Source organism: Lineus longissimus, chromosome 3, assembly GCF_910592395.1.
Source record: "Lineus longissimus chromosome 3, tnLinLong1.2, whole genome shotgun sequence".
NCBI classification, from domain to species: domain Eukaryota; kingdom Metazoa; phylum Nemertea; class Pilidiophora; order Heteronemertea; family Lineidae; genus Lineus; species Lineus longissimus.
The window spans coordinates 18,909,866-19,019,527 of NC_088310.1; the positions used below are offsets into that span (position 1 = coordinate 18,909,866).

A 109,662-nucleotide genomic window follows, 5' to 3' on the forward strand; every position below is an offset into this window, starting at 1 on the left:
AGTTGCCCTCAACTCGAATACTTCACTTCGATTAGTCATACACAGAGCAGAGAAGTGCTGTCATCATGCAAGAGGCTAGAGACAGATTTAAAGAGAGGGTAATCAAGAACAGTCATACATAGAGCAGAGAAGTTTTGCCATCATGCAACAGACCTGATGAGTCTAACCAGTTCATCTAGAGATTCCTGGTTATACAGTAGTCGACTTGAAAACTGTTAAATGGAGAAACAATCAAGTAAGATTGCCGCAGCTGAATTGGTTAGGGAGGTTGTAACAAGGAGAGAACGGCCTCTTTCGGAGTTAAGGTCAAGGTTGTGTCTTGGATACTGCAAACCAGTGTCCAATACCTTACCATGCCTCGGGAATTTTGACTGCCTCCATGTCAATGATGTGGTCTTCCTCAAAGTGTCCCAATCGATCACTGGAACGATGCAGATTCCTCGACAATGGCACGACTGGAGATGCCTCCTGTCGTGGTTGTGACAGTTATTACATATCATTTTGACAACAATCAATTTAATATGTCACAGGTGGTCAGTTTCTCTGCAAATTAATGGGAATCCGCCGTTGAAATATATCCCCACTTTTCCTTTGAGTGTCTGGACAATGAAGCAACCAAGATAATGTATAGCATATCTTTTATTCAAATCTTCACGGTGGCTAAAGATATCGGTTTGCCTATGAAAAATACATGCTAACATGGAGAGGAAATTATGACACAAAAGAAACATACAGAAGATTCGTTCATTTTGAGGGACGCAAGGCCCGCATCTATCATTTTCATCCGATTGTAATGGGAGGGCCTTGTTTCTATTGTGTTACAAAGGTAAACCAATACCTTGACCCACCATGAGGGCAGTGAATTCACTGAGACCAACAGGCGGCATAAATTCCTGATATGCCTAAGTATTATAACAGCTCTGTTTCAAGAACACAGAGGTAGGGGATTATTAAACGTTTTATAGACATTCCAAAAGTCTAATTTGTCCGGGTCACATAGTCCCTCAAGCATTTGCAGAAAGTTGCTTTCCAGTAAACTATCCATCTGTGTTGTTGGTTGTTAATAACTCCTTCCAAACATGGTATAGTACTGAGGCTTCTTCTTGCAGTCGGGATGGACACACTTCATGTTGTCCTTGATCTCGCCAGGCTGCTTGAACGGTATACACAGTGACTTGGCACCCATGGCTGGAGCTCCTTCTTCAACCACGACGTCCCTGGAGAAGAAATCATAGGAGAATGGTATGAAATGCAACAGATGCAAGAGCGAAATCATCAACCCAGCTTGCCTATTAGTGTCCATGGCTGTGTTATCAAAGTTAGCACCAGATTAAACGCCGCGGCAAGATTTACTGTTTGTTGTGACTTGCTTTTGTGGAGCCGGTCTTTAGTTTTGACTAGTTTGCATCCTCCAACTGCAATTGTGAAGTTAAAATCCCACAAAGTCGCACTGTGGCTGCTCATGTGGTGGGGTTCTAGACAACTGTCTCACATGCAAACTTCCACCCTTTGGCAGTAATGCTGCTCGAGAAAAAAGGAAGGGGTTTATGCCACTCAAAGCCAGCAGGCCTGAAATTGGACCAGACCCGTCAACCAAAGACAAAGCGGTCCAATTGATGTAAGATATTGTAGCGGTTTCCAGGGTGGCCCTCCCAGCTTACAGCCTAGGTGTGCAAACATATTATGATATCAAATTACAAAACGCTGAAAATGTCAGTTTATCTTTAAAGGTGATGTTTGCCTGTACTTCAGCCAATGAGGAGAAATACCTCAGGGGTTTGTGTGCAGGGCTGAACAACCCATCATCAACCAATGATTTCCTCAGGATGCCCCTTAAGGGAAACCCTTCCCAATCACTTACTTGGCACTGTCCTTCTTGATCTTCTCCTCACAAGGGACGTCGCCACAGAACGGCGCCATTATGATCTTCTTGTTCTCGAGGGAATCGCAGAAATCATCCCACGTGTGCGAGACGACGAGGTGATCATCCAAGTCCTTCTTGGCTCTGTAAAGAAATGAAGTGCAATATTGAGAGCACTGTCTTACAAGGGAACGAAAACAAAGACAAGGAAAAAGCTCTTGGAACCCGACTCTTTGCAGAGGGTCGTGACGATGATGTACAAAGGCGGTCTGGCACAGCTTGGCCTCAACTCATGGCTTCTTGATGCTGCCTAATCTGCACAGATACCAGAAGTCTCCTTTTGATCAGACCTTCTTGATTGATGTTAAGTGTTTCAACACCGTCCGACAAGATTTGTGTCCTTGATTATTGGTGGAGTGCTCCGACTGGGAATAAGATTATAATTTACTGTCGCATGAAGTACTCACTTAGTGTACATGTTGGCTTGGATTGTCTCCAGAAGATCGTTGACCTTCTTCACACAGCCATCACGACTGATAGTCAGCTTTTCAGCTGTGTCTCGTCGCACAGCAACGAATTGGTTATTCTTGATATCACGTGGTCCCAACTCGATCCTAAGTGGGACACCCTAATAAACAAACAAGATGATTATTAGTTGTGGCTGTGCAGTAGATGAAACAGTTAATAATAATAATAATAAATTGTTATTTGTAAAGCGCCTGTATCACTTGAAAGAAATGTTCACCTGCGCTGGTGAGCTCTATTGAAAAGAAGGGTCTTGAGTTCTTTGCGAAAGGTTGAGACATCCGATGTAGCTCTCAGGGTGGGGGGAAGAGAGTTCCACAGTTGAGGTGCTAAAGTGGCAGTTAAAAGGTGCTCCACAAGATTTACTTTAAAATATTTGAGAGAGATCGGTAGAGGAACATGAAAGGCATAACTATAAGACAGATAAGGTGTACCTCAAACCCTGTGCAGCTTATTAAACAAATTAGGTCTGGGAATGTGGCTTTGAACACAGCGCTTCGTATAAGGTTGTGATTATGATGCACAAAGGACAAAGCACAGACTATGAAATTGACAAGACACTCAGTCTGTAAAGTTAACTCCAGCGTTACTGACAAAAGTTGTTTTGAATATCCGGGCCCTGATCCTGCCTACCTTGAGTTCCCAGTGATTGAACTTCCAGCCAGGAGAGTAGTTGTCCCGATAATCACCCTTGGCCCGGACACCTCCATCGATGAGTGTCTTACACATCTCCTCGCAGGCGGTCTGAAGCTTCTTACGGTCCTCCTCGCTGCTGCTGGCTGTGATGCCACATGGAACAATGATCGCCTAAATAAAAAAACAAGGAAATTCAACATCAAGGGAAGTCAATCTGTATATGGGGCTCGGAACCAAGTATCGTGAACTATTCCTCGAAAACAGACAGAACACCTCCTTCTGTTAGTGAAGGTAGAGTCAGAGACTAAACTCCGGGACAGATGCCTTACACTTGTCCCCATAATGAAGAACAGAGAGGACTACTGCCTGAGGACACAACAATGACCACAAAATACTCCGGGCTAACTTTGTACTAAAATTGACTCATTATCTAACATGCATTTCAAAATGCAGTACGCTGAACACGATATAAGTAAGTAAGTTGACTGACCTGGACATTAGCAACTTTAGGTGGTAGAACCAACCCGCTGTTATCGCCATGAACCATGCAGACGACACCGATAGTTCGGGTCGTCAAACCCCACGATGCCTGGTGCACGTAGCGCTTCTCACTTGTCTCAGGATCCTCAAAGACAATCTCGAACATCTTTGAGAAATTCTGTCCAAGGTAATGAGAGGTCGCACCCTGAAATTAACAAAGAAGAACATTAGGAAGATAGCAATTTCACTGATCTGAGTGATTCTCCTGTGTTTGTTCTCATATTTCAGTGATGGCCAGGTAATTCTGTCAACAGCCATGGCAGGTCACATATATTATTTTTCTAGTTTTTTTTATTTTGCCTTTAATATTTTCTCACAGAAAAACTACTCACTTTGATCTCTGTAACTATGACACCTCTCATCTGAGGACAGTATTTGAGTCTTAAGAGTGTCTTTAACAGAGACGTTTTATCGAATGTCCAATTCAAAGGAGGATGTGAAGTTCAGCAACCTTCCTAAGGGACACCCTAAAAATTCAATTTGATGTTGCCAGGGATGGCCCAACAGCAAGAGGCCACGGTACAAGTATCTTGCGGCGACCAACTGTGTCATCATCATCATCATCATCATCATCAAACATGGCGTGTTGGCCCAGACTTGGGCCTTTGCCATGTGATAATGTGACCTTAGTTTGCAGGATCATTCAATCTTGATGTTTCACTCACCTGGATCGCCCGACCGCTAGCTGAGATGTACGCCTCAACTGTCGTTGTGAAGTCTCCACCAGGGAATTTCTCCTTCTCAGTCTTGCGGCCACGGACCACAGGGATGGCCAGCAGCTGCTCATAGACTTTGGCATACAGCTCCAAAATAGTGTGAACCTAGGAAACAAGAGGTTTAAAATATGTGTGTTTATTTTCATACGAACAAATCCAGAAGAACTGTGCAGAAGGCTGACATGCATACGATACATTTAAAAGATGACTGATAATTATTGCAAAATTCAATAACTCGCCAATAGAGTAGAACCTCTCTATTAAGAACACACTCGGGACTGACAAGTGCTGTCCTTAATAGAGAGGTGTCTTGATTAGAGAGGTCAAAGTGAATGAAAACTACCACTTTGGGACCAATAGAGAGGTTGTCCCTAATAGAGAGGTGTCCACTAAGGGAGGTTCCACTGTACTTACAAAGTCGGAAGATTCTTGTTTTGTTGCGTGCGCTGTGTGTCCTTCCTGCCACAAGAACTCTCTTGTCCTCAAGAAAGGCTGTGGATGCTTGAATTCCCATCGCTGAAGATAAATGAGGCATAAATATATCATATAGCGTATCAAAATTTAATTTTTTTTATGATTTGGAGAAGTTTTTCCATATTTTCAATGGAAAAAGACTTTTTGAGGTTTCTAATTATTTCATGAATCTAGGTTATTTGCAAATACGTAAAAATATAGAAAGCCAGTTTATTTGTAAAATCAGATTTGTACCTTAGAAGTGTGACAGCTAAAAATCTGTAAAAAATAAAACCCACCACAATATTGCACCACTGGTTAAGTAGAATAGGCAGATCTCGATGTGATTTCAACCACTTGGCATAAGCCGGATACATGACAGTCTCACTGGTCGGGCGAATGGCTATTGGTTCCGCCAACTCGGATTGTCCTGATTTCGTCACCCAAGCAACCTGGAAACAGAGAACAGAATTGCTTATAGACACAGCATTGGCATCCTTGCCTAAAGAAATTGCCACTCCGCCAACGAGAAAGTCTCTTCAGAAATTTCGCTGGAGACTGTGGTCACCTTTCTCACTTAAAGTGACTTGATTTGGTGGAAGCAGTACTGTGTCAGCAGGGGTTATCCAATTTATAATCTTAAAATTAACCTGACTTCTCTACTGTCTGACAACAGAGCTGTGGCTCCAACAAAACATGCATATTCAGACTGAGCTGCACTGTGTGCTGAAGGGACCAACAATGAAGTCTGGCAATGATAACTATCAATCATATTTCAATGCCACATACCTCCGGGGCAAAATCTGCTATATGGTCCTTTTCTTTCTGTAACGCCTGCTGTGAGACAAACATGGGGAAGTAACAGTTCTCCACGCCAAGTTTCTTGATGTCCTGGTCGAAGCAATACTGGATCCGTTCCCAGATACCAAACGCCCACGGACGCAGGATGTAGCAACCGCTCACGTCATAGTACTCGATCATCTCCGCTTTCTGAATCACCTGGAATATTATGGTATAATTTGGTCAGTTTGTTGATTTGTGAATGGAGGTATCAAATACGAAAATGCAATTGAATGAGGCATATACTAGTACTTCATGATGGACATACACCAGGCTCATCTATTCATTTCCTGATAATTTTCCCCCCCGACTGATTTTCAGTAGAATAGTTCTTACCTGTGTGTACCAATCTGATAGGTTCTCCTCCTTGGTCGCTTCCAAACCAAGTCTGAAATACAACAATACTTTCATTACTAAACAATAGCATTATGTCAGACTTGATGTCACAGTGTTCGGCAGGGGAAAAAACGGCAATCGGAAATCGGAAATATCATATCCCACCTTGTCACTTTCTTGATCTCTCTTTGAGACTCCTCATCTTTTTTTACCACCTTCTTCTCCTGGGCCTTGGGTTGTTGCAGTTTCTTCTCCTTCTTCCCCTTCCTGGCTCCACCCCCTCCAGGGGTTGCATCAACGCCCGTCAGAGTTTTATACTCTGCCTTAAGGGCGAGCAGGGTGTCGACTCCCTTCTGTACCGCCGCCTGGAAGAAAATTCAGTCACGTTGGAGCATCTAAAATACTGGGCTTACGGAGTGGAAACATCAGTACGTCCCACCTCTGAGGACTAGGATCACAATCCTGGGATACTCATGTGATAGAGTGGGTGAGTCCTGGGATACTCAGGTGATAGAGTGGGTGAGTGGGTGATAGAGTGGGTGAGCATAGGTTTCCCCCGGGGGGCCACTTGAGGCGCGAGTATCTTAGTACAGCCCTCAAGGGTGCCGCAAGCATGCGTTTACCTTATCTCCTCCTTTGCTCTTCAGGTCCCTGACCGTCTCCCCCTGGGCCTCAATCTTCGCCTTCAGTGCTACAGCTTCCTTGCTCTCAGTCAAGGCAGTGGCACCACCTGTGGTCGTCTCAGTTGGTGGCGCCGGCACTGGTGCCGGACTCTGACCTGGTTTCCAATCCATCCCGGTAGCTTCCTTGTACTGAGCTTTCAAACTGAGAAGGACGTCAACTACTGCCTTGATTGCCACCTTATCCTGAAAGACGGGGAGAGATATGTGAGATATGTTATCAACTTGAATGAGATATTACAAATATAATGCCACGCCAAAAGACACAATTCCATACCCACTTCTGTAGGTACGAAGTTTGAACGAAAGAATCCCTGGTCCTAAATCATCTACTCTTCAGACAACAATAACTTACCTTAGTGTTGGCTTTCACCTCTCGCACTTTATTTCCCTGGTCTTCGATCTTTTGGTTAAGCTCTGCAGGGTTGCCACCAGATGGGGCTGGAGTCTTGGCTGGGGGTGGGTTACTAGGAGCTGCCTGTCCTGGCTTCCAGTCTTGGCCTGTCACCTCCTTGTATTGCGCCTTTAGACTGAGGAGAACATCAACTACAGCTTTGATGGCAGCTTTGTCCTGGGAAAAAACCACATTCGATGTTAAGACTACTGGACTATGAACAAATGACGACAGATTCTAACAAGCCACATTCAGGTGACAAATAATAAAGGCTTAGGTGTCATCCTCAATTGGCCATATTTCATGTTTTCCATTGGCAATTCAACATTTTCACAAATGGCCTTAAATTAGAATAGGTGTCCCCAAATTTCTTAACTTTTAGGCCTCAAAAAGGCATTCACAGCTCACTTTGATTTTCAAAATGTTGGAGCAAAACTTCTGACATTGTCCCTTTTACCAATCCAACCCAATTTCATTCGTGTATTAAAACTGATGACACAGTCAAGTTAGTATTGACCAATCAAGTACCCACCTTGGTGTTGCCTTTCACCTCTCGTACTTTATTCCCCTGGTCGACAATCAGTTCATTCAATTCTTCAGCATTGCCACTGGATGGCGCTGGTGTCTTTGCAGGTGGTGGGTTACTGGGAGCCGCCGCTGCCTGTACTGGTTTCCAGTCCTGTCCCGTCAGTGCTTTATACTCCTTCTTGAGTGCGAGAAGGAGATCGACAGCAGCCTTCGTCTGCTCCTGAAAGTTTACAATGAAATGTGTCTTACAACATAGGAGATATGAGATATGGGCCTTTGCCAAGCCACTTAACAAGACAAGTACAGCAGAACCTCTCTCAGCAGACACCGGTCTATCAAGGACACCACATTGGCTGAAATTCGACATTTTCCCATTGAATTTGTCCAATGTATAGTCTGGTATAATCTGAGATACAAACAAGTACAGTGGAACACCCCTTTAACGGACACCTCTCAATTAAGGACAACCTCTGTATTATGGACACTAGTTTTGGTCCCAAATAGGTTGTTTTCATTCAGTTTGACCTCTCTAATCAGGACACCTCTCTATCAGGGACAGCACTTGTCCCAAGGGTGTCCTTATTAGAGAAGCTCTACTATTCTACACAACAATGTACACTAATCATAGATTGGTAAATCAAAAGACATAACTAGTACTAATTGTGAAGACACTAACCAAGGACACTAACTAAACACTAACTAACTTGGACACTAACTTGGACACTAACTGGCTAAACTTTAGAATCCCCGATCGGAAATGACGTAGTTTGATCGCATTCAACTATAAATCCATTGAACAGTGGTGCTTGGTTAGTCAACTGATGACCTTTTTTTGGGGTGTGATCGGGGATTGTAAACTCGTTCCCACTAACTAAACACAGGGAAAACACGATCCTAATCAAATAGTGATAAATCTAAATCTAAATGATTATTCCTTTATTCATTAACTTACTACTGCAATCAGTGCAAACGACCGAGATCTCAAACCACCAGCTGACAACGTGGCTTACAATGTACTACATCTGATAACAACACATGTCTCGATATAAATACATATCAAACAATTGGCAAAGAATGTAGGTCGCATGGTCACATGGCCACTGTGGGAAATTTAAACCCATTCATGCTGGTAGTTCTTGAGACTGAACAATGGGTAATGGTGTCTGGGGGTTTATTTTTAGCAGGGTGTTGTATTCCTGGGTCTAAGTGTACAGATAATAGGTGGAGCCAGTTGAGCTTCACATAATCACCATGGTAATTATGATATTGTATACATGGCCATTAGACTTAGCAAAATATTCTGGCAAATCTCTTTCGACCTATAACTGGTATATCTATTTGAATCACCACTCGTAAAGTGTTTTGTGGTGCCTCGGACTAAATTCTATCAGTTCGATATGCCACTTTGTCTGAATAGGAATGACACATGTTCTGGGAAAAGAGTATTAAAGGGGGACTATATGCAGGAGGAGAGGGGCTAATATGGCCATCTTTAAGTGACTAGTATACACAGTAAGGGCCCTTGGTCATGTCAGACTCTGCACTAAATATATCCCTCGGATAAGCGAGAATCATTTCGACGTACTGTGAGATGTCAGAGACCCCTATTGGCGGCTTTGTGTAACTTTATCTTGCCTGCCTAGCTGCTGCCTATATCATCCCTTTAACACCCTTTCAAAAGGCAGCGGTGTACATGCAGCATAAGCGACTGTTCTGTTTGACTGAATGTGTCAGAGCATAGCTTAAACTGCTGAAAACTACATCCTAAGTACGGAGATGAGCATGGTGTACATCGTGTCAACTACTGGAAGGATCACTGCTATTCTAGTCTTGGTGTCCTCGGGCAGAACACTTAACCAAAATGAGACATAAAGCTGAAGTTCATGTACCTGGTGACTGTGCCAAGGAAGCAAAAGACCCCATTCAAGTGGCTTGCAATGCACTCCTCTCTCCCTGACCAAATTCAGCATCACTAGGCCAATAAATCTAACTACCTACTGGTGCAAAACTGGAGTGATGTGCATGTATGCTCATCCCACCTCGGAGGTGAAATATTCCCTAGCAAATAACTCCTAAAATTGCACATTTTCAGAATACATGTATATTGAAAACGAGGTCCTACCTTTGTTGCACCTTCTGCCTTGATCTTCCTGACCACATTGCCCTGGTCCGTAATCTTGATATTCAGCTCGGAGGCGCACGTCGTCCCTGGCTTGGATGGTGGCTGCTCTTCCTGGGGACTCTTCTCAGCCGCCTTGCCCTTCTTGCTCTGCGCTTTCTGAAACGTCACAAGTGAGAAGTCATTAGCCTTACAATGAACACCTTGATAGCTAGTTGTTGGTTCCCCGACTGGTCAAGTTCAAGTGAGCACCTTCTGGTTGCTCCTTGAAACCCCTGATTGATTTCTGTGGAGACCGGGGTAATAATTTGATATCCCACAGCGCTTTAACAGTTTCATTACTGAGGCGTGCTATATAAATGCGTGACATTATTATTATATATTATTTGTGCTCAAAATATTGTCGAAATTGATAGCTGAGATTGATTCTTTTGGAATCGATCTGAAGTTGCAAATGGAGCCACAGGTAACTTCTTTGAAGTTGTACGTACCTCTTTAGCAGACGCTGCATCCTTGTGCTTGGATCCTGCTGTGGGCATCTCTTCTTTCTTGCCATCGGGGATGTTAAACAGAATACACGGGCTGGCTTTACCAGTGTAGCGGCTGCAAGGGACAAGAAGGTATATCTCAGTTCAAGGGGTATGCCGTTCGTAATAACTGATGGTCCAGGGAAATAGAATGCACATGACTAAGTTTTTAACCCATAAGTCAGAAGGCTGACTTCAGTATTGTTGGGTTGACATAATTAGACGAAAGTTCAAATAAACACTTTAGGCAACCAACCTGATTGGTTCATAAGGCTGGTCGCAGATGTAGTAACCTCGTCTCTGAAGCTGGATAATGTCGCCCTTCTTGAGAGAAGCGAGCTCGACGTCACCGACCATAGTGTACTCTCTCTGAAATGGTATGAAAATGAGAAGAATGAATTTATCAAGGTCACAGTAACCCTCATTTAGATTCAATAGCACCCCCTACAAATCCGTAGCAACCCAGAAACCTAGACACATTTTATAACTACATAACTTACCTTTGAATCATAATTGACAAAGTCCTTGAAGTTCTCATCCCTGCCTAGCACGCCCTTGGTGATGATGTGGTCGAAGTGGACACACAGGGCCGGAGTGAGAGGACACTTGTCTGCGTCAGCCAACCAGGTCACCTTGGCCGTCTTCTTGAAATCCTTGTTGTCAAGGCTAAGGTCGGCGTTGACCGATTCAACTTTGCCTGATGCATCCCTGGAGAGACGAAAGTATAGAGAAAAGATGATTATTTGCTGTACCCACAAACTAAACCAAGTGACTGTCTTTGGCATGGGAGAGGAGTTTATCTTATAGCAGCTGTATGTTCGGATTAGGCCTAGTTTTTTGTCTGCCCTGGCATAGGCACCAGGTACAAGAGACCACCAGCTACCAGTAAAACCACAAAATTCCAGCAATACCCTTACATCACCAAATCAAGCAGATCCACAATTTGAAATTATTCCAAGAGCGAATTCTTCCACTCACCTCTTGACCTCCTTGATGAGGAGATTGCCCCAGTTGATGAACGTTGCATTCTCGCCAACGTGCAACGTCTCCGCATCTGCCCCATCGATGAAGATGGTCGGCGCAGTCCAGATCTCCTTCATGCCAATATCAACATTCTGAAGACGAGAGATTATTAGAGAGAATTTATAATCACGACTTGAGTGGATTGCTGCAACATCTTTTTGGCAGTATTTCATTCAAATCTTGCCATGTGTTTGCCACGGCAAGTCCCTAAATTCCAAACAAGTTTAATCCCTGCCCCCTTAGATTTAATCCAAGATGAAGCCGGTGATGATGATCTAGAAAGGCAGTATTTCTCGCACTTTGGAGTTTCGGGAAAACAATTGGAAACAATCCCTTAAAGGTTGTGATGGTCAGTGGTTTCAACTCCTTTGTGCGTACAGCATGCACATTGAACAAGTTGAGCTGTTGTGGATGTGCAATGTGTCTCTCCTATTTACTCTTCCGCCATGGAAAGGCAGCCAGTATAACTCGCTTCTTACCTTTGGATGTTTCTGTGCCTGACTTGAGGAGACCGTGGCCCCATTAACATGGACAGGGATCAACTCATCCTTAAGTAGCGCCGTATATCTCGGGGCGATTGGGTCAATCACCTTGAAACAAAGAATGTCAACAAAGAATAGAGTTAAGTCCAAAACAGGCTTGGCAATGTGCAGCAACTACTTGTACCCCAAAGAGCCAAACCTAACGGAACGTGTATTTCATGATTTGATGTCACAGATTTTGCTGAGCTAAATTGAGATTTGATGTATTGTGGCTCCTTGCCATGCTGTGATTACTCTTTGCTTTAGCTCTTGTAACAATAGTTGTTGTCAATTTTGATTCATAAATCATCAGAAATTTGCCCACACAAGAAAAATGCCAGACTTGCGATAGTTACCTTTTTGTTGAAGGCCCAGATCTTATCCCATTCCATCATCACAACAGACCGAGAGCCACCCTGCAATGAAAATGCCGGCAAATAACTTTCAACGCCACACAGCCTGACTAATCAGTAGCAATTAAGCTAAAACTGTTATAAAAGGTTTATCATCCAGACAATTTTTTTAATCTCTACGAAAATTCACATCAAGGAGTGACACAATTGTCAATAGTTTTAGGTGCGAACGTTTCGGAATCAAGAACAAGTTTGTCAGAACGTCAAACAGTTTAAAATAAAAAGCAGAAAATCACCTGAATGTTGGAAATAAAGGTACAAACAAAGGATCCATATCTTACCTGTGAGACAATGAACTGTTTCAATCCCTCAACAGTCATACCCCTTCTCAGAACACCTCTCACGGTTGGGAAACGAGGGTCATCCCTGCAAAATCAAAGTACAGATGATATGGATATCTACATGAAGGTTGGGGTGGGGTGGGGTGGGGTGGGTCGGGGTGATGGGGATTCTTGGCTAGAGTCGAAATGCTGATGCTTGGAGATTGATCCGGCACTTCATGAACAGCCAAACAAAAACTCACTACCCAGCAAAATACATGTAGAAACATGTAACAGAACTTACCATCCATCAACCAAACCCTCGTTGACAAACCATGTGAGCTTCCTCTTCGATAGGCAAGTATTCTGTAAGTTCAGACGACTGTACTCCCAAATGTGCGGTCTACGCAAATCTGAAAATAAGGAAGAATTCCTGTCATCGCGATGCCCATAATGCTTTAGAAATGAGCAAAGTTGATGCGAGTAGTCCTGTAAGAGAATTGACCTGTGCAAATACCTACTCAGAGCATCAATGAACCAGTAGTACTGTGCATCCCTGTCGTGGTACTCAGTTGTCCTCAGGGTATGGGTCACGCCCTCAACACTGTCTACTATCGGACAGGCAAAGTCATATGTCGGGTATGCCCTGTAAGGAAGAAAGCAAACAGCTTGTAAATCTTTGGTCTAGTGTGTTACATCAAATGAACAAGAATAACTGCATTACATTACATTACACTACATTACAAAATTTGTGTGGGGCGTCTATCCACCGAACAAATCGTGCTCAAGGCGCTGCCCCCTCAAAGTGCCTCACGTACAGCCAGGTCTTTAACTGACATTTGAATTTAAGGACATCTGAAGCATCCTGAATATGAGATGGGAGTTGATTCCAAAGAGATGGAGCGCAGGCACAGAAAGCCCTGTCGCCAAGCGAGGTCCCAGTTCGTTTTGGCAGCAACTTGACAGAGGATACTGACGACCTCGTGTGGTGAGTGGCCTCTGCAAGTGGGAGTTTTAAGAAGCCAGGGGCTAGTCCACGAAGCACCTAGGAACAATGGAGCAGCACCTTGAAACTAGAGCAACACTCCCACAATAATGGGGTAGCGGACTTCTCATCAATCTCTTCAGACAGTGGAGCGAGCACGTACCTCCTCACGGCCTGTGCAAACACTGTTACGACAATGCCAACTACAGATGACATCACGCCCAGGTACGAGCTAACAGAGCCAACACGTGACACTTCTCTTAAAATATTTATTTTGCTGTAAGCAGACTCACTTGTACTTGTCTCCCGAATGGATATGGGGTTCGTTCTTGCACCGGAAGATGGTCGGATCCCTCATACATCCAATATTCGACGACATCTCGATCTTGGCCCGGACACAGTACTTGGAACCGTAATCGCTCCCTTTGTTCATCTCAGCGAAATTCTTCAAATTTGTCTCAATACCTTGGAAAGAAATTTCATAATATCAGGAATATGCTAAGTTACAGAAAACATCGAGGGCTATCCATGATATTTTTCTGGCTCAAGCCACTTCAGTTTGCGAGTAGGAAAATCAGGCAAATCAGATCAGATGACCTACTATTGTCCCTGTTCTTGGAAGCCACTCTCTCATCTCTCTCTTCCTTCATCTTCTCTGGTTCAGTGTCGTCTGCGTACGCCTTCCCATCCCTAATCAGCTTCTCGCAGCACTCCATGATCAGCGGGAAGTGATCGGACGTACGTGAGAAATGGTCGTATTTGATACCGAGGAGTGCAACGTCCTCCAGAATCACCTGCGAAAGAGATTTATTGTTAATTAGCTGTTCTCGGTAGAAGTGTAAGTCTATTACCAACAACACTCTGAATTGGAACAGAGAGCTACATTTACCCTCTAGTCCAAAGGAGAACCAGAATGGGATGTCAGAGTGGCCAACCGATCTTTGAAATCTTTGCAAGTCTACAACTGTGTTCTCAGCTCATTGAGAACAACATCAACAAGGAATCTGAAGCCGATTTTCCCTGGACATGCTGGATTCAACTCAGTATATCCAACCCAAGATTTCAGCAAACAAACTAAGCCTCCACCCATAAAAGACCCTAATGCCCTTTTGACATAATTTCAACTTACGTCTTCAAAATGAGCATCCTCTTTTGCAGGGTTGGTGTCGTCAAATCTCATTATGAGTTTGCCTTCGAACGTCTGCTGGTAATACTGGTTCAACAGGGCAGCTTTGGCATGTCCAATATGGAGATAACTGAAACAACAAAATATTGACGTTATTTCTAAGATATCTACTCATAATTTGAGGGGTTCACCGCACCAGCAACTTACATGAAAAGGGATGGTATTGGTTATTACAAGCAACTTTCTTAGATCTAAACACGCCTCACGGTCATTTGCCCTTTGGGAGCCAATCCAAGAAGGCGTTAGGAAAGAATTCTTTCTGGTGTATGTTCTGCCTAAAGATTTTAGGAGAGACTGGGTAATAATGTAAAGCGCTTTGAGCGGGCGAACAGCCTGGATACTGCGCTGTATAAATCCCAACATTAAATTAAACGAGGCAAACAACAGGCAGGTAATACTGCACCCTTACGAAATAAGAACTATAGAATATCAGTTTTCTCGCGACTAATGAGAATCATTGGGCTTACCCGCTAGCCTCCGGTGGGAATCGGACCACCACGTTGCCTTTTTCCGCTCCAGGAAGGTCAACAAACTTGCCGGCATCTTCCTGTTTCTTTCCACTTGCAGGACTTGGCTAAAAGGAAAAATGTGCTACACTTTAGAAAGATTTTAGAAGGCTTTTGCAGCAAATTAAAGGATTTTCAGCACTAAGAGTATCGTAATCTTAATTTTTTTGTTCAATTCATATCAATTATCACAGAGCTCTACCTCCTTGGTCTTGATCTTGGGCAGCATGTTATTGACCGCTTGGAAGGCTTTTGCAGCAAATTAAAGGATTTTCAGCACTAAGAGTATCGTTATCTTAATTTTTTTTGTTCAATTCATATCAATTATCACAGAGCTCTACCTCCTTGGTCTTGATCTTGGGCAGCATGTTATCGACCGCTTGGAACTTGTCTTGGGCGCACAGGAAGTTGTAATATCTCGCCAGATGTCTTGGTGCTTCACCCTTGGTGACAAGGGAATGCCATTGGTTATTACCTGCAGAAAATACAAATTACAATACACATGAATGATCAGATCATGGAGCAGCACAATTTTTCGAGATCTACCAACCATCAAGTGCAAAAATGTGTAAAATCCTTGGCAAAAAAGTGTAAATTTACACAGAAAGTGTAATAGTTGAATCTTCTGGTAATTTTAGCATGACTTTAAAACATTTCTGTAGAGTAAAAGTGTAAAACTGACAAGGCCTAAACAGGCATGGCAATGTGTAGTAACTACCCCTAAAGTCTAGGCAAAGTGAATGTCTACCAGCAGCAGCAGCACTTTAAGTTTTTGTTTTCTTTCTAGTCTACATGCATGTAGTGTATGCACAGTTTTGCAGTCTTCAACGAGTGACTCAGTCATACTCGATCAAGGTAACTTCAACCATTAGTACAAGACCATGGAGTCGACCAACTGGAGCATGTTTCTGATCTACATGTATTTGACCAAGGAAGTAGAGCACTGTAGTTAAGCAGTGAGTTGGTACATGTATGGTGGATTGTAAAGTTATTGGCCTACAAGTAGCCAGGCAAGTGAGCACGCTCTCATTTATGAAAGTGTAGCTTGTTTCATTCTCAGCTTAACTGACCAATGGAAGGTTTGGGCAAAGACAAACCAGAGCCCAAACAAAAACATGTGCGCACACTCAGAAGGCCTTAGCAAAGATTAACTTCCTTCAGATGATGAAAAGCCACAGTGACCCTATGTTACAGGTGAAACGTGCGAGTGGTCATCGCAAAACATAAATTTGTTGAAATTGTCTTGATACAATGCTCAGATATATAGATTTTTCAAATTGAATGTATCACATTGAAGCCATTCAGCAGTGAACAGCTTCGATTGGTCTGCCCCATATGAAATGTACATGTAAAATTCTAATGAATGTCAATGACACGAGAAGGTTCACAGAAGGGAATACAGGGTTGCCCAGAATTATTTTCCCTCACACAATGGATACACAATAGAACTCTATAGTGCAAGGGAAAATAATTCTGGGCCTCCGTGTACAAATATCCAAAGGATAAGGAGTCACCGAATAAATACAAACCACAAGAAGATCCAAAGTATAGAATTTTTCTGATTTTTACAGACAATATTTAGCACTCTCACTTTTCAGTCCACTCAAGTACAGAGTAATGGCTCAAGGTTAGCACCCTCACATTTTATATTTCATGGGACTGATGCAATGCCCCTATTTAGCATGCAATCAGAATTAGGTATGCTAATATATAGTAATAATAAATGCATAAGTATTGGTGACATATTACATCATACACATACTTGCACTTGCTTGATATGAAATGGGGTCAAGGCCAACGAGTGAAAATGAAATGAATAGTATAAACTTACTAATTGTGTAGTTCATCGATCCATGATGTCCATATGTATGTAAAGCCAACATTTTGATTTTGAACTGGATATCTTTATTTAACTAATGTGTCTAAATTCTCTTTCCAAAGATATTCTCTCACCAATGAGACCTCCATGTACAGTAGGCCTCCCACGACCTTGCTCTCGAGCCCCAAAGAATGCAGACAGAACATTTACGACAAATGGACTACAGTCCATATACATTCTTGATTGTTAGCAATAACTTGAAGTGACAGAAAATGCGCTTACCACGTAGGCTCCCCCAGACTGCAAAGTCAGCGATGGTCACATCATGACCGACCAAGAACGTGATTGGGCCAAGGACATTATTCAGATACGCAACTGCATCGGCAAATTCACTTTGACAGCTCAAACGGCGAATGCTGAAGTCCAACCAATGATCAACCTGCAAAAAGATGAGAATACTGCTATTATCAATAGAAGTAAGATCAGTGGTATAGTGGTATAGTGGTTGCAGCGCCAGGCTCATAATTGGGAAGTTGTGGGTTCAACTCACAAGTGGATCAATGCTTCGTCGTCTTTGTGTTCTTGAGCAAGACAGGTAACTCAGCGTTGCTTTATCCATAAATAGACGAATTCAAAGAAGTTTGTTTTGGCGCTGACCATCTCACCTTGAACGAAGGATCGCCGTGTCTCTAGGCATTGTACTAAGTCGCTTAGGCCTTCTGAGTGTGCACATTTGATTTGTTTTGGCGCTGATTTGTCTCCTTCGAAAAGGCCCATGAGAGGTAAAGCTGAGGTTCCTAGTACCTGGTGTCTGCTTGGGCAATTAGAAGTCCCAAATATTTGAGAAATGTGAGTAGCTGGGGATGGACTCTTCCTCCGGCCAAAGATGGAAAGTACTTATTTCAAAAGTATCAATAATACTATAGTAAACTGAACACATACCTCACTCCTTGCCAGAGCTGACTGACCATACAGCCCAGCATCAGGCACGAGTCTACTCAAGTAACGACAGATGGAAGTCACAGAGTCGAAACTAGCATCGCTGAAAATGAGAATTAGTTTTTGTTTAAACTTCAACATCACCAGCAGACTCAGTGTCGCAATCAAGAGAAACATGAGGACGATAAAAAATGGATGGCGATAATATGAATTTACCTGTTGGCCTTGAGAACCGTAGTAGGGCCTTGTTCAACCTTGACATCAAGTTTACCCTTGAGATGCTCAACAAGCAGAAGAACACCTGAAATTGATCAATTATGTCTTTATAAATCGGGTTAATATATATGCACAGAAAACCTTCTTCAGATCATTAGGAGCTCTGGAAGAAGGATGACCAACGTTGGGTTGCTGGTGTTGACAAACAAACTGACAATAGCTTGCTGCTTGGTCGTCAGAGTCTGACCACTGGGGCGATCTGCAGTTTGGGCCGATGTTGACGAATCGATGCTGCATTCTCTGGAGAAAACTGACGATTTTACATCTTGTCTTGTAATATACCAGTAGGACTGATGGCGTCCGCAATTATTTTGGTTGTCATATTACAGCGTACTTGTCACATTCGACTAAAGCTTGGCTATCCATCCGGATCACTCCCCACGTAGCTACACGTAATGCAGCAGGACTTAGGTGCTATTTTGCCCTAGGTTCGAGATGCACTGACATGTCCACATGACATGTTCATCATGATTCATGTTGGCATGCCGGCTCCGACTAATTTACATACAACTTCAAGTAGAATATAATATGTGGTCAGAGTTTGTCTGTTGCTACGTTTATGTCATGGCAAACTCCATTTACCTGTACAAAGGATGATAACAAAGTAGTATTCTCATCCGACCACCAACATTAACTCTGTCCGAAAATAGAACAAGAGGTCAGGAAGAAGGCCATGAAGAACGCACGCCGGCCGTGTAAACGATCAACATTCATTTGTCGAACAACACATTATTACTAATGATCTCATTCCATAAGATGTAAGATAGGATAAACTCCGGCTCCAATTGTTTCAAATTAAACGTTTATACTTACCAACGGGTAAATTCGACTTATTAACAACAACGTTCACAGTCATTTTACTTATAGACTTTATGCGATTATTTCATCAGAAAGCGATTTGGACTATTCCCAAATAGTTACCAATTGGTATAATTTATGCATGACGTCACTTGCGTGACCATTAATTTTGACGTTCTCGGTGTAGCAGTTTTATATGTCCCTTGAAACAGTGTCCTTCCTATTGAATGGTGACCAAAACTGGCTGCTTTGGGAATCAAGAAAAATTGTGACTGTCTGAGATACGAGATACAATTCAAACACGGGCAAAACGTGTAATTGTTTTCACCATGGGTCCCAAAACCTGCTATCTTTGATAGAGACATTTCAAGATGAACTGAACGTTTTGTATAATTTGATGTCATAATATCAAATAATGATAAACAATATATAATCACAGTGGTTATTCTGGATAGAACTAAAACGAGAGAGGTTCGCTCATTGTTATAGAATATGCGAATATGATAGAGGGATTCATACTGGAGATAAACCATTCAGTAGGACTCCCTGAGGGAGGGATTCATGAGAATAAACTATTCAGTAAATATTCTTTCGGTTGTGGTCATCAGCCGAGGTAGGAATTCACCCCTAGGAAAACCGTGACCATAAAGAAGTCCATTGCAAGCAGACTTGACCTAGAAACATCTTGGTGGTGCTGCTTTCGGCTACTGGAATTCAGTGGGTTGATGTGTCTGATCCATTGCCTCATGCCCACAGTGGTGTGATCAAGTCAGCATGTGATGTGGACAGACTGCTGTCGAAACTTCCTATGACTGTCTGGAGATTAAAGGTCTACACTGTTCATTGAATATTTGAAATTTGTAATTGAATTTGAAAATTTCAAATTGTGTATAAAATGTGTACAGAATATAAATTTCAGCATTGCCGTATACAAATGCTATCAATACCTAGTTTTAGCAAATTTATATGCATAATAACTGCACTTGTACAGCATTTTGTATGACTGCATTTCTATTTGCCTGGACTACCAGTAATAATGAACGGTATACCCCTTCAAACCATTTATTGAGATTAAACCATTTAATGAGTTGTGGTCATCTGCTGAGGGAGGGATTCACTCTGGAGATTAAACCATTTACTGAGTTGTGGTCATCTGCTGAGGGAGGGATTCACTCTGGAACAGTGAACTGACGACCTTTGGCAAGTCACTTTATTCTGACTGACTGTCCAAGGTTGGGTCCTTGGCACGAAAAAAACAAAACAAACAAATGATGTGAAATATTTCATTTTAATATGTAATTATCTTCATTCAAACATACATGAACATAGCAAATTTCTTCCAAGTAACACTGGCTTCAAAATGCCGACAGGAAATATTATGCAGACCAAGACAGAATTAGACACTAATTTAATTCATAATTTGAGACTATATTCAGAGGACTATTTAACTGTACAGAACACTTTACATTACTTTAGAATCTTTTAGCGTGAAAGCAGCAGGGGCTACCTGATATGGCTTCCAATTTCTAATCAAGCCTTGTTTCCATCACTATTCCGCAACATCATTTTGGTGGTATCCTAGCGATTTGGTGTATTCAAACAACTTTGTCCACGGCAGGGCCGATCCAGGAGTGAGCATTTCACATAAAACAGGCCAACGACACTCAGCCATCCAGTTTCTTAGAAATAACTTAACATGTAAACATAAGATTTATAAGCACTCATGGATTGGCTGTGGGCAATAATGGGAAAGCGCAAGACACCCAGAATGCTTGAGCAAAAATTGGTGTCAGACTATGTCAAGAACATCAGTACCAATTCAAGAGCAATTCAATACCAGGAACAGGAAGAAAAGAATCATCCTTTTATCTGAATACTTTGTAGAAGTAAGATTAACAACATTACAATGAGTATGCAAACAGTTCAGAGTGATTTGGATGTACCCTCATTTGTTCATCACTCTCACCAAAAATCCCAGCATGAATTAAAGTATCTCACTGATAAAGTTAAGGATGTACCAGTATTTGAAAGGATTGAGCTTTATTTTCTATATGCAAAATCTCTGCTTAAGAACTTTTATACAGCAGTGCTGGTGCTTTATATGCAACCAAAACCTTAGGATAATCTTATAGACCTTTATGAATAATTCACAAAGATCAAACAAATGCTTTTGAAGCTAAATAAATACAGCAAATGCAAATATATTATCATTATTATGCTATGAAGCATCAGCTCCCATTTCATGAGAAAATAAATCTATCAATTCAACAAAAAGAAAGTTAAGTTTGACATCACTGTCCTCTCAGAAACAACAGCCCAATTAGCCCAGGAACACTGGATTTTAACTGGCCTCGAAATACAAACGATTCACAATCAAACTTATCTTTAATATCAAGCAAAGCGAAGGTGCTACGAAAAACGGACGATTTTCATCGCTGTGGCCTGAGACATATGGCCATGACAATATGCTAAATGGTTGTGATTTAACCAATTGACAGACAATCGTCATGTTGTCATGATGACCTCCCAGGTCGCAGCCATAGAACCCGCTTATTTTTATGGCCCATAAGATTTTCCAACTTTCCAACTTCATAATTTCAAGAAGCTACAGAAAATATCAGTCTAATTTCACAAAGATTACCCTGGTGATTTCATTGAAGCAGACGACATCATGCTAGTTGTAGGACACAAAATCACTAGATACTTGATATAGATGTGTTATTATTGAAAAAGTCCCTGCACAAGTTTTCCCAGGGCAAATGCTGGGGAGTCAAAAGCAAGTGGTTTATTTATCACTTTTCCGTGCTGCCTGGTTCTCATGGTGAAAGAATCCAGAAGCCGGAAAAGGGGGGGGGACTTGCATTGCATTTCTCACAAAAGTTCTTAGGTTCTCAGGGGGGGCGTCCGTCTGGTGCGCCCCCCCCCCCCCCCTTGGATCTGCGCCTGACCACCATCTGAGTGTCAGTCATGCCACAAATGTCGTGGTGGCTGTATTTCCAGTGAAAATGTTGCAATATGCAGTGACACTCTCATGTTTATGATGCAAATCAGGCACTTTTGCCATAATTGGGTAGTTGTGATATTTTGCTTGAAATATGTGTTCAAGTCTACCATGGTGAATTCGTTGTTTACAGCTAATGGGCACAGGTGTATCCAAAGAACACAAAACCATCCAGTATCATTTCGAAATCAAATCGGGGAGGGGTGTGGTTGCATTGGCATAAATCAGTTGTGTCATGCAGTCTTTTGCTTGCATGCCACGGGTATCGTAAGAAATTACATGACGACTGCTGCATGACTCCCCCAGCAATTACCCTGAATGCCCTGCCAATGATTCGTTTATGTCGTCTCAAGACATTATAATATGAACAATCATATAGATTATATTAAGTAGCAATTCACATACAAATGGGCAAAGATATACTGGCAACATAGTTAGAATTTTCGACGATACAATAACATCTTTCTGTACAGCGATTCACATAAGATTTACCGTGTATGGCTCAAGCTGTAGGGTGGGAAATGTAGAGGACAATTTCACCCCATTCAGGGCCAATGGGTGATATGAATAAAGACTAGTAAATGCTTTTATCTAAAACTCCATGTACATTTACACTAGGCCCTTCTGTACAAAATTGAAGTAAAAGCATTTGCTCGATTTTATTCATATCAGCAATTGTCACCCCATGTTACGGTGAAGCTTATGACAGAACAGATTGGAAGTCTGAGGCAGTGATTACGACCGTCTTTCGCTAGAGGATGGTTGGAATAAGGTTGTGACATTGTCTCTTGTGTCTCGTGGATAATAGGTGCACACCTCTATCTTTGCTCTATTTGCTGACAATCAATATAGCAATTTTTTCAAAAGATAAAAACTTGGACAAACATTAGACAGTTAAGAGTACAACATTATGCAAAATACATACAGAGTTGAGTATATTTTACAATGGTCATACACAACCGAGTTAGATCCACAACACTGTTTATGAGGTAACCGTTGAGATTAATGACCCTACAGAAATCGAGTCAAAATGGCACTCGTCATGACCTACGTAGGACTGAAAAAAAATCTTTTCAGGAAACATAGAACTATAGTCTGTTTCGAACTACATATCACTGTCCTTCTGAATTTTGGTAAAATCTTCAAGTTATTTTTTTTCATGTGCATCTTAAAATTTACCTTCATGTAGTTTCAATTTTGTATTTAGAAATAGAGCTTACACAGGCCAATGCACTATTGGTTTGAAACAGCAACAACATAATTACTGTAACAGTTCGATACCTTTTCATTGAATATCAACAAATTATCAATTTACCCATTAAAATGTACTTTTTCAGCAACTCGGAACATCAAATACAGCACCGCAAACTCTTCAGCAAACTCAATTTAAAAGTCAGTTTTAGTGTAGTATTAAAAATCATTGAGAGTTTGTGCTGACTTGCTGCATTTAGATGCATTTAGAATGGCACCTTCCCACTGGACTCCTCACCAAGATGAAGTCTTCGCATGTCGGTAGTGTTCCTCCATGGCACTAGGGCTGTTACTGTGGGCGTAAGCCCCCGAGTATGAAGAACCAGTCCGATAGAATGCTGCGGTCTTGCTATACTGACTACCATTCCTATCGTACGATGAGTGTGCGTGAGTCGGGCTAGGGATAGGATACACGTGCGGTTTGAGGGGAATCTGACTCCCTGTTTCATTCCCATACAACTTGAGTTGGTTTGAATTGCTATCCGTATAACTTGCCGGATCAGTAAAAGAAGACTGATACTTATCCTGCGGTGAGACCGAAGACGGTGGGGTTATACTGTATGGTTCATGAACACTAGAATTATAAGACGCAGCTAATGAATAAGCACTACCAGGCTGACTCTTTGTCACCACCGAGAGCTGCGGCAAGCTGAATTGTGATTGGTCCTTGTATGCTTCAGTCCCCGGCGGTGTTAACATGCTATTTTGCATATCACCATAATACTGCGGACGGGACTGGTTATAAGTGTTCATGCGGATGACAGACTCACGATTAGCGTATAGGTGGCGTAGTAACGTAGACGCGGGAAGAGTTTCAGGTTGAGGCTGCTGCGAGCCGATCCACTGAATCGTAGACCGCTGCTTGGCATAAGAACTCGATGAATAATCTGTTGGATATGTGGCAGATTGTTGATCTGCGTCTTGCGGATAGTTCGGCAGATGTTTGTTCATAACCTGTTCAAGGTCGCGGACCGAGGTCGACATGTTATTTGAAGTGGATCGTTGCCAATCCTGAGTATTCTCAGCTCCTGAGGTGACGGCATCCATTGGAGATATCCGCGTTGCAACAGACGTGTTCATCGCTTTGACGGATAGATCCTCCGGCGTGGGCGACGACATCTTATGTGCTGAATGAGTATTCTCTTCGGTAGTCGTCGGCAGATTTGCCAAAATCTGAGCACTTTTAAGTATAGCACCATTTTCAAGGGGAGGAGATACCGACTTACAAGCAGGCTCACCATCCCGTATCCTTGAATTATAGTCACCATCAACGCCATTTTCCTCTGGGGATGGGTCCCGTTTACGTTTTCTCGGCCGTCCCATTTTGCGCCGCGAGTTTTTGATATCACCTTTGTATTTCTCACTAATGTCATCAAGGTACCCTACAGAACCGTTCTCCGCTCCGAAGTCACTACTGTCAATATCGTCCTCACCATTCTGATAACGATAATGATCCGAATCTCCCAGGATTCCACTCTCCTCTACCAAGGAATGTTTTGATTGGTCTCCGCTCCCACTCTGGTCCACATGGTCAGCGGCTTTGTCTCCGCTTGTCTTGGTATTTTTGTCTTTCGCCACATCATCAGCAACTGTAACGATGATGCAAAACAAGAATTAAAATCATAGGCCAACGACTTTGTGACTCATCAGCAATGAAAAGGTCAGTAGTAATGTTCATATGAAGAGTCAAGTTGCAAAACCCACTAAATCCACTCCAGGTCTTTTCAAGTTGACGCAACTTTTCTGCTGTACGCAATACTGGTTTTTGCAATACTGGTTTTTGTCTTATAACATGAATTTCAATAGAATTTTGTTGGCTTGCAATAAAATGCCACAGTAGTCTGATCTGAGATACTCTCAGCTTACTAAAGTTATCCAAATTTTTTTCAGAATGGCTTTTAGTGGCCAGCTTTTGCATGTTGACTTTTCATACTGCATTCACAAGAAAAGCTTTGAGGACCATTTCCATAAACTCATTATGCTTTAAGATGTCCATAGGGAGACATACTATTACAATTAGTCACTTGTGAGGAGACCCGGCACTTCTAGCAGGGCAACCTGTAAAGCTGCTATATAAATATTGCTTTGTGTATTGTACATTCCAGGTAGCTTCATGCTAGGGAACCTTTTCTAAAGTGCCCGCAAACATTAGTTATTAACTCTTCGATGTATATCCAGCGATGACAACGTCACATTTGGGATTGCAAAGCAGCCACCATTGTTTAAATCATAATCCATGGTCATGCCGTAACTACTATCAACATCTCTCCAATGTCGTCACTGCCATTTTGCAGGTCGCTGCAACAAAGATTGCATGTTTGCGTAGACCTTCATTTGTTTTCACTTACCATGGTCTGAACCCGTCTCGCTCTCCGAGTTGTCTGAATTGTCGTCTCCCTGGTTTCGGTTCTTCATGTGGCTTAGTTGCCTACTGTCCATCACACAGTTGCGGTGTTCTATACCACTGGGAGATAAATGGAAACGTATGATGAGTCCTTAACGGGAGACAACAGGCATGAGCAAGGTGGGCCTGAGGTTACAGTTCCCAATGTGACCAAGAGGTCTCTCCACCATTTCAAAGCAAATTAGAACTATTCAAACGTGTATGGGATATTTTAACATTCACTCTTCTTAAAGGGAACTGAAACCGCCAAGCCAGTTCGTATGACCTCGTTTTCATTTCCCGCGTATCGGGTGATCAGAACGAGGCATGAATGAAACATGGCGCCTAGCTGTCAATCATTGAGTGACGTCACTACTATGGAATTTACTACGAAAACTCATGAATGAAAGATCGCATGACTCACGTGATTCTCACATGATTCTCAATAATAACAAATTGAACTGCGCATGCTCGGGCACTGGGGGCGGAGCTACAAATCTGAACTCGAATAGGAAGTTGGAAGTTTGTCTTTCTCGGGCAGTGAAAGTCGAAAAGTTGAATAAATCGCTCGGCGGTTCCAGTTCCCTTTAACCAAAGCTCGATCCCTTACTGCAAACACTTCTCCTGAAGACTCCTGAAGTCTCCTGAGCCACAAGGTACTCGGCTTACCTGAGGACGTAACAGACACAGATGACATTCTCTTCATCGGAGTTCTTGTTGTTGTAGATGATCGTGGCACACATCTGCATCCAGACATAGCCAGAACGCTGGTTAAGTATCCGGAAATAGTCAGTCAGCACTTGCCCTTTGGTTAACACTGGAAAAGAAAACATCGGACACATTTTGAGTCAACTTTCGTCAAAATATTGTTTTTCATAAAAGGGGTGATAGTAGGCCCTTGCAATGATGTGTGCTTATTTCTTCAGTTGATATCAAGCATGGTAATGTACATGTTCATATTTGATGCTAGAGTATCATAGCCCCCCCCCCCCCCTCCCCCCACCAGCACAGGTCTCGGATAAAGAAAACATCGGACACATTTTGAGTCAACTTTCATCAAAATATTGTTTTTCATAAAAGGGGTGCTAGTAGGCCCTTGCAATGATTTGTGCTATTTCTTCAGTTGATATCAAGCATGGTAATGGACATGTTCATATTTGATGCCAGAGCATCATAGGGTCCCCCCCTCCCACCTGCACAGGTCTCGGGTAATTAAGCAACTACATGTAATTAAAGGTGTTCAACTTACAGTCAACATGTGCTCGCCTGAGTTTCTGCAAGTCTTCTGCATGGGTGTATTCATAGAGGTTCTTGGTCATCAGGTCGTCAGCAGTTAGATCCATCAAGTCAGAAATCCTAAAAAAGACAAGGAGACAAATGGAAACAAGCCATTGAAGTTCACTCTGTTGCCCAGAGTATACCCTTGCTATAATTCACAACCCTTTTTGAAAGCTTACCGACATGGAGACCGCTGGTTCTTTACTCCATTCCGGTAGGATATGATTATATTGTGCATCTCTTGATATACATGCTTCCCGAAATTGGTGGCTTGCATTGGAACTAACTTTTTCCCCCGTGTCCGTCATCAAAGGCATTCAAGTGTGTTGGTCAACCATGACTATCTCCTTTGTCCCTCCACCATAAGGCCTAGTTTCCCCTTATGACATCACTATTTCGAACACTCAGCGCCCCATTTGTGGAAAGGTGTATAGGTTGGTCCTTTCGGAGAGGGATCATATTCCGCCAGATCATAAAGACTACGGACTGAGTGAAGCTGGAGGCACAGAACGTGGATGGACATCCCAAGCTGGGAATTACACGCCATATGAGGAGCCTTTGGGAAGTTGATGACTTAAATACAATCGCCAGGCTTACAGTTACAGCCAAGTCATTCAAATATCACAATCAGGATGGTCAGAGGTTCAATACACATTTAACAGATGGCAGCACATGTCATCACACTTTGAGGACCACGCCTGGTAGAATCTGGAACAAAATTCCCCAATTTTGTGTCCGGTTACGCACGCACATAAATGAGGCATGCACATGCGTAAATGGAGACAAAATCAGGACATTTTGTGCAAGTGTCTGCCTATTTTTCTGCTGATTCAAAGTCCTAAAAAGTGTATTGAAGAGGGTTCAGAAGAGTACTGAGGAGAGACAATTCAGAAGAGTAATTGAAGAGAGATAATTCAGATAAAATGGTCCAGGGACCATAAGCTCAGCTCAGGCAACGTAATGTAATGTACTGAACCAAGATTTGGGGTGAAAACATCAAAGTCTAGTTGATTGAGAGGGAATATCGTTTTCGTGATATTTTGAAGAATTACTGCCAAACCAGCATTGATATAAAAATTTCACTTTAACATCTATCAGATTATGTATCTATCATCAATATCCCGCATTTTCAGTGTTATATCACGCACAGTTTGCGGATGCAGACCACTTTAAAAATACCTTGTACCCAGGTCTTACAGGCTTTTCAGTCCTATACATTCATGCACATGGATGGTCATATGGGCCCTGGATCCAAGGCCCCTTTTTGAGATTGATGGCAGAATTTTGCAAAAATTTACCAAATGTTGGAAAAACCTTGAAGCGATTGGAATTTTCAGCTGATTTTTGCATGCAGCATCTGTACGACATCAACAACTACATTGGCAGTGTTTTATTGGCTCTGACGTGTCAGGATATCAATTATAACAATATATCATTTTGGGTCATTTTTGGATAGATTTTCAGGGCAAACACGAGCAACGCTAAGATGCTGAACATTTTGGAAAGTAATGATAGATACATAATCTGATTGATGCTAAAGCGAAATATCGATATGAATGCTAATTAACCAATTATTCTTCCAAACATCACGAAATTACAACTTGGACATGTTCTAAAAATATCAACATTGTTTGAAAATTTTGTTGATGACATGGAAGACAATGTCAGTCTGAGTACTGAACCAAGATTTGGGGTGAAAACATCAAAGTCTAGTTGATTGAGAGGAATATCGTTTTCGTGATATTTTGAAGAATTACTGCCAAACCAGCATTGACATAAAAATTTCGCTTTCACATCTATCAGATTATGTATCTTTCATCAATATCCCGCATTTTCAGTGTTATATCACGCACAGTTTGCGGATGCAGACCACTTTAAAAATACCTTGTACCCAGGTCTTACAGGCTTTTCAGTCCTATACATTCATGCACATGGATGGTCATATGGGCCCTGGATCCAAGGCCCCTTTTTGAGATTGATGGCAGAATTTTGCAAAAATTTACCAAATTTTGGAAAAACCATGAAGCAGTTGGAATTTAGAGCTGATTTTTGCATGCAGCATCTGTACGACATCAACAACTACATTGGCAGTGTTTTATTGGTTCTGACATGTAGATATCAATTATAACAATATATCATTTTCGGTCATTTTTGGATGGATTTTCAGGGCAAACAGGAGCGACGCTAAGATGCTGAGCATTTTGGTATGTAATGATAGATACATAATATGATTGATGCTAAAGCGAAATATCGATATCAATGTTAATTAACCATTTATTATTCCAAATATCACGAAATTACAACTTGGACATGTTCTCAAAATATCAAAATTTTTTGAAGATTTTCTTGATGACATGGAAGACAATGTCAGTCTGAGTACTGAACCAAGATTTTGGGTGAAAACATCAAAGTCTAGTTGATTGAGAGGGAATATCGTTTTCGTGATATTTTGAAGAATTACTGCCAAACCAGCATTGATATAAAAATTTCGCTTTAACATCTATCAGAATATGTATCTATCATCAATATCCCGCATTTTCAGCGTTGTATCACGCACAGTTTGCGGATGCAGACCACTTTGAAAATACCTTGTACCCAGTTCTTACAGGCTTTTCAGTCCTATACATTCATGCACATGGATGGTCATATGGGCCCTGGATCCAAGGCCCCTTTTTGAGATTGATGGCAAAATTTTACAAAAATTTACCAAATGTTGGAAAAACCATGAAGCGGTTGGAATTTTGAGCTGATTTTTGCATGCAGCATCTGTACGACATCAACAACTACATCGGCAGTGTTGTATTGGTTCTGACATCTCTATATATCAATTATAACAATATATCATTTTTGGTCATTTTTGGATGGATTTTCAGGGCAAACACGAGCCATGCTAAGATGTTGAAAAGGTATTACCTTGGCTCACAGAAGACGATCTTGAAATCGGGGCTCAGCCTCATGACAAACATATCATTGTCTATCTTCAGCTCGTTGACTGTGGGGGGTGGGAGAGCCAGGGCGATGGCTACCATGCCCAGAAGGGGCGGAGGATGCTTCCTCGTCAGGGAGAAGGAGAACTGTGGGCGAAACTGGCCTAAAATGTGCACGACCTGAAAGAGATAATTGCAAGTTAAGGCACTGCTTCTTTTTGATTTTGAGACTAGGTGATAGTTCATATATATACATTCATTTCAGGAATTCTATTTGGAGCCAATGGGCGATATGAATAAAGACTAGCAAATGCTTTTACTTCAATTCTGTACAGAAAGGCCTAGTGTAAATGTACATAAAGTTTTAGATAAAAGCATTTGCTAGTCTTTATTCATATCACCCAATGTCCGATGTTAGCCTTCTTCTATTTCAAGAGTTGAACAAATATCTACACGAATTTTTTAAGCATTCAACAGCAGAAATATTGACGAGATCTGTCCTGGCAAACGGCAGAAAAATTCAATCTAACTTTGGTAGAAATGTACAGAAATTGAACAGGACCACCTGGTATGAACTTTTTGCAATGCTTATAGTACAGTGGAACCTCCCTTAGCAGACACCTCTCTATTAAAGACACTATTTTTTGGTCCCATATTGGTTGTTTTCATTCATTCTGACCTCTCTAATCAGGACACCCCTCTATTAAAGACAACACTTGTCAGTCCCGAGGGTGTCCTTTATAGAGAGGTTCTACTGTACTTTTAGAAAGCTATTATCAGTAATGATAGATGGGGTCAAAACATGACATTCTCTCTGTACATTGCTAAATATGTACCCACATAGCCGAGAGGCGAAACTCGAAAAGAGGCCTATATAAGGTTTTTTAAATCATTTCCTGTTAGAGACAAGTATTCACCACATTTTTTAATGGGTGTGTCTAAAAGGAGCATGCAGTGTCAGCAGATTTTATCAATAAAAGTCATTGTCCTTGTCCCCCGCCAAAACTTACCCTGTACCCTGCAGTTTTTACATGAACTCCTCGCTTGGTCAATGTCGATTTCATTCTGATATGAAAGGATCGCTCGACACCTTTTAATGGGTTGGGATTCATTAAACCTGAAGTGGAGATACAAATGATGGATAAGGCCAACGACATTATATTCATGTTAATTAAAGAGGATTCTGAATAAATTCCACTGACACATTGTTACCCCGGTACATTCAGAGCTCGATGTACGTGAGTGAATGCATGGTGTTGGGAGCCTGAGCTGAAGCCTTCCACGAGCTTATGAATTGATATTATATGAGATAATCAGTTGTCTCACCAAACACAATGACGGTGGAACTAAAGTGTACAAAACTGGGGTGCCTCCCAAAAGATAGCTCCATCTGAGCCATGTTGGTGACACAACCAATACAGACAGTGAGGCATCAATTTCTAATCTAAAACAACTTGTTTCCCACCTCTTTCGGCTAGGGGTGATGGCGACTGTGCCCTCTGTGACGAAGCCGAGCCTTCATCTGAGCCTGGGGAGGGCATGGGTGCAGCCGGCGGCATACACAGTCCGAGCTGGTCCGATAACTCATTATGATCTTGTACATGTACATAGTCAAAGATACTGCTGCCTTCCATTTCAACCTGTAATGACAGAGGACACGATATCAACATAGCTAGATGATGAGACGGATTTGTGTGGAGAACATGTATCTGAAAGTATCCAATGTAAGGTGTCAAAGATGCAGTGACAGGCCAAGGGTACAGTGAAGTGAAGTGGCAAACTAAAGCCCGAGGGTTTAAGAATTTTGTGTGATTGTCCATTTGTATCAACTGAAATGAAGACCGCAACGAATGCAGAGGTCGCAAATTGAATGTAGGGTCAGCATGTAACCCCTTCTTTGTAATCATCATCGCCATTTTGTGATCCTTTCCCTGACCTGTAAGTGTCCCCTCGTTGATTGAATCATCAAAGGGTGTCATCACCGTTTATTGGCGCAAACATTAGAGATCAACACAACCCGCCCAGTGGCCATGCTGTCACTCGGTAATTGACGCTAATTAGCAGCATTATGACTAAATTGACCTTGTTCCTTGTGCTAAGTGATCGGGGACGCTCGGAGGAGACAAGTCAAGATTACTGCATCCTCCGTACGATGTCCTGATTGTTCCCCCTGGGGTAGGGGTTGTATGACAGAGGTCAACGGTGTCAAATCAGTGACAATAATTCCCTTAAATACGTTCCGGATATCTTCGGGGTTCAAACAGCTGGTCTGTCACGAGGGGTAAATCGCAGGGGAGGTGTTTTCGGTGGCAAGAAAAAACAAGCCATTAAGTTGGTGCAAACTGGATTAAGTATCCGTTGGAGGGCAAACATTTATTGAGGCTATACCGAAGGGTGTGTAATTAACTGCTGCGTCTGTCAATCTGGAGGTATATTTTTTTATTGTTTGGTCGTCAGATTTATTCATACTGTTAGGAGTTTTATTCTGCGGGGATGGCGCATAATAATTCTTATAATTACTCTTCTTCTTCTCTATTGATCACATGTGCAAATTTGTGGTCGTTATTCTTTTGACCTAGTTTTGGTTGCTGGCCGGATAGCACTTTTTTGGCGCAAGCTTTCAATGTACCAGGGCAATCTATATGCTGTGACACCTAAAAGAACAAATTCTGCGAGTTGTTATGCGTACACTGTAGATGCTTACAGCTAATATTAGTGTTGTTTAAAGAAGATCAGACCAGGTCACATAGTGCTTGATAATTTTTATTCAAAATCAGTCTTTGATCGATGAACACTTAAGGTATATTGTGCTACAGATATCACACATTCAAATTACTCCCAACTGCCTGGAAAATTTCTTGAAAACATCACAACTGAATTAATTGATAAAATAGAGTACATTCCATCAGCCTAATGTAAATATGAAGCCATATCCTATAGGAAGTCACTCCATTAGTAGCTGAATTAGAATACAAAATCAGATTAGAAAAGTGCTAGGTGACCAAGGGTCATTTGGACTGTTTTCGTCTCATTTTAACAGCGCTCCAAGCAAAGGCATAACAACTAAAGCAAATATTCCCCTCCATCTGAAGGTAACTCGAGGTGTTTTTGATGTCGGTAATTAGATTTGAAAGTCCTGCTTCGCTTATTAAGATACTTTAAGAGGCGATTTATAAAGAAAGATGTTTGAGAGGTTTAATGGTTTCAGGCTGTCAGTGTGTTTAGGCTGGGTCCCCAGTGTGTTGAAACCACTTAGAACATGTTTTAATGGCTAATTAGATGGAGATTGAAATAATTGGTCCACATTCCAACTTTCTCTTCAGGAAGATCATCTGAGTGGGGAGGTTAAGCTGAAGGACACATATGTAAACACTGTCTTGGTCATATTGCACTGGGTATGGAATATTGTAAACTTCATCAGCGCCGTGAAATTCAGGGGTCTACAGGAGTAAAAATCAATGCCTGCCAACCAACCAGCTACATACCCAAAATTGTGAAATATCTGCTAAATGTTCACGAAAACATCAATTGATGATTTTTTGCGAACGAAATTCCACAACTCAGCTCTGCTTTACTTTATCCTTGGGTGGTGATCCTGGATTGAGGAATTGGCACAAAATAACTCCAAACAACTGCATGAATCGATTGAGTGTCGAGGGAAGTGATTTAACACTTGAAGTTTTTGAGACGAATCTCAGCCCTTTGAAAGATTGTTTGATCCATCTACAGAAACAACTCAATTCTATTTCGAATGTCGTCAAGCTGAAATATCTGCCGTTGCATCAATCCTAAAGTCTCTTTCTTTGAGAAGGAGGGATACCGACGCACGAGCTGATAGATCCACATGATGTTGACGTCTTTGAGAAGAGGCCGGTTTCCCTTAGAATTATGCACTTAAACGCTTCAGTCCCAGAGGAGACATTTTCATTATTTCATTAGAATAAAACCATGGTAAGAAATGTCACAGATTAATTCTCAAGGTCAAGAACTAATGATTTCTTCACTCGTCAGTCTGTCTGCAACAAAATTTACATTTTTAGATCATCCTTAACAATCTTCTCCGAGTAATTAAAGGGGTACAATGTTCATATTCACTGGTGGAAAACAGAAATGCAGGAAAGCAGAAATGCAATCCTCCCAGTCGAATTCTGACGATTGCAAATTGGCGACTGCATTATCAATTAGTCTCTGTGATCGAATAAAGTCACGATTTCACGTCAGGTGTTTCCAGGGCCGTGCCCGGAATTTCTAATCAGTTGTCATGATTTTAGCACGGCCAAGAATTACCATTGGTTTATGATGTCACCTATGTGAAAGCGCAGATGAACACTGTTGATGAAGTAGTTGCGAGAAGGAGATAACACCTACTGTAAATCACCAAATTTTCATGGGCGTTTTACCAGCTGCGAATGTCACAAACAACCGGTATTTGCGAGGGACAAGTCTTTGCAGAAGTAGCGCTAAGCATCGATATTATTGATCTCGATGACAAATTTTGTCAACGTACTTTCCAAAGGATATACAAAGACCACGCAGCCACTGTAACTGATTGTTATTCACCTGACCCTGTTCATTCCCGATTCCATAACTGACATGTCATCTCAACCAGAAACAAGGTTAGATTTTCACAAATCAACCCGGTGACCTCTGCATGAATAATTGCCTCAAATTAAATTCATATTTCCATCCTCATGCAATACTGATGCAATCACGATGATGTTTATTTGTCGGCCCTTTCAATTCATCCATATCAAAATGAATAATTCAAAATTATTTAAAGGAAGGTGATTAGTTTATGAGTTGCCTCTTAGGTGGCAGGACTGAAGAAAGCTGGTTCGGCCACCTAGGAATAAAATTATGAACTGAAATAACTGCTCCAAGCATTGGATAGTCTTGCGATTAAAGTCAGTGTATCCGATTATTGTGCACCTTTTTTTGTGGGAACTTTATAATTATGTGATGTTACCATCTAATTCATCATGGCAAGAGCATTTTTACTCTGCTCCCGAAATGTTGTCACAAATGACATCGTTTTGCCTTTGGCCCACGGCCAATTATGTTGATGATGCAGGGCAAGGGTAAGAAGAGATACAATCCATGAAGCAAAAAGCTCTCATTTGACAATGCAGGGGTTTGACCCAAGGTAATAAGCAGAAGATATGACAATGCCAACAACTTTGTCAGCTAACTCTATTTCGAAGCAACTGTTAAAAAACATTTTAACACAAAAAAAACCCTGCTGAAATCACCTGACTGATGACATACCTAGATCAAGTTATTTCAATTCATTAGGTAATTACGCAATCTTTTTAGAACAGAGCTAACACCCAATTCATTAGACGACAATTCAGCTCAATTACCAATTTAGCACTGTCGTGCCAGGGTGTCACTGGAAGATGTTGTGCATTCACCGAATGCTTGGCCTCAAATTCATGTGCATATTTGTCAGATATCAGGTGTTGATGTACAAGGGATTCTGGCATATCTGTTTCACATAACGGTTGAAGATTCTGTCCAAACCAAGGTTGCTTTTGCTACCAGTATATTTCGTGCCTTATTGCTCTGCACCAATATGCAGGCAACTGCAATCTTGAAGTGAAACTCATGATATTTTTGGACTGATTTTTCCATCTGATGAAATTTATCCGCTACAAAATTGTCGGAAATCGTCCCTCAGGACGGGAGCACGCTGATTAGTCATCTTGGTTGGAGGAACACGGAGGACGGCAAAGACTAATGAAACTTTCGGTCGGATCTATCAAAGAACCCTGATGGGACTTATTAGGAATTTATGAGCACATTAGAAGGTGCACAGCTCTCGATGTTCCCTGGTCCATTTAATGCGATAGAGTCATCTAACTGTTTTAGCGGAATCGAGAAGAAGTTTGAAAATTTAATGGGGCCCTGTGAGCGGGGAAGTGGAATCACCGTTGCTAGTCAAGCAGAACTTGTCATGGTTTGTTAGTCTTGGTAAAGTCTAGACAACTGCCGACCAATTGCAAAGTCTCTTGGTCCATATCAAACTAGCTGGCTACAAATGCATATATTTAAGATCTAAGGCTTTTTTACTGCCCAGACTGTAAATGCGAATATTGTGTAAAGAGCCAATGGTGAACTGAAATAGCTCGCATGACCATTGACCATCTCGAGAACATACTCTAATGCACAGAAATTACAAGGCGCTGATATCAAGTTTTGAATTTCTAAAGTTATTTAAAGATCTATTCAAACACTCCTATGAATTTTCTTATAAAATTTTAAGCGCATACTCTTCAACAAATTTTGACCCATATATTCAAAGATGGAAGTGTAAGATAAGGCCTCACCTGTGACAATCCGAGGTATATTGAGACTGTTTCTGATATGTAGAGGAACCTCCCATCGTTGGCAAGGGCAAAGGCAAATCCATCGAGAGACTGGAAAAGAGAAAGAACAAACGGAAATCATTCATTGGAACTGACGATTGAATGAAAACCTGCGTCAAAATAACCAGACAGTAAAAGTTTGAGTTGCTGCAAAGATGTCCAGGGAATGCCACAAGAACTTGCCATCTGTTTGATAATATTCATGACTTCTGATTGCTTCTTCCGATTGCTTTTTCCGAAACTCGCTGTATATATTTATGATCTTTTCTTGCTGAAAAGTCAAAGCGACCCCAGCTACTTATTAAGACATCGATAATGACTTCATTTAAACATTGTGACCGCATTAGTTATGCCTTCTTAATTCCAAATCTCCCCAACTTTAGCTGTCGATATGTCGACATCGGGACACATTAATTGACAATAAAATGACAATTATCAAAGAGATACATATGCTGACGCAGGACATAAAAGGATGATGTATTCATTTGGGCAGGTATCGACACCTCGTAAAAATAAACGAGACGTCATCCGTCTATTCTGTTTGCTTATTGGCTTGTTCGGGTGCAAACAGCGGAGAAGATCGCACACACGGGAGAGCCATTTTTGTGAGATAAGCAGGGTCACCGCAGAATACGTAATGACACGTTGTCTAGTGACCTTCTCTTCAATCTTGGTATTTTGACGGATGGAGCGAGGATACGCGACTTCAATTGATCCCGGCGGTGGAATCTCGGCACTTCTTTGGTTGTAACATCGCCCAATATGTCAGAGTGAATTTATTGAGATAAAATCACTGTGGCAGGTAGTCCGTCAGCTGCTTTAAACGAGTTTGGCAAATAAATTTAAACTTCCACAATCCCTTATGATTATCTTGTAGGCAGGGGCAGTAGCAAAAGCATTAGGAATATTCGGAAAATGATACTTAGAACTGGATTGGGTCTAAAGCTGGGAAATCTTTGCAAGTCAATGTCATCATATTTGTAATTTTGACAGAATTGCTCAAAAACCTCAATGAGCAACTGCACTGGAACTATGAACGAATAATGAGACTTCATTTGAAGCTGCCCACAAAGAGTTAAATCTGTTAACCAGCGCTCGATTAATCCTTATCTTCATCTGTGGAGTAAATAGACTCAAGAACCTTTCATTTTTATCATCTCTTCATCTGAGTAAAATCAATGAAAATCAACCTTGTGTTCCTGATTTGAATTCACAATGGCTGAATGCGTTGACTGGTTTCCAGACATTTGCGAAGTGTCTCGAGCCAGCACTAATGTAGTTTACATAGTTCCTGTGTAGAGGGCGCCAACGGCCTTGTTGAAATTTACATCGTGTGCATATTTTACACAATTAGAAGTTTTCAAATTCAGATAAATTTTCAAATCTTTAAACGAACAGAGAAAGCCTTTGAATAAGTTGAGGTTTTGACTGAAAAACGTTTATCTTTTGTGAAGCATGACTGAAGTTCCATTACAGTTTCTTCGCAATGCTTGGCCTAAACCAGTGAATCTTTTACGATATATACAACTGCATCCATAACAAAGACAATACTCAATCCTGGGTTCCGTTTATAGCCTCGAATTGACAGTATGAGTGAATGACAGACTGATAACTTAAAACATCTGACAAATTGCTCATTGGGTCGAAAAACTTTACATTGCTTCACCAGTTTACCTAATGAATGATGTTTTCATCACCAAATGATCACCATCGTTTAATCACCTAGTCCATTGATAATACAATTCATCAAAGATTAATGACAAAACTGGCGCCAGGCTAATTTGTTACTTTCAACTTGTGCATGTATGAATTAAACAGTCCTGGTGACACAGACATGAAAAAAGCTAGGAGCACGGTAAAAGAATACTAGTGGTAAAACTGGAACTTTCCGGGGGTGGAGGGGGGGGGGCAATATTAGCATTATGATATTTCTGGTCTTCCTGTCATTCTATATTTCACGTTTTGACTTCTTAAGTGGCAGAGGACAAAAAATTTTATACCCTCATCTCAATTAAATCTGCCAATACTGAATTGTGTCACTTAGACGCTGCAACATAACTGAGCCACGTAATACTGCCTGACAGTCACTGTCATGAATAACTCTCCAAGTATCTGAGACAAAACTGACAACTAATCTCAGCCAAGCATTTGACTGGACATCTATAACTGAGCTGGGCCCATTTGACCAGCATATAAAAAAACCCTAATCACAATAATTGCCAACGTAATGACCAGTGGCTATTAGCAGCACTGGTCTTTTACTCGAACAATCTCGGTACTGCACAATTTTTTCTGCTGATATAAGCGAAACAGACTGAAAAGTCGAAAGAATTTAATCCAATCAGAGCTTGAGCTGAGACAAAAGTGCCATCAATCAAAGTTGGGCAAATTAGTGCAGTGGTTTTGGCCAGCGACTCTAATCTCATCACACTACGAAGACTCCTCTCGAATACTAAATTATTTTTTTTGTGGGGGTGATTGCGACCACAGACATCATTTCCTATGATTATTGTCATCATTACTGACGGTCAGATAGATTACTTTACTTAAGATGCAAAGGAACTTCTCAAATTTGTTCTAACCATGACCGAGAGGGTATTTCCAACAACTGTGCAGCAGTCATTTAGGTCAGGGCATCAATAAAATGATGAAAGGTAACTTTGTTCAAATCAGGAAGTTTGGACAGGACAGGATAATGTCAAAGTTGTACAGGGCTGTCAGAATGGCCATAGAAAAGATCGATGTTCAAAATTAAGATTGGCGCATGTCACCTCTGATGTTGGGTTGATTCCTGATCAGATCACATCTTCATGTGAGGGACATGAGCTGATCGATATCCTCAATGGTCTCTGGTTTCCTTCTACTTTACAAATCACCCGATATTGTTCAAAGAGCTATACATTATTAAGCTCTTAACTCAATATTTTTTTGGATGATGTTTGGACGGTATTATGAATTGTGTGACAAACAAGATCACCCCACCTTAACAAGCACCTCATCTAACACGACAACTTACTGAATCAATTGGTCTTTAAATTTATTATAACCAGCAACCTTTTCAAAGAATTTCACTCCAATTTAATCAAAGTGTCACTTCAGTTATGGCAGTGCACATTTGCGGAACAAAGGTTCTGATCCTGAAATCATCTGTGTCAGAGAAAATTAGCCAAGGCTAACTGATAGTTCCTTGCATCACCCTCAGGGAGGGACAAAGCGGGAAGTACAACCCAAGCGCAATAGAGCAGGCAAGTCTGTCCACCGTTGTAGTGTATTCTACAATGATTTCAGCTACCTTTGTGTGGAGTGGAGTTTATCTGGGCATCTTATGTGTTGAAAATTAGCATCTTCGGACCAGAAAGTTATCTTTTATTGATAGTGTTTTCTCCTCAAACAAAGGTTCCCCAAGCTAAAAGTGGGAAATTGTGGTTTTTAAACCATTTAGAATCATAGTTTAGTTTCAATGTTAAAACAGTTTTACTCTGTTACTAGCACTCTATAACTCTGTTACACTTTAGCCCTGTTGCCTGCTTAATCTGTCACATTTTACCTCTTTTTTCCTATAACCTGTATAACTGGGGTATCCGTTAAAGTGTTAAACGCTTTAACAGGTGGTAGAATCTAAATTTAATGCACTAACAGCCCTGAAGGACTAACACCCCTCTGCCAAAATCAGCTACAACTTCATCCATCTACATTGAATTCGGAAGTCGAGAAATTCGAATCGTCGAAACCAAAATTTCAAAAGATGCTTTTCACAAAGTACAGTGCCACAAAACCAGGGTTTACAGTATCTATACCAAGTCACCACTGCACATAAGTAGAGAAATGTTTAGGTACACTTTGTTCCTAAATGCAACATATCTCTTGGGCCATTTATATTTATCTTCTACAGGATGATACGCTATTCTAGACGCCTTAATGACTTTTTTTGCAAAGTGCTCCCTTTCATCTGAAGACTTTGTCGCCGTCTGGAAAAATAGCATCAGTTGGAAGATGCTCTCCCACTACAACCAGCCGAGGTGCATTTTGCAAATTAGCCGCTTGCTAATAAAACGTGTTACAATAGAGAATGTGAGCTTTATTGAGATTTGTCTGGCATTGGCTGTTACACCATCATCTCGCGTGGTGAATTCAACCTGCAGGAACTGTTTGGAATGATGCAAATTTTGTGCTTTTGATGAACATATAACACGACCTAAGGACAAGCTTTCCACATTTCCCTACATATAAAGGTGTTGGTACACTTTAAAAACACAAATGAGCCATTTAAATTGCTGCGATGATACTCGCTTGTTTGTGGTGGTTATCGCAGGTCTTGTGAAGCGACACAGGAATGGCTTTACCGGTAGATGAGAGAACCTTTTGACGCACACAGCAACGATTATAATTGCCAGTAGCTGTAGTTCATATTGCTCATTTGTTCGAAGCTTTTGTAATTCATTTTACCGTTAACTTAAATCAGTATACAATGTTTCCAACAACTTGACTGACAATATTTAGACACAATTGTTCTGACTGAAAAGCCACTGAGCATACTTGTGGTCCAACAAGAGGCCAGGACGAAATCTAAAGGTCTTTCAACGCTATTGGTAACAGAGTCTACTGAGCAGTGGCTCAGATCGCTAGTTGGCTGCTCTACACTTAATGTAATTATTCAATTATCCACAATTTGCCTTATGTCATGTCTTGTGTCGATTTCATGGTGTGCCGGGATGATCCTCTGAGGGTTTCCACAACACATTCACTGTTGTACATTGCATCTGAATTTTCCATCCATCCTTTCAATTTTATCATCCAGTGTACAGATTAACCCATTTATCACAGCATCGCACACATTTTGAGGGATTCTAAACGCATCTTTACTGGAAAATAAAAATGTTACCACTAGATGTTAAGAAGAGAGAGTCTTCATTTGCTGTTTTCTCACCTTCCCCAGCAAGTCTAAAATCCCAACTTAACAGGCAAGACTTTGTTGCAATCTCAAAAGCTTTCTGTATCAATATACCTTTTCTATGAGACTTGCAATTCCCCTTTCCAATCACAAGCGTCAAATTGCAGGTCACAGAAACAAAAATTGTTTCTTTATGGAGCGCTTTACGATAGTAGCTTATTGTGCAATAATTCCTATTTGCACAGAGTAATGGGTGGAGAAGTTATTGATGATCTTTAGCCTGACAACCTAATTTACTAAAATACTCTATTTGATCTAAATCTCTACAGTGACCCTAAATAGAGTTTAGGTTGTCCCCATATTTATCTACATGGTGTTGTGCACCTCCAGCAATGCACTGAAGTTATCGTTCGTTGATAATACTTTCACATCTTTTGTCGATATCAACAAGATTAATGTGACAGACCATCATCTAAATTTAGCAGGTTTAAGTATAAGTGGCCATCTTGGATTAATTCCTTAATTATGGTGGGTATCTTTACAGATCAATGTGTGAGCATATCACTATATTATTGTAGCAATCCATGATAAATTATGACAGGGAAGCCAAGTTAAGGACTACTCTCCCATCTTTCTTAGCCTGATGCTTACATATTTCAAATCCTGGCTATTCGTTATCATTTAAGCCCATGATTTTAATCAAGCAATGTTAATCAAGTCAAAACAGTATCAAGATGATACGGTCATTAGTTCAGGACTTATGGCATTTTTTTCTGTTTTCTGGTTTTTCCCACTGGTGGCCAATTTGAGAATTGGTTCGAACTGAAATTTGGTGTGGGAGGTTATCAGACCAATGGATTCATGTTTACAAAGCACACTAATGATGGCGGACGATTGACATTGCACTTTTCTTTTTTGTACATTATGCCTCACCTTTACGGTGAGCCACAAATCAGTATTTTTGCCCAGAAGAGGGAAGGGTGTATGCTCCTCCTAAATCTACCCCTGCTACCATTCTGCTGTGCCTGTCCTTGACCTTCTAATGATACTATCAAACCCACTTGACCAACAATCCAAGTTAGTATTGTAGGGTTAATCAACATCCCAAATTGAAGTAATAACCCAAAGCTTTCCAATCATCAGCTCTAACCAATATTAAAGATTGAAAAGTAAGAGGATTCACGCAAGCAAACTTTTTATAAGTAACTTTGGTCAGGTTTAATAATGAAAATGCCCGAGGATGATTTTTTTACTTTCAGACTCCACTATCTATATTATTTTGTGACTAGCCAAATGTAGCGGAGAAAATGGGCTGACGTCGTCAATGTGAAGATGCACTGGCCGTGAAAATTAACATCATCTTTTCCATTATCTGTCGTATCCATCATTAGCTTCGTATAGCACTCAACGCCTACAGCTTCAGCTAATAACAATCTGCCCGACGTAAAACACCAACGTTTCAATAGACGCGGAAATAAGTATAATCAAAATGCGCGGATTTTCTTTCCGCCAAACATGGCGCAAATCATTTCGCGTTTCTAAGTCAGGAAGATATTAATTCTGGTACTGTGAAATAAACTGATTATCTTGTCATAAGAATGGAGAGATTTCCCGCCGAAATCATCATCAGGACGCTAATCTCTGCTTGGCGGTGATTTCTCGTCTTCATCTCTCAACTTAATCACAGATTCCGCCCGGGACCGACACAATGCCCGGTCACCCGTGAATACCAGATATAAACTTAACGATCACACATTATGTTTCTCGAGATTATGACTATTCGCAACATTAGCCTTTTCAATGGGTCGAGAGTTCCTGACGCGGAATGTATTGCGCACGGTGTGATTTCACGACCAACTTGTGATATAGAAAGGCGTATTCACACTTGCTCTTGGCGCTCTCGTCACCTCCATCGAAATCTCGCAGCACATTGATTAATTAATATGTTTTAAGTAGCATAAAGTCATTAGGAATGACGGGGAGCAGTAGTTAAGAAGATTGTCTGCCACCAGCCTATTGTTGGAGCAGACGACGGTGATTTATTGTATCACCTCAGGCTAATCTTATGTACATCTTATGTAGTAACAAGTACATCCATGTACATCACATGAAGCAACTTCAGGTGAAATGGAACGGACTATACTCCAGTTCAAGAATGAAGAAGCGAGCACACATTTATGTTAGACATGACACATCAATACATGCCTGCTTCTAAGTCAATTTAGGGTGAGCAAACAGTCAAAAGTCATCCTGTTTCGGTATGCATGTTACTTGGAGGACATTACCAAGACAAGATCTCTCCAACCATCGAGGACCTTTGAAACTTTCTAGCTCTGTGGATTGGATATAAATCACATACCGATGAAAAGGAGAGCCGGAGAGATTACAATATCTTTATCATCATTTTCATCAACAACAACAGTCTTCCTTATTGGTAAAAGTTTTGAGAAACATTTTGGGGCCTGTGGAACAATTGTTTCGTTACTTCTAGATTACTCGCTGCCTATCAATGTCTTTTCATATAAACTGTTGGACTTATTTGCTCCATCATTATCTGTGAGCTGGATGGAATACATGCTACAAAGTAAAAATCAACAAAGTTTGTCACCAATAGGACTATGATAGAGAAGAAACTGGTAATACAGCATTTAACACATTTTGCAGAGTTGTCGTCTTTTGGTGGTGGCAGGGTGCTTGTACTTGGCTTCGAAGTTGAAATCAGTAGAAAAGGACGGAGAAATACATTCGGTTCTGTCAAGAATAAATAAATACAAGTCTTTATGAATTCTTGGTACTCTTTAAGTACAGTTAGCTCCCGAAGTGTCAAATACCAGTAGAAAATGCATCGAAAGGCAGTAATCTAATTTGAGGAAGTGAACTCAGCCAACCATGATCACTTTATTAATGACAATGTCAAATAAGGCTGCAGTGGTGCCGAGCTGAGTAGCCCCAGTAGGATCGTAACACTGGCGCCCGTATTGAATCTCGGCTGTGAATGGAATGCTAATTACCAGAGTGATATTTTTCGTTTCCCATGCAACCACATCAGTAGTGAGTGTAGGTATCAGTTTATTTTGATGCACAACTGGGAGTACCTAAATAAAATCTTAGACAAAGTATTTTCTTTATTGCATTTTTTCTGTTTAAGTTTTATTTGTTAATACAAATAGTGTGGCTGACCAGGCTGAATCAAACTACATCTTGTACACTGTAGCCAGATCTATGACATAATGCACTCTTATTCAGACCTTTGACAATTTCCCACAAAATCTGCTGAGAAAAATGTTTTCTTTCATGTAATATTTTCAATATGGACATCCCTATTTTAGGGGCATTCAACAGAAGTAGAAGATTACACTGCCAAAAATCGTTGACGACAATTGGGAATGGAACCTGCTGGATGTTGGAACAGGTACCCCCTTAAATATAAAAGATAATATATTGGATGCCACAGTCACTTCTCCTCGCTTGGCAGCACCACATCTTTTAGGACAGCAGAACGGATAAAATAACCTTTTGGAATGAGGATTATCCAACAAGAAGCTACGGATTCATCCTTGAAGCCATACAAAAAATGTACAGCTTCTGAATGGTGGGTTCAAAGGATCTAGAGTATCTATTGAAGCCCGCACTCGGCCATACAAGAGGACATGCTCGAGTTAAACAGATTGGGTATTAATACAGTGATAAATAGACAAGAAAATTAGATTATCCCCTTCATTAATGGCGACGTCCCAGAAGATGCTGACGAGCAATATTTACATAAAATATCAAAACAGCGTAAATACGAGCGCTACAAATTGCTTGATTTAATTTTGTCGCGATCATAATTAGTGGCGTTTTAGATTCAATCAAGAAAACTAATTAAATCATGATAACTACACCTGTGAAGAGGCTAAGTGCCATGTCGACTATGGTAATTAGTCAGTTGCATGAGGAACTTTTTATTTGAAAGAACTGGTCTTAACCCATTGAGGGGCTATACATGCTTCCCGAAATTGGTGGCTTGGATTGGAACTAACTTTTTCCCCCTTGTCCGTCATTAAAGGCATTCAAGTGTGTTGGTCAACCATGACTATCTCCTTTGTCCCTCCACCATAAGGCCGAGTTTCCCCTTATGAAATCACTATTTCGGACACTCAGTGCCCCATTTCTGGAAAGGTGTATAGATTATGGGATATCAGAACATGAACAGAACTCTTCTGAACCCACAGTGATGCTTGTCTTTAGAGAAATAGGACATCAATCAAAGTATTACTTTGTCTCAGCCAATTGAAAAGGACTACATGTAGACTTGCACAGCACACCATTGAGAGGAAGAATGATCCAAAATATACCTCGCCACTTTCACCCATTATGATGTACTGGTGCAAGGCAGCATACGAAAACACCAATTTCTTTTTTTCTCTTGAAACTTTTTCAATAGTGAGGTATTGACTAATCTCTTGTCTTATGTTTACATATTCAGTTAGCAAACTGATCAAGATGCCTGGACCCTAACCTCTCATCCCGGCAAGAATTAGCCCGTCCCGATCCCATCCTTCCAGTGGAACCAACAACTAATTGTACGGCCATACCACAAAGGATGCTGGGAGTTGTCACCGTGAATGCACAATGTAAACACCGAGATTAAACCCGGCCTCGGTATCCAAGAATATCCACAAGACGGTTATCAGTTTGGTATCTGATGTGAATTTCAATGGCCTCCGTTAGGTCGAAGATCACCAGAGAATTGTGCGGCAATATTAGCTACCAATTTCACCATAATGAGATGTCATAACAACAATTTCACCCCTCCATCGAGCATTTTGTGATTTTTTATTCCACACGTGTAACAAGCATGAATTAATCTTGACGATTCTTCTAATTGAAAGTGAGGCTTGAAGGAGGGAATTTCGTTGGGATGTAGATTTCATTAGGTTCGTCATTTCTTGATGATTTCTCCATGGACCAGATTGACGTCTGATAATGATACATAGCTCAGCGAGTTTCGACTTACAGATCAAGTCAGTCTCTAGAAATTGCGACTCCACAATCTTAAAGGGGGTATGTTCAGACTTGCCTTTCTGAATGAGTAGAAGTCATCCACCCACAGAGGAACTGGTATATGTCTATAGTTTTGTTTAGTGATGTTTGTCACATCCCATGTCTTTCTATCAGAGTAGATGCAAGCACTTCGAAAAACACAGGTCAGAGCAATAATGACCGAGAATCAAAGATAATCCCTGCAATAGGCATTCTTTTCAAACCAAAATAGATCTCAAAATCTTAAATGGACACCCTTTGATGTCATTTTAGCTTTCCGTAATTTCACTTTGCCAATGCAAACAGATCCAAGATGAACTACTTTGGAAATCAAATTGGAATTTCAGTAAGCCACTTCAATATCACCCATGATTGAAAACACCAACAAAGATGTTTCACGGTAGGTAAGATCACTTCAATTGGACAGGTCAAACTAGTGATAACTAGCAGAGATGAATTGAAACATCAGTTCAGGTCCTCAAAGCCAACCACAAATAAGCAGTTTTCATAAAAGGCAGTGTAATGGTTTTGGACCAATTACCAGATATCTCATTCTAAAAGGCCTTGGCTTTAGGATATCAATGTTGTAATGAAAAATAGGTTAAGCCTCGTTTGATTGCAGCAGACCTTGATTTCACAAGCAAGGACCACTAGGTTTTAACTTGATAGCTCTATCAAAATATAAATCACTACCTGGCAGATTTGAAAGCTTGTATCAATTCCTTAACCATACCAGCATCTAGACACCAAGCAAACATTCAAAGACATCACTGATCATTATACAAAACATTAGTCACAGAGCCCGCCCCTTATTGACATATCATCGCCAGCAACAAATGGCATCCCCCATCATGAACTGTTGCATTGAGATCAGATGAAATGGCAAATATCTATATATGGTCGAGAGGATGAAAGCACTACCGACCATTACCTGCAGAATGTGCGTCCCTTGCGTTGATTCGAATATCTCCATGGCAACCCCTGTTGATGACCGCCTCCTGGGAGGACCACCTGTCGAGAGAGAAAACAACTGATCAGCGCCGCCGACGACAAAATTTAAAGAATTCAGATTTTTAAAGATATTGTCTACAGATCAAGACACTGATTTTTCTGGTAACAGCTACACAGAGGTGTCTTTTTGTTGAGTGAAAGAAATCAGTCACAACTACTGACGGTACCGTTCGTTCTTGTTTTCTCATTGGCATAATTTATCAAGCTGTGTATGACGGCAGATAATTCACTGAACGGACACGAATCAGATATATGCTCCCATAGGATTTCGTTTGGCGCGTTTTGCGGAGGATGTCAATATGTGGTCTATTGGTTGGGGCAGTAGTGGCGGAGGGCGAGAACAGCAATAAGCTATAGTCCATTTCATGAGGAAATGGCACACGATTTTTGGTGGTTTCACACAGAAAATTCAACGGTTGCGAAATGTTATATTTCATCTGGAATGTCAACGTCTGAAGTATCTCTGAAAATAGTTACTCGGTAAGAATTTGACAAAGCATGACAACAACGATGCAAAATTTTCCCTAGCCATTTAAGTGTCTTTTTGCATGCAGTGCCATTTTTTCGTGAAACTGGGTATAGTCTAAATTCTGAGTCACAAATTATCAGGCTATAATATCTACAAATGTACAATTTTTAAAAATAATTTAAATCATTTTTTGATCATTTATATCTCCAACTTGTGTAATTAGTGAAGGCTGCTTGTGCACATATTCATCTTCACAACTTCAACTGATACATACTATATCTTGTACGAAGGCTGAACAGATATGTTCAAGTTGTAATGAACCTCAATCATAACTATACTACGACACTGTGACACACAGAATGGAATGCTACATCAATTTTCACACCTTAATGAAACTTTGGATCAAGAATGACAAGATAAACATCAGACCCACTCATCACTTCACATTGTACCCAACTCTAATTACTGAAGCGGAAAAGATAGCACATTGGTGCTGGAGAAAATCACAGCCAATGAGGCCACAAAGCAGAGCGGATATTTATTCAATCAGTGCAGATAATTCACTTACTATGACCATTAAACCCAATTATTCTGATTCCAACTCGTTTGATATAAAAGACAACAGTGACATTGTCGAGCCGCTATCTCCGTCTACTTCATTAGTCTTGTTTAGAGATCCACCTCTCACTTTTAGACATTCGCTTGCCCAAGTCGGGAGATAGTCGTGCATTATGCATGACGGAGGCAAAAGCTGGGAGGTCGCACCGTCACATGCGGCGGAATTATGCATGAGATTAGGAAAAGCTTCAGATGGATTTTTGCCACTGTCAGAAAACTTCTGATGGAAGGCGAGGATGTCCCCAGAATGCCTAATGAGGAAACAGGAACCAAGAGGGAGCTGTTAGAACATTCATTTACATAGATCACCACTTGCAGCAGCCACCATCACATTGCTGTTGAGAAATATACTATTTAATTTGAATTTTATGAGGATTTATCTTTTCAAAGATTCTACTCAAAGACTTCAAATGGCATAATGAATATAGTCGACGGTTTCGCTTTTTTAACACTGCAAGTAAAAAAAATCGATGGAGTTTTTACACACATTCTATCTAAGATAGAAACCCAAGCTTTTGACATGCATACCGATTTGTTTGACTCCACAGCACTGATCGAAATTCAACGCAAACTTTTTCAACAACATACCCCTGCATAACAGTGTAGACATTCAGAAATTTACAGATTGCATACATTCATATTCATATTCTTAAAACAAATCCAATTCTGTGCATAACTGATTTCTGAAAGGTCCCTTTGAAATAAAATATTTGTCCGAAAGTTATTTCCTGTTTAATTGGAAAGGAAACAGCACACAGCACAATACAGCAAAACTAAAAGTGAAAAATAAGTAAAAATGATAACTTACACTCACCCTTGACAGACTTGTTGGGTGGTGGTCCATCGCGATTCCATGGAGGATCACCATGACTTGAGAAATCCCTCAGTTTCAGGTAACTGATGGTCAGTCGTATTATCGATGCTTTATCCAGCTGCGAGGTGATGGCACCAGGCAGTGGAAGCATTTTCGCTAGCTCATAAAATTCATAGTTCTCCTTGCCGCGACGAGACCGAGCTGCATCTCGCGATTTTTCCTTTCTTAGCTCCAGGATGCTGTAAAGAGAAGAAAGAAAGAAACCTTGAAGAAACTGAACACCTCTTCTGTGACATTTTTTTCCAGAGTTCAGGCTGTTGAGCCCTCAGTAAAAGAAAGTCGCCATCACTATACATGGGTAACAGATGCTACGTGGCCACAACAAGCTCCCCCCCCCAATTTAAAAGAGAGCTTCTGCACCACTGCACTGGTAGAAGGTGCTACTTGGCACTACTGAAATCACGAGTCCCCTGCAGCATGCTAGCACTATTCAGGTTGCAGCCATTTGGTATCAAGTTCAGGTCCATCAGGCCCCTGTAAAAAATGTCATCGCCACGCAGCCAGACAGTATGGGCCACTGCTCAGTAAAACAATCTCCAAACCACGATCAAAGGTGCTGAGCGCCAATGCCCAAGTCAGGCCCACTTGATCTCTGAATAAGATGGCCACATCAGATGCTCAGGGCCACTTCTGAGTTCAGCTTGGCCTCCTGTATCAAACTGGATATTTACATTATGATGATTCTGTAGAGTACTGTTCATGTTGTCCTCTAATCATGAGGCCAGTCTCAGCAGTGGCCGATTTCAGATGATACAATTTCCATGTGCATGCTCGTCAGGGCCACTTGTATACCAATATGCATGTAACTGAGATTATGCCTTCAGAAACCCGACTAGCAAATGTTGAATATATCACTTCAAGTGATACTTCCCCCCTCCCCAATTTTTCTTCAATCCAGATTTCACGTGTCAACTCCATTGGGTAATGTCTTTACTCTTTGCCCTGTCAAGACTCTTGACAAGAACAAGTGACCTTCATCATGTTTTTCTATAAACAAAGCTAGCCAATCCCCCAATGATTAAGCCGCTTGTCTCGTGTCGAAAAATAATTTACGTCTGCGCTGTTATATGGAATTGTTTGCGGAGGAATGACGTCTTCATCTCCGACTGCCAAATCCTCTTGTCTCCCGTCAACTGTGCAATGTACGACTATTATCAGAGCATATTCATTTTTCCAGCAGCCACAAGAATGCAAGCAAGGATGATCACAAATCTGATGAAATTGAAAATTCTCGTTTGTGTCGTCTGTCATCAGACCAGTTGATTAGCTTCCACAAAAGGGGATGACCGATGTTATGTAAACTCTCAACAAGTTTTAATCATCCAAAATCAATGAGCATTGCAACTTTCTCCCAGCTTTATATTCTTCTATATTCTTCATCTCCCATCTTAACGTTGGATTTATACGACTAAGCTCGCATCATTGTGGCGCACAGTTTGCTAAGCAGTGCACTAATTACTCAGCGTACATATCTAGCCCACCTTGGCGTAGTAATTGGATTAACCTTGCAGTGCATAATCAGTGTAATGCGCGTAATCCGGGCCAATCTCGAGATTAGAGTAATACCAGTGATGGCAGTCCTATGTAACAGCGATGTCATCCTCGCCAAGACAACATTAAAACAAATTGCCTCCCACCTCAAGTAATGATTTGTCATGAGCGTTGACACTCGACATCGCGCAATGAATGACTTTTCCTTTCTTCTGTCGTATCTCCTCTTGCTATTTGCATCCTTTAAGTTCATCGGGGCGGCTCTAATGGCTTCAGGTTAGAGCTTTACAACCTCGATACTGATTGAACTTGTGACTTTGTCTGTTTTGTTCTCTTTATGTAGATCCGGGTCATTCCTGGATGTGGTTACAAATATTCAGTGTGTCTCTGGTTTATAGTATTGGTGATCAATAGCTGGTGTTGGATACAACTTTCCTCAAACAATGATCGCTCAGATTTTTGGAAGTAAGAATTAGATCAGGAAGGGCTTTTGTTTTGAATTGCACCATCCATAGAAAAGAAAGGCTCTGATCAAGTTTAGTGAAATTAAAAATCAGAGCAATGTTGCAACTTTACGTGTACCACTTTACACTTCCAGATAACCTTGTGTCATATCACAAGTCCATTTTGTGCTCTTGATGTAAAATCAAGTTTCTCCCTAGTACAGCCAAGAAAAAAGGATTACGCTCAAAAGGTCTGCAGCATTTCTCAACACGGACATTTTGGGTTTAAACATCTTAAAGTACATCACATAAGACAGATACTATGAGCCAGAGCATGAAACCCTCCAACGCTTTTTCCCCAGATCAGCTAAGAAAAATAATACCAATATGTGTCCAGCATCATTCTAGAAGATGAGACAGAATAGGTGAAACCAGGCAGAAATACTCATACCATCAGCATTTTTTTGTTCTCCACCTATTTTTTTAAGGATGTTTTCATCTTGATTATAATATTTTTTCCAATCAGAACAATGGTTGTAGATCTTTTAGGGTTTAAATGAGGTATACAACTGCATTATCCTTCCTCTTATTGCCATGTCAGGCAAGTTATCAAACCCAGGTACTTTGATATGATCATAACTTCAAACATGACAAATGGACTATCAAGAGCCTTTTGAATTTATTCACGTTACACACATTGCAAATATCCTTACCTGGGTCCAAGGACTGGCATTCTGAAAGTGCAAACTGTGAGGTATTCTGTTTCTAGCCGTACTGTCACGAAGTTGGAGACCATTGTTGAAAGCAAAGCGTGAGGATCAAGATAACATCAGATAGAAATCCTTTTTTAATAGACATTTCAATTCCATAGTAACCCATTAAAATGAAAATGAGGTCTTTTCAAAACTTTTCAAAGTACTGCTGCAGCAGACAACATAAAAAACTCAACGTGTTACTGTATATTATTCAATGCGTAAGTGGCAAGACTTCTTCCTTGTAAGCAACATTGAAGGTACTTCTAACAGCGCTTAACTAAATATGGCCTATTTGTCAATGTTTGTCTCCACTTTTTAACGCAATTTCTATGGCAAAGTATGTTGGAAAATACTCACTATTATCAGAAAAAGAAAGGAGATAGAACCGACATACACTTAGAATTTTCTGCGGATTTCTCTCCACTTCATAAACTGTGAACAGGGCTCAGCTCGAGATATTTCAAGTAGGCCTAGTTCTTATTGTGAGAAGCACATATTCATTTTAGAAACTGTTGGTTAAATCACTGATCTCCAAAAGGTTTTCTTCAACATAAGCCCTTTAAACATGTAAAAACATTTATTCATCCTAATGTTTTTACTGTGTTTCTTTCCCCTCAAATAATAACTTTGTTCCTGTGATATAATTGAAATTTGCTGATACTGCAATGTTCTGAGCCACCCTTTCACCTATTTAGTGAAAGAGCAACTGCTATTTCAATCACTCTGGCTTTGACAGTATCTTGTCTAGTAGGTACCTCCAAATTTATACCAAGGGTAAAAATATACATGTAGTTTCGGATGAAATCAAGACTTTTGATTCATCACACTGATGACCTGGACATTTTATGGGACAGGTAATCAACACAGCACACCCATTCTTGACAGGGTTAATTTTCCCCCTGTCACTCTAGCAATGCCTCCCGTCAGTCTGGTGCAATTTGGGAGTGTTGCCTTCTGTCAGAATGTGTTATTGGTATCAGAGGGGGCGGGGACCGGCCAGGGAGTTCATCAGCTTCACCACCATAAAATCTGCCTTGATAAACTACTGTGACGCTGCGTATGTATATTCTGAGTTTATTGTGCTCCTAATAGGGTATGGTTACTTCTAAAGTAGAAATGGCTGTGGACCAGCATCTTAAGTGTTAGGACCTTCAAGCTGGTTTTGGAATTTTCTGTAGAAAGGAAGTAATAAAAGTCTACAATTGTGATGGGCTTCCAGGGGTTTTCACTATAAACTGTGATTGGTCTGGGAAATAATTCCACAACATTTTTATGGTGGTGAAGCTAATACACTAATGTATACTACCAGCTGTACAGGGGCAATAATTGTACCACTTTACCTTAAGCTGAAAATATGTTCATAGTCTGAATTATAACATACACTGAATCGATTTGGTCCACCTGCTGGTGATGAGATGAACTATAGTTCGTGTCCTTCTGTGGAGTCCCTTTAATAGGTTAAAAAAAAAATTTCGAAGTAATTGTGAATTGAAAAATAAAGGGGGAGAAGGTCTACAGTTTTTCCATGTCTTTTCCATCAAAATCTCTATATTTTTATCAAAAGTCATCCTTACGACCACAAAGGTTAATGGTAATTATTCCTCTTAATCCAAATTACGGATAAATCAAGGGTAATCAAGAAATGTCACAATATTTCCTGCAACTGACATCGAAAGGAATATTATAATGACCCTACATTAACCTCACAACAACCTTAATGTGAAATAACTTCGATAAACCACTAGAAATTGTTCATTAAAAACGTATTCATATTCTTCGGGACTTCTCCTTTAGACGATGGGGTCCTTCCGTTCGGGTGCAATCACATGGAACAATGACCATTTTTCAATAATGCCAGCTTCCCGAGATGCCATCATCTCTTAAGATAATTCGTCAGAGTCTGATAATCTTGTTTTGCGACTAATTTCTTCGGCGCTCCTTACGCGTAAGAAGCCTGACTCGGATGTGCATTTCCCATCACAACGACAAGGATGCTTTCAGTCAAGATTATGGTGTCATTAACCTTAAGATGTTGACAATCATCTCTTTATTCTAGAAGCTTCCTTAACATCAAGAAAAGTTGGAGGTGGCAAGCAGAAGTTTTCAGGTCAAATGCAAATTCTGGATTGATAAACTTATCAACTAGATTTCATGAGCAGCTTCTTGAAAGCCTATAGTGTGCCTCTGTTTAGACCAGTAACAGTGACAGTTATTGTTAGGCGCTTTGTGGCAGACCTTGGCAAGTTTAAAGTTCTACACTGCATCCAACGACTAGGTTATTTCTAAAGAACTGCCGCCAAGAAGAAGAGGAAAACGTTATTTCTATGCTTATAAATTTATTTGGCCTGATGCACATTAAATCCCCAACATCCTTTGACACAAGAGATACTTGGAAAAGAGGAGACAGTCCGAAGACTCCAAAACTTTTGACAATGGAAGGATTTACATGATCAGAAGGGAATGGTAATTTTCAGGCCTGTATCGAGCTTTGGCATCTAAGTAACATCCTACTAGCCTCCAAACCGTTTGATAATAATCATACGAAACCATCATGCCCGACGAGGGTAGAAGAGCCATAGGTAAGTAATACAAAAACTTCCAATAGAGCCTGGTACTAGTTCATTCCATTAAATCTTCATGTCAATCACCCCAAGTGTAATCAACATTAAATGCCAACAGTTCTTAATCATTACCAATAAACAAGATAAAACTCTAGGGACCCACAAGCAATCAAAACTATCAAACAGCAAGCACCTCGCATAAATACACTAATTAAAAGAGAAATCAAACTCTGGTGATGACTTGACGCTTTTAGAATCCCCTGCGGGACAATCATGAATGAGTTGACGAGGTGCTCAAAACAGAGACAAGAGGAACATTCTTGAGTATAGGCCAGACCTTGTAAAATATTTTAGTTATAGCGCAGAAACAACCAAAGCCAAGGTTAGCCGCTGCTATGAATATCAAAATACAACCTAGAGTATCAAAGAGTTTCTCGCTCAGTGGAATTCTCTGCTCCTACTTATGCAGACTTCTCACCTAAGGATGTATAGATGGTTCCCGGGAAGTAATGGAGGAACGATGCAGCGTCAAACACAGAGGTGTGTCTCTGATTGGGGGAGGCCAATTCCATGATGTCAGACAGATGAGAAATCACATCAAAATGAACCACCCAGGTCAAATTACCTTGGGGACGAAAAATGGCCTTAGAATCATTTATGCCCAACATATATGTATAACTGAAAGATGTTGCTGAATATAACTGAAAGATGTTACCCTTTACAACTGAAATACGCATTGTGATATTGCCTCCAATCACAAAAGAATCAAGACAACACAATCCCAAGTTCTAATAATGCCTAATCATAATTCTTTTGAAATTTCAATCAGAGGATGTACAGCTAATCCCAAGAATAAATCAGCTCGCCCTCTGATGGCAAGTCTTTTACAATAGGAAGAAGTGTTTAACTGATTGTTTAGATTTCGCCTCAGGGGACATGTCAAGTGGCCCAGCAATAATGACATAAGGTTAGAGCAAGTGACGGCAAGTTCCATCACTTAATTCCATTCAGATTGGGACAAGCATGCACACTTCTGATCATCATTTCTGTCAATAAAACCTAGGCTTTACTGTTTAACATTATTTAGTGTAAATATGTTAACATTATATTATGAATATACAATCTCTAAACCAGTAAAGAATCGCCTAGCTATTCCCAGTTTTTAACAAAAATATACTTGACAGCACTAGACAATTTTCTGTGACCAAGTGTAGATGGACTTCCAAGAGGGAAACCAATTCTATTTTTCATTTTTTGGCTATCAATATTCATCTTTTGTAACCTCAAATTTCACAAAAATGGTTACACAAAAATACAGAACAGTTCACTTTACATCAATTTCCTTTACAGTCATCTTAATGCTAGAAGTTTCAATCGACTGTGCGTGTAAGCTGTAGTCGCCTTTATGATATTATACAGAAGAAAATCGAATATCTCTGTACTCCCATGTGGCCCGAAATGATCATTTCAAATTTATTCCTACAATTCTAATAAACTCTATTTCAAAATTGAAGACTTGGTGATTTAGCTGGATTTTAAACTACTCTCAATTGCATCTCTTTGCACCTTTTCAGGATGAAATCCAAATTGGGTTAATTTGAGTTCATAAAACAAGATTTTTTTTGCCCCAGATGACTACAGTTCAGGTAGTTTCTTCATAAATTACCATTGGCATTACTGTGCCATCTTCTTTGATAACAAAGTGACAGACCAGTCTTTAAACTGTAATAGGTATAAATATGGGTGAAACATTATCTTTTCAAGTTACATTCCTGCATAAGGGGTGGCAAACAATTCGTCAAAAATGCCAACTGCTGCAAAGAATTGACCAAATCAACTGGCAATCTTTGGCAAATGTACTGTTTCTGCTAAGGCACTCTATGTGAACTTATTTTTAAGTTCAGTTTAGTGTCATGCATCAAAACACTTATATCTAGTACACTGATGACAGAATAATCTGATTGGTTCTTTCATCATCAGTGTATTCATGGAGGCTAGTTTAACTTAAATTTCACCTATATCAGAAGCAACTGACCATTTTCGCAATCATTTTTATATAAATTTTCATGACAAACATTTAGAATATATCGTAGAACTTATTGACTCAAATGGATGATTAGAAAAACTTTTGACTCAATCAAAGATGGGAAATGGTATTCCCCTATCCACTATGAGTAACCACCCCCAAATGGCCTCATCGTTGAGTAGGCCTGACTAAGTATCCCTTTGGGGCTTCATCACTGAGCAAGGGCCTACCAAGAGGATTCAGGATGACTGATCAAATGATTTCAATTTGGAACTGAAATTTCCTGAAATGAAATCATGAATTGGAGGCAGTAATTTACATTATTCAATTGGATTAGGAGCTGACTAATATTCCCACAAGAAAATATAACTTCGAATTCATTTTTTTAGATTTAAATAGAATATTTGAATATGCTTATGTATCATACACAATGATTGAAGTCATACATAGCAAATAAATCATATGAAGGATATTTTGTATGAAAATAAGGGGAGATTTCCTGCGTGAAAACTCAGACAAGAAAAAGAAGGGACTTGAATATGATGTAAAATAATTCTCAGTCGAAATACATCCACAGAAATATCAGAGCATCACAAATAATCAGTGGTGATTTTTTAAACACTACCAGTCAAAGAAAACATGAGGTACTGGTAAACAGATCTATCTGCAACAGTGAAAAAGAACAAATTATGGTGGAAGGAAGTTATAAAATAATATTCAATTCACCATATTCATCAAGGAGGACTTAAAACACAAACCCCTTGTAGGATTAATCATATAATATTATTTTATATCATTTGCCTGTCTTTTCAAGCCACAAGATGAAGCGATTGTTTTATCCTAGCCAAGTAAAATGCAACATTTAAAACAAAATAATGAAAATATTAAGTGATCTAGTGGGTTATCTGCTTGTGCGTCATCTAATCAGAAAATACCCAAAATGAAAAAAAATGGAATAGATAGATCCCTCTTCATAATCAAATCTACTTGGCCTGCACTCATGATAAGACTAAAGTGAATCGTTTGGATATTCTAGTTCAAAACTTATAATGATCAACTGCAATAATATCTAACATGTCTGAGTTCTAAGGACAGTAAAGGTATTTTCAGATATTGCGTTTACTGAAATGATAATGACCAATACCATAAAAAGTGTTGAAAACGATCATGGCAAAAAGAAAAGGATAGGACATTTACAAATTACAGAACCATTTTTTTCTAAAGAAAGTGTTAAAAAATGAAAGTACGAAATATTTGTTGTTTTGCTTGTTCATGTGTAATACTTTTAGTATATCAAGTACTTTTTTATTCAGAAATTCAGAAGAGCAAACATGCTTTTTTAGAAATACAGTTTATCCAAAATTTCTTTCACAAAATTCTCATCTGAACTGATCGAACCTTGACAACTCCTTCAGTGAAAAGTAAAACGACTAAGGCCAACTTCAAAAGAACAAATTATAGATCTATAATCAAACATCTTAAAATTTTTAAAAGATTCAATTTCTTTCTAATTAGAATTATCTATTCTAATGAAACAATACAATTCCTACCTTCATTTTTGTAAATCTCCAAGTCCCTTCTGCTAATTCCTGAGAGCTAGAACGACCCACCAAGTGTGTGACTGAATTAGCACTGAGTTTTAATTTCATACGTTCAATCTAGTTAAATTTCACTCCACATCCGTGCAGGCTGTTGCAAAGACATCGTGTTACCCGACTTGCATTCCAAGAGGTTCCGCGTGCATGCAACTTTTATCAACTATCAAAAAGAGTGATCCGAAGCGTCATAAACATTACCTAAAACTTGCACTCGTGCAATAAAATTTCTCATAAAATAAGGGTTGATATGATCTCGATAAAAATTATTTCATAGCCAATTGATTCCTATTGAGAATCACACGCGGGCTGTGTTTAAATATTTATCTAATCTTATTGGAACCGAAGCAGGTACCAACACCGAACAAACGCACAAATTATCTTCATCAAAATTCATAAAAAGTAGAAAACACGAAGCTTACCATGAATGCTGGAATCGCTGCTCGATCGGCGATTGCCGCCCGTAAGCTAGCATAGGGAACATGATCGTGACTTGGTGCGTGCACGTCGAGTTAAGAAACGCGAGTTTATCTTAATGTCCAGTAAAGCACTCGGTACGTCACTGTCCGTACGTGTCTCAATCGCGCCACGCTCGCAGTCTCTCCTTTTATATGATGAATGAGATGCGCCACATGCTAATCTTTCCACTGACGTTGTGCGTCTGCTCTAGGCGGCCATCGCGGCTCGTACTTAATCACAATGGATCATCCTTAATGCTCCAACAACCTCGTCATTATTTTCACTCATTACTTAATCGAACCAAACAGTAAAACTAGCGACTTATAATTTTTGAATTTCAGCGTGATTTCTTTTCTTTTTAGTGAGCGCCATTTATCACCCACCGCGATGTTTAACATACAATGCTTGATGGCTTCATTTGGTTGGCGTTGATTGAATCAACGGGTTCTATACGCTAGTCATTTAGTCTCACACCTATATGGCAAATTGAATAATCAAATTCCACGCTCCATTTATATAAGAAGAAAAGCAATTATTGAGACAATGAAAAATTTCCTATTACAAATGGCTTAGAATCTCATGGGTCTAGGAATGTCCGTGCAAGGAGAAATCACAGAAAAATATCTTTCAGTGCAGTATTCATTGTCGATACTTAAATTAGCACCATTCTGTTGGTAATGGTGTTTGATTTGATGACCTTATGCCTCTCATTGAGTTCAAGAGTCATTGAATCTCCTTGATAAATCTATTGTGCGTTGTTGGAGCGTTCACACAACGTCGGGTTCCCCGGTTCTCCAGCGCATTGATCGGTATTACATTGGCTTCAATATGAGCTCATCAGCTAATGGGAGAGAATATGTATAATTCACGAGATGTACCGTTATAATCGCTGCTTGTTCCCGCGAAGAAAAGTTGAAGCGGAACAGCGAAAAGCCGTTGAAAGTCGTCTTTGGTCAGTGCAAGATTATTCGAATGTGCCATGCATAATAATCAGCGATGAACAAGAGCGATTTAGCACTATCACTTTGGTAACAAACATTTTATTTGAGAATGATTGGAAGTGGAGGGCTTGACTATGTTTAGGTTGCCATATAGTCCGATACATTCAAAGGCTCATTTGAATGACCTATTTCCATTCCAATGTTACTGCAGACTGTAAACGTGTTTTTCCGACCTTAAAAAGTTGGTGTTTTTTTCATAATATACAAGAGTCAGGATAATTCAGCAGGTGTAGAAAGTTGCAACGGGATACAGCCAAAATATCCCAATATCAGGACGTTGGAAAAGGTATTCCGCCCTCACCAAAGGTTTGGAACCTTGGCTGCAGAGGTACCAGACACCAATCTCAACCTATGATGTTGAACGACCAGGACTGTCCACTGCCCGACTAAGCCTAGAAGTGATCGATTCATTAGAGTCACTGATCACCGACATTATTCTTTTTATAAGATTTATAGACAATAATGGCCAACAAGGCCATAAAGAGCCTTCACACACCATTTACTGCCTAATCCAGCCTGGCCGAATGAACTGGACCAACGTCCTCACATCATTTCTCCTCAGCACAACAAATTGTTTTCCGAGGGAAATTTTCTCAAATTTCCCCTCGATCTTGAGAGTCAATTGGAGAGTAATTCACAGGTCTCCGAGTCAAGGTAATAATGTTATGACTGCTGGTATCTGATGTGAATATTTGATGTACCAAATGACCAAGCGGTGTTCAGAACGTTACACGGCTTCCGCATCTGATTAATCAAAGGGTATTAACACTTACGAACAAGTATATCTGCTCAGAGAAAAGAACCAGCGGATGTATGAGGTAAGAACTGGACAGGAAACCTTAGAAGTTGGCTGTATTTATGTCGAGGAGACAGCCAGCATCCAAATGAAGATGAGGGGTTGTATGGTCTGGTGATTCTGGTCAGCTTTGTGTCCAGAAGGACAAAGGGGCGAAGTGCAGCGCAACCTCCAGTCTCACTGTTGGTGAAAAAGAGCAGGTTACATTGGTTTGGATGTGCCTTTCACAGCCAATCGAACCAGCAAGGATTTCTAAGATACTGATGGAGTGGCTCCCTGAAAATGTTGGGAGCAAACAACAAAGGGAATAATGCCAGACACACAGGATGGATGTTGTATCCCGCAATGCAGAGAGTGCCAGGGTCGTAAGAGAGGTGCAGACACAGACAGATCAGGATGGGGGGATGTGGTGGCACAGGAGATATCAAATGTAAAGTAGCAGAGGAATAGAGTGACAAGAAAACAGTCGAGGGGAATGTCAACCAAGTGGCTCACAGTAAAGGCGGCAAGTCCTTTGGCTGCACTCCAGTAAAGCCTTGCCTATAATGTAGTATCCATTCAACCGGTAAAGTGTCCCTGATCTGTCTAGCGCATTCAAATCTGGTGAAAATATAACCTATTGACAAGCATCTACTTTGAATAAAGTGAAAGACAATTGACACCGTTTCCCTGCTTTTCCACCACAAAGAGGACTCTTAGGAAAAAATGTCCACAATAGAAGCTGAAATTACATGGTTTGTTGCGCAGATTTTTTTCCTGGGGAATTTTTATCACAGTTTTGATAACATGTGCATCAACAAGTGAGATATGTCTTAATTTTTGCATCTGAGAATAAATAAACCCGAATTTTATCCATATATGTGTGGTCCCACACAATCCTCCAACGTACCGTTTTCTGAGGGCATCGTACGTATTTGGTGCTGGGTTCCGCACAATCTTCCAACTTGTCAATAGAATCTTTACTGCTTGATAATCATATTCTAAATCTCTTCAAGCTTTCTATGATGATCAAAGTCAGTGAATACCAAATATAATTCATATATGAATTTTACATGGACTATCCCAATCACTTGATCATATGTATATCAGATCTTTGAAGTGAAACCAGAATTTAAATCTAATCACACATATTGTACTCTCAGTAAATTCTGGATTCAAGTCACAGCTCGGTGAATTCGGAAGCTGGATCCTAAAATTATACTGAAAGGTTTTAAGCAGAGGCAGATCTAAGGTTACAAAAAAGGGTGTCACTACACAAGCATTAAAATGACCAATTTCAAAGACGTTTTTCAAATTCCAAAACTTCACGGTCAATTTCAAAGAATTTTCTAAAAAAACAGGGGGCCTGGGCCCCCAGCTCCACCCGTCAAAGGTGGTCATAATTGATACCTACCCTAAACAGCAGTGACAGGCTATGCAAGTGAAGTGACTTTAACAGCTATCCCAAGACCAATTGAGAGAACAACTTTTAGACTGAAAGACAGATGTGCATTGATTTTTCTAAAGATTCCATCGTCAGGGGTGGGTTAACCACATCAATATTGACTGAGAAATCCATTGGATCGCCTCGACAATTTATTAGCCTCGGGGTAGACTAGATGTTATCTCAAGGCACCCAGGGGACACTGAGGGTGTCACTACAACAGTGCCTCAAACACCTCGGGGCTAATCTCAGCTGGAGAAATTTATGTATCATTTTGACACAACATCTGCACCTCTTGCAACCTGCTGAGAGAGAAGTCTGCTTTCAGTTTCAGCTTTGGCGCTCCTGGTGGCTTGCATAGATCTCTTGCTCGCAACTAGGCAGAGGAAAGGAGGCACCATCCTCCACCTTAAAAAAATGAAATACAGATGATTTGGCTCCAACGACCATGGGCAATTACGGATGGCCCGCTTGCCAAGTCTTCTTCTTTGAACTCTTTGCTTGTGGTGTGCCTGTTTTTGTCATCATAATTTTTTTCTCCGAGAGTGATATCAGCAAACATGAGTCCACATGAAACTTGAAGCATACACTAACCATAATAAAATAATTCATTTAAGTCACCCACATACCACAGTAGGTTCAAACATCAATTACTTTTATTAGGCTCTTTTTGCTCTTTGCCTTCAATAACTGCTACTGGATAGTCTCCAATTCATCACTAACTGTCAATGAGTAGAAATACCATAGATGCAATATCTAAGGGGAGTGTTCTTAAGAAGGATCAAAGTCAAATTTCTCACAACTAATCGTTCCCAAGTCTATGGAATGGCCCACCACTATTTCTCCTTGTCATCACAATCTGATAGCAGGCTTTTCACCTATCGCCAGTTGACTGACTATCAGTACCCAACAGCAGTGTAAACACTGCTGGTACCCTACTATGGTGTTTGTAGTGTAACATGTGTTGGTAGTTGAAACCTTTCAATGAAGCTTTGCTGACCAAAGAATATTTCATGTTGGCACCTGGCTGCGAAGGAAATCCCAGATAATTTCATGAGAGGGCACTTTGAACTAACGACCAACTTACCTGGTTAACTGTCACCTTATCAGGTCAAATTAAAGATAGTCCACTACAGAAATTAATCCAAAATTCAATATCCGAAAGTAATTTCTCGTCAAACTGTCAGTGAAGTTCAGTAAGGCCATTGTAAACCACAGGACAGGTTATACAACTGCAGCCCGACATCAAACCTGCGAACTATGCATAGTCCGCCAGACAACTTATGAACAATTGGACAGCTTAGGTTTGAAGTCCACACCTGAAATCTTTGAGCGAACAGCGCCCAAACACAGCCAAACCCTAGACGAATATTATTTTTGCTGAGGCAAAACAGATCAAATTTTTTTAACACTGTTGATCGTGACATATCTGTGTCAACAGATATGAATGAGAAAGCATCTTCAACCAAGAGCAATAGAATATTTATAGTTGATATTGTCCTATGATCGCTTGCAAAATTATTTTGAAACACTCCTCATTACCATGATAATAGCTGGGTAGGAGCTAAAACCTACGGTAGTTGTACAATGCCTGGTTTACTGCATTCATCGAGCCAGAAAAGTCAACCGTCGCAGACACCAAACAAACTTTTATTCACGCAAATATTTTATCTTTGACCAAACATCCATATATTCAAAAGGCTTGTGTCATAATTTTTAATAGTTTGATTGATTAAGTGAGAGTTTTTGTATCAACATAATATGACTTATAACTTGACTTCCACACTTTCTAAAGGTATTTATAGAGCCAGACATATTTATGTCGTCCATTTAAACGTCGATCTATGTCATATCTATCCATGAAGGTTCACAAATCTTCAACCAGGACATTCGATTTAAGAAAAAGCTAACGTAAGCAGTTTTTACCCAGCAGCCAATGAGGATGCGGACATTAACTTCTAAAGCGGACTACTCAAGAAACTAGTCATCAATGAATGTTCATAGATGCTTAATTTATTGTTTATCATTGAGTGGGGGAGTAGATATGTGGTTCGAAATAGATATCAAATGTATCAGTAAGCCTCTAAAATGTGATTTGAATTCCTAATGACCAAAAAACTACTCGTACCTCTATTTCAGAGTTGTGATGTGTAATTAAGGCCCCTTAATTTTTTCATCATCTGATAAAGGCCATGGCCATGATCTCAGACAATCAGTAACGTTGCTTGCATTGACATAGAGTTCAAAGGCCTTTTATTGAGACAATTATCAAAGGGTTTTACTGCCTAAGAGCAAATGTAATTTCTTATAAGGATGGACTTAGCAGTCATCTAATTTGAGATTCCCCTTGCACCAAAAATATATACATAGAATAATGACAAAATACCCCAAAAAACCAAATTATTCCATGCATGCAAACCGGAGGCCATACATCATCCTCTGAGAGATGCATCAATGATCCACCTCCTCAGCAGCTTGCACGCATCCCATAATGTATGCCTGGTCTGTCGCCATCGCATGTCAATCATCACAAGTGACAGCGAATCCGTGACTTCCACTATCACACATCGACATAATTCGATCAACCACACAAGGGCGAGAGAAAAACGCTCGAGAAAAGCTGCTCTAGCGGCCATTAACAAGCAGCGGACAGTCAGTGCAGAACATGTGAACACGCAGTGAATAAACATTGCATCAAATCTTTCAATTTTATTGTAATCTGACGCTTTAATATCTGAATTAGTGACAATTCTTGCCATTGGTTGTGGACCCTTTTAATCGTCAGAGCCCTGCGGCTAATCCTCCCCAGCTATTGTAAATATTTTCTTAAATTTATTACAAGAGCCGTGTGTCAGAGGTTGTGTGGTTTCAGGCAGTGTTCCGTTGCTCATTCTTTTCTAATGAAATGTTAATTAAGAGAGGTCTCTACTTAATTGGATAAATCTAGAGGGTGCTTGCGAGCAGAATACAATATGGTGTGGGGAATAATCACGGCAAACATGCGATCATGCACAAGTATTAAATATGTTTTACATCTCATACTGCAAACTGGCAGACTTTCATGGGTGTTTTGTATTTACAGATTTGGTGCAAAAATAATTTGTTTTCATTGCATGCAAAAGAACTTCCGTAATCCATCTTGAAATAAAGTATTCTCTATTGGTTACTCAATATTTGTAACAATCTGTTGGTTTAACATATATGCTGAATTTTGTGTGCTGCAAAGCAATGTTGCTCATCTGTTGTCAAAACCACTAAACCACTAAAAATGAAGTAAAAGAATCAAGATAAGACATTATGCTTAATCAAGAGAGCAAGCAGGCATCTCAATTTCATATTCATATCTCTATTTTCTTACAAAGGCCTATATAAGATATCACACCATCATTATCTTTAGGATTATTCAAAATATTTGAATGTCCCCTTTTTGCACTCACGGATCCTGCATTCTATCACGACAATGCCAATCCCTGATCCTTTTTTTTCACCAATCCAATCTTGTCACCCTGACAAACTATTTTCCCTCCCCTCAAGTCTTTGAACAAAAAAAACCTCCCAGCCACCTCACTGAATTAAAAGAATAACATGAAAGCAGCCCATCCCGAGGGGCTAAAGAGAAAACACACACGAGTTATCACTTTGGGGGCATATTAATAAGCATCAACAGAAGAAAGGCACATTTGTTATCTTGTGTAGCTACTTGGTAGTTTTTTCATCCTTTAAAGAAAACAAGTGGCAAAGAAGGGGAAGGTGAGGGTACTCTGTCTACGACCCACGTAGACGAGGACAAACCTAGTATATTAAATCCATACAGTACTCTTGAAATTTGGTTGCAACGTTTGATGATCAAAGGTTGTGACAATCAGTTAATGTATGTGACGATCAGTCAAAGGATGTGACAATCAGTCAATTGATGTCACATTCAGTCAATGGATGTCACATTCAGTCAATGGATGTCACATTCAGTGGATGTGATGATCAGTCAATGGATGTGATGATCAGTCAATAAGTGTGAAAATCACTCAACGGATGTGAATATCAGTCAATTGATGTGAGGTTCACTCAAGAGATGTGACAATCAGTCAATGGCTGTGACAAGGATGTGACAATGAGTCAACAGATCAGATATATTAACAAAACCTAAAGAAATTGATATTTGTAAAATTCAGATATTTGTTATTCATCAGATGACCTGACCAATTAAATCAAACTGCAAGCATTATCAGTCATTTGGACCCGACAATAGGACAACTGAATGAATAAATCATTTGGATACTTTTAGGTGACATTAATTTTATAAAACCTCATCCGCATTTTAACCTGATGACATAGAATTCTAAATGAAATTAGGCATAAGTGGAAGAGATTCATTGTGAGGTCACATCTAATTTGGTTTAACAGGAAATATAGCAAGGTCACACATCCGAGCCAATAAAGTAGTCAGGGTTCGGATCTCAATTGGACATCATGTTGTTGTGGTCGGTTGTTTGAGCAAGTTGCTCAGGTAAATATTCCAACTTCATACCTTTACACTTATTTATGATGATCACTCTTCTTAGTAAATTGCCAGCCATGCACCTAAATGCCAACCCTTGAATTTCCGTGTGGAAAATGAATGGGTTAAGGCAACAAATGGTGTGTATGGTGAAAGAAGACAATGCTGACATTTTCAACTTTACCCAGGTTGATTTTAGAGAATTGAAGACTTCAACACTTTTCTGTCGAACAGGGCCTAAATGTTCTTTCATGTCAAATTTTGAAAGACAGAAAAGGGAAACACTGGCTCATGTAAATTTGCATCATTTAACACAAACCCACACACCACTGCCTGCAGTCCTGCTGAAAACTGCTCATCACCATTGTGCCCAGCCAGATCCCGACTAATTGGCGAGGTAGCCCCATGAGGGGTGTTAATTAGCCCCTTTTGATCTACTGCTCAGTGTCTGTAACCCAATTAGTAGTCCAAGCCCTCTCTCCTCCAGTCGATCGACACTTACGATCAAAACACAATTGAATGTGGTGAATAGTCCACTTAAACTTTCAAATGATGTTAGCCAAACAGAGACTGAGAGGAATATTAAACAACTTGAGCATTTAAACTCACAGAAACCTCTTTTTATGCCAACTGACTTCATGGACACGACCAAAAAGGTAAAGATGTAGTCTTTTCTTGGACACTCACACTGTGGCATTTCAGATCATCTGCAGTACTTTAGTTTTATACTGCTCTTACACCGAATATCTTCTTTATTAATTCTTTTCAGGAGACACTACAATGTAGATACCAGTAGCCTACCTCAGAGATGATGAAACTGGGGAGAGCAGCAAGTGGATGATTCTTTCCAATTCTGCCACTATTTTGCGGAGTCAAGGATCGAGAATTTGAAGGGTGCATTTGCATTCCGTTTCAACCGTTTCATTCTGGTTTTCCTCACCAGCCACAAATATCTCTGTATCAAACATAGGCAAATAACAGCTTTCACTCCCGTTATTTACACTGTAATTAGTAATGACACAGTAGGAAGGACAACAAATTGCAATTACAACAATAAGGTGTATCAGATGCCAGAAATTGGCATGATAGAAAAAAGTCTAAACAGGGGCTATTAAATGCAGAATTACTGCCACAGATGAGAACGCCATCGAAAGTGATCATTTTCATCAGGGGCAACCTTAACAAGAGAACAAAAAATAACGATTGGGACTAGTTAGTTGATTAGTACCAATTCAAGTTCAGTAAACGGGTATAAAGACACCAATTTGCTCAGAATAATAGTGGGATGATTAAACCCCATCAATCAAATGTGTACTATTTTAACGATGGGACAATGTTCATTTTCGTAAATGATTTAGGTGCAGGACTTTTTACACCTTTGTGTCAGATGGGAGCCAGACACGTCAATAGCTCACAGTTAAAAAATTGGGGACATCCACAACAATTTTGCCTGCTTCAAACAATATGAATTCTTTTCACGACAATAAATACTTCTGACTTCTATGCCCCTGCAAATTGGCTTAGAGCTGTTTTCCCCCAAAATAAAGAGCACTAAAACATCTAACATTCAGAGGACATAAACTAGAGTCATAGGCTTGATGTCGAATGAATCTGCTGCCCTAAAAGATACCGACAATGACATACTGTCATGCCCTCTAGCATGACAAGAATGAATCAACTGTGCACTCTCAAGATGAAGAATTGTATAAATCAGTTACGCCAATGGCACTTGATAGTAGTCTGATCCTTCCAACTAACTCCGCAACAAGAGGCAAAAAGGTGCCATTCTTCTAAAAAGTCTCTATGCGATACTGGCGTTTCGAAAATCATCGCAGGACTTGGAATGGGTGTCATCGCTTCATTGCAGATGGCACTGCAATCTTATACCCGTATTCCCTTTCGCTGAATGACCATGCTCAAGGCGACAAATCAATAATGAAATTGCTTTGCGGGCTCAGCGAGGTTTCACAAGATGTCACTACCGTAGATTTATCGAACATGACTGCACTCAGAGACAAAGAGCAAAAAATATGATTGAAATAAGTTTTAGGTCTGTACATGACACAGGATTGGTAACTGGAAGAAATGCTGCAAATTACCAACCTCTTAATTTTTAAATTGGGAAGGACCTAGGAGCTGAAACTGTGGGATTGCAAAAGGTATTAGATGATGGTACATATATCCTAGCTTTTTGTCATTGTTTTAGGCATTCCCATTTGCAGAGCTTATTACAGCCGAAACAATGTCAAACTTCAGATTTCAGAAATCTTTTGTTATCTCTCATCTCTCTATTAACATTTTTCTCCATGAAGTAGAGGGTTCGTTTTTGCAAAAGTTTTGACATGGTGGGAGCTGTGTCTCAAATTTCCTCAAAAGGTTCTAAGAAAGTGCGAGGCAAGGATCAGTTTTACATATTGCAATAATTGAAGAGCATCATCATACATCACTGTGTTTTTTACTAGGATAGGCACTAAGGAGGCTGTAGCGCCAGATGCCAGAAGAAGGGGGAGATAGTAGGAGAAGACAAGGGTGCTTAAAGAACGATGAACTGACCCTACTCAAGGTGCCCATCATTCACAGCAAGTAGGACTGGGAGTACAGTCAGTTTTAGAATAGATCAGTGCACTCGCTATTATCCTGGCTAAGTTGGGTGGAGCATGAGTTGCTTTCATGAAACCATGAACAAGTATACAGTCTACATAAGTGCTACCTGAATCAAGTTAGGTTGAAATCTAATAGGTACTCCTCAAACAGTGCATTTCAATCCAACTAGATATTGAATAACAATAGAATGCATGTAGATGATGTACATCACCAGTTTTGTCTCCTTCCAACAGCAACCTAGGCAACCCTGAAAAGGGGCACTTCAATCTAACAAGACACAGAGTAATAGTACAACTATGTGAATGGTGTACAGCTCCATTTGTTCTTCTTCAAAGCCAATAAAGCCTCCTTGGAATCCTTATGCCTGTCAGCTAGTGATGATGATGCTCAACAAAGAGCGAAGCATATCTTCTTATGGGAATCGCACATATTGGACACAAAAACACAACAATTCAAACTGTCTCTCCAGACATGTCAGAATGCGTAGTGCACAAAAAAACTGGAAGTGTACCCATTTTTTCCGAGGCGTGTCAGTATCGTTTTTGTTTTGTTGAGTTTGTGCAATTTACATCTACAGAAGAAGAGGAAGCAATGTCATGTAAAATCCCAATACTGCATCAAAAGGTCCCTTTTGCCTGTTCTCCAATCTTCTCATTGGGCATAAGCTATCATGGCCACAACTTGGGCCCACATAGTACGTAGTCTACTTTGAACTTGGGCCTGTATTCAAACACGGGCCGATACAGTCGTCTTCATTTAAACTTGGGCCAACATGTCAGTCCATATTTGAACGTGGCCCAACCAAAAGTACAGCATCCAACAAAAATGACATAAGTTTATCTGACCAATCCTGGTGTTCCAATACTTCAGCAATGACCCCACAACCTTACTGATGCCGCGATTCCTTCACCCGATTACAATGGTAAGGAGGCACCACTTGAAGTCAGCTGTTTATTGACACAACACCCTGTGACAATCGGTGGTATATTGGCGAGCTTAATTGTCACACGCACTGACTAAGCTATTTGCTGAGAGCCAGCTAACATCTGGATTAAGTCAAATTGCCATCATCAAATACGGAGTTGAAAATATCATTGGCGCTGGTCATTCAATAGACTTGCTGATCTCTGGTGAAGAGCTCAACGCCGAGGGATATTGCAAAATTATTTCAATTTTTGGATTATCATGGGACTGGAAGGGGGAGGGATGGGACAGATCAGTGTCAAAGAAAATATTGGGCATCGGTAAACCATAGTTAATTTATAACAAAGCAATGAAAAAAATGAAAGTTAGAAAGAAGCAACATCCTAACTGGCCTGTTGACAATTGGCCAGTTTGCACTCTACACTGATTCAATTGAATCACACCTGAAATCACAAAGCTATGTAGCCATCATCTGACGGAATATCACCCAATGAATAATAAGCACATAATGAAAATGACAATTTTCAATTGCGATTAATAATCAGGGTGACAAGTGATGTAATATAATTTTCTATTTTCGAACCGCATCATTCGCTATCGAATGCGGGTGTAACAAAACCTGACAAGGGTGTCAGTTTGCTGAAACGGCCAAGTCAAACATCGATGCTGGTCATTACTGGTTGTGGCAATCCTTGCTGATGATTTGATTAGCGCCACTAAACTCGTCAGGAGGGTGGTCAAACTCTGATTATGTTTGCGTTCGTGGTAGATAAGCAGTCATGTGTATAACGATATCCACATTTGCTCTTTTGTTAGAATGGTCAACAATGACACTGACCCCACCCCACACACTCACACACACGTTTTAAGACTTACGTACAGTACAATGCTACTGCACTATAAACCCTTTTTTTCCAAAGTTTCACAACCCATTACACATTGCATTTGGCCAGGAGCTCCTGACACAACTCCGACTGAATTTACTGCGAGTCAAATGAAGTTACAGCGACATAGGATGAAAACACCTGACTCATAGTGATTTTTATGACAACCGTAACGTGAAGGCATGGGAACCTGATTCAACAGTGTGGAGAATGCCAACCAATCACAACAGCGTTGCTTAGAAAGAAGAGAATTGCTGGGATTGGCTGAAATGAGTTTTGGTATTGAGCAGGAGCAGAGAAACTTCTGTCCATATCTTCCCGATTTTTCTGTATTGCAGCCCGACATGGAATGTGTTTTTGATTTCAGCCATTTGGGGCCTTTTTTAGACTGTCTATATAATACAACCTTGTCCACCCTATTTTGTTCATCAACAGTATGGAGCCATTGATGTAGGCATCGTGCGTGACAGCAGTCAGCGAAAAACATATTTTAGGGTATCGAAAGATGTTACACTAGCACATGCAACGTGCTACACCATTCACCTCTTTATATCAGGTCCGCTCTCACCACTTCTGGTGAAAGAATGAGTCAAAGTGGGCTCTCATCCTGTATGCTAATGAACTCTTGTGAGTCTCCTTCACAGCGGGCTAATATTGACTCTAGCACTGTCTCTTTTAGTTAACTCTTTATCACAGACACCCAAATGCGATTAAGTCAGCACCTACCTAACACCTTATTTTATCACCGAAGAGAGATTGTTAGTATGCAGCATTTTCTATTTTTTGTACCCTTATTCCTGACACAAGGACCCTGAACGCCACAAACAGCAGGTCACTGCAATATTCACCTAAAGAAATGATATTAAAATAAAACTGTTAACCAAATATTGCAGCTCTAGGGCCATGCACAATGAATGGTTTCTCGGTTCCGTTGTTAATCCTATTCAATGGAGGTTAAAAACTCAACAAAGCAACAGACAACCTGCTGATGAGTATATGGAACCAGGTTCCTCTTGAAAGCCCACTCCAAGGTGAGATAACAAAGATTTTATGCCGATATCAAATGAACCGAATCTGTGAGTTTTCAATTAAAATACCATGCATGTTTCGTGGTAAATAAAATTGTACCCGATATTAATAAAAGGGCAATATGAATGCCATAAAGATTCTGTTTGTGGCCATCGATTGTATGGAGTACATCATGATTTATTTATCAACTGCAAGGGAAGGGCCATTTGTAGAGCTACTATGCCCTTAGGGAGATCCATTCAATTTCTGACCAGTTAATTAGCTCATTCAGTTGATCACACAGACGGATCATTCACTCTTAAAATGCATTTAGTATATTGGTTGCATGTGTGGTATAAATGAGATGTGAAAATACTAATTGTATCTAACCAAAGATGGGATTCCAGAGCCACTATCTGCCAAAACCTGGAATGATACTGCCCCAAATATCTAGCAAGAAGACGGAAAATAATGCAATGCTATATTAAAATGTTCCTTACTGTAAGGACAAACAGATGGACCCAAATACCACCAAAAGCTTACCAAATTGACTTTACAAGGACCATGTCAAACCCTAAGTGAAGTTCAATGCAATGAAATTCACACATAACATCACACAGAGATGCAGTGTATGGACTTTGCGGAACAGAGGTTTTGCAAAATCAAAAACTCATTACTTCAAAGTAACGAGTTGAAGTAATGAGTTTTTGGCAGAATGGAATATCACCAAAGCATCATAACTCTTGGTTGATAAAACATCCACACAACATCATAAATTATCAACAAAATTATTTATAAAGAACATCACAAAGAATGCACTATGCACATCGCGAGGATAAATTTCAAACTGATAAAGATTAACACTGTCATCATATCTCGTTGTGGCCGCAGCAATGTCACCGAGGGTCAGTATCATTCTTGCCCCATGGCCCAAGGGAGCATCATGTTACCATGACTAGGCCCTAGAGATGCCACCTCCGTGCCCCTATCAACCAGGGCATGATTTATTAATATTACCACTATCAGATGTCTATCTATTCATTCTGTTTTTGATGAACTGTTTCCTGATTACAGGTCCGATGATCCCAGCCCTTCCTGTAATTCAAGCTATGTGGCTCAGCTACCATGTAACCATGTCAGTCTATTCAGATGGGTGAGATCGGGTACTGTCAAGGTGACATTTGCATGTTGCCTCAGGCACGCCACTTTACTTCCACTGCCACTTCACAACCTGCCACTGATACTACTATAAACATCCTCACAGAGTTAATGGCATTGCAAAAGATTTTCACACTTTGGTAGGGAGAGTGCAAAACTACCCCGAAATGGTCATATACTTCTACTAAATTGTACCTATATAGTTGGTATCACATGTTTTGTGTTGGCCATTTTATTCACAGCTACCTTGGGGCCATCAAAGTGGTCGATGGGTCCCCCAAGGGTCCATATTAAGACCAGTATCATGCACCTCATTAAACCATAAAGTGCCCTCTCTTCACTAAAGCACATTCATCATGAAGGTAAGAGTCCATTATAGAGGAAATGACCACCTTCGAAACTGGAGAATAGAAATCTCAAGTTCCCTTGGCACACTGCACCTTTTAAATGTTCTTTTCTTTCATATCTTAGGCTATACCTTTACTGATCTGATCTGAGAGGGTGCTTGACAATTTTAATGACCTGGCTTTGATGCTATCTTGGGGGTAAAACTACTATTCAGTGAGTGGTCAGTATCATGTACAAGGTTTTTCCTCATCAGGTAACTGAGAGGTCTCATTAGGTGACACAATCTCCATTTCTTCCAAGTCGATTCCTTTCGTTCCTGCTGTTAAAATTTAAATCTAAATCCATCGTATCTGAACAAGAGTATAATCGTCTTTGACTATTTAAAGGTGTGTGACATCACTAATGCATCCCCACATTTCAGACCCTTAATGGCATTTGTCATGAATGGTTTCTTCTTAAACGTCTCTCCAGGGTATAATCCAAGCCCGAGTTAAAATGAAGTTTTATAATGAAATAAACCAAACAGGACCAGAGAACCATCGACTTCCATTTCAAATATCACGGGTGATTCACACCTTGGACGGGCCCGGTAACAGTGATTTATTCATTCATCAACCTTTACCGAAGATGTAGACAAAAATATTAAAACTGACCAATAAAGCGGCGATTTTCTTTAGCGCGTTAGCGTGTGTATTCCCGACGGGGTCGGATGACTATGGTTCGTAGGATGCAATCTGTCAGCGACCACTGCACCATTATTAATTTACTGCTGTATAAATGGTTCTTCCTATTATGCATAAGGTAGCGAGCTGAGCAACGAAGAATACCACTATTCACTGGCCGTTTACAAGGAATCTGCTTTGTTTTTGATGGCTGAGATTGCATTTTGATCTATGCGATGTTGAAGTGGGTTCATCAATGTTTTGATATTGTTTGATTGTGAGTACCATTTATCTTATAGCACTATGCTATTGTTATAAGTTGGCACTGCAGCCCTAATAAAATAAGACAAGGGCCCTAGAATAATGGAAGGAATTGACAAAGAACAACCATGGCCCTGAAAATGTATAAGAACAGTTTTTGATGGTACCAAAGAAAGTGCAATGAAACCCATCTAAGACAAAGGCCCTAGAATCATGGAAGGAATTGACAAAGGACTACCACGGCAACAAAAACTGTTAAAGAAAAGTGCTAACAGTACCAAAGAATGAGCAATGATCATCTGATGAGCAAAATCCCTTCATTTTTAGAATGTAGGCAGGCCTGCAGGTACGAACCAAGCAAGGTATATCAAAAGCTTGTCCTCACGAAAATTGTGGTGGATATACTGGAAAGAAGATTGGAATGGACCACAAACAGCACGAACAGTGCACACAAATGAGATGACTGTAAGAGGAACAACACACCATATAAAAGGATCATTTATAGAAATGATTACAAAGCCTTGAATAGCATTGACCATCAGCTGAATGATGCCGTGACCATGGTCTTCAAATGACGATGAAGAGAATTTTGTGCCCTCCACTGACCATCTTTGTACCTAGACCTTGCCTTGCCTCATTTGGTTTGATTAATCGTCCATCAATTACATAAAGTGTCTGCTCGCTGTCCAAATTGTTTCTAAGGGCTCAAGTGAAGTCGACTTGGAAGGGTCACTGGTCAATGAAGACAGAGACAGTCAGTAATGCAGAGAAAATTTATGTAGACAAGGGAATGCCTAGGGACTTGTTTCTCATGGAGCAGGACATCGCAGGGTCGGGCTTGTGGTCAGTGAAATGATGCTGCTGCTGTTTTTGTTGATTGTCAGTGAAGTAGAGAAGACAAGGTTCATGTGGTTATGTGTACTGTAGCTATAGAGTTTACAACAATGGACCGAGATGCGGTTTTATGAGATGCCGAGTATTTTGATTGTACAAAATAAATTCTGCTAGATTCTATTGCTTTCATTTTCTCTTGAATTGAAAGGGATAGGTGCATATGACTGGTGTCCAACAATGTGACAGTGAACATGAAACCTTCTAAAAGGTGTTTGTATCTCTCTAAGGATTACTATCTATCTCTTTCAAATGCAAATTCAGACTCATTTGGTTATATTTACATGTTTGAATAGTCTACAACTTGTAAATGATATTAGATGATTGCAAATTTTACTCCTGTCCACAACAGGCAATATAGTCACTTTGCCAATAGAGACATAGTAGAGAGAAACTTCACAGATTCACCGAAGAGCTGACACATCAAGCAGAAACACAGCATTGCAACTGCCTCAGGCTGTGAAGGATTGCCCAAGGCTTGTTGTCTCTCAATGCCAAGGAAACAACTGGAGGGGATCCTTCAGCCACACAGGGCCAGCAGAGTCAATGATATGACCAGGGTTGCCTCAGGCAGCGTCTGTAAGTGGGGGTGATGTTCAAAGGCTGTTGGTAACTGCCTCGTAACTTTCAGGTTGCTGTGTTCAACCACTGCATTTAGTCGCCTACAAACACGTTGACATACAGGCATAGAATGATCTAGTAAAATGATTCTGGAGTATTCATTCATCGACAGTATCATCATCATCATCATCATCATCATCATCATCATCATCATCATTGCCATCATGAAAATAAAAATTCCATCAGCATTTTTGAACTGAGAGTCTCTACATGTACAATTTCTTCTGGCCAAAATCAGCAGAGGGAAATTCAAATGTTAAATGGCCTTTGATTTATGACTAAAGAGTCATTAAACCATATCTGACTCCAACTTGTAACTTTAACAGCACCCTCCTTCATCAGGTAAAGATGCTGATGTCAATAAGATTCATCTGATCTGCAACTTGACCATCAAAACTAGAATTGACAGCTAATATATTCCTAACTGAAATCTCACAGGACACACATCTTGTCGTATAGAAGAATCAGCCTCTGGTCAATTCACTGACTGTGATCATTAACATTACTGAGTGAACACAATCTCTACAAGGATGGATTTAGTGAAGTATCATTTGATGATCACCATGTCATTCTATTCAATTGGTCACATAACAAAGTAAGAATCAATATATTTTCATTGATATTTTACCAATGGAGAGCTCCCACTTTCTGCTGAAACTTCTTCTGGACCAGAAAGATGTTTTGGATAAGTACTGCCACTGCTTATTCTTTGACATCACCTTCAAAGATTTCATGTTTGCAGGAACGCTTGCTACTTGTCTATATCAGGCCTGAAATAGACATTATAGAAATCTTCATTCATCAGTTTTAAAAACACTGCTGACAGCCTTCACCCTTTCCCTAAAGTTAATGTTTTCATCATCTCTTTCAAGATGGCTATGCCATACCTATCGCACAAGACTGCATGGTCGTCCGAACTATTTCATCATGTAATATTTGAAAATGAGTGATGTTCTACCATAATGGAACGGTTTCCTAACCGAACTACTGACAGGATAATAACAGTTACAAGAGAAACAAAGAAAATGCCTCAAAAATGCCTCCCAGAGGTAATTACGAAAAGAAGAGGTGGTTCGAGCTTATCAAAGCCACACAGCCTCGAGTTAATCAGGAGTGGAATTAGCTCGAGCCTTCAGGCTGGACAGACCTTACACCCAAGGTGCTCGCAACTCTTCTAAAACCACCAAAATAGGATATTTGCACATTACAGTTGTCTGTGGATATGTAAACATGTTATATTGATAAATATATAGAGGATTAAGCCTTGGGATTGGGACTCGTCACCAGATATTATAGAATTCTTACAATCAGGCCGTTATTCCTTCGTGTAGGTGATACCTAACTCTGAGAGACATTTATGTTGCCATAAAGCATCCTGCGTCGAGCTATATAGCGGGCCAGTCAGGCTATTCTCTTGGTTACACCACTACATCACGGGATGGTGAAAATATCCCATTTGCTGTGGCAGCGTCGGCCAGAAAGACAATCTAGAATTAGCGATGTGACTTTTTTGACACATAAACAAGTTTTTCATTGCAAGACATCATAGGGCAAGACAAATTGACTGTTTTATGCCCGGTTTTGGGTGAAATTACACTTTTTCCTGTCAAATATACACAGGTAATGAACAAGTGATGGTGTTTATAGGCATTACTGAAGAAGATGGGCAATTCTACCACATTTCGGTTTGTAATCCAGTTAATGATAGGCAAATCCCCTGAAATTGCGGCAGAGACTCACCTAAGCAGTGAAATCATGAAGTCTATAAAGGACGAATGAGGTACCGTCAATTGGAAAATTTCCACATCTATTTTAACTTCACAAAAATATAATGCTGCAAATAAGAAAGATACAAGGTTGTCAAAAAACTGAATTAAAGCTACACCAAAAGTTAAAGGTTTAGGAATTGTACTTACACAGGAAAACTTGAATTTGCGATGTAGTCTTGGGAACAAGGCTGGTTGGACCCTCTGAAATAAAGAATTCCCAAGAACGTTAGGCAATTTTGACTGACAATACACCATTTCGACAAAATATTGCTGAATTCAAGACATGGATAGATTGTAGAATATCTTATAACATAGAAAACTAGAACTGGTTTCCACTGCAACAAAATATCAAAGATTTTTTGGTAATCAAGTGTACATCCAATGAGGGACGTACTAAACGTACGCCTACTTCTGGAATTGCCACTGGAAAGAACCAAAGCAAGACTACCAGACTGAGGAGAGGAATGCCAACTAACGACATGGATAGTGCATCCAGTGAAAAGATGTCCAAATCAGAGTCCAAGGATCACAAATTAATTCAGCGGGAAGTTTGATCGTGGCAATTGACAAAACATAGAAAGGAAAGGAAGCGAGATCCTCCTGCAAAAAGGTGGTGTGTATCCGCTACTTGTGATGGCTGTTTTAGACTCCCACTGCCATAAAACAGACTTAGTCTTGACATGATAATGATGGGGGCAGCGATGATCTTCCTTCTTACCAATTGCTAGCCGTAGATTAGGCTCTATAATGAGGGTTTGATGGTGATTAGAAATGGCCTGCAAACTTCTTACACTAGTGATAAATGGCCAAGATAGCAGGATTTCACTGTATTAGCAGTGTCCAGTTGCACTTTATGTGTACTAGCCGCAGGGCTTAGTGATCATGTCAAATATTTCATTTTCTCGCAGCGTCTCTCGATGCTGTAATCAACCACTGGCAGGTCACATTGCTGTGGATGACCGATGGCCAGCAGTATTAAACCTTGACAAAGTTTTTATTAAGATATGATCAACTAGAATATGGATAGAAGCAAATAACCAGTATTTTTGAATGTGAGATATCGTTTACCAAACTATACTGTAGTAAACAGTGCAAAAATTATATCCTCTCACCCTCCCGAGAGGAATCTGATGGTCTTGATTTGCAGAAAAGATGCAGCTTACATTGGCTTGTGAATGAAAACTCCTAACTATTTCGGCTTCATAAAAAAATTTAGTCCAACACACCTTTTAGACCTACATTTGGGCGAGAGTAACGCATAGATGGCTTGTTATGAGAACTGAACCAAGTTTTTTTCCTGGATTTGGTCTTCTCAACATTTGGCTTTCTTTAATCTCGGAGTCTTGTTTTCAATCTATGAAATCCTTTAAAGCAGTGACTCTCTTTTATAAGAACTGGAGAATGACTTTCTGCAATTGAGACATCTATTTGCCATTACTTATTTCACTTCCCTTCTCTGATACTAATGTTTCAAAGCATATAAAAGAGTTAGACCAAGAAAGAGACTTCTTTTTTTAGTTCAGAAGCACACAGCAACCACAGTGGCAACAAGGATGATTAACTGACGTATCTCACCAAAACATTGGCTTCACACCCCAAAAAACCCTCTCTGTGCCCTCTTACAGAAATAGTATCAAACTGTCCACTGTCCCTTTGCCGAGAATGAAACTAGACCAAGCTATTTTGGCACTATTTTTTATATCGAAGGATGGCAGTGTCATCCTTGCGCTCTGATCAAGTTTCCAAGAAAAAAAGCCATCCATACCGAGTCTCCAATAGACAAACAGGATGAACGGTCAGGCTCAATTTTATGTCTAATGTTACTATTGTTTTCCGATATAGCTGATCTAATCATTACAGTCCTGGCTCAAATTCCGTTGTCCACGTGGGGGAAACTTTTTATCACTGTAAAAGTGCCATGTTAGGAATACAAGATGAACTTTGACGAACTGTGAACTCTATTCTGGTGATTTCTAATCTTGTCTTTTCACAAGACCTTGAGGTGCTGCAAATGGGATGGGCAATGTATGTTACATGGTTCTGCTTCAGTAGTTGTGGAAAGTTTATGCTCGGTACTTGCATAGCAAAGCTGAGAATTGGATGATCCCAAGCCGCCAATTTCGTAGGTCTGAATCTCTTTGATCATGCATTTTGTGAAAGCCAAATTGAAGAACAAGTCCCCATTAGAGAGTTTGTGAGATATCATAATTCTTTCTCATTGTAACAACACAATTCTTCACTAATTCTCACACAAGACTCATCAGCATTTTTCTACACCAGCCATGATTCAGTAATTAACCTCAGCAGCTAATTACTTTCCACTCTTCTTGGCATTCAGCATCAGATACAGCCAGAACACATTCGAAAGTCCATCATGCAAGCTTCAGCCCCCCATAACAGAGGATGTTAATGCCAATAGCGAGTGTACAAAACCAATTTGTTTCAGGCAGTGTGCTACTGACGTTGTGCAGCTGATTCATTGGCCACGGAGAATGTTTTGACAATTTGTATTAGCACCTATTAGAATAGCGGAAATATGCTTAGAGTTTCTTGTGGATGCCATCAAATCTTTATGCATTATTAGTGCAATATGATGGATCGGTTTGTTACATTGGAAAGGGAGAGGTTACTTGTCGTCACACTAATCTCTACCTTGGTGATTATGTGTATCTTTAACCCATTGCTAGCTCTGACTGGCAACTGGTCTGTCTTCGTGCAGATATTACTTACAAATAAAAATGTAGAATGTGAAAATTGAAGGGGTGCTTGCCAGAATCTGGCAATTCCCACTTTAAGGGAAAATGGAGTTCTTGGTATAATCTTGTTCACAGGCTACACACTCTCCTAAACATTTACTAGCTTGAATGGTCGAAGAGCTTTTTTAGTGGAAGTTACCTGCATATAAAAACAACAACACATACACTTTAAGATTATTGATGTAGGTATGTACTGTTGGACGGAGGCAAACCACCTCGTCCTCAACGAAATCAGTCGTGACCGCCAATGACAAAATACAAAAAAAAAAAAAAATTCTCAAAATTAACCTTGACAGCAATTGAAAGATTTTGACAACTCTCCTTAAAAAACAAAACCTGAAAGTTTTTTTCCACTCTGACAATGGGCTAACATTTTCGTGAAAACCCCGAAGTCATTGTTTGTGATCATGTGGCAAAAGTCAAATTGACTTGATTGTTATTATATGATTATTCCATGATATGAGGGGTCGACCATGGTGAGAGGAAACGTTTTATTGCTTGTCCAGCTTCCACCATGAGTTCATACCGCAATAAATCGGTCTGATTTATACTTGTCAGTTACGGCGATGACGTCCTGCTGATCACAGCATTATGGGTAATATTACTGCATAACTATATGGTAAAAGGTATGCTGGAGTGTCTGGGGGTTTAGCAATGTACAAGTTACTGGTGAATACAGATTTTGTCATTCTTACATGTGGTCTGAGACAGTGCGAGGTGGAAATAATGAAACATAGCCCAAAGGGATAAGCTGAGTTGCATTTTATTATATCTTATGCTAGAGGACTTATTACCTAAAGTTAGAACTAAAGTGTTTTTGGAAAGATGTACTGATAAGATAGTTGCTATTATCTACCTGACTTCCTGAAAAATCTTTCTTGATGCAAATGATAGTCATCGAAAAATCTATCATCCTCTAAGGTCCCAAATTACATACAATGTAAAACCTATGATATGTGTTGAAGTGGACTGTTCATACAATGTCAGATTTACAGACATTCAATTGGCAGATGAGTGCTCTTGCCAAACTGATTTCACCTGATTTCCTGACTAACTTGTCCAGATACGGTGTGGTTAATGACTGTCATGGATTGCATTGACACAGCCATTAGGACACTCAGCATCAACTGATGCAGCAAATGAAGGTGTCAACATGATAAAGGTTCCTGTCATGCTGGGGGATGAGGCTAAATACCGGGGAAGGTGGTAAATGTTTGAGCATGCAGGCTTGACGTAAAAAAACCATTTTTTTTTCCCACCTCGGTCTGATTTCATTGCAAATATATTTATAGACTTTAGTATATTCTAACATCTCGCTCTACATGTAAAACAACAAATGGATCTGCTTTATGCAACTCGCATTTTGACACGTGGGGAGCGGGGCTCAAAACATTGTCCTTTGATGGCCTCGAAAATGCAAAAATGAGCACTAAAACTGTTAATCAGTAAAACAAGGAAGGACATTTGCCTCCACTAGTTACAACCTACATGCTACAGAGTTTAGAAATTGTTTATAATTTTGGCTTAATAGTCCAATGCCACTACCAAATAAGCCATCAGACAGCGGAAAGACTAAGACCATTCCTGAACAAGCAGAAAGAATGAAGAAGGCACTTGACGGGATTACTGTGCTAATGACACTGTTTTTCCAAACTAATTGCCTTGTTGTTTTTCTGCAATGACTCAATTCGAAAATGCCTGAATCACTATCAACGAGTTTATTGATGGTTGACCCCCGAGCTGAAGCAACCACCAAAATGTTAACATCGTCAATGAAAACTTAAGTAAGTAATTACTGTGTCGACGTTGCTAAAACTGGTTGAGGTGCCTTTGTACAATATGCCTATTTTACCTGCAATATTCCTATTAGTAAAAGACATGTCGACACGGGATGTACAAACTGCCGAAGAGGAACAATGGCATTCAAGCAGACTGATCAAAATTCTGTACAATCAAAAATCAGTAGAATATGAATTTCACCATGAAGAAATGAAGGGACATGTTGTTCTAATGAAACTAATGGACAAGAAAAGAAAACACATATGACTCAAAACATTATGAGCAAAAGTAAGTTATAGGTGGTCCATTGTGCTGTATTCACAAGAAACTTGCACTTTGATTAAGTTATAGGTGGTCCACCATCTTTACAAGAAACCGGCACTTTACCGAATGGTCTCCTACACGTGCCTTAAGCAAATAATTACAACACAAGGGGTCTGGGAGAACATATTAGAAAGAGCAGAGCATTATACGTGGTTCACATTACAGCAAGCTCCATGGGGAAAGTAACAGCATTCTTATTGCCCCGCTTATCTCTCCTCAAGCAATGAACCATCTCCATGACCAATAATCACTAATTACATCACTACGATGACACTGCAATCAATAGGGGTTCAGCACCTCATATTACCAGAGTCAAATATCGAACCCGAGATCTCACAGGCCAAATGACGGTTGAGAAAACTGAGATATACAATCCTGACCTACCTTATCCGCAGGCGTAACGAACACGCTATGAGTAAATTGCGTAGTCCAGTGCGATAGCGTGCTGGCACAGATGATGAAGACAGGTCGGTCTCACCACAAACTGGCGGCAACTTGGTCAGGAAGAAAACGAAGATTAACCCGCGTAGCAAAATTGGGTAGGTCTAGAAGATGTGTCAATAATCGTACATTAGAGTGCCATTCTTCATGTTTACGACCTCGTTTCGTCTGTGTGGCTCTTTTATCTATCAATTCCATAATACCGCACACGGTATAATAGAACCTGGAAGGTTGTTCCCATAATACGTTCTACCCTCCTGTATCTCATACATTTTTAAATCTGCCGAGACAGGAAATATGTTTGCACTGGCCTCTTCAAGAGATACACAAGATCCCTAATGCATACCTTAATTGGCTCTGAGCACTGGCCGCCGTTTAAGCTCGCGCAAAGACTGCAGCCTGTAAGTCGTCCTCGAGGGACCAAGCAAAGACCACGGACGGCACAAGAGACTATGGACAGTGCAATCACTATAGGACCAGTCTTGTCATTACATTTACACTCTAATGTCGTCTTAATTTGCATTCCTTTTATTTCTAACTTTGTCATCATGATTCAATGAGACTTTGATGTACGTAGATTTTTCCAGTGCTCATTCCCTCGCATCAGGGAACTGTTTTGCCATTTCTTTATTTGTTCTCTTAAAGAGAGAGTGGCAGGAAATTGCGATGCTTCTGTGATGTGTTACGTTGAAGAAGCGGTTCATCGGTGAGGTACAAATTTAAAGACTTTAAGAGGAACTTAAAAGACGATCCTCTCAAAAAGGATACCACTGAAGCAGTCCTCCTTAGAAAGCTGTCCTGATATTAGTCAGTGCAATTTTCAACAATTTTCAACATCTTCAGTGGTGGCCCTAAAGCACCTTATAAAACACCTTATTGCAGAATCTTCCCCACCTTACAACCACCAGTTCAGAACAGAGTGAAAATATAAAAACAAAAAGTCTAATGTGCACCAAATGTTAGAAGAAGAATGTGTAATATAAATCACCGAATAAAATTTAAAGTGACTTTGAATTGATAATCAAGCCACCAAGATCACCAATCTATCGAGCTGTCTGACACTTAGTCTACACAGAGTAATCGTTCCCTGGTTTAGAGGATAAATTATTGAACTCATTCTTGGAGAGATTGTGAAGATGAGTTGAACACTTTGAAGTGATTTATCGGTAGTTTGGGTGCAATATAATGGTTGTGGAAATATGGCGAGCCACTTACACGCATCAATCATCTGTAACCAATTTCCATTGTTTAAGATGCCAATTTAATACTTTGTACGTCCATAAAAACATGGCAATTCTAGCGACCGACAATTTTTACCTGTGTAACGCAGTTTCCATACAGTCCATTTCTCAATAAAACTACAACTGGTAAATATTCGTAGTTCATAGTTAAACATAAAGGCATGAACCATTTTTTGAAAAAATCAATAGAGAAAATGGTTCTTAAGATGTTACAATGTTCTTTGCCGAAGCAGTCTGATAATAGTCTGCAACAACATATCTCAGTCTGATTGCATTCTATTGAGAAACATCAATTTTTGGAATTTATCCCAAGATGAAATCCTAAACATGCTTGGGGTTAAAAGGATGGGCACTTAAATTTTCAAGGCGACAGAAAAAAGTATGGTCCACTTCAAGGATGTCATCTCCCAGAGGAGACCCAATTTCAGAAAGATGGCTCATTGGTAATTAAACTGTGGGTGACGCCAGAAATGGCTAATCATTCCACGTGTCATGTTTGGAATATAAAATTATAATTATCACATATTAATTCAAAATAATGTCATTCTTTACTGAATTTTTTTCCACAGGGTAATAATTTAACCATCATGAAAAGTTGGACACCACTTCTTCATGTGAGCAGTTTGTTAATTTTCAGGAAACTTGAGGGCGTCTTGAAAGCGAAAGTTGAGAAAATGACAACTTAGTCATGACCTGCATATTGGTAACTTATTATGGAAAGGAAAAGTTGACCAGCAGCAACTTGACATTTCACACCATCATGAGAAGGGGCTCACATGCGACTTCAACTAGCTGTTTGGGTCAATTATGATCACGGTTCTGTTTGGGGCGACTGCAGAAGCTTGCACTAATGGCAGTCGGTGCTGTCACGACTTACTGGGGTCTAGACCTTGCATTGGGTTGCACAGAGGCTATATAGCCACTCAAAGAATCTGTGTAGTGGCGAGTGTCTGTTCCAGACTGGCAACAGAGTAAACTATAACATCTCAAATTTTACTTGAGATGCCAAGCACATAACTATACTAACAAGGATTCCTGTTTGTTTTGCAAGAAGAAAATATTTCAGGATGTTATTGGTCTGTTGGTAAATGTTAATTGAATGGACAAATTGAGTCATCAGTTTGTCAGAGAATTGGTCAGAGGATTATATCATTAAAACACAACATAATTTCTTTAGCTCATCATGCTGATCCCAAGACCTATCCTACTCGATGACAAGACATCTTTAACAACTGCAGAATCCGACATATAACCCATAAGCTGATCACAACATGATATAGTGATGATAAAATAATAAACCAGATGTCCGTGAGTGTTGGCCGTCTCTGGACATCGCTGGACATGACGTACTAATAGTCGGCAAGATGTATGGTGAAATCCGATCGCAGCTCTTTGGACATCCCGACAATACTGGCATGCTCTAGTCTGCCATCCGATACATGGCAAGAACCAAGTTGAAGGAAAACTATTAACGGTGAAATATTCTTGCTATTGATTTGTGTTATTGATCTAGGCGGTAACCGTCCATCATCCAATGGCCAATGTCCATCATAACGTCTTTAGCATTTCTTTCCGTTTGGTTATCTGGTGCAGAGGTCAGACTATGAGCAGCGATTGGCCTTGCAATGTTCCAAGTGATTCAATATAATGCAATTTTGTTTCAGCGAAGCATTGACTGGCCTTGTAACATCCTTAGTCCTTCTTTAATGCCATTTTGTTTCAGCAAAGCAATGACTGGCCTTCTAACTCCCTTAGTCCTTCATTGATGCCTTTTTATACAATAAGCAAACCAGTGACTAGCCTTACAACGTCCTTAATCCTTCTTTTAAGCCATTAAGTTTCATCGCAGGAGTGACTGGCCTCAAAATGTCCCCAGTCTTCATTTATTGCCACTTTGTTTCATAAAAGAAGTGACTGGCCTAACATCTTTAGTCTTTCCTTACTGCCATTTGTTTTTTTTCGAAGCAGTGACTGGCCTTTTAACGTCCTTAATCTTTCTTCACATTTTGTTTCTCTGGTGCAGCAGGAAGAGTCAACAGTGACCAGCCAATTCTTGGCAGCAAGGGTTGGATAAGTGGGCTGTTATTGGCCAACATATCCATAACAAGAACACTGTGTCTTTGCCATTTCCCTCCTCCTACACAGCAGGAAGACTGAGTAGGGATTAATCTGATTGCCTGAGGTCAGAAGTCGAATAACAGGCCCAAAAAGCATCAAACACCCTTCAAATCTACTCAAATGTGGCCAAAACTACTCCAAAAGAAGTTGGGTTACCATAATTCATATAATAATTTCTTATTTATTGAATAAAATAAAAAGATAACATATAGGATGAATTTGAAGGGCCTGATAAAAACATCACAGTCATTTCTTGAAAGGTTTTCAGAAAAATTCTGGTGACATTAAGAAAAAGCAAACCTCAGATGGTGGTGGAGTGGCTGTGAAGAGTCTTTATACACTTGTTGAATTCCCAAAGTGCTTAATGGAGCTACTGAATTTCGTTCATATTGAGGTACTGTCTCGATCCGCAAGGAAATGTTTACAGGAAACCCTCTCAACACTTGACACAAAACAAGAGTACATGAAATTGATGCAGAGTTACCAAAATGACTAAATCCAAAAAGAGATTGGCTCTGGAGTAATTGGAATTTGCTTTATCTGAACACCAGAGGCTTTGGACACGTTGGAAGGAACTGAACCTTAGTACTGAATGGTTTAAAACTTCCAGGCTGAAATTTTGTATTGATTACAGATAAATGAAAAACTTGGCAATCAAAAGTTCCAAGACAGTTAGGCAATATTGATATCCTATTAAATGCCCCACCATTGCACATACATGTAAGAGCCAATGAATTAGGGCTTGTCTTCTAAATTTCCAGCTTTTAAGTGAAGCGATGGCTGACCTTCAGAGCCACACACTGTCAAAATATTTCATTTTCAGTACTATTTAATTTGACAGCATAAGAAAAATGTAATGTTCCATCACCTCACAATTAACAAAGGACTGTGATGTAGCAACATCACTGTTGTGGTCCTGATGATGTGGCATGCCATATTTTGGCACTGTGTGCGACCTGTGGACAGCTTCACATGAGAACAACAGGGTCTTGTAATATGGGGCGCTGGCAACTAGAGTAGGATTTCCACTTACCAAAGATATTACCACGCTTTTCCTTGAGGGCACACTGCTTCCCTTCACCACAATTTGATCAATATATGATAAATCATAAATCATCGTTAGTCAATCCTGCTGACCAGATATGTGATAATGTTCTGTGGGACCAAGGCAATGATGGCACATATCCTGAATGTTGCCATGTCATCATCACATCACATCTATCATTATTCATTAGTCAAAATGACCAAGTACACAGGGTGTAACAACCCCAAACCTCCCTATGAAATCACTGTCATTCACCAAAAACATACTGTCAGGACGTGAATTTCTGCACTGTTATCCCAACATGCCCTGCAGAAGCATCATCATTTAAAGTTACAATGGTTGACAGGAGAATATCGAATCATTATTACATGTCGTACAGTTGGGGTCAGTTATCACTTCAAACGTTTGAAATCTGACTCTCCTTCTAACAAGAAGGGTGCAAGAGAATAGCATCAGATTATCTTATTGTATAAATAAACAATGAATGGTTGGCACTCATAGAGTCATTTTCAGGATATGTACCAGTTGTGCAATGTATGTTAACTTCTCCAACATTGGGAACATAGCACATGCTTTACACACAGCCGTGGTATGATTTAACTGATGTACAACGTAAGATTTTAAATTTCGCATTCTCTAAGCGACAATCCATTAAAATTACATATCTGTATGATGTAAAACAGAAGCAGGATATTTTTGCAAGTGTTCTGCAGGCAGCAAATTTGCAAAAATAAAAAGCCATGAAAACAGATAACTGATATCGGGTTTTCAAAATACTATACAAAACTGACACCAAAACTGCAATTACCTGTGCTACAATAATCACGAATACTTCCTGGTTTACAGTGGTTGCGACTTTGTTTCTGCCAATTGTGTACAACATACCTTACGGGGCATCTGTTCATTACATTCAAATAATTATAACATCCACTACTAAAATCTACTGTGGTGCAAATCGAGATGAAAACGCTTGAATTCATAAATTGGAAAAACGTCTCTCACAGATCATGTGACCAAGAACCAATTAAGACTGGTGGTGGTGATTGATTCTACTGGAAACATCTGATCAGAAACCTGTCAGAGATGGTCACAGATAAATTTGCCATAATTTGTGGATTAGAGTGTGACTCGTCTATAATTTGTGGATTAATCGTACTCTGTTGGGGATAATCACGGGCCGTTGGGGAGGGTGTAGCATTAATGGCGTAGATGGGACAGGTTTAATTGGAGATCTAACGGGCTATGATGCTTGCAGGTTTGGAGGTTTGGGGGCTGTAGTTCCTGCCATGCTTGAGAGGAAAATGCAACATGGAGACAGGCCAGAGTACTTTAAAGCACTGTTATGGCTTTTGAACGTGTTACCTTGTGAGCAGGTGGTTGGTCAGAGCCAAAGCATTCTTTTTCAAACTTCCCTATGCCCACAACGTAAAGTTTGTGCCATCACATTTCATGCGACTTGATGACCTAAAATGTCAGTCTGGAGAACCCTCCTCTGCACTTACAGATCCTTAGAGAGAAGATTGCAAAGACATCAGACTAAGAGTCAGAAGCTCTGGGAAAAAGTCATACTGACGCTCTTTGTCAATACCCCCAAGTTGGATCTTGCCAAAGTAAAGACAACTTTAATCCATTCCCATCAGTATAGAGGAAACAAAAAATACTGCAAAATGCCCCCTATTGAATTAGCTTTGAAAGATTATTACACTCCCGTCCTTCAAGACATCAACCTCTCGTGGGTAAATTGGTTACAAGATGTGCCGTCAAAACAATTCTGATTTGTTAACGGGCTTCTGAGGACGTCATTTGCATAATGATGCGGACTGTAGTCTTTGGTGACTTTGAACTTCTTCATGTTCGCTAACCCTCGATTAATGACATTAGGGCTGTAACGGCATGCAGTTTTGAGAGGTGAACACTACAGCCTTTTTCAAATTTGCCAGGTTGGATAACAGCCCTTTGCCAAGAAGGAGTGTCTAAATGGGACGGCCATGATAACCCATTTTTTGTAAAGATTTTATTAAAGTATCAAGAAATTGTTCCCTCTAATATGTTTAATGAGGGTTTTGATTTTAATGTTATGAAAAATTACGTTGACTGGGCTGATCAAGATTTGAATCAATTGATATCCTGTGGAAGGCAGACATTCTTTATAACCACTCGTCCATCTGAACTGTGTTTTTCTTTGGCACTGGCATGAACTAAAAAAAACTGCAGAAAGTATTGTATGCAAATCGAAAGCAGGCCCTTGTTTCGAGAATATTCATAATAATAATTAGAGCGTCTGTAACATTTCAGAATTATCACTAGTAAAAAAAAGGTTGTCTAAAAACACAGATTGTGTGAATGTTTATAATTCTAAAGTTTGAGTTTCCAGCAAGTTAAAGTAAGATCAAGATTTTGATGAAACATTCCACGGATTGCCTTTTACTAGAAAACAATCAAATCTTTTCTGAATGCATCCATTATTTCATGACAAGCTCCACCACTGCCTCAGCCACGCTGTATTTTTAAAGAAAACTTAATTAACACAAGTTGTAATGGGCATCGCTTCTTACTGGTGATAGCTCACAGAACTTGTCATATTTCTCGTCAATTCTTGAGCCACCAACAAGTGGATATCGCCTGGTCAGCGTTCGTTAATCCATCATTAATTACACCAAGTTTGTTTGGAATTATCTTGTCATGTTGAGCATCTTGTAGTGATCTTCACAAAGTGAACTGTTGCATGGACACTTTTCACAGCCATAGTATTTGGTATCATTGTGTGACTTTAATATGAACCATGAAACTTTTCCAAGTGTTTCATTTTCGTGATTTTTGCAAATGCACTGTGAAACGAGAACTTAAAAAGTGTGAAAATTACAAACTGTAATGCACTAACCATCGAATTTTGCTGCAAACGTGGTATTTAGTCTATTGCCAATTGAATAAAACCCGACTTTTATCTTTTACGACTTTTATCTTTTATGGTCTACGATAGCTCACAAACACAACTGCTACAAGAGTTAAAGTGGGGATATCCGCTTTTGTGCGTTTTTCGATACTGATTATTAAAGATACGAAATATTTGGGAGAATCACAAATTTTGAAAAATCATTTCAAAAGCGGTATCAAATTATGCAAGTGGTTGACACCCTCCAAGGGGTATTTGTCATCAAAGATTCACCTATCACATTCACTTCGAGAAAGACCTAAATCATAGTTGGTTTCAACTGCAAAGAAATAGCCATTCTGAACAAAATCATTGCAAAGGCACCAATACTCCTCTTCAAACTCCCAACCATTCAAACTGCAAAAGAAGTGTCTGAAAAAATACAACTTTCTGACCATTCTCAGTTTCCAACTTCCAAAGTAATGAATGAATGTGGCAAGAATTGCTTTAAATAGAAAGCCTGATCCCAACATCATCTTCGCAAAAAAGAAAGAAAGCAAAGCAAAGCAAAAGGAAAGCAAAAGAGTAAACTAAAATTAGAAGAAGTATAGAGAACTAAACCTGCAGATCATACCTAATGATAAAGATTGTGCGCAAGAAATATTTCAAAGCTATTCAAAAGTCAAAGAAAATGACTGATCCAAACTTATCAAAGTAAAAAAAGAAGAATTAAATTTTTCAAAAAGAACTAACGAGTACAAAAATGAAATAAGGTTCAAATCAAAAGATCCACATACCGACAATCTTCCCCAAATCATTCATCACTTAGTATCCTATCCTTGAGGTATTCCTGGAGTAAAACTTTCCGAAGTGAGAGAAAAGTAATGCGCAAAAGTGAAATGATGTAAAATGTGACGAGAAAAAATTGCACATACCTGACGTGAATAAATGGACTTAACATCTTCGCATAAACTCGACGTGAAGAAAAACACCTGTTCTCGGACTTTGTGAAATAAGTGCACTCCACTACGAGCGATGCGACGCTATCATCATGTCAGTTTGCCGGACACCACGTTTATGTGCCTACCTAATCAATACGTCTCTAGCCCATCGCATCGATATCCGCGGAAATGCGAGCTGGCCAGTCAGAACGGTACAAAGGAGAAACATCCTAATTACGTGCAAACGACTTGGATGAGATTGTCAGATGAGCAACTCACGACAGTATGGTCGAAACAATAGTGTGCATGAAGTTAGAATGATGGGATGTCATCTAGAGAAGGGAAAAGTGATTGTAACTGCAGGTGTTTGGGATAGGCTATAGAGAAGGGCTTTTTACAAAAGGGCTTGGCAGTGTACGAGCTTGCAACAGAGATTATTACTGGTTGGGAGCGGGGTTGGGTTGGAGACAAATGAACAGACAGATTGTGACCGTCTTCTGTCTTCAGTTCTTCTGATTGTGACCATAGCCATATAGACCTTCCGCATGGGGACATAAAACAGACTCTTCATGATGGTACTCAATTTTTGTTATCTCCCTTTCCTCATATTGCTAACACAATTCCATTACTTTGCTAGTTTATTCAAGGACTATCAAATGTAACGTTCCGCAATATATGCAAGCAAACTGTCAAAACAACAAGACAATCAGATGCAAACATCATGTATCCGCACATAAAAAAATCTCCCATGAAAAGTCAAACGATCGTTACAGAGTGCAATATTTTCAAATAATTTTCATGCCATACAATTTGGCGATGTGGACAGCATACAGGTTATGCCTAAATCAAGTTTCGGTGGTCGGTCATGAATAAAACACGATGAAGCAGTGACCGAGTGACCATATATCAGTAAAGGGCGTAATTTCTCGATTATAATAAAGCTTATTACGCTGATTCTCCACCTGGATGGCGATAAGATTTTGATCTTCGGGTCAACAGATGATGTAGCCGATCTAATCGTAGGCTCTCATGAATACAAAGACGCACCATCAAAGTTTGACCGTCCGGCCATATTAGACCCAGGTTCACACGACGTAATGATGATATACTCATCAATCTGGCCTCTGTCATCTACGACGGCATAAAATGACAAACCATTATTGTATCATTAATAGCGGTTGATTGGTTATTATTCCGATTTGAGACTAGCAGGAATCGTTCTGATGTTGAGGGGAATTTCATCAAGGGCTTTGAAACAGAAACACGCCAAATAAACTTTGATGTTGACAGAAATAGTTCTGCAATTATTCGGGTTGTGCAGCAGTCAATCATCGGCTTCAATTCCCACAACACGTTTTGTTACGAGTTTGAAAAAAGCCCAGTCCGAACTGTGCCCTGTCACCATTCACAAACATTTCCAAGACTTTTTCAAAACGTAAAGGAAAAAGTTGTCACAGTGCAGAAAAACAGGGAACCTCGGTAGCTTAACAGTGACCAGTGGTTCAAATCCAAGTCAAGACTACTTAAATTTTCTGTTCTTCTTTCACAAGAATTTAACTTTTTAATTCCTTAAACATGTTAAAGGTAGGTTTTAGCAATCCCCTTCCCAAACCCAACCCCTCATTTTAGGAAGTTTCAGAATAACCTTTAAACAGGAGTTGTGATTGACAGCGTCTACAATGGCCAACTTTAAATGTGACAATATTATGGAAATTGACAAAACTTCTGTAAAACTCGTAACTGAGTATATTGCGCTTTAATGGGACTGGCATTGGAAATTACCAGGTTTCCAAATGCAATAAAACAATACCTTCAGCGAAGACATTAAGGATCTCTGGACAGACATTCGGAAAAAGAATACTTCCTAGGAAACTATAAATCATGAGAAGATCCTCCCAAACCAACCAGGAAGGGAAAGTGGCCATCTACATTTACACTAGGCTGGCCATTATACGATGTGAAGTACCCATTAATATATTCCTATGGCTAACATTCATGGACAGAGGTCCCCGGTGACTCTTGCCTGTCATATGCAGTTATCGTGGCCTCGGTCCACGCTTGCCCAGCTATCACCTCTTTGGACCATTCCATTTCGGTAATGAGAGTTTTAGTCCAGATTTGCCACAATGAATTGAACATGTTTTGCAAATATCTATGAAATTATGAATTAATAATGAGCGGCACATTTGGATAGGAGGCAACTAGAATACAGATAGGGTTACACCTCCAATATGATATTGTACAAGAGCAAAATATGATAAATACCCTCTTATTATTTAAGAGGCAAATCTATAGAGATTTGATTCAGTTTTAAAGTAGGGAAGTACTCTCATTAATTCTCCTTCGCTTTTTTTCAGAAAGTCTTTCTTAGCAAATCAGAACATCAGCAACTCCTGAACATTTGCAACAATTTTCACAACTACATGTATGAGAAAGGTAAAAATCTTTGTCCGAAGTTCCTTTTAGCCCCTTTTCCAAGAACTTCTTATAAGGCATAAAGAGGACACAAACCCTGGTGTCACAAACAAGCAAAATACTTATCACAGTAGACTGAAAAAATTATCGCTTGCATATGTTGCTTGTCTGCAGGGGTGTGCTTGTGACAAGAATTGGTCAGCTATGTTACTTCTGATAAATATCAAACCGAACGATGACCATTATAACCCAAAGACAAGTGATATTCTATTGCAGGTTGCTGCAGTCACGAAGGTAGAATAAACGTTTAAGGGCCTTTCTCGGTGTTGCCTTAAACATCCTCCTTGGGATCCCTCAGCGCCTTACCTCACCTCCAATCAGATATGAACTTCATTTTCCACATTAAATCAAATAAATCTGAGTGACACATTTGAATAATGGCAAATAAAGCAAAATGACTGTAATTGTTATGATAGTGACCAGAATTGTTCCACTCTGTGATTATCTCCCATAATGCCCCATGACAAATGGCTGCCAGGTGTAATCATAGGGTACGCTGGTCAGGAGGCTGATATCAACTCTAAATGACATGAAATCATTGTTCCAGTCATGTTCTATCCCTGACCCCAGACGCCTAATGATGCCTGGCATTTCAATCATGTTCCGATTTTTATTGTAATGATGCTTTTGTTTGTTTTTTAATAATCGGATTACCATTTCGTTGTCATTTTTCAGACTTTCAAACCCAAAGGATTCAGTCGAGACTATAAATCTGTTTTTTTTTAAATCAAGTTTCTGTTTTTTGGATCTAGCAAATTTCATAAATAAATTGTACACAAAAAAGGCAAATTCTGGGACAATTTTCTCCTTTGCCGATTTTCGGAGACACTGCATTGTAGAGAGGGAATCTTATTTCTAAAGCAGGATTCTAGTCTCTTCAACCAGAACCTTATTTCTTGAACTAACCAAATCCACCTGGAGGTTTAGACTAGTCCTGTGCATCCGCTCTCAAATTGACCATTGTATCGACATGGTACAGCGACAGACAGTATAGCCATTTATCGCAAGTCAAGCTGTGAAAATCAATCAAAACCCAACCATTAACTGCCAAACTATTTTCATTATACACCCGGTCGTAAATATATAGCTATCAAGCAAATACCTTGAGATCAAGCAATGCTCATTTTTGATTAGTTTTCAAGCTTTGGCCAAAGTGCAATGTCTATTAGAAAACACTGATTATTGTCATGGATAAGGGCCGATCGCATCCTAGTTGCCACTATCGCGATTAGATATTCCGCGTCCATCGTTGACAGGAAGTTGGAAGGTGTTTGCCGCTGGACAAACAGGTCCGGGTGATCAGTGTCTGGTGAAATGTGATAAACGCCCTGAGAATAACAGTCCCTCTTCCGGTTCCAGCCTCGTGGTGACGCTATTTGCCAAGGCTCTCCAAACATATGTGGTTCCTAACACCTCCCATCCTCACACACGGACATCCTTCGATAGACTCCATCACATCCCAGAATGCAACATTTTATTCAAATGCGCTACATGGTTTCCTCAACGAGAGTTTCAGTATTTGCGAACGATGGCGGAGAAATTAATCCCGAAGTAAGGTACAAGGTTTGTGCATTTCGCAGAGTGTCCATTTCATTTGAAACTTGGCGTCCATTTCCCACCGTCCTAATTAAGGTCTAATCCTGGCCATATTGGCGTTAGTAGTGGTCAGTACAGGCAATCAAGTAGCAGTACATTGCTCATCACCGGCTCTCTCAAACAAATCCTATAGATTAGCAACGTTATTGGATGGGCTAAATTGATTCTGATCGGTTTGATCTTGTTGGGACCGTGTTTTATTGCTAAACACTACAAGCCTTACCCATCCCTTGCACAAGTGTGATTCCGGCATAAAGAGGTGAAAGTTCTGCAATGGTATCAGTATTTATGATACATTTTTAAAGACAGAACTTTTAATATTGTGAATCCTCTTTGATTTGAAAGCAGCCGAGTACCAGCACATGGAATGTTCCAGTCCAGAAAGTGTCAGCCTATCGACAGCGACTGTTTTTGCTTGCTTTGCTTTGATTCTCTTTTAGTTGATCAATTTCAGATAAATGTACATTTAGGCCTTTATCAATTTTGAAGACATATACCTTCACCCTGAAACAATGCAATTTAAGGTAAGCCAAGAAATGGTCCAAGAATGATTCCCAGCTATGTTGATCTCAGCGAGAATGCTCCACCTTTAATGGTTGTTTAATAGCAGAAAGTCTACGACGTGTAATGAGTGTGATCCAACCTGCCACCGGGCCGATGGTTGATCTGATAGGGCCGTCCCAAGTGGTCAGGGGAATGAGTCTTATATCTCTAGCTGATGGCCTGTAATGAACGAGGCTACCATTGATCTGATTGTTCCACTTGCTATCTCCGGGAGCTTATCCTGGCCTCCTAGGATCTGCACCGATGACTGCCTCTGATGGCTAGGGCTACTAGAAGTGGTCAGTCATGGCGTGAAACTGCTGGTAGCTTTCCTTGGTTGAAACAAGCTTATTTGATAATGTCCTCGCATGGACTACTGAAGGTTGTCATTCAGGATGCCAGCTCCTGACGCCAGTCAAACTTCCCCAACTCAGAGGCCGCTTATCCTGGCCAGCTAGGATCGGCTCCAATGACTGCCTCTGATGGCTAGGGCTATTGGTGGTGGTCAGTTTGGATGTGAATTGCTGATGACATAGTTGTAATTCCCCCAACTCACAAGGACCTCATCCTGACAGGCTAGGATCTGCTCTCTTGGCAAACTCTGATGCCTTGGCCAACAGAATGGTGGTCAGTTAGGGTGTGGCTGTTATTAGTACTGTCGCAAGACCCCAAACACAACAGGATTTTATTTTTGGCTGATACGATCAGTTCTCATGACGGCCTCCGAGGGTTATATAGCCTTGTTGGTGGTTATCAGTTGGGGTCAGGGGGACATGACATGATTGGGTCATGTACACCAGTTCAACCAGTTTAGCAGTCTTCTATAATACATTACCAGTCGAGACAAAATAATTCAGTCAAGAGTCACTATGAGGTCATTCATAGTACATACAATGGTCTGAAGAGGACAGAAGACGTCTCGAGTCATGAGATAAAGGGCAACAATATTGTTCTGCTTTGCTTTCTAAGGGAAGAGGTTGATATGTTATTTCCCTAAGCATTTCCCTCTTTGACAAATCCATGACGATGTGGAAGTGTACTGCTCAGCCTATTGCCATCTAGCCTGTCACAGTTGGAGGAAGAGGTGAATCAGTTGTAAGGTCAATCACTGATAATCACCATGTAGGACTTCCACGGTCAACTCCCTGACTGATCTATCACAATCACTCATTAATTCCAAGTTTCTCATCGAGGAGAAACGAAAAACAGGATTTAACTGACGTCTCCAAAGACAAGAGGTAACTGAGTAAGGCTGGGTTTACATACGATAAGTGTCACGGGTCACATATCATGAGCATGTTCTTTAATAGACGGGCATGTAGGCTTGAAAACGTGACTGGAAGCGACATGAGAGTGAAAAGTAACACCTCGAATCATATGTAGCCCCTTTTTTAAAATTAGACCCAGCAAAGAGGCAGCATTTCTCAATTTGCTTTATTTCTTGCACATACAAGACAAATCAGAATGACCAGGCAAAATTGGTCTTAAATTCTCGAGGAACACACCTTGCATTACTGAGATACTTCAATGGCGGTAGGCTTACATCACTCGTCAAAATGGACAAGCCTTTTCTCTACATGGACAAGTGAAACTCCACAGTAAACCTGTGCAGCCTTACCAACCACAGTTTCAGCCAACCATGATATCCAATTACACACCCATTTATCACATGTCAACTTTTTTGGAAAAAAACACAAAATGAGTGGTCAGGGTTAACCCTTTAAATTTGGCTACTTCTGATGATAACCGTTATATTGTCTGATGACATTAACCATTGGCTATGCTCTTTGATACCATACAACATCTCATCAAGCACATTCTCCAAGACAGACCACTGCATTTTCTGGCAGTATCATTAGTGTTTATTGCACACACCGAGCAAAAATGTACGGCTGTCACAGCTGATAGATGTCGTGACCAGTCAACCAGAAAACTTTGCAGACCAAAAGTATCTGATCATGAAAGAGTCCAAGGTTCTCCAGCATTTCACCAGTATTCAATATCCAAATAGAGCCTCATCTACCAAACAAAAGAGGAAGACAATACCGACCTTGCTTCTTTTCGGGGGGGGGGAATACTTCTACTACTTTTAACGTGTATCATATAAACCCTATTTGAATTATTTCCTTACACTGGTTCCGCTAAGTCATGACCAATTTCTCTGCGGACAGCCGGCTGCATCCGACAACCGTATATATATCATAGATCTGAAAAGCATTAGTAGATGCTTGATGGTCAACCAGATATTGCCTTAATGATAGCAAAGCCATTTACCAAAATAAATCATATTTGGAGACGTCATAATTCTATAATAATAAGATTCTTGTTGCACATGTATCTTAGCTACGATATATGACTTATCAAAATGGTCTTTACAGTCTAGAATTGGTCTCCGATTTCCAGCCCATTATACTGACTTGTGACCAGAAGCCAATTCTGTGCTCTAGACAAAGAGAAATAAGATAGGAATAGATAGGAAGTCACCATGAGCATGGTCATAGCAGACTCACAAATTCACGAGTAACTTTCAACCATTATTTTTTTTAAAAGACAAAGGGATTATGATCACAATGTGATTTCATATCACATGGTGCAACCGTTTACTTCTTAACGTTACTTCTACCATGCTCAAACTTGCCGGAGCAAATTGGGAGGTGTTTTATTTGCAGTGGTCAAATTACCAAATTAAGGCCGATCAGGGTATCTCTATCTGGAGAGGGTCCCCACAGAAGAGGTGTCTTGTCACCAGGATAGCCGACAGTCCGAATGGCGAGACAGCAGAGTACCTCTAATGGCCCAAATCGTCTCCAGACACCTCCACATAATCCTGTAGTATCGCAATGTAATATAACTGCACTGATATCGTAAGGAGATTACGCCAATCAAATGATAGTTATTGGTCAGAAAAACTCATAATACATGATCCCGTGATAAATGGCAAAGATAATTTCTGTGAGTACGATATTCGAATTGATCTATCAGCAGGTTGATTGGATATCATTTTGTCGTTATGTTAATTGTATAATTGGTCATATCGAATTTGGATTTGTCTGATGGTGAGTGTTATTGTAGGTCTGGTCATAAATCAGGCGGGAGACAGAGCAGGTATAAACTGTCAGAAATACTGAGGGGAGGAATTGGGATCAACTTAGAAAGGCTTCAAGGAGAAATGCCAAGTAGGCACGACACATGATAGGTTCAAGACAGGTTTTTCAAAGTTTCAATATCATCCTTTGAATTAATCTTACCTCGAAGTGCATGGTTTAACTGCCCGGGACAGAAGACCTATACATACGAGGGAGGGGACTAGTCTTATTTTTTGGTTCTCTAGCGTTGAACGCTTCTTTTAAAGCAACGTGCCCCATTGCCTCATCCGATACTGGTCAAGGACAAATCAAAGAAGATTGCCTGCACTTATTCAGACCAGATGGATTTTTTTCGCCATCTCATCTCAGTGACTTCCTGTCTCAATCAGTATTCAATGGCTGTGCTCATTTCTCCTCTAACTGACTAACACATAGATCTCATGAGCCATGTACACAACTTTACTACGTCGTCTCTGACACCATGACAAAACACCCAATAAAATTGTCCCCAGAACCGTAAGACAGTTTACTACGATAGTTTACTTTCTGTAAACTCACTTGTCAATTTCTATACCAGGCAAATGATGATCTACACTCATTGCAGATGTCTTAATGAAATGTATTGCGACTTACGATTAATTTCGATCATGGTGTCTTCTCACGACACTTTTACTACGTCCTCTAAAAGGTAGCATCATCATTTCGAAAGAAAGCTAGAATTATTTCCTCATTTATGTTCCTATCGTTTAGCAAGGTGTTTGCAGGGAAGTTATTAGCAAGTTTTATTAGGGACTACAGGAGGACTCGGAAATATTTTGTTTGGGGAAAATATTTCAATGGAACATTGACTGTACAGTAATCAGGACCAGTAATAAGGATGGAAGACTTGGATCACTGAAGGTCAAGCCTGAAGATCAGGCATGGAGTGGTCTTCCATTTTTCCAAATAATTTCGGACATTTTTTTTACCGTAATGTCATTAATGTCATTATGCTTTGGCAAAGTTATGTTTTGGACACTTTTTCCTCACGATATCTTACCATATAGGGTAATACTGTGGTGCACTGACCAAGTGTCATTATTTCAGCACAGTTTTTCCAACTCTAAATGAGATGGATCAGATTTTTTAGCCGTTTTGGTTATTCTCGATAAGGGAAGGCTTTGGCCTAAGATAACCTGACATTAACAATTCAAGCTACGGCCTTGACTCGAGCAGAAAATAAACATATGCAGCACGACTGATCGCTAAATATTAGCTCTATATATTTTAAAGGCAAATACCATCAATGAAAAACATTCGAGGGGTTAAATGAATGACAGCATCCAATATTGTGTCAATGGTAGCATTTATGGACAAAGAACACAGGATAAAACATGATAACTCATAAACTATCGGTTGCGATAGATCCCTTGGGCGTCATAGCCTGAAAGTATTTTCAGACGATCTAAAATTGAGATGAAAGTCATTGACAAGATGTTTTAAACATTCAATTAATTTCTATCCATTTGAGTGTAATTAAGATGAGATTAATGGGGAACTAATGTCTGACAAGGAGCTAGTGGAATATATGTTATGACTTGGTTATTATCCTGGTACTTAGAGGTGGAGTCCAAGGTGATGGATACAGGGTGCTCAAGTGACCTTTATACAGCTAACTATTATGTAATGGAGGCAATTTCAAGACCGATGCGTTGGTACTACTTTTATACAGCTAAAACTTAACATGAACCACAGAGAAGCTGTCTTTGCAACGTTATAAATGAACAAGAACCTATTGAAATGCGCTAACCATGGCTCCGGGGCAAATGTCAAGTGCGGAGTGTCAAGGTTTTTCTCATTATCGAACTGGCAAGAGGACTGGAACTTAAGTCAAAACGTTGAAACGGTTTTACCAACATAAATGTACCAGAGACCTTTACATTTTTCCTTTAAACTCTGAGGTCAATGGGCTTCTTTAGGTCACCATGCATGGATACCAAGTTGGTGAGAAGCTGGCAAGTACAAAGTGACACCTTTACTACACAAAAATTAAGGTAATGAAAAGTTGTGACGGATGTCGTGTACAGTCACATTAGGAGTGAACAATATTGAAACTGGATGAACATATCAGTGGAATAAAAGAAATTATTCCCATTCTACCATTAATAGTCATACTATTCCATAAATTGCATTTCCAAATTGATAACAGCACCATTTACAATATGCCGCTGACCATCTTGCCGGTTTTATTTTCCATTAGGGAGGCTAGACAACATTGGCAATGGAAAAAACACTATACTAAACGGTGAAAAAAGAAACAATGTTACCTCAAATGAACTCTTGAGAAAAGGAATCAACTTGGTTGATCCATTTATATCACTGTATTAGATCAAATGGGACAATGGGTTCTCTGGAGCTAAGTTTCTGAGGGAGACAAAATCTCATGAAATAAATCATCGTTTGATTTGGCTAAATTAGTCTCCAAGTAGGACCTCTAATGTTGAGAAATATCTAAGGTAACAAAGTCATCATTTGGGCAATGTCCACTGCAGAGTAGCCATTCATGAATTGCCGGTGCATGATTGACAACACAATTTGTCAAGGCCTATGCTTTTGAGGAGTAAAAAGTTATGCTGCCTTCTTCCAATGCTTACACAAAAGTAGAAGACACTGCCGAAGATGTTGCCACATTAATTTTTTTGACTCAACAATTCATGCAGCAATTCACAGCCACCTAAATTCAGAAACGACAAACATGCAGAGACGATTGGTTCACTGGTCAGTGGTAGGCATCCTGACCCAACTGCCCGAGGGTTAACTACGAGCTGGCTCAAGCAAAGGATACTCGCTCAAATCATACTCCACTGATATTAATGGTGCGATCCTTGTGGGACCAGCAAGAATCCCGTATATCGCCTTGGTATTAGTTGGCTAAGCCTGATGATTTCCGAACAAGGATTCGACTAACTAAGTTTGATAAGACAGGTCAACAGAGATTGTGTTGGGACATTGTGCATCATTTTCAATTCTTGGTGATTGGGATATGGTCATGAATTGAGAAGGCTATTGCAAGATATTATTTAGTTGGGCTCATACTTCAGGGTTTCAGCAGTTTTTCCACCAGTGCTGGAACCAGCAACTGCTCCTTATGCAGAAATAGCATAGTCTGGTGCAACATAACATATTAACCAGTACAACATTTTGAAAACTGCCAATCTAGTACTACTTATATCTTGAGAATTCTAAAGTTGCTGAACAATGTCTGGTCAACATGGTCAAGGAATTTCAAAAGACTTCAACCCAACCGATTCCTATCCCAATTTTTTTCAATGAAGTTCTTCTTCTAGACAATGGCTTGTTAAGGTTATTAGCTTTTTCCACGGAAGTCTATCTATCAACTGTGAGAAGAGAGCTACACTGGACTATCTTGGCTTCCTTCGTTGATACCTTAAGACAAGAATCAATTACTCCGATAATGACCTTTTGGAGTGGACAACAGATTTCACAGCTGTTGAAGTAATGGGAAAGACTTTGCTCAGGACATTGACAAGGCTTAAAGCGAGACTTTCGACAGAAGTCAGGTGGTTTATATTGAAATTTAAAATTCAAATTTAAGCAACTCTCTGATTGGTCGCAATTACTTCTGCGCTGGCACTCCACCAAATGAGGGCGAATGTCTCAGGGGTTTGTGTGCAGGGCCAGAGAAGCAAAGATTGACTCCCGATTTCCTCAGAATGCCCTACCACCAGCAAGGAAGGCATAAGTAGTAAAAAAAACAAATTCTCACGTTTAAAATGTATACATCTTATATGGAATGAGTTTATAGTACAGCATACCGTAAGCAAAATTTCCCAGGTTTACCGTCCTTTATGATAGTGTACACAGTTCCTGTCCTTGGTCCTAACTAAGTGGCTGTAACATGTGTAACTCCATTAACTGGAGGAGAAAGGTCCACATACGAGTCGATGTTCAAGTGAGAGGGAGAAAGATTGTATGAAGTTAGACACAACAGTGAGACAAGAACACACTGTACACGTCTTTGGCTTGAAAACACTACAAAGGATACAGACCATCTTAGTTTGTTTGAGGGTCAAGTCCATTTCTACTTTATTGAATACGATAACTTGTAAATTTATACATACATAACAACAAAATGTGCGAACAGCTTGAGTCAACTTGAGTGAAATGGTCAACAGTATCGAATCATCATCAATTTCATCTCCGAGTTGACCAAGCCACCTGTATTTTTTCTCTACTGTTAGTGCATATAATGCCTTACTTTTCCAGGCATGGTTAAGATGATATTGACAATGAATATGAATTATTGTTATCTATTTGTTCCATTTGACGGAACTCATCTTCAACTGGACCCTGGCTGTTATTGGCACCGGTCAAGCGGTGCTGATATAATAGCCACATTGGATGGAATCTTGGCAATTAATTCAATAGACTACAAGATGCAATACCGAAGAACATCAAGATGAACTGATTATCATACATATAGCACGTATTGTGGACATCAGCTGATCTATTTATGGAATTGGCTATATACAACTCCCTCTGGCAAGGTTTCAAACCAGTGGCAGAATAAGAAGGTGGTGCATGAGGCACCCATCTTTTTTCATCGGCGAGCACCAACTTTTCACAGGCAGCAAATAACTGCTTCACATTTAAGCCCCAAGATGCCTGGAAAATGCATATTTGGCACTTAAATTTACAACGACCCTCCCTCATTTAAAAATCGCCCCTCGGTGCTTTCTGTTAGGTCTCGCGACCTCCTTTCCCAAATAACTGGATCCAGCCTCCACACAAGGTAAAGAACCTATCTCCGCTTTTCATTCCAATGACCAATCTGAATCTACAACATAGGCAAATCTCAAACGTAAGATCACTGGGCAAGACAAGGCACTAACTAGATATCACAGCAATACAAACATACTAACCCCGATACAAAAGTTTAGAAATAAAACAACCAAGATGAGGACTTAATCGACTTACCTTTCTATTAAAGTGAAACTTTCCCCTTTGCCTTTTTTAACAACTATGATCATGAGACGGAACTTCCGCCAAGCAGTTTGAAAAAGCCTTTATTAGAAATACTGGTGCTAAGTCCCTCTATTAAACCTGATAGCCAAATAGAGAAATAGACATTCGAGACGATCATCTCGTAGCGTAGATTTAGTACCATCTACAAGACATTGATGAAATGTCCACCAGTGATACCATCGCCTGGCTAAAGAGCAAGGGGGCAATTGGAGGTCTAATGCAACTGACCTAATGATCACATTACAACGAATTGATTCTATACATTGATACGATAAACGTGAAGTGCAGCAGGCCGATCCAATTGAGGCAAATACGATTCCTAGACGGACCACTTACTCGAGAAAACTAGATAAACGTGGACAACTACAACATGGGCATCAGATGTCCGATTCAAAATTTTCAAAGGGATTGAGGAATGGTTTGACGATGAGACGACGATTACATTGGATGATTCAGATGACATTGCTCGTAATCTTTGATGCGATATGCCCAAGTAAGCAGACCTGGCCAATTCCGCTCCTCGACAAGATGACCCCGACAATCTGATCAATTTGTGCCATTAATGCGTCTCTCTTGAGATTCAGTGGCTCCGAGTGAAATTCTCTTAGCCTGTCATACAAAAGATGGCATTCCAATCAAATCATATCAATCAGCTCATCTCCATATTTTCAAATTAACTGTTTCAGATGGGAAGGTTGACACGATCGATAAGAGGAAAGGGGTATAGTGTAGAAACCTGCAGGGGTGAGGACCTAGGTCAAGAGGACTGGATTAGTGCAAACGTTTGACCTTGGTGGGGGCTGGGCAAATTTTTTGACGGCAAAGAACTGAATGGTAGAGAGGTTTAGCAGTCACATTAAAGATTGTAAACCCCTTTATTTTTGTGAGCCGAGTATAACAGGGGTCAAAACGAATCCATCCATTCATGGAATCCAATGGTGAAGTGAATTTTGAAATCTATCTGAAAAGGTAATTTTGGCTAAAAGATAGGGCCACAAAATAACAGGGCCTTCAGTATAAGGATTCTGCAGGATCATCGGACACACTGAAGACAAGAATGCAGTTTGATCGCATTCCTTCTTCGGTCCTCATCCTCCAGTGCCCTCTGCAGCCCCCACACATGTCAACCCAAGAACCAGAGGTCACAACACCCATTAGCAATAAAAGAGATTGCTGGGACACAATGAAATAATCAGGTTTGAGAGTCTCTGACTGAAAGGACTGGTGTTTGTTTTATAAAATGTATTAGCTTACTTCTGGTGAAAGCAATAATTAGGTTTTCTGCGAGAGTTCAAACTTTCTTCTTCTCCGTTATATGCCGTTCTTGTCTACGAGCATGACTCTATTGGCGACACTTTTCTTATTATGTGGCTACTTAATTTTCGACTGATAACAATCCATTTCTCAGTGATGCTTTTTTGCACAGAGGGACCAGGTAGTTTGGTATGTTGATACTTTTTATACAGAGGGACTAGGTGTTTTGGGGTGTCCATGTCTTTCAGCACAGGGGTAATGGGTGATTTGGTATGTTGATGCTTTTTTGCAGAGGGACAAGGTGTTTTGGGGTGTCCATGCCTTTCAGCACAGGGGTAATGGGTAATTTGGTATGTTGATGCTTTTTTGCAGAGGGACAAGGTGTTTTGGGGTGTCCATGCCTTTCAGCACAGGGGTAATGGGTGATTTGGTATGTTGATGCTTTTTTGCACAGAGGGGCGAGGTGTTTTGGTATGTTGATGCATTTTTGTACAGAGGGACGAGGGGGTTTGGTATGTTGATGCATTTTTGTACAGAGGGACTAGTCAGGTGATTTGGTATGTTTATGCATTTTTGTACAGAGGGATGAGGTGATTTGGTATGTTGATGCTTTTTTGTACAGAGGGACGAGGGGGTTTGGAATGTTGATGCATTTTTGTACAGAGGGATGAGGGGGTTTGGTATGTTGATGCATTTTTGTACAGAGGGACTAGTCAGGTGATTTGGTATGTTGATGCATTTTTGTACAGAGGGATGAGGTGATTTGGTATGTTGATGCTTTTTTGTACAGAGGGACGAGGGGGTTTGGAATGTTGATGCATTTTTGTACAGAGGTACGAGGTGATTTGGTATGTTGATGGTTGATGGATTTTGTACAGAGGGACTAGGTGATTTGGTATGTTGATGCATTTTTGTACAGAGGGACGAGGTGATTTGGTATGCTGATGCATTTTGTACAGAGGGACGAGGTGATTTGGTATGCTGATGCATTTTGTACAGAGGGACTAGGTGATTTAGTATGTTGATTGTACAGCAAGACTACGTGATTGCATATGTTGATGCATTTTTGTACAGAGGGACTGGGTAATTTGGTATGTTGAAGCATTTTGTACAGAGGGACTATAGGTAGTTTGGTATGTTGACGCTTTTTTGCAAAGAAGAACTAGGTGATTTGGTATGCTGATGCATTTTTTGTACAGAGGGACTAGGTGATTTGGTATGTTGATGCATTTTTTGTACAGAGGGACTAGGTGATTTGATATTTTGGCCATAGGAGCTAACATCATTTTTGTAAAGAGAGGAAAATAAAACATCCCTTGTTGTAACTCCTTATCAAAGACGCCCCTTGTTCTCCTTTTCAAGAGTTCAACACTTGATATTGTTTGCCAGCTAGCTTCCAACCTATGTGTAAGGGTAAGTGCTACTAGGAGGATAACCCAAAAGCAAGCCTCAATTCTTGAACAATCGTAGCCTGGGAACGGAACACAGCAAGTAATGATGGCTGCTTCTAAAAGCTGACATAAGAGTAACAACTATTTACACAGCAACACAGAGTAATATTGGGAAAAAACACAACAACCCTTAGCTAAATGACCAACAATTGGAGTCCAGCTTGAGACACTTGACTCGACAATCTTGCCCCTTCGAGGTGGTATTATGCGCTGTTTAATGGGCAACCCCATCCAGTGATCATCACAATACCATATAAATGCAAAAAAGCTAAATAGGAAACAGGGTCGAGACTTATTACTCTGTCGATTACATGGGGCGAGATGTTAAAGGTACAATACAGTCATCATTCTGTTTTACTGTAAACCGCCAAATTTATCGTGCCTCTTTATTTTAGCGATTGCGAAACCAATCCATCTTCAAGACCCAATTCGTCATTTTGACGTATCTTCTGGCTCTGTTAGCTGGCTCAGTTATCTGATACCGCTTACATCATTTACGTTATAAATAGTTGGTGTTGTTGTTCACCTGGGCCTTGAGAAGGTACAAACCTTGCTGTGCATTCTACAAGAATCTATCAAAGGTCTACCACCTCAGTCACTTACTATTCTCAACGAAGGACAGGGACCTTCAGACTACCACTTATCGCCACTTCCTTGAATGACTGATTTCGTACTGCACACTCCCTTTAACATCGCAGTGATACATTGTTGAGTTAGGGCAAGGCTCATCTACATGCAAACTACAATTCTTCCTCACAAAGACCAGGAAACCAGGAATAGCCAATGTGTGGATGTCTTGCTGTATATCATAGAGATAAACTCATGGCAGACATTGCCTGAAGGATGAGCCTCTCTTGGAACTACAGGATGACTCCTCTACTAGTACTAGGAATGATGGGATTTTAGCAATTAACTATTGTGGTTATCCCATGTTGGTCTTAGCTACTTCCACTCCACGACCAGAGATAACCACGAGTCTGGAAAGTTTGAAGTCACCAACTTTGGAGAGAATCTTAAAGTGCAGCAGGCCAACAGAAAAAGCATCTGGTTTTCTGGTTTGCTTGCCAATTATTTTTGGCTGAATTGCAATGTGAGTATGTTTGAAGATGATAAGGCAAATGGACTCTCAACAAAAGTTCACTAGATTCATTTCATCTGGAGGAAGCCTAACTCAACTCCATAGGCCTACCACTTGTCAAATCCTAATTAGAGGCATGCACAGCAGAACCTTTCCTAGCAGACAACTCTCAATAGAACAACCTCTGTAGTGAGGAAACTGGTTTTGGTTCAAATCAGTTTAACCTCTGTAATCAGAACACACACTATTTGTTAGTCTCAAGGCTGTCCTTGATAGAGAGGTTCTTTAGTAATTTGACAATGTAAAAGAGATCTGCATCAACTATCAATACATCATACAACATGCATGCAAGGTTTGATAGAACATTAATTGCAGATAAAATCAGAAAATGCATCATCTGAGTGACCCATTGAGTGAGAAATAACAGCCAAAATGAGAAATCGGGAAATAGTCGTACATACCTGAGACTTATTTTCTGTAACCTCGGCCGAAAATCAATGGGGTATGACTGTGAGTGGTCCACTTGCTCGTCCAACACTGGCCGGGCACATTGGAAGCAAATGCTATTTATTTGCCGGGTGGTCATTAGGTTATCAAATCGGTTCGAGTCGCATCAGTGGCAAGAATGTATTTCTCATTCATAGAAAAGATAGAATCTGGCCCTTTTGGCCAGATAGCCGGTGTGGATGTCTGAACGATTCACTATCTTTCGGTCGGGCGTGTGCGGAGCGCTTTGACTGGCCTTGTAAAGTGAATGACCAGTCCAAAAATTTTAATTCAAGGCAAAATAAAAGTCGGTGTGGATGTCCGAACGATTCACTATCTTTCGGTCGGACGTGTGCGGAGCGCTTTGACTGGTCTTGTAAAGTGAATGACCAGTCCAAAAAGTTTAATTCGAGGCAAAATGAAAGTAATTTCATAGCGGATTTTAGATAAGTCATGCCATTGAACTAGGAGGTGACATAAATCTGAAAGTGAGGGCAATATTTTATTGCTAGTGAGTACAGGGAGGAATGTACAAGCTGGGTTGTCAATTACTGACAGGAAAACACATTTGGTACCACTACTTTATACTAGTGATGGAGCATTGTCCTTTAATTTCAAATCAATTTCAACCGACCCGTATTGTGGTCAAGAACTGTCTGTCTCATGACCGATGATCCAGTCTCATTTCCGGTTAGATTTCACGATAGCTTTTCGCATGATAGCCCTAATGACATGTCGACCAAGGTTAAAACCCAAAACAGCTCTAGAATAGATTTTTATAGGCAGCTGATAAATTATATAGGCAAAGTCGGAGAGTAACAATGATTTTTGTGGAAGCAATTTGATTTCGAGGTATCAAGTCTTTTATTATAATCATCATCAATTTTAAAAACATTGTGGCCCTGATTCAAGTAAGTATTTTTAGATATTTTTGACTTTCAAATTTCAAATTATTAACCTCTTATTCATACATTTCATTTCCTGTGCAAATCACTAAAAATCAGAATGCCACTTTTTGGTGAAATGTTCCATAGCAAATACAACGCCACAAAAAAGATTAAATATTTCATCCAATTCTCTGCAAAAAAAACTGACCAAGGGCTTAATGAAATACCCACAAATGGCATGTTCCTGTTTCAGGATAAGTGATAGAAGTTGGTCATTGATTATGCTAATAAGTCCGTCCATCATTTAGAAGAACAATAGCGTACAATAATGCCAGTCATTAGGAAGCATTGAATTATTGTCCACACCTTAAACTGACCAGGTGAAAGTGAGTCAGTGCAATGACACGAGATGGTCATAAATGTTATTATGAAGCTCAACTGAGGAACACGGGTAGCCACTTGGCATGCAAACAGGACCATCAACTTGCTAATGGTCGAGAAAGATTATAATCTTGGGAACATTCAAATCTGATAAATTTCAAATCAATCAAACACAACTAAGTTTTGCTTATCTTGTTGTCATTCTTTGAAAGAAAATCATTTTTTTATTCCGTCTGCATATCAGAGAAGGAATTATCCTACATCCTAATTATCAGGACCATTGCGAGTTGTTTTACACTTTCAAACATTGCATGAAAAAACACTGAATTCAGTATCGAATTAGAAGAAAAAAATATTTTACCCTAATCAATAGAATACATGTATTATTGAGATACTTAGGTCAAAATTTTGTATGACTTGTCAAATTCTGACTTTCAGTTATAGTTCTGACCCTGTTTAGACTTCGATGGAAGAATTTCATGCCATAGTTTGGACACTGCAACGACACACAGTATCAATGGAATGGTCAGCCAGAGCTAGACCACCAATGGACAACGCGCAGAATCTCTGATTGCAAGTGACAGGACCAGAAACATGACAAGAATATTCTGGTCACCCTCCATACACAACTGCAAGGATGTTAGTTTTATATTCAGAACAACTGAGGAGGTTCTGGCAATACTAATCATCCTGCGACAAATTTAGTCAAATGTAGTAAAAAACCCTTTTGTGCT

The 109,662-nt window shown here is 40.1% G+C and overlaps 2 protein-coding genes across 7 annotated transcripts; both read right to left on the bottom strand.

Annotated features, from left to right (window-relative positions):
• Positions 1-626: 626 nt before the first annotated feature.
• Positions 627-18,987, bottom strand: LOC135484107 (bifunctional glutamate/proline--tRNA ligase-like). 3 transcript variants are annotated; one of them, XM_064765228.1, is made up of 33 exons: positions 18,897-18,987; positions 18,024-18,108; positions 17,811-17,910; positions 17,151-17,307; positions 15,391-15,524; positions 15,011-15,117; positions 14,487-14,613; positions 13,959-14,151; positions 13,651-13,822; positions 12,894-13,018; positions 12,677-12,785; positions 12,394-12,478; positions 12,056-12,115; positions 11,658-11,768; positions 11,134-11,270; positions 10,656-10,863; positions 10,412-10,524; positions 10,120-10,231; positions 9,632-9,787; positions 7,514-7,729; positions 6,943-7,158; positions 6,531-6,773; positions 6,073-6,272; positions 5,908-5,959; positions 5,521-5,730; positions 5,031-5,183; positions 4,693-4,794; positions 4,228-4,383; positions 3,513-3,707; positions 3,020-3,193; positions 2,329-2,489; positions 1,862-2,005; positions 627-1,217 (listed from the first exon to the last, which is right to left on the bottom strand). In XM_064765228.1, exons 1-33 carry the CDS (start codon positions 18,937-18,939, stop codon positions 1,061-1,063), a joined length of 4,713 nt encoding a protein of 1,570 aa, XP_064621298.1. In that variant the 5' UTR covers positions 18,940-18,987; the 3' UTR covers positions 627-1,060. The 3 variants fall into 3 exon arrangements, with proteins under 3 accessions (XP_064621298.1, XP_064621300.1, XP_064621301.1); XM_064765230.1 differs by lacking the exons at positions 17,151-17,307; positions 17,811-17,910; positions 18,024-18,108; positions 18,897-18,987 and adding an exon at positions 16,579-16,594; XM_064765231.1 differs by lacking the exons at positions 15,391-15,524; positions 17,151-17,307; positions 17,811-17,910; positions 18,024-18,108; positions 18,897-18,987 and adding an exon at positions 15,252-15,289.
• Positions 18,988-21,799: 2,812 nt separating this feature from the next.
• LOC135484108 (protein trachealess-like) lies at positions 21,800-90,721 on the bottom strand. 4 transcript variants are annotated; one of them, XM_064765233.1, is made up of 12 exons: positions 90,661-90,721; positions 77,297-77,350; positions 48,915-49,153; positions 46,934-47,013; positions 36,048-36,137; positions 31,187-31,361; positions 30,732-30,838; positions 29,708-29,901; positions 26,766-26,872; positions 26,186-26,333; positions 25,482-25,597; positions 21,800-24,722 (listed from the first exon to the last, which is right to left on the bottom strand). In XM_064765233.1, the coding sequence occupies exons 1-12, from the start codon at positions 90,684-90,686 to the stop codon at positions 23,368-23,370; spliced, it is 2,691 nt and encodes an 896-aa protein (XP_064621303.1). In that variant the 5' UTR covers positions 90,687-90,721; the 3' UTR covers positions 21,800-23,367. The 4 variants fall into 4 exon arrangements, with proteins under 4 accessions (XP_064621303.1, XP_064621302.1, XP_064621305.1 ...); XM_064765232.1 differs by having other exon boundaries at positions 48,909-49,153; XM_064765235.1 differs by lacking the exons at positions 77,297-77,350; positions 90,661-90,721 and adding an exon at positions 62,612-62,818 and having other exon boundaries at positions 48,909-49,153.
• Between the last annotated feature and the right edge of the window lie 18,941 nt (positions 90,722-109,662).

Coding starts and splice junctions, on each gene's coding strand:
- LOC135484108 (XM_064765232.1), bottom strand. CDS start 90,686: ATGTTAAGTCCATTTATTCACGTCAG. Junction 36,138..46,933: donor AAGGGACGCACATTCTGCAG/GTAATGGTCGGT, acceptor TCTCTTTTCCAG/TCTCTCGATGGATTTGCCTT. Junction 26,334..26,765: donor CAGGCGAGCACATGTTGACT/GTAAGTTGAACA, acceptor TTTCTTTTCCAG/TGTTAACCAAAGGGCAAGTG.
- LOC135484107 (XM_064765228.1), bottom strand. CDS start 18,939: ATGACTGTGAACGTTGTTGTTAATAAGTCGAATTTACCCGTTG. Junction 15,525..17,150: donor AGTCTGGGGGAGCCTACGTG/GTAAGCGCATTT, acceptor TATTTTCTGCAG/GTAATAACCAATGGCATTCC. Junction 2,490..3,019: donor TCAATCACTGGGAACTCAAG/GTAGGCAGGATC, acceptor TTTGTTTATTAG/GGTGTCCCACTTAGGATCGA.